At 47.6% G+C, this 141,569-nt stretch overlaps 3 protein-coding genes across 3 annotated transcripts; all 3 read right to left on the bottom strand.

Moving 5' to 3' along the window:
* Positions 1 to 12,439: 12,439 nt before the first annotated feature.
* Positions 12,440 to 77,557, bottom strand: LOC117054087 (collagen alpha-1(VII) chain-like). Its single transcript, XM_033162545.1, is given in 51 exon segments — positions 12,440 to 12,628; positions 15,147 to 15,395; positions 16,181 to 16,336; positions 16,991 to 17,131; positions 17,988 to 18,023; positions 20,150 to 20,188; positions 22,236 to 22,277; positions 23,327 to 23,362; positions 23,503 to 23,538; positions 26,092 to 26,163; positions 26,417 to 26,461; positions 27,956 to 28,036; positions 29,623 to 29,658; positions 31,753 to 31,812; positions 33,205 to 33,276; positions 34,020 to 34,052; positions 35,481 to 35,516; positions 36,747 to 36,782; positions 38,386 to 38,430; positions 39,170 to 39,205; positions 41,115 to 41,159; positions 42,065 to 42,100; positions 42,811 to 42,870; positions 44,123 to 44,194; positions 45,384 to 45,437; positions 45,932 to 45,958; positions 46,910 to 47,005; positions 47,891 to 47,959; positions 48,939 to 48,983; positions 51,247 to 51,273; positions 51,374 to 51,454; positions 51,865 to 51,939; positions 52,503 to 52,529; positions 54,538 to 54,555; positions 55,887 to 56,006; positions 58,754 to 58,944; positions 60,364 to 60,507; positions 61,449 to 61,572; positions 63,033 to 63,125; positions 63,127 to 63,173; positions 63,668 to 63,718; positions 63,721 to 63,813; positions 63,816 to 63,860; positions 65,351 to 65,500; positions 67,258 to 67,380; positions 69,004 to 69,068; positions 69,070 to 69,160; positions 71,776 to 71,895; positions 73,631 to 73,777; positions 76,339 to 76,455; positions 77,554 to 77,557. Coding segments are annotated over 51 exon segments (3,933 nt in total).
* Positions 77,558 to 77,838: 281 nt separating this feature from the next.
* LOC117054088 (collagen alpha-1(XIV) chain-like) lies at positions 77,839 to 96,121 on the bottom strand. The gene is made up of 9 exons (XM_033162546.1): positions 95,899 to 96,121; positions 92,408 to 92,588; positions 90,514 to 90,673; positions 86,827 to 86,920; positions 84,405 to 84,578; positions 82,840 to 83,000; positions 82,633 to 82,762; positions 80,827 to 80,940; positions 77,839 to 78,019 (listed from the first exon to the last, which is right to left on the bottom strand). The coding sequence occupies exons 1-9, from the start codon at positions 96,119 to 96,121 to the stop codon at positions 77,955 to 77,957; spliced, it is 1,302 nt and encodes a 433-aa protein (XP_033018437.1). The 3' UTR covers positions 77,839 to 77,954.
* A 22,584-nt stretch (positions 96,122 to 118,705) lies between these two features.
* Positions 118,706 to 136,030, bottom strand: LOC117054089. The gene is made up of 8 exons (XM_033162547.1): positions 135,873 to 136,030; positions 133,281 to 133,391; positions 131,277 to 131,418; positions 127,924 to 128,124; positions 124,907 to 125,184; positions 124,715 to 124,780; positions 123,224 to 123,389; positions 118,706 to 118,812 (listed from the first exon to the last, which is right to left on the bottom strand). Exons 1-8 carry the CDS (start codon positions 136,028 to 136,030, stop codon positions 118,750 to 118,752), a joined length of 1,185 nt encoding a protein of 394 aa, XP_033018438.1. The 3' UTR covers positions 118,706 to 118,749.
* Between the last annotated feature and the right edge of the window lie 5,539 nt (positions 136,031 to 141,569).

Here is a 141,569-nt window from a genome sequence, read left to right on the forward strand (position 1 = left end):
CAACTGTTTAAAAGGGGAATAGCATTGAGAAGCCTCCATAGAGCACTGCCAGTCCATGCCAAGCAGACTGACACTGCTTCAGGTGGAAGCTGGGATGCTCACAAATCAAGTCTGAAACGAGGCGGATGGACAACACAGAAAACATTCGCAGCCAATGATACAGCAATGACACTTAACAACATAAGAAGAGTCTGCTGGATCAGGCCAATGGCCCATCTAGTCCAGCACCCTGTTCTCACAGGGGCCAAAAAGATGTCCTAATGGGAAGCCCGCAAGTCGGACCCAATCACAAGAGCCCTTTCCCCTCCAGCAGTTTTCAGTAATTGGTATTTAGAAGAATTTCCTGCACTGTGCAGGATTATCGCCTGTGCAGTTGCTTTAGGAAGAGGAGGAGGAAGAGGAGTTTGGATTTGATATCCCGCTTTTCACTACCCGAAGGAGTCTCAAAGCAGCTAACATCCTCCTATCCCTTCCTCCTCCACAACAAACACTCTGTGAGGTGTGTGGGGCTGAGAGACTTCAGAGAAGTGTGACTAGCCCAAGGTCACCCAGCAGCTGCATGTGGAGGAGCGGGGACGCGAACCCGGTTCCCCAGATTATGAGTCTACCGCTCTTAACCACTACACCACACTAGCTCACTGGTTCCCAAACTTTTTCGACCCCCCAGCCACCTTGGTTCCATGAACCCCGTAGAAGGGATCGGCCGACCTATTTCCTCTCCCTTTTATTATTACAGACTCTACCAAAGTCCTCTCTAAACTGCTTTATAGCCCCCCCCCCCCCGTTGCAATTAAAACTGGCTGTTAATGAAAGCGTGCTACCTGGCCGTAATTCACCCACCTTAGCATTGCTCGCGAGTGGCTGTGGGGTTATTTAAACTCCTCCGGAATGGGAAGCAAGGGAAGAGGAGGAGGTGGAGGGGCCTTTGCAGACATCTGTTCAGATCAACTGCTCCCGCCTGAAGGCAATGGGAGTTTTTTAATAGCTGGCGGCAGGCAAGGGCACCCTTGGAAACAGAGATTGAATTGTGCTCTGGGCTTGCCAAGCGTTCTCAGTCAGAGCAAAACAGCACCTTGGCAAAGCTTTTTACAAAGGGAAAAGCTTTGCCAAAGGAGGGATTTGAAGGTTTGCTGTAGAAGGAGAACTTAGAGGCCAAATGCAGCTCTTCAAGATCCTTCAGCTGGCCCTCTGTATTCCTCCACGGCACACATCCCACAGATGCTGTTTTGCATCCTCCCCAAATGCTTTGCTGTTGCATTGTGGCGCTGTGGGTTAAACCACTGAGCCTCGGGCTTGTCGATCAGAAGGTCGGCGGTTCGAATCCCCGCGACGGGGTGAGCTCCCGTTGTTCGGTCCCAAACCAGCCTAGCAGTTTGAAAGCACGTCAAAGTGCAAGTAGATAAATAGGTACTGCTTCAGCAGGCAGGTAAACGGCGTTTCAGTGTGCTACTCTGGTTCGCCAGAAGCGGCTTAGTCATGCTGGCCACATGACCCGGAAGCTGTACGCCGGCTCCCTCGGCCAGTAAAGCGAGATGAGCGCCGCAACCCCAGAGTCGTCCGCGACTGGACCTAATGGTCAGGGGTCCCTTTACCTTTACCTTTACAAATGCTTTGTCTGGCAGGAATGATCCCTTCCTGTGGGGTCATGTAGCCAGGTCAGCTATGAAGCATGGTGCCAGTGTTGTATGCCGGTTAGAGCATCGACCCGGGACTTGGGAGGCCCGGGTTCAAATCCCCATTCAGCTACGAAGCCCTTGGGCCAGTCACTGTCTCTCCGCCTAACCTACCTCACAGGGTTGTTGTGAGGATCAAAGCGGAGAGGCAGACAAGTGTGGATGGGGTCTACTTTTACCGCTAAAGGGACGAGGGAATATGGGAGTGAAACCTGGCTCCAGCTTATCTCCCCGTGCGCTGCTATTTCAAATTTCTGCACTGAAATCAATGACCACGGCTAACTTAGTCCCACAGCCGCTGAGGGAATTCTGCAAATATAGAGCCCCCCTTTCAAAAAAGGAGAATCCAGCCAGTCTGAATTGTGTGGGCTGGCTGCCCTCTGCTGGCTGCTGCAGTCAGAGCCAAAGGAAGCAGAAAGAACTGCTTCTGTGGATTATTATTATTTCCATCAGATGTCAAGGAAATAAGCAGCTATCCTATTTTTACAAGACAGCTGAAGGCAGCCCTGTTTAAGGAAGTTTTTAATATTTAATGCTGTATTGTTTTAACATTCATTTGGGAGCTGCCCAGAGTGGCCGGGGAAACTCAGCCAGATGGGCGAGGTACAAATAATAAATTATTATTATTATTATTATTATTATTATTATTATTATTATTACTGAGGAATCCCTCCCAAGAGAGGCCAGACAGTCTCCGTCTTTGAACCTGGGACCTTCTGCATACAATGCAGAAGCTCTACTGCTGAGCTGTGTCCCTTCTCGTGCTTCAAAATAGGCTCTCATCTACACAGAGGCCAACCCAGAGCATGCTTCTTGGTTACGCGATCCAAGGGTCAGTGGTAACATGTGCAGAAGCCGTTTGGCGCATCACCGCCGTCCCACAAGGGCAACCCAAGTAGACTCTCTTGGGTTTCTTCCCCTTAACTCACCAGAACGGTTTCTTTCTCCCTTTTTCGCTCCTTGGGTCTTTTCTTCAGAGGCCCCAGCAGTTCTGTGGATGCCGTGGGTGTTGCCGACACACGCTCTGCAGAATTCTGCTCTGTCTCCGGCTCAAGACCGGAAGGCACCTACAGAGACAAAATCAAAGATGTTTTATGCAAAAAGAAGCAGCCCTGAGGAGCTAAAAGCCGTTTCAGAAGATGCAGATTGCCCCACTGGGGCAGAACGGAGGACTGTGCTAACGCAGCCTCAGGCATTTTTGATTCATGCTGGATCAGGCCAGTGGCCCACCTAGTAGAGCATCCTGTTCTCACAGTGGCCAACCAGATGCCCATTGGAAGTCTGCAAGCAGGATTCGAGCCCAAGAGCCCTTTCCCCCTCCTGCCGTTTCCAGAAACTGGTATTCAGAAGAATTGCTGCCTCCGAGGTCGGAGGCTGAGAAGAAACATCATGGCTGGTTCGAGCTGAAGTGGCAAGTCTCTGAATTTCTTAGCAGAAAGAGAATACAGCAAGTGTCAATAAGTACACAGCAGCAAGCTACCCCTTTGAAATACTCCAGTAATATCCATGAGCCAGTGTGAGGAAACTGACTTGGAAAAGAGATAGGGTGCTCGTGTGTTTGTTTAGTCATTTAGTCGTGCCCGACTGTTTGTGACCCCATGGACCAGAGCACGCCAGCACTCCTCCCGCAGTTTGGTCAGACTCATGTTGGTAGCTTTGAGAACACTGTCCAACCATCTCATCCTCTGTCGTCCCCTTCTCCTTGTGCCCTCCATCTTTCCCAACATCAGGGTCTTTTCCAGGGAGTCTTCTCTTCTCATGAGGTGGCCAAAGTACTGGAGCCTCAGCTTCAGGATCTGTCCTTCCAGTGAGCACTCAGGCCTGATTTCCTTCAGAATGGATAGGTTTGATCTTCTTGCAGTCCATGGTGCTCTCAAGGGTCTTCTCCAGCACCAGAATTCAAAAGCATCCATTCTTCGGCGACCAGCCTTCTTTATGGTCCAGCTCTCACTTCCGTACATCACTACTGGGAAAACCATAGCTTTAACTATACGGACCTTTGTCGGCAAGGTGATGTCTCTGCTTTTTAAGATGCTGTCTAGGTTTGTCATCACTTTTCTCCCAAGAAGCAGGCAGGCATCTTTTAATTTCGTGACTGCTATCACCATCTGCAGTGAACATGGAGCCCAAGAAAGTAAAATCTCTCACTGCCTCCATTTCTTCCCCTTCTATTTGTTTGGTTCGATGTGATTACCTGGCAAGGTTAAGGACCAAGGTGTGTTTCTGTTGATGCCGAACAGGTGTTGATGAACTGGAACATTTCTTTAGAGGCACAAAGGACAGGACTGGAGTGGAGTGATTTAGGCCATCAGAGCTTTAAGGTGGCCTGTAAGTGGGTTGGGGGGGGGACGCGGGTGGCGCTGTGGGTAAAAGCACAGAACCTAGGGCTTGCTGATCAGAATGTCAGCGGTTCAAATCCCTGTGACGGGGTGAGCTCCCGTTGTTTGGTCCCTGCTCCTGCCCACCTAGCAGTTCGAAAGCACATCAAAGTACAAGTAGATAAATAGGTACCGCTCTGGCGGGAAGGTAAACGCCATTTCCATGCGCTGCTCTGGTTCGCCAGAAGCGGCTTAGTCATGCTGGCCACATGACCCAGAAGCTGTACGCCGGCTCCCTCGGCCAGTAACACGAGATGAGTGCCACAACCCCAGAGTTGTGCATGACTGGACCTAATGGTCAGGGGTACCCTTTACCTTTACTTTTAAGTGGGTTGAGAGAGACATGGTTCTGGACTCCTATAAATCACAGTCCCGTCTAACCTAGCATCCTGTTCTCACAGTGACCAAACAGATGCCCCAATGGGAACCTGACAAACAGGAACCTAAGTCCTGTCCAGGCTGGTGCCAAAACCAGTCTCCATGCCTGAAAACAGCATGTCAGGACATGGGCAGAAATAGCAGAGTAGCGTGAAGTCTCGTGCAGAGTTCCAGTGTGAGAAAACACACACACACACAGGCAGCAAAAGTTGCTCAGTTATGTTTTCTACTGAGGTTCTTAGAGCATGAAATGCTTACAAAGTCGAAGATTCTTGCTGGATCCCTCAGGCAAGGCGCAAAACTTAGCTCAAAATAGCGCATCCAGTTACAGAGGCAAAAAAACGCAGACAGACTGTGCAGAAGAAAGAGAAATAATAGAAGGAATACAGGAATTCTCAGTGGCAGGATATTTAACTCCTAACTCAGAGCATTTTATCCTCGAGTCTCACATGACTCTGATAAACATAGCCTAGCTGCAGAGAAGCTTTGAGAAAAGTTCAGGAACATAAACGTTTACCCATAAAACTCCACAATCCCCAACAAGTCCAACTGTGAATTTGCCTAATTTTTTTGAAGCCGTCCACCACGACATCTTGCGAATGGGTGGGATGGCCTGATGGTTCAATGTGCTTTCTATGGCGCATCAGGCATGTATGGCCGGACCAATGCACCTGAGCATTCCCAGCCTCAGTGTGATGGCCTGGGAGTCAGACTCTGATGCTGAACCTGAGGGATCCCAGCCTGCACGGGATTCCCCGCCTCCAGAACCAGCTGAGCCGGGGCCAGGGCTTGAGCCTGAAGGATCCCCACCTGTGCTGGATCCCCAGGTGCAGGCATCAGCAGAGTCTGCTCTGGCTCCTGATGGGAGGGAGGACCCATTGCCTGCAGGTGCTCCACTCCCAGCCTCTTCAGAGGAAGCTGAGGCATCCCCTGGGTCCAGTAACCCACCATCCTCTCCTGAGCTACAGAGGCTCAGGGCAGAGAGGCGAAGGGAGTTAAGTGTCTGCAGGAGGAGTGCTCGCCTCCAGGCCCGGAGGAGAGGCGAGTCTCCGGAGGATCGGGACCGCCCTAAGCATAGGGCCAGATAAAAGCCAGCCAGACCCAGCCCAAGTTGCGTGAGCAACTTAGTTGCAAGCGTGTGCTCAACCTGCAACCTTGTGCCTGAACCTGCCTTGGACCTTGATCTGCTCCCTGCCTCGCTCCCTGCCGGATTGACCTCCTTTGGACCCCTAGACCCAGGACTGGATTTGGACCTCGCTTCATGGACAAACCCTTGGGGACAGCACAGTTTGCTCACGCCACACCCGCACTCCCCCTTCGCTGGGGTGCGTTCGGGAGGAACTAGTAGCCATGGCTGACCAGGCGGCTGCGCTGGTGGCATTGGCCCAGGAGAACCAGGCCTTGACCCACACCGTGCAGCAGCTAAGCAATGTGGTTACGGCGCTTCAGCAGCGTTTGGATGCCTTACTGGCTCCTGGGGCCGCCGCCCCAGCTCCTGGCAAGTACCCAGTGGCCCTGCCAGAGAAATTTGATGGGTCCCCAGCCAGCTTTCCCATGTTTCTCGCCCAGGCCAAGCTGTATATTCAGGGGCGAGCTCGGGATTTCCCTGACGATCGCACTAAGGTGCACTTCCTGATCAGCTTGCTGAAGGACCAGGCGGCCAAGTGGGCGTTGCCGCTGCTCCGGCAAGACTCCCCCTTGCTGACAGACTATACGGGGTTTTGCAATCATCTGGAAACCACGTTCGCCAACCCTCAGAAGGGGAGTCAAGCCAATCGGGCAATTCGGCGGTTGAAACAGGGCAAGTCCACAGTGGCCACCTATGCCACGGAATTTCGGCTGCTGGCGCAGGACTTGACCTGGAACGACTCTGCCCTGCGGGACCAGTATCTCGAGGGACTTTCAGACGAGATACTGGATCAGCTGGCCACGTTGGATCGCCCTGCCACACTGGATGCCCTCATCCAACGGAGTCTGCAGATAGACGATCGGTTGGAGGACCGTCGCCAGGCCCGGGGCCGCCGGCACTCCGGCCTCCCGGCGCCGGTGCTTCCCTGCAGTTCCGTGGCCAGAGCTGAGTCATTGGAGGAGCCGATGCAGCTCGGGGCAGCGCGGCCTCGCCTCTCCCCCTCAGAAAAGACTCGGCGTCGGGAGGGGAACCTGTGTCTCTACTGCGGTGGGAGTGGACACTACGCCCAAACCTGCCCTGAGAAACGCCAGCCGCAGGGAAAACGGCCAACCCCAGTAGCCGATGGCCCAGGCTACCTGGGGTCCCAAGCATCGCATGATGGGCCCTCACCAGTGGAATTGCAACACCTCATGATACCGGTGCGTCTATACCCCCCCGGTGGGCCCTGGATTCTCACCCACGCTCTGGTGGATTCGGGGGCAACCCGCTCCTATATGGACTCTGCCTTCGCCACTCAGCATCAGGTGCCGCTTCAGAACAAGCCGGAACCAGTACAGGTGGAGGCAATTGACGGACGGCTCCTACGCTCGGGCGCTGTTACTCGGGAGACCCAGCCCTTGGTCCTGTGCTACCAGCAGCACCGGGAGGTGCGAACCCTGGACATTGCCACCATGCCCCGGTTTCCCCTGGTGCTTGGGATGGACTGGCTGGAGTCGCACAATGTTCAGATCGACTGGGTCAATCGGACGGTACGCTTCCCAGACCCGGGTTCCCATGCTCAGTCCGAGTTAGTAGCAGCTGCCCCCATGGGTCAGGCTTTGTCAACGCTCCCTGCTGTGTACCAGGACTATTTAGACGTGTTCGAAGAACAGGGAGCAGACAAGCTGCCGCCTCATCGGTCCTTCGACTGCGGCATAGACCTACAGCCTGGGGCGCCCCTGCCTGTGAGCCGCTTATATTCTCTTTCGGAGCCAGAGCGTGAAGCCTTGCAGGACTTCCTTCGCAAGAACCTGGAACGCGGGTTCATTAGGCCCTCTACCTCACCCACTGCCGCTCCTGTACTCTTCGTTAAGAAGAAGTGTGGGGAGCTTCGCCTCTGCCATGACTACCGGGCCCTGAATAAGATCACCATCCCAGACCGGTACCCCTTGCCCCTTATTGCAGAATTGCTGGAGCGGGTGCAGGGGGCGCAGATGTTCACCAAACTGGACCTCCGAGGGGCCTACAACCTGATTCGGATCCGTGCCGGGGACGAGTGGAAGACTGCATTCGGGACCCGGTATGGGCAGTTTGAATACCTGGTTATGCCGTTCGGATTATGCAACGCGCCCGCCGTGTTTCAACGGTACATCAACCACGTGTTCCAGGACTTGCTAGACAAATACGTGGTGGTGTACCTAGATGATATTCTGGTTTATTCCCGTGACCCAGCCCGTCACGAGAGTCATGTTCGGTCCGTGTTGCAGCGCTTGCAGGAGCACCGACTGTACGCCAAGCTCAGCAAGTGCGAGTTCCACCAGCGGTCAGTAGACTTCCTTGGACACCGACTCTCCCCTGACGGGGTGCAGATGGACCCTGGGAAGGTGGCTGCGGTTCGAGAGTGGGCAGCGCCCCGGAACCGCAAGGACTTACAGCGGTTCCTAGGGTTCGCCAACTATTACCGGACCTTCATTGCAGATTATGCTCATCGCACCACCCCATTAACCCGACTGCTGCGCCCCAAGACGCCCTTCTCCTGGGATGAGGAGGCTGAAGTGGCATTTCAGGGGTTGAAAGCCTGTTTCCAGAGGGCGCCGATTTTACAGCATCCTGATCCCTCTCGTCCCTTCGTGGTGGAGACTGATGCCTCCAGTACGGCTCTCGGTGCCATCCTGTCTCAGCAACAAAGACCCGATGCGCCACTGTTACCCTGCGCTTATTACTCCCGGCAGCTCCTTCCGGCGGAGCGTAACTATACCGTGTGGGAGCGGGAACTACTGGCCATCAAGGTGGCCTTTGAGGTCTGGCGCCATCATCTTGAGGGGGCACGACACCCGGTGGAAGTGAGAACGGACCACCGGAATCTGGAGTACCTCCAGACCACCCGCAAGTTGAACCAAAGGCAGATCCGGTGGGCGCTGTTTTTCTCCCGGTTCCAGTTCCGGATCCGCTACATCCCTAGCTCCCAAAACCGGAAAGCGGATGCCCTGTCCCGGAAACCTGAGGACGTCGCAGACACTGTACAGCAGGCAGTACCGACGACTATCTTACCACCAGCCGCATTCCTGGCCACTCAGGAGGCCAAGCCGCTGCAGGCTCGGGTGCAAGAACAGCAACGGGTCGACGCTTGGGCACAGGAACGGCTCCGGGAACTGTCTGACGGGTCATGCCCTCGATATCCGGGGCTGGCCCTGCACCAGGGCCTACTGCTGCACCAGGGTCGTCTATACATCCCACCAGGACCATTGCGGGCTGAGGTTCTCCAGATGTCCCACGATGCCCCAGCAGCAGGGCACTTTGGGCGGTACCGGACCACCCATCTGGTAAGCCGGGAGTTCTGGTGGCCCCACCTGAAGGCTGATGTGGCACGCTATGTTGCTGGTTGCGATGTCTGCCGGAGGGCCAAGGGTCCTACCGGGCGACCCCCCGGTCTGCTCCAGCCATTACCAGTCCCACCGCGTCCCTGGCACACGGTCTCGCTGGACTTTGTGGTGGACTTGCCCCCATCTCGTCACTGTACCTGCCTCCTGGTTTTCACGGACCATTTCACTAAGATGGTGCACTGTGCCCCCTGCCCGTCCATACCCACAGCTAAGGAAACGGCTCAACTGTACTTGCAGCACATCTTCCGCCTGCATGGCCTGCCCGAGCGTGTGGTTTCTGACCGCGGCGTCCAGTTCACATCCCACTTCTGGCGAGCCCTGCACCAGACCCTTGGGACGGAGGTCTGTCTATCTTCGGCCCACCACCCGCAGACCGATGGCCAGACGGAACGGGCAAATGCGGTGCTGGAGCAGTACCTCCGGTGTTACTGCAGTTTCCAGCAGGATGACTGGGTCGATCACTTGCCATTGGCGGAGTTCGCCTACAACAATGCAGTGAACGCCTCCACCCAGCAGACCCCGTTCCAGGCCTCCTACGGCTACCATCCTCGTTTGTTCCCGGACGTGCTGCCAGCTTCCGCGGTCCCCGCAGTGACAGACTGGCTTCAGGAGCTTCAGTCCCAGCAACAATTATTGATGGAGCAACTGCGCCAGGCCAAGGACGCATACAAGGCCCAGGCTGACCGACATTGTCAGGAGGGGCCAGAACTCCATGTTGGCGATCGGGTGTGGCTCTCTACCCGTCACCTGCATCCTTCTCGGCCCTCACGAAAGCTGGATGCACGGTTTGCCGGCCCATTCACCATCACTGCGCAGGTGTCGCCGGTGGCGTTTCGCCTCCAGTTACCTCCATCGCTCAAGGTTCACCCAGTGTTCCACCGGTCCCTACTTAGTCCAGTCGCCCCGCCCGACGAGTTCCACCCAGACAATCCACGACCGCAGCCAGTTTTGGTTGAGGGGGAGCCTGAGTACGAGGTGGAGCGCATTCTCGACTCACGATACCGCAGGGGGAAGCTCCAATACCTCATCGACTGGAAGGGGTATGGGCCTGAGGATCGTTCATGGGAACCAGCGGAAAACGTCCACGCACCTGCCTGCCTCCGTGATTTCCATGCAGCTTACCCCAGCAAGCCTGGTCCGGCCCCTCGGTTGAGGGGGGGGCCTGGGAGGGGGGATGGTGTGATGGCCTGGGAGTCAGACTCTGATGCTGAACCTGAGGGATCCCAGCCTGCACGGGATTCCCCGCCTCCAGAACCAGCTGAGCCGGGGCCAGGGCTTGAGCCTGAAGGATCCCCACCTGTGCTGGATCCCCAGGTGCAGGCATCAGCAGAGTCTGCTCTGGCTCCTGATGGGAGGGAGGACCCATTGCCTGCAGGTGCTCCACTCCCAGCCTCTTCAGAGGAAGCTGAGGCATCCCCTGGGTCCAGTAACCCACCAGCCTCTCCTGAGCTACAGAGGCTCAGGGCAGAGAGGCGAAGGGAGTTAAGTGTCTGCAGGAGGAGTGCTCGCCTCCAGGCCCGGAGGAGAGGCGAGTCTCCGGAGGATCGGGACCGCCCTAAGCATAGGGCCAGATAAAAGCCAGCCAGACCCAGCCCAAGTTGCGTGAGCAACTTAGTTGCAAGCGTGTGCTCAACCTGCAACCTTGTGCCTGAACCTGCCTTGGACCTTGATCTGCTCCCTGCCTCGCTCCCTGCCGGATTGACCTCCTTTGGACCCCTAGACCCAGGACTGGATTTGGACCTCGCTTCATGGACAAACCCTTGGGGCCAGCACACTCAGTTGGCCCAAAGTGAAGTGTCTGAAACTGGAAGTACAGTTCAGATTTTGAGCTGCTGGGTTTCAATGGTGGGCAAGAGGCAAAGTTTCAGCAGGCTCTAGCGAGGGGAGAACATCCCCAGACTCATATGGGTTTGGCTTAGAATAAGTTCAACTATTTCCCCCCACGCTGAAGAGAAAGAAAACGGACAAATAAAGCAAAGACTCTGGGATATTGCACACGGTGATCTGCGGTGTCGCTCACACACAGTCTGTAGTCCGCTGGCAGTGGGAATGCAGTATGGGCATGCCTTTAGGTTGACAGCTTATATTCAAAATCTGACAGTCCCTAATTACTGAAGGCTATTTACAGGTGGGTAGCCGTGTTGGTCTGCCATAGTCGAAACAAAATAGAAAATTCTTTCCAGTAGCACTTTAGAGACCAACTGAGTTTGTTCTTGGTATGAGCTTTCGTGTGCATGCACACTTCTTCAGATACACTGAAACAGAAGTCACCAGATCCTTAAATATAGTGAGGGAGTGGGGAGGGGTATTACTCAGAAGAGTGGTGGGAATGGGTGATCAGCTGATAGGTGTGGAAAACCTGTTGATGACTCTTAACGGCTGCAATTAGTCTTGCAGGGAAAGGCAAGGGGTGAGATGGCTAAAGATAGCTATGTTATGTATAATGAGATAAGAATCCAATGTCTTTGTTCCGACCAGGTTTCTCCGTGGTTTTAAGTTTGGTGATTAGTTGCAATTCAGTCACTTCTCTTTCCAGTCTATTTCTGAAATTTCTTTGTATTAAGACAGCTACTTTGAGATCTTGTATAGAATGTCCTGGGAGATTGGTTTCTCTGTCTTGTGATTCCTGATATCAGATTTATGTCCATTTGTCCTTTGGCGTAGGGTATCCTTTGTCCTTTGGCGTAGGGTATCCGGATATTATGGTGCTGGAGGAGACTCTTGAGAGTCCCATGGACTGCAAGAAGATCAAACCTATCCATTCTCAAAGAAATCAGCCCTGAATGCTCACTAGAAGGACAGATCCTGAAGTTGAGGGCTCCAGTACTTTGGCCACCTCATGAGAAGAGAAGACTCCCTAGAAAAGACCCTGATGTTGGGAAAGATGGAGGGCACAAGGAGAAGGGGACGACAGAGGATGAGATGGTTGGACAGTGTTCTCGAAGCTACTAACATGAGTTTGGCCAAACTGCGAGAAGCAGTGAAGGATAGGCGTGCCTGGCGTGCTCTGGTCCATGGGGTCACGAAGAGTCGGACACGACTGAACGACTGAACAACAACAACAAATCCTTTGCCGAAGGCTATTTACAAAAGCCAGACTTAACGTCTTCCCTTCTGCAGTGTTGGATGGCAGATTGAGAGGAGTTCCTTACCAGGATAGACTGTGCTCGTGTGCCCAAGACATCGACTCTGTAAAGCATATTTTGCTGCACTGTGTGAAATTCGAGCAAGCCAGGGCTGAACTGATATTACCCCTGTTAAGACTTTTCCTGGGAAAATCAGATGCTTACTATGTCAGGTTCCTACTGGAAGACTGGACAAATGATAGAACATTAGCAGTGGCGAAGTTTCTATCGGTGGTGGCAAGAACCAATGATCTCTCTTCCTAAGTCTGTACATAATGCTTATATAACCTGAAGGCGGGCTGTCAAAACTGTGTACTGTTTTATAATGAATTGCTGGGTCTCTGGACCGTAATAAAGATTTAATAATAATAATAATAATAATATGCATCTTTCTTTATTGAGTTCTGGAGGAAGTGCTTACACTGAATAGGTCTCCATCTGTCTTCATCTTTTCTGAGGTCTCTGTTATCTGATGTGGTGCATTCTCTAGCGAGTGGAGATGAGACTCTGGATCAAGATGAAGGGAGCTCTGTTCTACCTGAAGAAACAGAATAATCTCTTTTTGGGTGTCATAGGGGATATTAAACAGAACGCGAGCCAATCACGTGCTACTGCGGCACATGCAGCCAATGTTGCTTTATTTATTTTTTATTAATGGAAATACCATTTCGAGGATCCAAAAATCAACAATAGTGCTTTACTCAGCACAGGTAAGACCACATTGGAAATCCTGTGCTTACTAATATAATGTTGGACGATTGGGAGAGGTTGTGGAGGGAAGGTATCAAGTTTACTGCATGTAATGTATTAAGAGAAAACATTATGAAAATGATATGCAGATGGTATTTAACACCAGTGAAATTGGCCAAGATGTATCATGGTATGAGTAATGAATGTTGGAAGTGCAAACAAGTAGAAGGTACCTTCTATCACATGTGGTGGACGTGCCCAAAGGTAAAGGACTTCTGGGAGAAAATTTATAATGAACTTAAGAAAGTGTTGAAAAACACATTTACTAAGAAACCAGAGGCCTTTCTGCTGGGCATGACCAATCATGAGATCCCCAACAAAGATAGAACATTTTTTATGTATGCCACAACAGCTGCTAGGATTTTAATTGCTAAAAACTGGAAAACTGAAGAACTACCAATAGTGGAAGACTGGCAGATGAAGTTGATTGAGTATATGGAACTCGCAGAACTGACCGCGAAACTCCGAGACCAGAGGGAGGAGAAGGTGCAAGAAGACTGGAAGAAATTTAAAGAATATTTGAAAAGACGTGAAAAGTTAGATATCTGAAATTGAAATCAGCGGATATTATAGGCGATGGCATTAAAATGTTAGTTTAAAATAGAATATAAGAAGTTAGAAATGTGATTTTTTAATTTTTTTTATTTCTGATAAGAATAAGGTGATAGATATAAGATGATAGATAAGGATTAAGATTAGTTGTAAAAGAAGAGTTAAAGTGGTTACAAAGTTACTACAGTATATTTGAAATGAACGCAGAAGAGAGGGCATGAGGAAGTCCCATAAGTAAGTTTATAAACACGTTTTAAATAGTAAAATAGGTGTTTGAATGTAAGGTGTGTTTTTGGTTGTTTTAGTTGTCTTTTTATGTATTGTATTAGTTTTTTGTTTTGTATTTTGTAGCTTGTATTTGGTATGTATTTTCTCTTTGTATTTTGTTTAAATACCAATAAATTCTTATAAAAAGAAGAAGAAGGAAATCCTGTGCTTACTTCTGGGTGTGTAGCTAAGAAGGCTGCTGGAAAAAAAAGACTGATAATGTGAGAGTTTGAAAGAGGATCAGGATCTGGAGGATAAATATTGAGAAAAGGTCAGGATGTCCTGAAATGTAATCGTAGCAGTGGCATCGGGGTTATCACGTTTGTTGAGGTCTATAATTTTTGCTTAAGGATCGAGCTCAGAGTATACACAGCTGATAGGCTGGCTTTCCAGGCCAAGTTACTCTTAGTACATAAAGTCCTCAACAGCTTGAGACCAAAACAAAATAAAAAATAAAAAATTCCTTCCAGTAGCACCTTAAAGACCAACTAAGTTTGTTCTTGGTATAAGCTTTCGTGTGCATGCACACTTCTTCAGGTATCCGAAGAAGTGTGCATGCACACGAAAGCTCATACCAAGAACAAACTTAGTTGGTCTCGAAGGTGCTACTGGAAGGAATTTTTTTATTTTTTATTTTGTTTTGACTATGTAACTTAATTTGTATGAGTATTTGGAATTAGCAAGAATGACAGGGGCAATTGGGAACCAGCCAAACCAAAAACTCAAAAAGGAGTGGGAATGTGTTAAAGATTATCTGGGAAAACATTGTTCTCAGATAAAACCCTTAATACGTTTCGACTAAATTTTGCAAAGTAGAGATCAGATAGTTAAGATATATTATGTATTAGAAAGGCAAAAAGGAAAAACAACATAGTTGAAAAGAGAAATGAGACAGAAGAAGCCGCACTGAGGTGGTGGGAAGTCACTTGTGTAGAAATATTGTTATTGTTTGGTTTTTATACGTGTACAATATATGTTAAAGAGTGAATGGAATATGTATATGAATAACCAGTTTAAAACTCAATAAAAAGCAATTTAAAAAGAAGCAAAGGGAAAACACTCCTGTGAAAGTGAACTATTACGTTTTCATGCACCCAGAAGGAAGGAAAAGAATTTATTTTAGAAACAATAATGACCGATTTATTGGGAATTGATAATTTGTTGAGTCGCCTCACTTGTAGATATTGGAAATGTTAAAATACTGTATGTGCAGGAACTAGCAGGGGGATAGCTGGTGGTTAAGGATGATAACTTTACAACAGCAACAAAATTATTGTAGCTTAATTGCAAGGAATGGAATTAGAAATAACTGGGTAAATAATGGAACAACAGGAGGAAACTATGGGCACATCAATGATGGCATGTGGGGAACCCATTTTGGGGGAAATTGTATTACATTTGCTTTAATTTGTGGCTGATTAGGTAAAATTTGGGAAATCAATAAAAATGATTTGGCAAGAAAAGAGGAAAACATCCTCTGTTCCTGGTTTACAATACCAATGCTTTACCTCTCCCTCTGTCTCTGTCCTTACAGATGTCTCTTCCAGAGACCAAACTCCATCCTGGGTCACCAAGGTGGAAGCCTCAGTAGCTCCTGCCTGCTCCAAAGAGTCCTCTTCCATCGTCCTTTGAGGCAGAGTTGTGCTCTGTCTGTCCGGATTGTCCTTGGCTTTCTCAGCATCCAGCTCCCACAGGCCTGTGTGGTTGGCTGTCACTTCTGACACCACGTTGTCACCAGGATTGTGGCTAGCAGTTGTCACAATCTTCAGATCTGCAACGGTCTGATGAAATAAAGAAAATGCAGCTTGTGAGGCACCAGGGAACAAAACTTCTGGGAGCTGAGCCAGCCACTTTATCTTAGAAGGGAGTTGAGGAGAAGCCTTGAGAAACGAAAACCTGCCGGAGAACGACCTGAAAATGATTTACAGGTTGTATCTAACTCCAAGTAGATTTGCTAAGGTGTATAAGACTGAATCAGATAAGTGCTGGAGATGCAATGAGACTAAGGGTGCGCTCTATCATATGTAAAGGTAAAGGGACCCCTGACCATTAGGTCCAGTCGCGGACGACTCTGGGGTTGCGGCGCTCATCTCGCTTTATTGGCCAAAGGAGCCGGTGTACAGCTTCCGGGTCATGTGGCCAGCATGACTAAGCCACTTCTGGTGAACCAGAGCAGCGCATGGAAACACCATTTCCCTTCCTGCCAGAGCGGTACGCATTTATCTACTTGTACTTTGACGTGCTTTTGAACTGCTAGGTGGGCAGGAGCAGGGACCGAGCAACGGGAGCTCACCCCGTCACAGGGATTCAAACTGCCGACCTTTTAATCCCTTTACCTTTACATTTACGTTATATATGGGTGGAAATGACGCACAAAAATGCTGGACTCAGCAAGGAGAATTGGTTGGCTCTGCCTGTCATTGGCTCTGGCGCCACCTAGTGTTGGTCTCCCAGGCTCATGCCCTGCCAGTTCCAACCAGGACCAGCAACCCAGCAAAAGATGATTCCTCCCCTCCACAATACGAACCTTCCCCGTTTTGGGTTTAGTTCTAATCTGAGCAATTACCTGAGCAAGAGTGGCAGGCAGGGAAGTGGGGGGAGGCAAGAGATATTCCTCAGCTTCTGTGACTGGGGATTCCAAATCGATGCTCAGCTCTTCTCGGGACACTTCGGTGGTGCTAGCTAGATGCTCGCTGGGAACATCAGAGTTCCGTGGGCTCTGCTAAAAGTATGCACACATATGTGTTATAGGAATTCTAAGGTCACACACACACACACACACACACACACACATATATATGTGTGTGTGTGTATATATATATATATATATATATATATATGAGAAAAAACAATAATTTAAAAACCACTTTATACACACACATGCTCCATTAAAATCATACAGATAATTACAATAAGAACAACATGGCACCAGCCCTATCATTAAAAGCGGCCAGTTTCCAAAAGCCTGCCAGGAAACCGAAGAAGCAATCTTTCCGCCACTGGCTAAAAGCGTTCCTGTTCACCCAAACCTTCCCAGCCACTAAGATAGTTCAGGTCATTCTAATCTGTTTTAGTAGCCTAACGTTTGTATGTTTTAAGTAGGGTTGTGAAATAAGTAAAATAATAATAATAATAATAATAATAATAATAATAATAATAATAATAATAATTTCATTTTTATAAATATCATATTTATAAATATCATAAATATAACAAACAGTCTTTACCTGCCAGCAGAAGGACAACAAGGAAGGAAGGAGCTAGCTGAGTTTCCCCAGGCAGGGAGTTCCAAAATCTGGGAGCAGCCACCAAGAAGGCCCTCTCCTGTGTCCCCTTGTCAGGGTGGCACAAAGTGTTGTCCTTCTGCGATACTCACCACATCACCCGTGGTCTGCTTAGAGCCTTGCTTCTTCTTGGCTGACTTCCCCTTCCCCTTCCTAGAGCCGGCCACTTGCTGGCTCACCAGCTCAACCCCGTCCCGTAGAAGCAGGTCAGACAGCTCCTTCAACAGCGCCAGCTGCAAGTTAAAACAAAGAGGCGCAGCAGGCTAGATCTCATGAAGCAACCAAGAGGAGATTGGTGTGGGCATCCTGCCGAGACAATATGGTCCAAATACTGGATCTCCTGTCTGTCTTTCCTTTTCCCCTTGCGCTAGGTAAAGGTAAAGGGACCCCTGACCATTAGGCCAGCATGACTAAGCCGCTTCTGGCAAACCAGGACAGTGCACAGAAATGGCATTTACCTGGTAAAGGGTCCCCTGACCATTAGGTCCAGTCGTGTCCGACTCTGGGGTTGCGGCACTCATCTCGCGTTACTGGCCGAGGGAGCGGCCTACAGCTTCTGGGTCATGTGGCCAGCATGACTAAGCCACTTCTGGCGAACCAGAGCAGCGCACGGAAATGGCGTTTACCTTCCCGCCAGAGCAGTACCTATTTATCTACTTGTACTTTGACGTGCTTTCGAACTGCTAGGTGGGCAGGAGCAGGGACCGAGAAATGGGCGCTCACCCCGTGGCAGGGATTTGAACTGCTGGCCTTCTGATCGGCAAGCCCTAGGCTCTGTGGTTTAGCCCACAGCGCCACCCGCGTCCCTGGCAGGCTATTAAAAAGACACAGTAGGCCCTCAACTTCTGTGGGGGGTTACATTCCTAAAGCCTAAATTGCAAATGCCACCTTTACAGTTCCATGACGGAAGGAAGGTAAGAGATAAATGTAAGAAAATGTCGTGAGGAGTTTATTAGATTTGCTTAGCTATTTTGAAAATTAGTTATACAGTACAGTGGTACCTCGGTTGTCAAACGCTTCGGAAGCTGAACGTTTCTGTTTTCGAATGTTTTTTGTCTCTGTAGGTCATTTAGTAGGTTTGCAACCTACCTTGATTCCATAAGCTTCAAAGACCATTTCCAAATCCTGCACCCGGAACAAATGGCAGCAGTAGTCATAAACAGGATTGTTCATCATGTGCAATGCAAAGGCGAGAGATAGAAAAAAATAGTTTTCAGTTGCAAAGCAGTCTCCTATCCATATGCACTGTATATGCATTATAACTCCATGACACTAGGTGCCGCTGTGGAGTTCCGTTTTTGCCAACCCGATTTCTCATGCAAAGCGTACAACGCATTTAACTGAAACATTTCTCTGATGTGTCTAGATCCAGACAGAGACTCTTAAGTGGAATTAAGAAAAATATCTTTATTCAAGTAACGGGACAGGCTTGGCAGCAGATGCAGAGTTTTAAGAGTTCAGAATCTGGGAGGATATTAGAACAGGATAGAAGGAAATTAAAATGTAGTGCCTGCTTCCTTTATAAAGTTCCTGCTTTCTACACTTATATTCCAGCAACTGAGCTCCTTTGATTCCCCTCGGAGCTATCCATTTAGATGCATATGGGTTTGAGATCTGACTGCGCATAACCAATATACATTTTCCCATTCAGAACAGATGGGTATACAGTCAGAGCATAAACCAGGCATCCCCAAACTTCGGCCCTCCAGATGTTTTGGACTACAATTACCATCATCCCTGACCACTGGTCCTGTTAGCTAGGGATCATGGGAGTTGCTTTGAAACTGCTAGAGGAGGACAAAAATCAGTGAAAACTGAGAAAGTTTGAGGATATAGGACATCATCTCACAGAATGGTTACAATACCACCAACTGAACGACATCTTTAAGGTAGATTTAAAAAAAATAGTTTTGCGATGGAAATATTGGAATTAGAGAAAGGTCTGTGAAAAATAATGACAAATTATTTTCCGAAACGTACAGGCTATCGTTAGACTTGGAAGTAAAAGAAGAAGTAAAATCGGTTACGGTGCAGTGGGCGACGGACTTTGGATATAACATACAGGTGGCGGAATGGGAAAATGTATGGAGAAGGGAACTGAAATTTACAGCTTGTTTTACTATAAAAGAAAACTTTATGAACAGATGGTACATCACCCCCAGCAAATCGGCCAAAATGTATAAAACCAACTCAAATTTATGCTGGAGGTGTAGAGAGCTAAAGGGAACAATGTACCACATGTGGTGGGGTTGTAAAAAAATAAATAAAGAGCTTTTGGGAACTTATATATAATGAATTTTAAAAACTGTTTAAAGCAATGTTTATCAAAAAACCTGAAGCCTTCCTCTTAGGTATTATGGCATCATACACCCAGAGAGAGAAAAGCAGGATTTTTTTTTGTACGCAACAACAGCAGCAGCGAGGGTGCTGGTTGCCACGGTGTGGAAAGGAGATAAAATCCCATCAAAAGAGGGGATTGAATACATGGAACTAGCGAATATGACGGAAAAGATGAGGGATAGACCGACCCAAAAGTTTTTTTTTTTAATTATAGGCAATATTTAAAAGAACATTGTCCCCATATTAAAACTTTAGAATGCTTTGAATAACTTTCAGAATTGCATAAGGTATAAAGAACACAAATAAGATATACAGTGGACACTCGGGTTGCGAACGTGATCCGTGCGGGAGGCACTTTCGCAACCCGCAGCGTTCGCCACCCACAGCACCGCGTCTGCGCATGTGCGGCTCACGATTCGCCGCTTCTGTGCATGCGCAAAGCGCAGATTAGCTTTTGTGCGCATGTGCGAGCACCGAAACCCGGAAGAAACCCGTTCCGGTACTTCCGGGTTGGGCGCGTTCGTAACCCATGCCGAACGCAACCCGCAGCTATCGTAGCCCGAGGTATGACTGTAGAGGCAAGTAACAAGGAAGCGAAGAACCCACACCAAGGAGGCTGGAAGTCAACGGCAGAAATGTTTTTGTGGTTTTGTGTCGTACTGTTTTCTTTCCTTTCTTTCCCCCCTTTTTATGAGTTATGTGCTTTTTTGTTTTGTTTTTGTTTTCACTGTGTGTCTGTGTTGATTATAAACCAATAAAGATTGAAAAGGAAGGAAGGAAGGAAGGAAGGAAGGAAGGAAGGAAGGAAGGAAGGAATTTGCTTCCAGCTGCCACTGAGAAGTTTCATTTTATGCCCACCCTATTGGAGGACTGATCAATGTCTCTCATCACCAACATTTGTCTGGATTTACCTTGAAGTCTGTTCCTTTACCAGGTGGCCCAGGGTCTCCCTTTGAAGAGAAGCAAAACTGGTGAGTAAATGAATCTGTCAGTTCAAGCACAGACCCTGAAATGGAACATTCATGCAGGCAGCTGATCCTTTGTGACCCCAAGATCATCTGTCAGAGAAGGGCCACAGAAACGATCAAGGGGACACAGAAACTCCCCAGGGAGGGAAGCTTATACCATGCAGAATTTGGTAGTTTAGATATGAGGCAAGGGTAAAGATGTATACAATAATGCACTGTGTGAAGAAAGGGAAGGTTTTTCTCTCTGTCTCATAATACGAGAACCCAATCCTGCTGGGGCAGAGCGGAAGGTTGGATGATTCAGGACAAAGAAAAATAAAGGATTTCTTTATTGCTGAATTCAACAGTGTAAATAAATTTTGATGGATGCCAACAATAATGGAATACTGAATGGTTTGGGTTTTTTGTAAAATACGCAGGGTTTTATGATCTGCACAATGAACCATGGAAAGAGAAGAAGGGAAGTCATTCATATTTCAAAGATGTTTCAATTAGTATTTTAAATGGTAAAACAGAAAATTATATATAAATATAGAATTGCCAAAAAAGAAAATAAAGGATTTCTTCGCACAGCACAGAGCTATACTGTGGAATTTGCTTCTGCAAGATACAAGAACGACAACCAACCAACCAACTTGGAAGAAAGTGGGTTGCACAAATTCACGATACAGCCTTTGTGCTTGTTAATTTTTTAAAAATATGCATTTATTGTATTTTAAATATTATTGTTTTTATCACCTAGGTGTTTGCCAACCCGGGCTCCTTTGGGAAGAAGGGCGGGATACAAACTTAACCAATAATTACAGGAAAGTAAGAAGAACATAATAATGACTAATAATAAAAAATCAAAGAGGCCTGCTGAATCAGGCCAAGGATCCATCTTTCTTGTCCAACAAATCACAAGAAAGGAGATTCCAACTCAACGTCAGGAAAAACAAGAATGAACTTAGTTGGTCTCTAAGGTGCTACTGGAAGGAATTTTTATTTTGTTTTGTTTTGTTAAAATAGTGTTTATGGAAGACAATCTTACTCGGCTATGAGTGATCGCCAAGTGAAGAAAGAAGAAGCAGCAGCTACGCCCAGCATCTGTGAGAAACATCAGGAAGGTCTGTGGCAATCAGATCTTCCTTGCGGGCTTAATCATAGAATCCTAGAGTTGGAAGAGACCACAAGGGCCATCCAGTCCACCCCCCTGCCAAGCAGGAAACACCATCAAAGCATTCCGCTTAAAGACCTCCAAAGAAGGAGACTCCATCACACTCCTTGGCAGCAAATTCCACTGCTCTTACTGTCAGGCTTCCCAAGGTACATCTGGTTGGACCTCTGCTCTGCCCTAGCAAGCCTTTTCTCACATCCATATGTAAAGCAAACGGGCAGAACCCCTAGCACCACGCCACAGCAGGTTCCAGAGCCCTTGGTGTGGGTTGTCTCCTGACATCAGAGCTTTCTCGAAATTATTTTCTGTAAATAGGTCACCGTCGTGCCTACATGTGAAGTGGTGTGCCGGTGAACCTGGACTTCATGTGTGGCAGGGTGCTCCTTGATAAGATTTGGACCAGGTTGCTCTTCCACACCCCAACTAGCACCATCACCAGGAACATCTGGGTCCTCCGCTTCAACGTCTTCTTCCAGTTCTGCGGTGACCGCAACACAGTCGACTGAGGATGCTGTGAAGTCTTCTCTTGATGGGCTCTCAAGTGAGAAGGGCGAAGAAGGATCCCATGCTCGATGGACTTCATTTCACAGAAATCTGGTATCTGCCTCTACAGATTCCGGTGGAATGAAGGGCATCCAAGCCACGGACTGGCATTCTCTGTGGCAGGTCGTTGCGTCCATGAAGCACTGCGGTCAGCTGGAGATACATCTTTGGCCCGGGCCCTGAGGTTCCCCATTCTAGGTGGAGAACGGCAGCTAAGACCATACCCCCATGAGATGCACAAAGGGTTTCGACACGAGCCAATGAACTCGTCCAAGTCATGCAAGACATTCAGTCATATCACTAATATTTCAGTAGGGGAAGAAGTGGTACCTTCTCTCCTTTGACGGCAATGTTGCTTTCCAGAGGAAGAACCTACAATTGTCAGAGGAACATTGATAAGAACGTGGGAAGGGGGGAAAGTCCCTTTCAGAGATGAGAAGCACCTCTTGTAGTTGCTTGGCCATGTTCTCCAAGCACTTCCTTTTTTATTTTAAGGGGGGGGTGTGATGTAGATGACTTTCATTCTTTTTTCTAAAGGTTTTCATAATACAATAAGATACAGAAAACTAATGTAAAATTTTTTTTTCAAAAACAAAAGCAGCTACAAAAAGTACAAATAGGTAGAACACAGAGTTCTTAAAAGTAGTTCTTAGCCCTTAGCACCCGCAGAAGGTAGTAAATAATAATAATAATAATAATAATAATAATAATAATAATAATAATAATAATAATAATTTATTACTTATAACCTGCCCATCTGGCCGGGCCTCCCCAGCCACTCTGGGCGGCTTCCAACAGAGACTGAAAATACATTAAAACATCAGTCATAAAAAATTTCCCTAAACAGGGCTGCCTTCAAATGTCTTCTAAATGTCAGATAGTTGTTTATCTCTTTGGCGTCTGATGGGAGGGCATTCCACAGGGAGGGCGCCACCACCGAGAAGGCCTTCTGCCTGGTTCCCTGTAGCTTTGCTTCTCGCAGTGAGGGAACTGCCAGAAGGCCCTCGGAGCTGGACCTCAGTGTCGGGGCTGAGCGATGGGGGTGGAGACGCTCCTTCAGGTATACTGGGCCGAGGCCATTTAGGGCTTCCAAGGTCAGCACCAACACTTTGAATTGTGCTTGGAAACGTACTGGGAGCCGATGTAGGTCTCAGCTGTCACCTGGGATTGTTCCTTTATCCTCCTAGTCTCTCACCCCGGAAGACCAACATTTCCCAGCCTCCTGCCCAGGGTCCTGCATCCACTATCTACCACCCCCATGAGTATACAATCCCTTGGCCTTAATTAAGCCCTCGACTGGAGCAAATCTCCCCAGTTAGCTTGGCTTTTGATCTGTGTGTGGCACATTTGCCAAGGAATGAGACACCATCTCTTTCTTCCCATCTTGCAATATTTCCCCAGGAGAACAAGCATTTACTCACGGTCTTTCCAGGAGTTCCAGGGGGGCCAGGCTGTCCCTGCAGAAACACAACACGTATATATGCTGACATGGAAACAACCACCACCACCCAAGATATGAATGCAGAAGGCTACCCCACTTGAAAGGTGCATTGGATGGCTCTCATGCAAGGCTAAGAAGGAGAATTTGCAAACCTACAGATTCACCCTTGTCTCCTTTCTCTCCGCCGGCTCCCTAGGAGGAGGAAGAGAAAAGCAGAATGAAAGAGGAGTCAGAGGAGCAAGCAGTGCTGTCAAGTATCCCGTTTTCCCCGGGATTCTCCCTTATTTCAAGCAGTTTCCCGCTGCTCTCCCTTATTTTTTATTTCCCTTAAATTTCCCTTTTTAATGGAAGCAGCTCCTCCCCTGCTGGCCAGGGACTGGGTGGGAAGACCTCACCTACTTGGAGAGAAAAGCCTCAGCCCTCAAAGCAAGTGGGAGCCATTTCCCATGCTTACAGGGGGGTGTATTCCTCCCCCTGCATCAGCCCCTATCCGTTGCCGCTGAGCCCCTCAGCTGGCCAATAGGGTTAGCTGGTGGGTGGAGCCTGGCTGCCTTTGAGAGCAGCTGCTGCTTCCTGTCCTGTTTTGATGGGATCAGACAAGAAGACGATGGGGCTGCCCTCCTCTTTGCTGGCTGCCCTCTTCTTTGCTCCACTCCGAGCCCAAGCCCACTTGGAGTTTACATTGCTGCTCCAGCCACTTTTGCTTCTGGCTCCGCCCACCACCGACATGTGACTGTCCCCGGGATAGGTGAGACTGCTGATCCCTTATTTTCAAATCCGAAACTTGACAGCTATGGGAGCAAGTGCTGAGCTGAGCGTACTTCACCACCTCCTTTAGAGTTGCATATGAATGCTCACAATCCCCCTTGGTGTGGCAGCAGGAGTCCACAAATCCACAAATCTGCTTGCAGGGGACGAGTGCCTCGGGTGGCTTGAAAAGAGGGTCAGGCAAATTTATGGAGAATTAGACTACTGGCAGCTACTTAGCCATAATGGCTATGCTTTGTCTCCACAGTCAAAGGTACCAGTTGAATACCAGTTTCTGAGAATCTCTGGTGGGTAGAGCGCTCTTGCAATCATGTTCTGCTTGCGAGCTTCTCACTGGCACCTTGGAACGGGATCTTGGACTAGATGGGCCACTGGCCTGATCCAGCAGAGCTCATCTTATATTTTTAATTATCAACATTTTATTTTGATTGCCAACAGATTCTCCATTCAATGTTCTCTGCTATTGGGGCAACGTAGTGCAATATATTCTGGACCCAAGTTTCAGCATTGCCACTTCGCAGAGCTACACCTTAATGCAAGCATGGGGTACTGTCATGGGCCTGGAGTCAGCTTCGCCTGCAGAACAGCAGCCTGAAGGGGGAGAAAGCGGAGTGACTCCACTTGCAGCTGATCAGCCTTCAAGGACACACAGGAGGAGGCAAGGATGGGAACCGGCTGGCCGCAACCTTCTGAAGCAGAGTTTCCAGCAGCAGTCAGACGCTGGAAACAATGCTTGTAATTCCTGGCCCTAGTTGTTGCTTCCTGCTCAACTTGGCCCTGTGATCATCAGATTTCCTGACCCCCTGGATGTTCTGACCCACATGGATTGCTTTTTGCCCAACCCTGGGACTGGACCTGACTTTGGATGCTGAGTTTGGCGCTGTGGGTTAAACCACAGAGCCTAGGGCTTGCTGATCAGAAGGTTGGCGGTTTGAATCCCCTTGACGGGGTGAGCTCCCGTTGCTCGGTCCCAGCTCCTGCCAACCTAGCAGTTCGAAATTACGTCAAAGTGCAAGTAGATACAGTGGAACCCCAGGTTACGCACATCCCAGGTTGTGGACGTTCGAGTTAAGAACGCCTGCAACCCGGAAGCGTTTCCGGAGCGCGCGCGACCCCCAGATGTGCAGAATGCTTCTGCGCACTTTGTGCGTGCGCAAGAAGCGCTCAAATCGCGCTACTTCCGGGTATTTTCTTTTGCGGGGGCGTTCGTGTTACACACGCCCATGTTACGTAGCACGATTCGGAACAGATCGCATGCATAACACGGGGTGCCACTGTAAATAGGTACCGCTGCGGCGGGAAGGTAAACGGTGTTTCTGTGTGCTGCTCTGGTTTCGCCAGAAGCGGCTTAGTCATGCTGGCTACATGACCCGGAAGCTGTACGCCAGCTCCCTCAGCCACTAAAGCGAGATGAGCGCCACAACCCCAGAGTCGTCCGCGACTAGACCTACCCCACTGAGCTCTGCACGCTGTTGCTCAGCAACAAGACTACGGCAATAAGCCTATTCAGCCCAAGTGTCACATGCCAGGGTGGGTGGGGCCAGAGGCAAAAGGGGGTGGAGCAAAGGATGCCACTCTTAGCTTTGCACAGAAAGCCATGACAGAGATTTCTACACACACACATACACACACACACACACACACACACACACACACTTCTCCCTCCTCCATACAGGAAAACAAGGGACACGACCCCAGTTTTAAGGACACATTCTAGGTGGGCAAAAGCACTTGAGGAAAGCGTGAGCACGTGCAGGGCCTTGGGGGAATCCCAAAAGCCAGATAGAAGGGGCTGGGGGGGGGCACATGTGCCCCCACAAGGCAGAGGTTCCCCACTCCTGCATTATGCGATTTGTAGATCTTTCTTATTCAAGGCAGGCTGCAGTGCTGAAAATATTAATATTTTGGCAGCCTGCTCACAAAAGTGCCAGAATTATTCCGACCCCCGCTGCACAATTCCCCTTGTATCCAACTTACATCCTTGCCCGTTTCTCCCGCCTCTCCTTTCATCCCTCGCTCTCCGGGACGTCCTGGCAGACCCAAAGGACCCTGCAGAAGAATCGAGGGAACATGAGCAACTTGGGCTCAATTCTCACCGAGTTTGCTCCGCCTTTGGGGTTGAGCTTTGGACAAGGGTCTGACTGACATGACTGAATGCTCCTGGGCAGACAACTCCCCACACATCAAAATACTCCCTGTAGGTAAATAAAAACCTAGTGTGTCAGGGAAAGAGGATTCGCTGGGTAGCTATGGAGGGTTTGAGGTCTCCATAGCATCACACAAATCCGGAGATATTCCTTACCCGAATTCCTCTCTCTCCAGTCTCACCAGGAGTGCCTGCTTCCCCCTGGAAGGACAGAAAAACCGATGCTCAATGCAATACCCTCTTAGGAGCTTCAGAGCTGTAGATGCACCCCTGTAATGCCAGGAAGCCCCAGTGCTATTTTTCTAGGAAAAGAGGTGCTGAAACTCACCATGAGCACCCGCTCTTACAATGGCAATGGTACACATCTGAGAGGTGCCACTGAGTTCTATCTGGGGGGGGGAGCTCTGGGAAGCCCTATTAAGACTTCTTACATGGACGGTATGACTGTGCATTACCATGTCCTGAAAAGCCCCAGAAAACTGAGCAAAAATGTTGATGCAACTACCTTGGTTCTCAAACGCCTTGGTACTCAAACAACATAGAATCCAAACACTGCAAGCCTGGAAGTAAGTGTTCCAGCTTGGGAGCTTTTTTCAAAAATCAACGTGCTCCGTTTTCAGTGTTATGCTTACAATTTGAGTGTTACACTGAGGTCTATCTGTTTTTGCTATTTATTTTGCGTTGGGGGGGGGGCGTGTGGAACCCAGTTCAGCTGCTGATTGATTGATTGATTGATTGATTGTGTGACTGATTGTTTATTGCTTTCATTTTATGGATCAATGGCCTCATTAGATAGTAAAATTCATGTTAAATTGCTGTTTTAGGGGTTGTTTTTAAAAGTCTGGAATGGATCAATCCGTTTTGCATTACTTTCTATGGGAAAGCACGCCTCGGTTTTGGAATGCTTTGGTTTTGGAACGGACTTCCGGAACAGATTAAATTTGAGAACCAAGGTACCACTGTAAATATGTTAGCTTGAGTACTCAGTGGGTTTGAAAACCCCATTTAAAAAGAAACCAGAAGCCTTTTTACTGGTCATCCTAGGCCAAGAAATTCCAAAATGTGATAGAACTTTATTTATGTATGCCACAACAGCAGCTAGAATTTTGTTAGCTAAAAACTGGAAGGCAGAAGAAATACCAATGATTGAAGAATAGCAGATGAAAATGATGGACTATATGGAGCTCACTGAGATGACCGGGAAACTTCGTGACCGGAGGGACGACGCGGTGGAAGAAGAGTGGAAGAAATTTAAATTATCCTTAAAAAACTATTGTATGATTGAAAATTAGATATAATTTGGAAGAAAAGCCAGACTGTAGATTTAGAGTTTGGTTATGATTGTAGGAACTGTGAAGGTATGAGTTAAGATATTAGATAGGATTAGTGATATTTTACAGTAAAGTAAGATATTTAATGATGGTAAGAAGTTACTAAAGATGATTGACAAGGAACACAAGAAGTGGAGATGAGAGGAAGTCAAGATACAATGTAAAGGACAGACGTTAGTGAAAATACTATGTTTTTCTTTTTCTTTGTTTTTAAATGTAGGTTTGTTTTTTTCTTTTACGGTTGTATTGTTTTGTGTTTGTTTGTTTCATTGTTGTTTTCTGCTGAAAAATTAATAAATATGTTTTTAAAAAAAGAAATTGCAAAATTCAGCTCCCCAGACTTGTACTTTTCGTTTCTACTTACATCTTTACCTCTTAGGCCGGGCACCCCAGGTCTTCCGGACGGTCCTTGCTCACCTTTCTCACCTTTTGGACCAGTTTCTCCCTGAAGTAAACAACAGCCAAGATGTCGGTCTATTAAGCTTAACTTTTTCCTCCCTCTTCATGGTCCTGAAAAAAACCCACCTCCTAAAAGCTTCCCTGAGCCCCAGAGGGGGGGAAAGCTCCCACTGGCACCAATGGGAGCTTTTTACAGGTATAATAATAATAATAATAATAATAATAATAATAATAATAATACATTTTTATTTATACCCCGCCCTTCCCGATTTAAAAACAACAAATATAAAACGTTGATTCAAAACTTTAAAAACAGCTTAAAAACAGCATAAAGTACAAGGTAAATGTAGCATCGCCAGGGCTAACTGGCCAAGTTGGTCCTGCTAGGGCCAGCAAGGAGACCAGGGAGGAATTTAAATGTGGGGTCCCAGAAGGGTATCTTCATAGAAAAGAGGAAGGGAAAAGGGAATGGAGGATCAGGCTAAATTGAAGGCCGGGCGGAATAGCTCTGTCTTACAGGCCCTGCGGAAGGAGTTCAAGTCCTGCAGGGCCTTAGTCTCTTGGACAGAGTGTTCCACCAGGTCGGAGCCATCACTGAAAAGGCCCTGGCCCTGGTGGAGGACAATCTGGCTTCTTTAGGGCCCGGGACCCTTAAGATATTATTATTCATGGACATTAGGGTCCTCTGTGGGACATACCAGGAGAGGCGGTCCAGTAAGTATGAGGGTCCTAGGTGGGTTTTTTCCTCCCCTGCCCATACATTGGGGTCTGGATGAAAACTAGGCTGTCTCACACCTCCTTACTAAAGGATGGGGAATAAACCCATCCAATTCAAATTTGAAAATGAACCATGCTTGCAATCCATTTAAACCACACACATTGCACTTAAAGGCACCTGCTACATAACTACCACTGAAGTCTGTAGCTTAGCCCATGTGCTATGAAGATTAAGAGAAATACCGTATTTTTCGCTCCATAGGGCACACCTCGTTTTTAGAGGAGGAAACAAGAAAAAAAATATTTTTTCTGGTTTTCCTCCTCTAAAAGCCCTGTTTTTTTGAGGATCAGCTAAAGGTTTTGCCACTTTTTTTGCAAAGGGGGAAAAGCAAAGAGGAAAAGCCCCGTTTTTATGGGGTTCAACTCACATTTCTGCAGCTTCTAAAGGAAAGGGAGTCTTTTCTACAGTTTCCAGACAGATAATCTAATCAGCCAGTCACATGTCGCTGGGGAAACAAACAACCTCCCTCTGCAGCACATTCAACAAAGGAGGGCGGGGCTGAAAGGGAGCCCGGGACTCTTATCTCTCTCCCGATCTCTTGCTGACCAGCTGCTGAGTGGGGTACTTTCAATACCCTCTTTTCTCTATGTAAAATAAAAAGTATGATCCTCTTTTGGCCCCTGGGCAATTCAGCTCCAGATACCGCCATTCTCTCCATAAGACGCACAGATATTTCCCCTTACTTTTCAGGAGGAAAAAAGTGCATCTTATGGAGCGAAAAATATGGTACATGCTTAGTTTCAGGCTTGTTGTCGGAGTCGGTGAAATACTGTATGTGAAATTCTCTGAATAATCTGGCTAAAAAGTATTGTTAAAAGTATTCTGCGCCTTGCGCTGGTCAGTTGCATCCTCACCTTTTGCCCTGGCTTCCCAGACAAGCCAACGTTTCCCTGTTAAATTTATTGAAAAGGTTAGTGAGGCATTCAGGAATATGCTACATGCACTGGCAAAACAGAATACAGGAAAAACACCAACAACCAAAATGAATGAATGCATGAAATGATCAAGATCAGGGGTAGGCAAACTAAGGCAGCAGCTCTCAGACATTTCGGACAGGGGTGTCTCTTAGCCCTACCTGGAAACCCTGGGTGTTGTCCCCGGAGCATTCTGTGTGCAAACTCTTAAACTGAGTCAGTCTGTGCGGACAGTGAGACCCAACCAGTTTGAAGAGGGAGTGTGTCCGAGCACAGAGATTTCCAAACTTCCTACCTTCAGGAAATCCTTTCCATGGTGGCTTCTGAAGAAACCCTGAACATTTGCCCTAGAGCAGGGGTCCCCAAACTAAGGCCCAGGGGCCAGGTGTGGCCCAATCGCCTTCTCAATCCGGCCCGCAGACGGTCCGGGAATCAGCTTGTTTTTACATGAGTAGAATGTGTCCTTTTATTTAAAATGCATCTCTGGGTTATTTGTGGGGTCTGCCTGGTGTTTTTACATGAGTAGAATGTGTCCTTTTATTTAAAATGCATCTCTGGGTTATTTGTGGGGCATAAGAATTCGTTCTCCCCCCCCCCCCCAAAAAAAATAGTCTGGCCCCTCACAAGGTCTAAGGGATGGTGGACCGCCCCCCTGCTGAAAAAGTTTGCTACCCCTGATCAAGATCCTAGTAGGGTTTGCCCATCCTGAAGGTCTGCCACTATGGCCATCCCTGATGCCCCTGGAGAAACAAGAAGTTTGCTGTGGCAGTTTTGGCAAGATCTTGCTAGAGCCCTTCAAAATCTCGTGAGATCTTGTGGAACTCTTGAGAGATCTCGCGCCAGAACGTGGAAGCCACCGCCACAGTAAGCGAGGCTTTGCCGAGGTTGGCACTGTCCTGTTTCCATCCCTGGGTGCCAGGGAATACGGCTAGAATGTTGTTCCTCTAAATATCTAGCCTGCCAAACTCCCAGGACTTGCAAAGGCCACAGTGAAGTCAGTACTGAGCTCCATGGGATATTGGTTTGACTCAGTTTAAGGTAGCCTCCTCTAACTTAAGGGCACAGCTGTATTTCAGTGGCAGACCATCTGATTTGCATGCATCTCCCTGTCTCGAACTCTACACAGCTGCTGCCTGTCAGAGCTGGACGAACCAACGTTCTGACTTTATATATAAGCCAGCTTCCTGTGCTGTTATTCAAATGCTGATTCGTTTCAAAGCATAGCAATCCAGAAAGTAACATTGTTTACATAAACATTGTCACATTAAAAATCCCTCATAAATCAAACTATCAGTTAAAATGGAAGGGGTTAATTATATATTTACCTGAATGTATTGTTAGTCTAGAAGTATAAAAGTATAAAAGTGCCTCTGTTAAGCTTTTCTGTATGAAACCGCTCTGTAAAGCTGTGAACTCTGATCTGCATTGCACTGGCAAATGATGACTAAGTGTCTGGAGATAACAGTACACAGAGAGTAACTGTCCTTGTACAGAGAGGAACTGTTGCCTAGGTCAGAGATAGGGTGGCCTTGCTAGAGTGCGCATGAACCAACTCAGGGCTAAATGTCCTTTTGCCTTATATGTCCTTTTGCCTTATATGTCCTTTTGCCTTATATGTACAACAGGAAATGTACAACAGGAAATGTTCCTTATATGGACAAGAGGAAGAGCCAGGGAACTGTCTATAAGAACTGTCTGAAAATTGACTAGTTTTGTACTTGCTTGGCTATCTAAACACCGAAGTACCTCTGCATGCAGGAAATAAATCTTTCTCTCTCTGAAGCCAGCAGCCTCAGGTGTCTTTCTGCTCCCATGTTTTCTCACCGGGCGCAACCATGGGAACCCGTAGGGGCAAATAAGGCTTCAAAAATATATATATGCACAAGGCAGTGTTGCTCTGTGTGCAAGCTAGCATAGGAAAACCCACAGACTTTGCTTTCAAATTATGTCTGGAAGGGCAGGGAGGAGAGGAAAACTCCAAAAAGCCAGATTCGCTTCATTCCAGTTCTGCCCCTGCTTTCCTGTCTCTCCTCTTTTGATGGACACTCACTGCCCCGTTTCCCAACTCACCCTTTCTCCTGGCTCGCCCTTCAGCCCCAGCTGTCCTGGAATGCCAAATCCCGGGCTTCCCTGCAGAGATCAAGGCAAAATTCAGCCCAAAATTTCGAACCTTTTTCACCGTTTCCTGAAATACTCTTGCAGAGTAGCAAGTCCAGAGCTGGCCTGGTTTCCTGGTTTCTAAAATGCAACGGGGGTAACCCGTTTGAAAGAAAAGGGAGCTCGGAGCATTATTTTGGGACCAAACCAGATGTGGCCAGGTGCAAAAGAGGACAGGGGTTCTGCAGCTTTAATTTCTGCATATGGACACCCGTGACGATGGTAGACCTTTGAGTCTCAAGGCGCTGGCATTGACTTTCAAAGCATTAAATGCCTTGGGACAGAGTGATTTGAAGGACAGCCTGCAATCATTTAAACCAGCCTAGGCTTTAAGATCGGCCTCTGAGGCCCTCCTCCCACACCCACCATCAAGTCCCACCATGCTGGTGGGCAATCAAAACAGGGCCTTTTTAGTGGTGGCTCCACATCTTTGAAATCACCGTGTTTTTCGCTCCATAAGACGCACTTTTTTCCTCCTAAAAAGTAAGGGGAAATGTCTGTGCGTCTTATGGTGAAATGGCTCCCTGTCAAGCCTGCTATTGCGAGTGGCAGGTAGCGGTGGCGAGGGGGGGAGGAACGAGCAGCATCTCCGCTGCCCGCCGCTCGCAAAAACAGGCTTTTGCGAGCGGGGGCGGCGGCGGGGAGAAGCGAGAAACATCTCCGCTGTAGCGGAGGGTATGCTGCTTGCTCCTCCACCACCACCCCGCCCACAAAAGCCTTCTTTTGCAAGCGAGGGCGGAGCGAGCAACATCCCCTCCACTATAGCGGAGATTTTTCTCGCTCCTCTCCGCCACCCCCGCTCACAACAGCCTTCTTTTGCGGGCGGGGGATGGTGGAGGAGCAAGCAGCAGCTCCTCTGCTACAGCGTCAAGGCGGCTCTCCCCCCACTTGCCTCAAAGCCAGCCAGGGATAAGTGGAGGACGCATATGCTATAAAAAAAATATTTTATTGTTTCCCCCCCTCAAAAAATAAGTGCGTTTTATGGTCCAGTGCGTCTTATGGTGCGAAAAATACAGTACTTCCTAAAAGGGAGCACATATAGCCCTTTGAAAAGCCAACTTCAGGACCATTTTGCTTTCGATTGGGCGTTTTGAGAAAAGAATTGGGAGTTGGGTTTTCAAACTGTTTCTAACATCTGTCCTTTCTTTTCTTTTAACTTTGCAATTGGGTTGCTTTTACTTGTATTTTTAAAGTTTGTTTTTGTTTTGGTTAATCTCTTTCGTAAGATGCCTTGAGAACGTTTTCCCCCTGAAAAGTGGTGCATCGGTACATAAAATCTCCTGGAGAACTCGCACTGTGAGACAAGTGACAATTGCAGAAAAAACCAAAAGGCTAGCACTTTAAATGAATAATAAATACACTGACCTTCTCCCCCTTTTCTCCTTGGTCCCCTGGGTCTCCTTTTGGACCTGGGGGGCCAACTGGCCCCAAATCCCCCTGTATAAAGTGACGAGAAAGAGAGAGAGAGGGAGGGAGAGAGAGGGAGGGAGGAAATTGCAGTGCTTTTTGAACTGTGTCCTAGGGAGTTCTAGAAAGTTTACTGGGCAGTGATGGTCGATGAGCTCTCCTAAAAGGCACCCATTTGGATGTGATTCTTCTCTCTGAACGGTACATTATCAGCCTTAGGTGTGAGGAGGACAGCCAAGAAGATCTGATCCGGAAAAGCTCTTTTAATGGCACAGAAGGCAAACACCCACCAATGCTCTAAAATCCACAGCTTTCCTTCAAAACCTTGCTGGGGGGAAATGTAAATGGTAAAGGTAAAGGGACCCCTGACCATTAGGTCCAGTCGTGTCCGACTCTGGGAGTGTGGCGCTCATCTTGCTCTATAGGCCGAGAGAGCCAACGTTTGTCCGCAGATAGCTTCCAGCATGACTAAGCCACTTCTGGCGAACCAGAGCAGCGCACACAAACGCCGTTTACCTTCCTGCCGGAGTGGTACCTATTTATCTACTTGCACTTTGACGTGCTTTCGAACTGCTAGGTTGGCAGGAGCACGGACTGAGCAACGGGAGCTCACCCTGTCGCAAGGATTCAAACCGCCGACCTTCTGATCAGCAAGCCCTAGGCTCTGTGGTTTAACCCACAGCGCCACCCGAGTCCCTTAGGGAAAAAATGTTCCCCCTCCCAAAAGATTGACAGCCGCCTCCACATACGCTGCCTGCTCCTGCCCTACTTACCCTGGTACCTTTCTTGCCTGAAGGTCCCACCACCTGTGGAGTAAGAGACCACAGGTAAGTCTCTCCACCCAATCCTAGCCTTGCTTGCCTGGGAGCAGCGACTTCTGTCACACGTTATTCTGTGTTCCAGGGACGGCTGCTCATCCAGGAAGAGGCCAGGAATATCATGATCTCCACCCCACCCCAATGGCAGGCATGGAAAATCTCACGCTCCTAATAGCATGTATGAAGAAGGGCCATGACTCAGTAGCAGAGAATCTGCTTTGCATGCAGAAGGGGCTGGGTTCAATTCCCGGCATTTCCAGGTTAGGGCTGGGAATAACTCCTGTCTAAAACCCCAGTGAGCCTCTGTCAGTCAGTCATCTTCTTCTCCTTGGCGATCCCTCATAGCCGAGTAAGATTGTCTTCCATGAACATGGTCTTAACAGTGAGTCTGTATTGTGGAGGGCAATTCTGGATCCACAAGTCCTTCCACAGTGGGGACATAGGTTTCTGGATAGGAATTGATCACAGTGAGGGCTTGTCAAGCATGCCTTCCTCTTAGGACGTTTCTCCCTTGTGTTCTGAGTTTGAGTGTCTTCAAAGTCCACGACACCTTTGGTAAAGGCTGTTCTCCAACTGGAGCGCTCGCAGGCCAGTGTTTCCCAGTTGTCGGTGTTTATACTATATTTCTTAAGATTTGCCTTGAGAGAGTCTTTAAACCTCTTTTGTTGACCACCAGCATTACGCTTTCCATTTTTAAGTTTGGAATAGAGTAGTTGCTTTGGAAGATGATAATCAGGCATCCGCACAACATGACCAGTCCAACGAAGTTGATGTTGAAGAATCATTGCTTCAACATGGGTAATCTTTGCTTCTTCCAGTACACTGGCATTAGTCCGCCTGTCTTCCCAAGTGATGTGTAAAACTTTTTGGAGACACCGTTGGTGGAATCTTTCAAGGAGTGGGAGATGGCATTTATAAGTGGTCCAGTCAGTGTAGACCAGGCATGTCCAATAGGTAGATCGTGATCTACTGGTAGATCACTGGACATCTGTGCTAGATCACTGGTAGATCAGTGGCTCCCCCCAAAGAAGCTAAAAAAACTTTGGCTCCCCTAAGACAACTCAACATCTTTGCCCTCCACCCCTAAAATGACCCAACCCACCAAAAGCAGGGCTTTCCTTCCTAACACAAGCTCAATGTCGCTTTCCTCCTCCCTAAAGAAGCTCAACAACTTTGGCCTGAACCCTCCAAAAGGGGGTAGATCACTGCCAGTTTTTAACTCTGTGAGTAGATCGCCATCTCTTGGAAGTTGGCCACCCCTGGTGTAGACAATATGGAGCTGGAGAGACCCAGGGTTTGACCTAATACGAGACAGCTTCTGATGATATTGTTGCATGCCGCTCCAACTGAACTATTATAATTTGGGCTGGAGAAACCTTCCTAATCACTGCAAAAAATAAAATAAAATACACTTACACCCATAGCTGGAGCACCAGGAAATCCTTGGATGCCCTGTTAAGGAAGGGGGAAAGTCAGGGTTAGCAGGAAAGGGTGTGTTAAGGGTGAAATTCCAGGCCACGTGTATTGGGGTGAAAGCCCAACTGAACTGAGAAGGGAGAACACTACCTTCTGCCATTTCAGGGTTGGGGCAAACTTTTGACTCCACAGGCCAGGATTGTTTTCATGGGCCAAATTTGACAGGTCCCACCTGCCAGTCACATGGCATCATTATGATGGCCCATGATTGACAGGGGGTTGTCCTACCCACTTTCTCAAGCTCTCTTGCACAGGGTTCCAAAGCAACTGAAAACCAGCTGGTGAGTGGGTGCTTGGGAACTATAGCGCAAGGGGTGCTGCCAGACCTGTGCTCAGTGCTGTAGCAAGCAAAGAGCTTCTTTGTCCCCACCTACTTAGCGTCGGGGAGGAGAAAGAAGCCTGCAAAACTGCAGGCTTCAGTTGGGCTGTGCATACCTGTTCCCGGCTAGGGACAGGTGTGTGCGACCGAACTGAGCAGAATGTAACCCCTGCTTGTCAGATGTCAAGCAGGGGTTAAGTCCTGCTGCAGCCAATGCAGAATTGAACCCCACCTTCCCACCCAGCTGAGATGGGGAAAATAGCTACATGGGCCAAATTGGCCCCCTTGGTAAGCCTGTCGGGTCGGCCGGGGGGCAAGGATGACCCCCAGGCATAATGCAAGAATGATTCCAGCCCGTCTCTCCCATCGGCGTCCAGTGTGCAGCTCTAGGGAGTTCCGACAGCCCTTTTCGACAATTTATAATGACTCATGTCTTGGAGACACTGAGCACATATTCATAGTCCAGCAGAGATAAAACGCAGACAGACTAAGGCTGAGGTTGTGTGCACTAAAACTACTTTGTTAAGCGTAAGGCAGAACAAAGGAAAACATGTCTCCTCTCGCTGAGAGAAGTCTGAAGAAAAAGGTAACAAACGGAAACAGTAAATTATCCGCTCCCGTGATTTCAACAATCAGTGCTGGAATGCATAACACAGACATGTGATCTGCACAGTGAGAGGAATAGAAAACCCAACAAAGCCATGATTGGCCTGCAGTCGAAAGGTTCCCCAACCCGTGTGCCCACAGCCTGAAATGGTATGGTCTATGTCCACAATGAGCACCCCAGGTGAGCATCAAACCTCAGTTCTGGCCGCCCAATGACTCCGCACCCCCCATTTGCTCTCGCCACTGTGATCCAATGGTCTCTCCATGCTGTTTTCACTTACTTGGTCTCCTTTGGGCCCAACAGGACCTGGAAGACCCTAAAAAAACAAACAAATAAGAGAAATTGAAAGTGTACGTGTTTTGATAGAATTGTTTTATTGTGTAATTTAAGTATGTGTGTCTGTATATTTTTTTCATTTGTAAACTTTGCTGTTGTTGGAGAAGAGGGTTGCCTCAGAGTGGGGTGGGCCAAAGAGTTAGGAGTCAGGATGAGACCAGGAGCAGAACCTGACAAGTAAAGCTAAGGTGGGACCTGGTGTTCCAGGGGTGGGGCCTGTGAAATCTCATCAGACTTGGGAGGAGCCTGGCAGGTCTGGGGGCGGAGTCTTTAACTGGAGTTGACTGCCCTTCCAGAGCCTGGAGCTGGATAGCTCAGTTGGTTAGAGCGTGGTGCTGATCATGCCAAGGTTGCAGGTTTGATCCCTGTATGGGACAATTGCATATTCCTGCATTGCAGGGGGTTGGATTAGATGATCCTCAGGGTCCCTTCCAGCTCTACGGTTTTATGATCTGGGTTTGTCTGTTAAGATATATACTGTTTATGTACTGTATATATCATTCCCGTTCTTAATCTATCTGCGGAAAATGCAAAGCATCAGGCAACAGAAAAGTAATTAAATGCATATTTAAAATGCAACCAGTCAAATCAAATGGTGGCAGATTATTATTATTGTTGTTGTTGTTGTTGTTGTTGTTGTTGTTGTTGTTGTTGTTATTATTATTATTTAAGCAGCCCATAATACTGTTGACAACAGATGGCATCCAAATGACTTGTCATGAGAGCCTCAATTGGTGCCTACAATTCAGTGAAGGTTGCAGCCGGACATCTCTGGGGAAGACATTTTTTAAATGCAGCATCACTACTGAAAGGGTCCTGTTGCTGTTCCAGCACCCATCTCTTCTCTGAAGATGGACATGCCTCTGATGAAAATCTGACAGCCTGGACATAACTGTCTGATTACCTACAACCAGGGCCAGCGCATCCATTTAGGTGAACTAGGCAGTTGCCTAGGACGCCAAAATGGAGGGGGCGCTGGCCAGCCTGCCCCCCGCCGCTGCCCGGTGCCGTTCTGCCAGCGGCAGAGTGTCGGGGAGGGGGGAGCAGCCCGAAATTGGGCTTCTCCGCAGAGCTGGTGCTAGGGATTGGCAGTGGGGGGCACCAGAAGGTGATCTCGCCTAGGGCGCAAAAAAAACCCTAGCACCAGCCCTGCCTACAACGATGTGGTTTCTCTGATCAGACTAGCAAAAATAATGAAGGGTGCATTGAATGTTCCGCTTGTATACTTTATGAGCTGATGGCTTGTCCTAGTCTTGAAAAAAGGATGGTTCTTAATTTAGATCATATTACCTGAACTTTCCTGAAAAAACATTCACAGAAAACTCAGAAATGGGTTGGGGAAGATTCAGGGCTGTCTTAAGGATATCCGGTGCCGTGGTTCAAAGATTCCACGGCAGATGGAGGCTCCGGGCACAGCATTGCTTTGGCGTGGTGGGTGAGGGCAGTGAGCTGATGCCGGGAGGCGCCACGTCCAGCCTCCGCCTCTCCCCAGGTGCCCCCCAGAACTTGGCGCAAACTTGGAGCCCTGGCGCCCCACGGCAAAATATCAGGCAATTGGCAGCTTCAAATCAAAAGAGGCTTACCGCAATTCCTTGAAGACCCTTCACCCCTGCCTCTCCACGCTCTCCCTGCAAAGGACAGACCGCAGATTCTCATTCTATGCTACAAAAACACATTAAGTGTCTAGCCCACAATGGATACTTGCACTCTACACTCATCTAACAGAGAGAGGGGGGATCTGGAGGCCTTCAGATGTTGCTGGACTCCAACTCCCATCATTCCTCATCATTGGCCATGCTAGCTTGCTGAGCCTGATGGGAGTCGGAGTCCAACAAGATGTGGAAGACCACAAGTTCTGCACCCTTGAGCTAAGAAGCCATCCTCTGCCTATGGTTGGCAGTGAGAAGCAGTCACAGGGTGCATTGGTGGTGGTAGGGGGGTGAGAGTGGCATTGCAAGGGTCACCCAAAGCACACACATCCCAACCCACTCAGCTAATTGCACACCTGCAGTGTGGGACAGTCTGATGTTGTTCAGTTGCCTGATTATCATCTTCCAAAGCAACTACTCTATTCCGAACTTAAAAATGGAAAGCGTAATGCTGGTGGTCAACAAAAGAGGTTTAAAGACTCTCTCAAGGCAAATCTTAAAAAATGCTTGGGGGCCCCCTCCACCTCTCACTCTCTGTTCTACCAAACAAAATAAAAAATAAAAAATTCCTTCCAGTAGCATGTTAGAGACCAACCAAGTTTGTTCTTGGTATGAGCTTTCGTGTGCATGCACACTTCTTCAGATACTCTGTTCTGCAGTACTGTTGTGGTTGTGCTACCCTAGAACCAGCTCCGGCTGAAAGCAATAGACACCTCACCTTTTCTCCTTTGATACCATCTTGGCCTTTTTTGCCCTAGATTGAGAAAGAAGATAGCTCAAAACACCATTGTCTATAGCAAAATCCATTGGCATAATGAGGTTCACTTGCAAGCATCTCACACTACACACTTTGCAGGAAAAGGGACTGTGAGTTTTTTTTTCCCTCCCCGAGAGGGCCAGGTGTGTGCCATGCACTCAGAACTCAGGTCTGAGCAACAGTCGGGACTCTCATTCTTGCACTGGACAAGAACTGTTATTTAGGCCTCGCCGTTCTTTAATATATAATTTGAAAAAACTGATGTGATGGCCATCTTCCAACATCTGAACAGCTGTCGCATGGAAGATGGGGCGATTCTAAAGGATTCAAATGACAGGAAAGTGGATTCCAACGAAGTTAATGGACCACGCTGAACTGGGCAAGATGACAGGAAGAATTTGAAACCGGTGGGACCAGAGATTCATGGAAGATTGGAAGCAATTTCGGAATTATTTGAAAAACAATTGTAAACAGCAAATGACGCTAGTAGGTCTACAGGAAGTTTTGTAAAGAGAACTATATGAAATATTACAGAAAATATTTAGGGTAGTGGTAATTGGTTATAGATTTTTAAAGGTAATAGTAAAATTATGAATTTACAAGATTAAGTTATGAAAATTGGAATTCTTTAGTTGCGGTTGATGGAAGTCCAAAAATATTGTAAAAGATGTGAAGTGATGTTTGTAAAATGTCAGGTGTGTCTTGGGTTGCTCACGAGTAAGCAGGCATGAGTCCGAACTGTCTTTTAACAGTTTTATTGCGCTAAGCTGTTTATAAAGCAGAGAGCTGAAAAACATGACTTTATCAGTTGCTAGCAGAATCTGGGAGTGCCGGTTTCTGGCTACGACCCCAACAAAGGAATTTCGGCATACCCAGGCACCTCCTTCCCTGTCTCCTTCTGACCTCCCTGCACTACTGGGGGGACGAAAGAGGCATGCTCCCCTCTGAGCAAATGTCACGGGATGTGCTGGGGCTCCCAGCAACATCCCCAAGCTGCTGCCTCTCCAGACTGCTTGTTCCCTGCCCCTCCCCGCCGCAGGAGTTGCTCTGCCCGCTTGGAGAGGTATTGCTGCTGAGGAGGTGTTGTTTTCTGCTGCTCCAGAGAAGCGGACACAGGGCAATGGATTCAAACTACAAGAAAGAAGATTCCACCTAAACATTAGGAAGAACTTCCTGACAGTGAGAGCTGTTCGGCAGTGGAATTTGCTACCAAGGAGTGTGGTGGAGTCTCCTTCTTTGGAGGTCTTTAAGCAGAGGCTTGACAGCCATCTGTCAGGAATGCTTTGATGGTGTTTCCTGCTTGGCAGGGGGTTGGACTGGATGGCCCTTGCGGTCTCTTCCAACTCTAGGATTCTATGATTCTATACATCAAAGAAACTTCCCGTGGGGCTGAGGGCAGTTCCCTGACAGAAAATATGTTAAAATTTAATCAAAAAATATATTATAAAGAAGAAAAGAAACTAGATTCCAACTAAACATTGGGGAGGAGGGAATTCTGATGGGAAGGGCCATTCGACAGTAGGACGGACTCCCTTGGAAGGTGGCCAACTCTCCTTCATTGGATGTTTTTAACCAGAGGTTAGATGGCCACTTGCTTGGAATTCTTTAGCTGTGATTCCTGTACTGCGAGGGGTTGGTCTAGATGACCCATGGGGTCCCTTCCATCTAAGTATTCTAGCCAAGCCTTATCCCTGATATACGAGTTTTGGGAGGGAGTTATTGTATGGAAGAGCAATCAGACACGGGGTCTACCACCACCAGTGGTGCAGCCCAGACACAACCCAGAATGTTGTAATCCAAAATATCTGGAACACACCAAGTTGGCAAAAGGCTGCCTTGCCGTCAGCCTTTGGTTCACTTTTTGCATTCCAAAACACCAGCCACATTGTTAGCCTGGCATTCCTACCCTCAAACCTGTTGGTCCTTCTGCGCCTGGCATGCCTTGTTCACCCTAAGGAGAGAAAAAGGAAGGTATTATCTCCAGCAAGTCATTTCTCATTGCAGAGGACTGAAGTTAATAGGGTAATATCAGGTGGATTCATCCTCCCCCCCCCAGCCAGTTATTTGGAATAAAATAAAAACATATTTGAAATTATTTCTTAAAGCATTCAGCCCTCCCCATATGCACCAGAGAAAGAAAGAAAGAAAGAGGATGAGAATTAACTGGGAATATACAATTACAGAAATGTACATAGTGTGGAGAAAGTTAATAGACTTCAAGTTAAATCAGATCAAGAGGAAATTCACAGAAAACCTGATTGCTGTTTGTTCCAATTCAGCACTAGAGATGGGGAAGGGGAAAGTGGGTGGTGGGTGGGAATGGAGCTGTGGATTAACCTTTAAATTGACTCATATAGTGTCCATACAACATAGTTCAAGAAAATAAAATATTAAAATCAACAACTGCAGACTAAAAGCTCTCTAGTCAGACAGAAAAATACCCTCTCCCCACCAAACACAAGACTCCTGCCTGGAACCCTGGATAGTTTCTGCCAGCCAGTGTAGTGTAATATTGAGTCGGATGGACCAGTGATCTGACTCATTCTAAAGCAGCATCCTATGCTCAGGGCAAATCCAGCATCTTGAATTGAGCCCAGAAATGAATCGGCGCCCAGGGCATAAATTTGACCACCTGGTCCCTGTTAGCAATCTGGCCACTGAATTCTGCCCCAGCTACAGTTTCTGAACTATCGTCAAGGGCAGCACAATGCATAGGATATTGCAGCAATCTAACTCAGAGACCAGATTATAAGTGCAATTAACCAAGAGGCCCCCCTTACAAAAAATGAAGTTGCTACCACTTCCTGATCTTAGCCACATTCGGTCAGATTTGACAAATCATCATTCAAAACCCACCTTCTGTCCTTGGGATCCAGGAAGGCCTGTTGCCCCCTGAAAAAGAAACGGAGAGAGGAGTGTGGGAGAATTAGCAGCCAAATCCAACAATGCATATTCTTGCTACTTAGTAAGTTTAGGGTTGTAAAACCATAGAGCTGTATTGCTGATAGGCAGAGACTCAGACCATAGAAATGTGATTGGTAGAGAGGGCTCTGTGTGATGTCATTTCCCCTCCTCTTTTGATCAGGAAGAATCAATAAGTATTTCCTGTTCCTTCTCTCTCCCTCTCTCTTCCATTGACCAGCGATGGGGAAAGACATGCCCTTTACTTGCTCCAGCTCAGACAAATGCCTGAGACTGTTTCTACTGTAAATATAAGCATTTTGCCTGCATAGCTTTTACTGCTACTGTAGCTGAGAACCAATGCAAGACTATGAGTAAGTAAATCATATTTTAAACTTACTTTAAAGTCTGTTGTCTGATTCTTTGTTAAGTGGGGTAAGAAAAGGGGGAGCCAGATTCCTTCATAGTTGGACTTTACAGCCTAATTTGATGCTTCAATTTGCTGCTAAGGAGGGGGATTTAAACTCTGTTCAACTCACAAACGTGGGCCCCTGGGAGGGATAATTTTCAATTCATATATCCTCTCCTACCTATTAAAACCCATCACACAAAGAGTTCAGCCTAGGTATTGCAAAACAGACACCCTTCAGCATTCCATGAGCTGCCCTGAATGATAAATTTGTTCCAGAGATGAAACCCACCTTGTCTCCTTCTGCTCCCTTTAAACCAGGGGTCCCTGGAAGGCCAAGTCCTACCTCACCCTGAAAAAAAGAAGCAGGGAAGCACATTCAGCGCATTGGAAGTGTGTGGCAGTTGACTTGGTTTGCACTGAGATCTACCTAATTTGCACTTCCTAAAACAATATGTGATAATTCTGCAAAGCTTGGGCTTCCTCAAGCCTGCTGATCCATCCTTCTTAGGCTTGGGTGCTACTGTTTTGGCTGCATAAACAAGAGCACTCACTGCATGAGCTGTTAAGTATAATTGTTTAATTGACGCTGAAATGGAGAATGCCTGCATGTGTATTGCCAATATTGGGGATTTTCCATGGCACCATACTAAGAGCTTCCTGAGGTCTAATTGAGTTAATGGTTAACTGGGAATATTCTCTTCTCTAACAAGTGAGTGTTTAACCTTAGATCACATGATTAAGGTATTCAATTACAAATCACCACCTTGAAGGGAGTTTTGTCCTGTTTTGAAGAAAGTTCCGCAGGTAAGGTTTTTAACAACGCCTATGGGTCTGGACAGTGTTTTATTCAGTAAGGAGTCAGTTTTTATGCATCCAGTTGCTTCAAGCTATGCAATATTAACATCTGCAATAAGAACATCAGAAACAGAGGAGGAATAGGATACATCCTTCATAAAGCAGTAAATCTTTGGGGAAGGATCGTAGCTCAGTTGCAGAGCATCTGCTGTGCAGGCAGAAGGCCCAAGCTTCAATCCTCAGCATTGCCAGGTAGGGATGGGAGAGAGACCCCAGTCTAAAACCCTGGACAGCTGCTGCCAGTCAGTGTAGGCAGCATTGAGCTGGATGGACCAATGGCCTGGCAACTTGCTATTCTCATAAGAACACAGGAATAGCCTGCTGGATCAGTCTGATGACCCATCTAGTCCCGCATCCTGTTCTCACAGTAGCCAAACAGACGCCTGTGGAAAACCAGCAAGCTGGATTCGAACACAAGAGCCCTCTCCCCTCCTGTGGTATTCAGAAGCAGAGCATAGCCATCATGGCTCATAGCCATCAACAGGTCTCTGCATGAACTTGTCAAATATGAAACCATCCTTGCCTATTGGGCGATTGAGTTCCATAGTTTGCACTGTGTGAAGAAAGACTCTTTCATCTGTTCTAAATCTCCCAACATCCAGCTCCATTGGATGTTTCTGCAAATTCTAGTGTTACGACAGAGGGAGAAAAAGTGTTCCTATCAGTGTCCAACACAGGTAGACGGATCCCAGCAGAACTTCCCAGGAAGGTCATTCCACAGCTTTTCACGCTAATGAAAGCAATACCTTTTCACCTTTTGGTCCAGTAGCTCCAGGAGTACCATCCAGCCCTATTGGGCCAGGTAAGCCAGATTTCCCCTGTAAATTAAAGAAACAAAAACAAAATAGATTAGGAAAGACGGAAAGGTTTCCACACCTGTTGTACCTGTGCACCAGGCCAAACTCAGAAGCAAACGATTGTCTCTTCCCATCTTGCCAGTATTGGTGGGAGTTGCAGTCCAACCATCTCAGGGGGGCACAGGCTCCCCACCTGTGTCTTGGAGCCAGGTGAGCAAGAAAAAGGTGCTGGGTGGTTTGCTATGGATTGGTAACCGCTCTAACAGCAGCAGAAACAACAAATCCTGCCTTTGGGTTAGGTTGCTAGAATGCCTGATCTAGTTCAGCATCACATTTGGAACCACAGAATTGGAGAGCTGGAAGGGAGACTAGGGGTCATCTAGGGTCAAGTCCCTGCAAAGCAGGAATCGGGACCAGAGCTTTCACACAACACAAAAGCCTCATCTGGGAAGCTAACAATAAGGTAAAGGGACCCCTGACCATTAGGTCCAGTCTTGTCCGACTCTGGGGTTGTGGCGCTCATCTCGCGTTACTGGCCGAGGGAGCCGGCGTACAGCATCCGGGTCATGTGGCCAGCATGACAAAGTCGCTTCTGGCGAACCAGAGCAGCGCATGGAAATGCCGTTTACCTTCCTGCCAGAGCAGTACCTATTTATCTACTTGCACTTTTGACGTGCTTTCGAACTGCTAGGTTGGCAGGAGCTGGGACCGAGCAACGGGAGCTCACCCCGTCGCGGGGATTCGAACCGCCGACCTTCTGATCAGCAAGCCCTAGGCTCTGTGGTTTAACCCACAGCGCCACCTGCGTCCCAGCTAACAACACAGCACGTTTGATGCTTGTTTCCATGTTGTTAGAATCTGGTGGTAGGGTGTTTGCAGCCCCCTTGACTTGGAATATTGCAAGTGATGAAATTCGGGGCATGCGGTTCTTTCTTGCTGTTTTCGGGTGGCGAGGAAGAAGCAAATATGTATGGAAAGAGTGAGGAAGGAGCGGCGTTGTTGTCTGTGCCACACCAGGACCACTGGTGCGAATGAAATTTAGCACAACCTGCCGGTATAGCGGTAAAAAAAAAACTGTGGTTCCAACACACGACAGGTACTGCAATGTGAAAAGAACATCGGAAAACAGGGCAGAAGACCTAAGATTACCATCCAGAGAACAATCGCAAAATTCCTATCGTCTGGACGCACCCTGAAAGGTCACACTCACCAACTCTCCGGCTTCTCCTTTCTCTCCCTTGACGCCGCTCTTCCCTCGAGGTCCCTGTGGGGAACAAAGAACCATTTTGTTGCCTCATTTGCACGGCGCGTCTCTCGCAGGATCTGAGCTGAGGATCGCTCGAGGGTACCATAGCGCTGATTTTTTAGAATCATGACTTAAGAAGGAAAGAAGGTGCCAGGTTGGACCAAGGGAGGCCCATCTGTTCCAGCATCCTGTTCTCAAAGGGGGCCAACCAAATGCCCCAGTGGGACAATACAAGTGGGGAGAACAGGATGCTGGACCTCCGAGTGGCGCAGCAATAAAACAGCTGGCACATTTGCAAAGCTAAGCAGAGTCAGGTATGGTTTCAAATTGGATGGGCGACCGTGTGCTGAGATTCTTGCACTGCAAGGGGCTTAGACTCGATGGCCCTCAGAGTCCCTTTGTGATTATATTATTATTTGATACGTCCCTTTGGATTGCTCCACCAACCAGGCTCTCCTGATGTTCTCAACACAGGATAGCTTGAACAGGTGGTAAAACAACCTGGCACTTACCCTGACCCCAGGGTCTCCTGGCTCACCCTGGAACAGAGAGAAAGGAGGTGGTTATATTTATTATTATTAATTAATTTATAATTAATTAATTGAATTTATATACCACCCTATATACCAGGGGTCTCAGGGCGGTTTACAGAATAAAATCAAGATATAAAACCAGAAAATACCTAATAAAATAAAATAAAAACAATAACCCAATAGCCCTACCACCACCACCACCACAAAAAAAAACTTTTTAAAAGGGCATAGGATGTAAATCGGATCAGCCAAAGGCCTGCTTAAAAAGGAACCTTTTGCCTGGCGTCTAAAGGTGTATAATGAAGGTGCCAGGCAAACTTCCCTGGGGAGAGCATTCCACAGACGGGGAGCCACTGCAGAGAAGGCCCCATTCTTGTGTTGCCACCCTCCGGACCTCTTGAGGAGGAGGTATACAAAGGAAGGCCTCAGAAGATGATCTCAGGGTCCGGGTAGGTTCATATGGGAAGACAAGGTCCTTGAGGTATTGCGGTCCTGATCCGTTTATATAATGCTAAAGGCGTTCTTTAAATCATTCTGGCCCCTTAATGCTTCTTCCACCCTCATAAGACTTTCAAGTTTTCTGCTCTTCATAGCTTCCAGGAACATACTTGTGCCCCAATGCTAAGCCAGATGAGACCTCCTGAAAGGAGGAGGACCCCATTCCTGGCTCCATTTTTACTACACATAGAAGAACCCTCCTTGTACCTTATCTGGAGTTGTTTTTTTGACTGTAACCATCAGCCCTTAGGTTCCGCCTTAAATGGTTCTTTACTTTGAGGTCAGGTCACACTCCTGAGTACATAACTCAGGCCTCACTGATAATCAGTTTAACAGAAATTCAGTGACAATTGCCACCGAGCTATGGTTTTCCCACAACCCACTGAATTCTACTGTTTGCAAATATAGACAGCATCGGAGGCTAGTATTCCCCTTGCCTGCTTGCAAGCCCATACACACCTTGACTGACAATCCAGGTGGTCCCTGCGGCCCGGGGAGTCCGGGCAAACCCGGTGGTCCTGGCACTCCGGGAACTCCTGGCTGCCCCTTGTAACCCTGAAATGTTTTAACCCAAACATCTGAACAACTGTCATGGATGCAGAGGAGTGGGGGGGGTAGCAGCTGGGGAACCCCCAAGGGAAGAAGGCTCAGAACCAGGGAATTGTTGGGACAACAATGGGTGGTCAGAGGGAGAAGGGGGAGCAGACTGGGAGGAGGAGGTGTTGGAAACTGAAGAGGCAACAGGGTTTAGGGTGCGGGCAGAGTCTGTGGCAGAGAGCAGTTCAGACTCCAAGGCAGAACTGGAGGGGGGTGCCAAGAGACAGAGTGGAGGCAGCCTTCTGAAAAAGCCAGGGAGGTCTCCCCCTCCTGCTGCGACCGGTTCCCTTCCTCCTTGGTCTCCCAGGGTCAGAAGAGGTATGAAGAGGGCAAGGCGGAGACAGACAAGGCGGCGAAGTCTCAGATTGCTTGGGAAGGACCCAGGAGAGGAGAAGACTTAGGCAACTGTGGGAAGGCCTCACTGGGGCAAGATCTATTGGGAAGAATTGCTGTGCTCACTGGGCGCCTGGCCTCCCGAGCAGTTTGTTCCTTTGACTAAAGAGCTCACGGATGCCGCGTGAGTTATTACTGACCTGCTCGTGGCAACCACCCCTGACAGCAACACAGCCTCCGTTGCACTATGAGGCTCCCCATCACCACACACCCATGCTGCTCGCTGCAGCTTCTCCTCATCCCATGCAGGAGGCATCTGACCCACCAGCAAGGGAAGGAAGCAATAAACTCCTCTGGGACTCAGAGTGAAAGGGAGGAGTTCAGTAAACTGTGTTGAATTCAGAGTCTGGGCAAAGCCATGTCCAACCTCTAGAGGAAACAGGATGTATTGGGGAGAAGGGTCAAATCATAGAAATATTAAGGAGGACAAAATATTTTGCTCCTACTTACAGGCGGTCCGGGTAATCCGTTTTGCCCTGGAATGACCTCCATACCCCCTAGCACATAGCCCGATTCTCCCTGCAGAAGAGGAGATGCTGTATTTACATGCTGCTAATCAGGCAGATCGCAGGTCTATTCCCATGGGATATAGAAACGCCAAAGAAACCCAAGATGACAAAAAAGGAGAAGGGAAGAAATTTGAACCAATTCACATTTTAAGGCGAACCTACCTGTGACTCAGCTAAATAGCTGCAAATGTAACGTTTTAGGTGCATTATACAAATGCGACACGAGAGGGTGATGGTTTGCTTATGGGAAATTCAAAATATATTTTGAAAATTTTCGTTGTTGTTTAGTCGTTCAGTTGTGTCCGACTCTTCGTGACCCCATGGACCAGAGCACGCCAGGCTCTCCTGTCTTCTTTTAACACACACACACACACACATATATTTCACAGTGTTTTGTATACAGTGCTACCTCGACTTACGAATTTAATCCGTTCCAAATGCACATTCGTAGGTCGAAAAAAGCGATTTCCCCATAGGAATGCATTGGAAACGAAAAATTCGGAAAAATTTGTAAGTCGAGTAAACCGCATCTAAAACCGCCAACGGGTGTCCTTCGGATGTCGAAAAATTCATAGGCGTGCGGGCACTTTTTTCGTTCGTAAGTAAAAAAATTCGTATGTCGAGTAATTCGTAAGTTGAGGTTCCACTGTATATGCCTAGATTCAGCCCTGATCTGCATTTTCTGAAATGATACAAGAACTTATGCCTTAGGGAAGTAACCTTGGATGCTGCTAACGCAGCAGTTTGGCTTCACCCCTGGAGGCATGCCCCATTGTCTCTCGAGACAGTCGGATATCAACTACTACTACTACTGCTACAGAAAGGGCTGTTCCCCACCCTTTGGTCCCACACTTGGAGATGGCGCATGGAGAAGGGCCTGAGATGTTGATCTTGGGGTCCAGGCAGGTTCATGCGAAGAAAGATGGTTCACACAGTCACACGCGCATCAATGGTGTAATCAGGATTTAAACAGCATACAGGAAACTTACTCTATCTCCTTTTGGCCCCGGAGGTCCTGGATATCCTGGAGGCCCCTAGAACGCCAAGCAAAGGATGGAGGTTTAGGTTCCTGCAAAAACAGAGAACCTGAAGGCACCAAGAGATCTCATGCACCGCCTGATGGGGCCCTTACTCCATTCCATGCTGACTGGATGGCATATGAATCTTACTTCAAGATGGCTTCTCCAACAGAAGTGGACAGCCAAAGGGCTCTGAAAGACCACCATCTGCCTCAGGTGGTCACCTCACTCTGCTTAACAATAAGGCCAGCCCTAGTTTCTTTCCCCATAACTTCCCTACATCCTGGGACCTCTACTCAGTCTTCAGCCTGTCTTCCACATACAGTGGTACCTCAGTTTACGAACTTAATCCGTTCCAGAAGTCCGTTCTTAAACCGAAACCGTTCTTAAACCGAGGCGCGCTTTCCCTAATGAGGCCTCCCACCGCCGGTGCCCTTCCACCCTTTGGCTTCCATTCGTAGACCGAGGTAAAATTCGGAAACCAGAACACTACTTCCAGTTTTGGGGACTTCGTAAACCGAATCGTTTGTCAACAGGACTGTTCTTAAACCGAGGTACCACTGTTATCTCCTTTTGGTTCCAACAGCAAACAAAACCAGACAACGTTTCCTTCCCTCATAGAAACCAGACTGCAAGCATCCTGTATCGACGCTTCCCAAGCATTCCAGTCTGGCCAAGCATTGCCAGTGGTTCCACCGTAAGCAAGCATAAAACGACACGGCTTCACTGAGTTTAACTCAGTCAATCAGAGGTGCTCAACTGTCACATGCAAAAAGACCATGCAAATTTGCAGGAAACCTGTAAATGCCCACCCAAAGGCAGGGCCGGTGCTAGGGCTTCTTGCGACCTATGCGAGACCACCTTCTGGTGCCCCCCCCGCCAAAGGCTGCTTTAGCGGGAGGTGGGGGTGGTGGAGAGGCAAGCAGCAGTTTGTGAGGGATCCTATTTCCCCCTCCCTCAATACTTCCTCAACAGAGACACTCCTTAGGTTTCACTGACAACGAGGATGATTCCTTCACTGTTCATACGGGAGTTGTCTCTGGGGTACCTCAGGGATCTACGTTTGAAAACCTCTTGCCACCTATGGGATCTCCCTACCAGGGTTCCCAACTATTGCAGTTTGCCTTCACTTTAGGCAACTACGTGGCACACTTGGCTTCACTGTCCAGCCCTCTGTATGACAGGAGAATAAGCAAACAGTTTCCTCTTCCACAGGAAAGCTTTGTTCTCTCCTCTTAGTCACACCTCTTAAGGTACTGATACACTGCCAGAGTCAACAAACGTTTAAGCACATTTAACTTTATTAGGTAACTTGAAAACATGGATGTCTCGGGTTATTACTGGTACAATTCTTCTTCTCGTGTAATTCAGCTTTGTTATGATATTTCCTGCATCCCTTTAGCAATGGTAATGACCTTTCCTCGCATTCCCCAAAGCCTAACCTCTCATTTTCTGCTCGCCCATCCCACCCCCCGCCAAACCCTGCTTTAACAGGAGCCGGGGGGTGGTGGTGTAGGGGGCAAGCAGCACCTCTCCGCTACAGTGGAGAAGCTGCTGCTAGCCCGTCCCGCCCAAGCCTGGCCAGTGCCCCCTCCATTTTGGCGCCCTAGGCAATTGCCTAGTTCGCCTAAATGGACGCCCAGGCCCTGGTTGCAGGACTTAGTGAGCTGGGAGAGTCTGTGGCAGAGAGCAGTTCAGACTCAGAGGTAGAAGCAGATGGGGGTCAAGAGGCAGCGATGAGGCAGGCTGGTAAAGAAGCCAGGGTGTTTCTCTCTCCTGCTGCGACAAGAACCAGAAGAGGCATGAAACGGGAGGAGCACGCAGGCGCAGTCTCCGATTGCTTGGGAAAAGTCCTGGGGAGGAGGATACTTTAGCAGCTGTGGGAAGGAGGGGACCTTCAGTCTCAGCAACTGATTTCATGCAGGAAGACCCACCGGGAATGAGCTGCCGTGTTCATTAGGACCGACGCTCAGCCAAGTATGTGACCATCATGTTTTTGCCACTCAAGAGTTAATGCCAACTTTGACGGCATGATTTACAGCCAGCTCACTCTCTGGCAGAAGGGCTGTAGCTCAGTGGTAGGGCAGCTGCTTGGCATGCAGAAGGTCCCAGGCTTCATCCCCAATGGCATCTCTAGGGGATACTCCTGCCTGAACCCTGGAGGGCCACTGCCAGTCCGTGTAGACAATACTGAGCTGGATGGACCAATGGTATGACTCAGCCCAAAGGACTAACAGCAGGAAACTGGTTGGGAAAAGGAGTCATATGACCTACTTACATGATCACCTTGAATGCCAGGGAGACCCTGCCGATGGACAGAGAGAAAGAAAAGTGGGTGTTACAAAGACTGGACACAATAAGGCAAACCTTTCGAAGGTGCTTTCAGTTCAGACCCAAATAGCTACCATGAGTCCAGGGGAACCAGGGGGACCAGTTCGTCCAGGCCTGCCAGGCAATCCGGGAATCCCATCCTTCCCAGGAAGTCCCTAAATATCAGGGGGGGAAACAGCAGAGTTGAAATGGAAGGGAGTCTCTTGGGGAAAACGTGTGCTGCTGCTGCTGGAAGCATTTTGAAGGACGCCAACAGTTACATTTACAGTTCAATGGCGAAACATCTCAGGGCGCTTCGCAGAATAAAATGCAAGATAAAACACAGCAAATCATTAAATCGAAACAAGACAACGAAACCCGTATCCCGCAGATCTATTTAAAAGGCTATAGGATATTAATCAGCCCAAAGGCCTGGTTGGAATGTTTTAAATATATATAATGAAGGCGCCGGGTGAACCTCACTGGGGAGAGGGAAGAGTTCCACAAACAGGGAGCCACTACAGAGAAGGCCCGACATTCGTGTGTCCAACTGTTGACGCAAAACCCAGCCTGTTCCCTCACTTACCCGCTCTCCTTTTTCCCCCTTGGTGGTGAAACTAAACGGGTCGTAGCCCCCTCCTGCGTGAAGACCCGTGAAGCTCTGGAAAGGAAAGTCAGAAGAGGAGTGTCATTCAAGATGCTGCCCTCCAGCCAGTGTGGTGTAGTGGTTAAGAGTGGTAGACTTGTAATCTGGTGAACCGGGTTCGCTTCCCCGCTCCTCCACATGCAGCTGCTGGGTGACCTTGGGCTAGTCACACTTCTTTGAAGTCTCTCAGCCCCACTCACCTCACAGAGTGTTTGTTGTGGGGGAGGAAGGGAAAGGGGAATGTTAGCTGCTTTGAGACTCCTTCGGGTAGTGATAAAGCGGGATATCAAATCCAAACTCTCCTCTTCCTCCTCCCCCTCCTCTTCCTCCTTCCCACTCCCCAAGGTCAAGCCACCTGCTTTTTAGAAGTTCAGCACCATCTGGAGACCCTCAGCTTCTCCATCCCTGTGACAGAAGTCCTAGGTTCTTCTGGAGCTCCGTTCTAGAGAGGAACCTCAACCCATCCTCAGCAGGCCCAAGCATGGTGCTAGCAGACAGCGCATTGTGCCTGTGAGGTCTCTTTCGTGGGCCTTAAAAAAACAAAAACTCCTTCCCCACCCTGCTGGATCATCACTTACCACATCTCCAGGTGGGCCTTGGTCTCCCTGGGCAAGGAGGAAAGATGAGAAAAGACATAGATTCATGGAAATGTTGGTATTATAAGCATAGATATACCGAAGGAATTGAGAACGTCATTTATGTACGCAACCATGGCTGTGAGAACATTACGAGCCCAATATTGGAAAGGAGATAAGATACTATCTAAAATAGATTGGCAGGCACAATTATTCGAATATGCTGAAATGGCAAGATTAACAGGAAAAATTAGAAACCACGACAACCAGAAATTTTATACAGAGTGGGACAAATATAGACAATATTTAAATGATCATTGCACACATTTGAAATCTCTGGCTGGCTTCAAATGTCTCCTGCGAAGTGACATAAATTATGGATATATTGGAGAAACACAATCTAGATACTACTTAATATGCAGTAAATAAAGAACTATTAAGGAACCACGTTCGGGTGGAGGGAAGTCTTAGTAATTTACTTTTTTATATAAATTTACATTATTTCCAACATTCAAGTATTTATTGATCTATGTATATTTTGGATGGAAATTTTATTTGTTTATTTATTTATTCATTCATTCATTCATTCCCCAGCCACTCTGGGTAGCTTCCAACAGAAGGTTAAAAATACATTAAAACACCAGTAATTTAAAACTTCCCTAAACAGGGATGCATACCCCAATTTTTTTAAAAAAAAAAAACCACAAAGTTTATATGCAATCAATCAATTCATAGAAATGTAGAACTGTAGAGTTGGAAGGGACCCCAAGGGTCATCTAGTCCAACCCCCTGCAATGCAGGAATCTCAGCTAAAGCATCCATGACAGAGGGCCATCCAACCTCTGCTTAAAAACCTCCAAGGAAGGAGAGTCCACAACCTCCCGAGGGAGACCGTTGCGCTGCAGAACAGCTCCTACTATCAGAGAGTACTTCCTGATGTTTAGTCATAGGAATGGAGGGCATTTTTATGGGAGGAATTAGTTCTGCGCCATCAGCCTTTCAGAGCAGGTGGCCTGGGGGCAATTCAGTTGAAAGCACAGGCGGTCAGACCAGGAACAGCTCAATCTAAGTAAGAAGTGCTAGGAAATTCCATTCCACCTTAAGTTGCAGACATGGAACAGATTGCTGGGAACTTCCGTTGTGTATAGCTTTTGCTTTTGCTTTTGAGACTCTCTCTGAGGAGATGGAGAGACATGTTTTCTTTGTCCTGATTTATGCTCAATAAATCTGCTTGTAAATATGCTTTCACAAGCCTCAACACGCCACTTCTGTTGTGCAGTGCGCTCTGCTAATATAGTGTGCCCAGGCTTTTGAAGTCTGGGTCGCTGATTTATGTCACACCAGAGATCTGGGATCATCCAGCAGGTCGGCTGGAACGGCATGATCCAGCTGGGGGCTAGCCAGCTGGCCTCCTGACTCCCTCTGGAAGCCGACAGAAGGAGGCGCGAGATCTGTCTCATCAGCTTTAAAGGAGCCCATGGGATCCTGTCCCCTGACAGCAGCAATACCACCCTTTGCCTAAATGCTTCTCACAATGGAACCTGATTCTTCCCTCCAGCTGGTTCCAGTCACCATCCTCTTAACTGTCTGGGGTTTCCATTGCAGCCTCCTGCACTGCTGAAGAGGCAAGCCACATTTCCGTTTGAGCAGTACGTAATTTATTGTGCGGAAAAGCTGCTTGCCTCTTCGGCGCACAGTGCAGGCTCTGGCTCATTTGAAGTTGTTGTTGTTGTTGTTGTTGTTGTTGTTGTTGTTGTTGTTGTTAGTGTTAGTGTTAGTATTAGTATTATTATGGCTTCAGCGAGTGCCTGGAAATGTGTTTAGGAGCACTCGTTTCCCCAGATCAGTTTAAGAACAACTGCATGATCTCATGACTAAAGTTACAGTTATCCTAAATGTTTCTAGTCCAGAGGCTTAATTCATAATCTGCATTCTGTAAACAGGTTATCTGTTTAGCCTCTGGTGCTTCCAAACCTTGTGAACCCAGAACAAAAACAAGCAAACAAACAAAAAATCCTGATCAAGTTATAATACTTGCCTTCTCCCCTTTCTGTGCCTGCAAACAGAGAAAAGGCAATTATTATTGTTGCTGTTATTATTAGACATTTATTTTATTCCACCCTTCAAGTAAAAAGAAAGGCTCCCAGAGTGGCTTTCAAGTAATAATGAGAAGACAGACCCTGACTTCAGGCTTGCGGTATAAGAGACGCAACACAAAAGGAAAGGGAACTAGGAGGGAAGAGGAGGAAATGAAACTCAGGAACTAATTCTTAGTTACAGAGATCTGGGATGGAAATATTTGAAGGGAAGCATTAGACCCCAGGCCCAAGTTTCTCCATCCCCTACATTTACGTTACAGCGATTATTCCACTGGCATAGCAATGATGTATCTTTCCCCCTCTGTATAATTAGGATTGCTCTGCCTATCACTCATTTTTTTTTGTGTCTCATGCATTTTAATCCATAGCTGCCTATATCTCCACTTTATCTCCATTTCCCAACTTGCTTCATGCAACTGCATATTCTTCTTTCCAATTTCCCTGAAATTACATCTCGGACAAGCCTCCCTCTCTCCATCCCATTTCTTAGAATATGCCCTATCATCTCCCGAGACAGACGGATGCCAACAACTGAATTGCCTCTTCATCATAATTGGTATCAGTCTTTGTCCTTCTCCCAGACCGTCCAATTTCCCTTTCTATTCATCTCCTTTCACCTATTCTTTTTTTCGCCACCAGTTTTGCAAATGCCTCTGCTGCTCGCGCAGCCTTCCTTTCTGCCCATGCGGCACTTAATAAGTGTGTCTTCCTCGTTCCCTTTTTTCAGGGGTCATCTTATTCCCAACAGCGGGAAACGGCAGGTATAAATAAATATATAATGGTAATTTTCCTTCCCGTCCCATTTCTCATCTCATAGAAACACCACTTTCACTGTAGACAACCTGCTTTTAATTTCTGCTCTAGGTGGGTTGATGTCGCTTTGTAGATATTTCAATTCTGGCACATGCAAACCATGCGTGCTCGCATGCACTTTAGGGGAAATGATTTATTTATTTTTGGTACATTTGACACAAAGGACGACCTCTCCCCACCCCACCATCCCACTGGGGTCTAGAGCATCACTCAGGTAGTCCGCGGCCAGGGCTGTCTTAAGCATATGCGGCGCAAGGGTCCAAAGATCTGCCCGGCGCCCCCCTCCCCAGGTTGCCCAGTCCCAGGTGCGCAGGAGGGCGGAGCCGGCCAGCTGCCTCAGCATCTCGCTGGCTCGGTTGCCCCCGAACTCACAGCGCAGAGCTGCCTGCAGCAAAAGAAGAAGAGGAGGAGGAGGAGGAGTGGGGTGGGGTGGAGTTAGGGATACTCTGCCATATTGAATCGCTGGCTGGCTTACTTTTGAGCACCTTGGGTCACATGGTCCTTGCGGGGTCTGAACCATCAGGGGAACTGAAGAGGAACTGGAGACGGGTGCTGCCCTCTTTGCATCCAGCAGAACTTCCACCTTATTCAACTCCTTGCTGGCAATCTGAGCACAAAGGACGTTGAGTTAGGCTGGCCAAAGGCAGAAGAAGAAGAAGAAGAAGAGGAGGAGGAGGAGGAGGAGAAGTTTGGATGTGATACCCCGCTTTATCACTACCCGAAGGAGTCTCAAAGCGGCTCACATTCTCCTTTCCCTTCCTCCCCACAACAAACACTCTGTGAGGTGAGTGGGGCTGAGAGACTTCAGAGAAGTGTGACTAGCCCAAGGTCACTCAGCAGCTGCATGTGGAAGAGAGGAGACACGAACCCGGTTCCCCAGATTACGGGTCTACCGCTCTTAACCACTACACCACCCTGGCTCCAGTTGAAGTATAACCTCTTCCATTGGCTACAAGGAAATGCTTCTTTCAAAACTAATTCCAGCGGGAGGAGAGGACCCTGTCGGTGCCAATGAAGGCCTCTGTGGACACCTGCACTCTGCTAATCCGTGCTTCACAGAGTCTTTTATTCACCCTCCTTTTCTGACAGCAGGATGACGACTGACTGCATCTCAGAACTCCCAGTTCCTGGCTCCCAGCTCACTCCTCTAGGGACATATTGAGGAAACAGCCCTAATCCACACACTGATTCTGCGCCGCCGCCCCTCACCCCCTGCCAAAAGACCCCAATCCCTCAAGTGCAGACATAAGAAGTGCCTGCTGGATCAGGCCAATGGAGGCCCATCTAGTCCAGCGTCCTGTTCTCACAGTGGCCCGCCAGATGCCTGTGGGAAACCCGAAAGCAGGATTCGAACACAAGAGCAACTCTCCCCTCCTTGGGTTTCCAGCGAGACTGGTGTTCAGAAACGTTGCTGACCCCAAATGTGGCACCAGAGTCAAGTCAATGTGGCTAGTAGCCATTGATAGCCCTCTCCCTCCATGAATTTGTCTAGTTTTCCTGGGAAGCCATCTAGCTTGGTGACCATTGCTGCCCCCCACCCTCCGGCCCTTGGAGTCCTCATAAGGGAGCTGGTCCTGGAGGAAGAACTGTGAGGGGAGAGACTCCATCAGGAAAGGCCTCTTCCAGGGCCGTCTCGTCATAGGGGCTGGGTGGCGCGGTGCACCAGGGCGCCAGGCCCCCCAGTGGTGCCCCACGAGCCCGCCGGCATACCAGGCGCCCCCTCCCCAACCCGCGCCCGCCCCCATGGGCGGGTGGGCGGGCAGGCGCTCGCACACCGGCAGGTGAGCTGCAAGCCGGCTGCCCTCCGGAGCTGGAGCGCTGGGAAGGGCGCACAAAGCCCCGCGCCGCTCCAGTGCCACGCCCCTCATCCCCCGCTCGCCCACCTCCCTCCCGCGCTGGCCACCCCTCGGGGGATGAGGGGCGTGGCGCTGGAGCGGCGCAGGGCTTTGCGCGCCCCTTATCTCCCACTCACCCCCCCTCCCAAAGGGCGGCCAGCGCGGGAGGGAGGTGGGCGGAGAGGCGGCCCACCGGGGGCGCCGAGGGATCGTCGCGCCAGGGCGGCTGATCCCTTTAAGACGGCCCTGGCCTCTTCCCACCTGCCTTGCCCCACACTCTAGTCTCTGCTTCTCAATTTGTATTGTATTCTATGTACTGTGGCTTGCCGTTGTTTTATTGATTACAGTTTAGAAATTATTTGTTGTAACTGTTGAGTGGATTTCTGTTGAACTTTTATATGTTATTATTATTTAATACTATTCTAAGGATTGTTGAATGTTACTTTTAAATGTGGGTTGCCTATTTTAAAGTTATGTTTTATTATCACATTTTTGTATTTCATTAGATTGTTATAAGATGTAAAAAAAAATTGTTTCTTCAGCTTGTAAACCGCCTTGAGTATCGTAAGATAGAAAGACAGTATACAAATTAAAAATGATGAAGATGATGAGGGAGTTCCATAGTTTAACTCTGCACCGTGTGAAGAAGGACTTTCACTAATCTGTCCTGATTTTTCCAAAATCAATGCATGTCCACGAGTTCTAAGGTAAAGGACCCCCTGGACAGTTAAGTCCAGTTAAAGGTGACTATGGAGTTGCAGCACTCATTTCACTTTCAGGCCAAGGGAGCCGGCGTTTGTCCACAGACAGCTTTCCAGGTCATGTGGCCAGCAGGACTAAACCGCTTCTGGTGCAATGGAACACTGTGATGGAAATCGGAGCGCACGGAAATGCTGGTCACCTTCCCGCCACAGTGGTACCTATTTATCTACTTGCACTGGTATGCTTTCAAACTGCTAGGGAGCTCACCCCGTCACAGGGATTCGAACCGCCGACCTTCTGATCGGCAAGCCCAGGAGGCTCAGTGGTTTAGACCACAGCGCCACCCGAGTCCTTGAGTTCTAGTGTTATTTATTAGAGGAATTGAAACGGGAAGAGAGATTGTGTATTCATAGTAAAAACAAAATAAAATAAAAAATTCCTTCCAGTAGCACTTTAGAGACCAACTAAGTTTGTTCTTGGTGTGAGCTTTTGTGTGCATGCACACTTCTTCAGATACACTGAAACAGAAGTCACCAGACCCTTAAATATAGTGAGGGAGTGGGGAGGGGTATTACTCAGAAGGGTGGTGGGAATGGGTGATCAGCTGATAGGCGTGGAAAATAGTTAGAGAGTTGTTCTCATTCCTGAAGAAGAAACCACATTTGCCAAATTCCCCCCTTCTGCACAAACAGAAGGTACGTGTTCTCCATCTCCTTTTCGGATCTGGTCAACCTACCCTTCAAAAGACCCCCAGAGGAAATGCAAGGCGAAGAACTAGGTGCCAATCAAGGAAAAAGACCCTCACCCCGCTTTCCTGTGGCGTGGCAACCACTTGCTGGGACCCAGAGCAAATGGTTTCTATGAGCTCCCTGAGGATCAGCGGGAGATCGTCAAAAGTGCTGGCGTAGAACAGGTTGTTCAAGTTCCGATGCAACAAGGCTCTTTTCAGTTCTTCCGGATCGGCCCCTGAAATGCCCACAGCGATTATGCGGATCCCTGGAGTGGGAGGAAATATTATGGTGAGTCGCAGGCGGTAGCTTGAGCCCCGCTTGTCATTCCTGGATCCAGCCCGGATTCAATTGCTGGGATAGCCAGGCCAGACTGGTAATGGCCCACTAAGTGTGGGTCATTCAGAGAACAAGGGGAGTGGGGCTCTTTGCAAGCAGGCAAGAGTGAGCTAGAAGCTGGAAGAAGCAAGCAGGCAGAGCCATGCCTGATTTCTACTGGAATCCAAGGCTGTTGCTATAGGAGAAGCAGAATGTTATTGAGGTGTTAATGCTGCGGACGGCTCCATCATAGGCTCAGGTGGTATACATGCGTAAATAAACCTTATATCACAGAGACACCACGGTCTTTGCTATGCCTCATTCTGAAGGAAACACGGTCCCTGGGTAAGCACCCCTGGAATGTCGCACTGCTTGCAGATTGGGGTGGCGTGTGACAATACTTTTTGAATTGTAGCTAAGGAATTTGTCCACCTTAAATGTACACATTATGAAACCTCCCTGAAGCACCCATGGACAAGGTATAAAGGTAAAGGGGCCCGTGACCATTAGGTCCAGTCGCGGATGACTCTGGGGTTGCGGCGCTCATCTCACTTTGTAGGCCGAGGGAGCCAGCGTTTGTCCGCAGACAGCTTTCAGGTCATGTGGCCGCTTCAGGCAAAACCAGAGCAGCACACGGAAACACCATTCACCTTCCCACCAGAGTGGTACCTGCAGGAGCAGAGACCGAGCAACAGGAGCTCACCCTGTCGCGGGGAATCGAACCACCGACCTTCTGATTGACAAGCCCTAGGCTCTGTGGTTTAACCCACAGCGCTACCCATGTCCCTATGGTATAGGGAACTGTTATTGACAGTGGAATCACCAGAGACAGTAGCTCAGTAGCAGAGCAACCATTTTGCATGCTAAAAGTTCTAGATTCAACCCTGTGGTATCTCCGGGCCAAGCTTGTAATAGTTTCAAAGTTTGTTTAAAAACACCAAGCTTTCAAAATATATATTTTTTAATTGTAGGTTTTATTTTTCTTGACTTTTTTTTTTAATTGTTGATCAGTCTATACCAGGGCTTCCCAAACTTGGATCTCCAGCTATTTTTGGACTACAACTCCCATCATCCCTAGCTAGAAAGCTCAGTGGTTGGGGATGATGGGAATTGTAGTCCCCAAACAGCTGGATACACATGTTTGGGAAACCCTGGTCTACACTGACTGGCAATGGCTCTCCAGGGTTTCAGGCACGGGACATTCCCAGCCTTACCTGAAGATGATGGGGATCAAATTTAGGACCTTCTGCATGCCAAGCAGATGCTCAAGAGCTCCATGCACTGAGATAAGGTGCTTCATCTTCCAGCTGGGGAAGACTCCACTTATGGGAAGCCCAGAGTCCAGATACTCTCAGATCCACAGCTTTACCTATAAGGTGGGCCACTTTGGCTGGGGGCACAACATCGTCCTGAGATGGTCCATCCGTCAGCAGCACCAGGGTGCGGGACACAGAGGGTCTCATCCCCTTGAAGGCTTGGAATATCTCTTTCAAGACGTAGCCGATGGCCCTACCTGTGAGAAAGCATAGAAACGGGGCGGAGAGTGTTACAGTGACATGGCATCAAGGGGAAGCAAGCAATATCCCTGTCTGTGGGGACTTGAGAGGGTGCAAGAACGGGTGCAGAGTCCCTGAAGCCCTGTTTAATTCTCTAAGAGACCTGTTCTTTCTTTGGAAATGTGCTAAATCCCCATTTCTTTTCCTGTTTGGAAACAAGAAGCCGTAGCCTCCCAGGGTTTGTTGTTAAAATGAAATACAAAGTCTAAACTTCGTATGGCATTTTGAAATATGCTTTGCAGGCCCCAACAACCAGCTGATTGACAGTGCCTGCAAAGCCCCTTTTGGCTGAGCCACAATTTTACCTGCCCCACATCAGATATGAGGGCAGTTATAGGGCAGGTGGGTGTGGCCAAAATGGCCTGGGGGGTCCCCTGTTGGTGATGTAACGCTCAGGAGCAGAAGAGCAGGAAGAAAGAGCTACTTAACCCTTTCCCTTTTTCCTGCTCAAAACTGACTTTCCCAAAGGGGGAAGATACCAGCTCACTAAATATGTTCCCCTTCAAGGAGAAAAAAAAAAACAGTTGGTAGGAGAAGGGGTCAAGCAACCTCTCCAATCAATTTTTGTTTTTCCTCTAGACCAGGGTTAGAGATTAGAGGTTGCCTGGAGTAGTGATCTCATGCCCTTGGAGTGAAAGTTCCTTTGGCCCTTTGTGGGTGGGAGTATTTTAATTAACCTGTGTTTTTGCTTTCATCGTAACTCATTTGAACTTTCAGGAGGGGTGGTGGTCATCAACTCAACCAGGTAACAATAATAATAATAATAATAATAATAATAATAATAATAATAATAATAATTTGCATGCCACCCTTCATTCACAGATCTCAGGGCGGTTTACAACATAAATGTACAAAATAATTTTTTAACAAAGAAAACACTGAACGATGCAATACTCGCCGGTTTTTGTGTTTCCGCCAGCATAGCGGAGTCTCTTGAGAGCTTTCAAAACTCCATTCCTGTCCCTGTAACGGTTAAAGTGGAATTCCGTCCTGGGCTCCTCGCTGTACTGAGCTACAGCAATCTAGCATGAGAAGGCGAAAGAGGCATCCAAGTTTAGCCAGAAAAGGAGCAGAAGGAAAACCATTCTGATTGCAAGCATTCCCATTTCGCCAGCAGAGCCAGCCAAGGTTAACTAAGCAGCCGTTCCTAAAATTGCCCGTACAATTGCTCATCCCAGCAACTAACAGAGCAACTGACCACCCTCCCCCCAAAAAAACCCAAGCAGACAGTGGCAGGGCAGGAGGGCAGGGCAGGATCCACATGGCTCATGCCAACTGGAGTGGAAGGTAAGGTAAAGGGACCCCTGACCATTAGGGTCCAGTCGTGTCCGACTCTGGGGTTGCGGCGCTCATCTCGCGTTACTGGCCAAGGGAGCTGGCGTGCAGCTTCCAGGTCATGTGGCCAGCATGACTAAGCCGCTTCTGGCAAACCAGAGCAGCGCATGGAAACACCGTTTACCTTCCTGCCGGAGAGGTACCTATTTATCTACTTGCACTTGACGTGCTTTCGAACTGCTAGGCTGGCAGGAGCTGGGACTGAGCAACGGGAGCTCACCCCGTCATGGGGATTCGAACCGCCGACCTTCTGATCAGCAAGCCCTAGGCTCTGTGGTTTAACCACCGCTGCAAAAGCCTGCTCGGGTCTATGGTAGCCTGCAGCTGGTGGAGCTACTGAGCCCAGGTGAAGGGGGCTAAATCAAGCCATCTCCTGCTTCCACCCAGAACACCCACCTTCCAGAGCTTTGCATGAGCTGCCACTACCAGGAAGCCCACTTATAGTCCTTCTGCACCCTGTATTTTTGGCGGGACCTCCGTGCGGGACAGAGTGATGCACAGAGGTGGAGGCCAGTGGAGATCTCTTGGGCTCAACGGAGGGAGGTGTCAGCCCCTTCCAACCCAACCAACCTGTAGAACCTACAGATCCTTCCATCCCTAGTCTCAGAAAAAGGAGACATGGCAGGGGCGTTCCAAGGGGTGGGGGGTGGGGCGGCTCACTCCGGGTGCCATTCCAAAGGGGGCATGACAAAAATGCCGACCCCCGATCGGCGGCACCCACCAGGGCGTGCGCCGCTCGCAGCACACACCCCGGAACGTGTGCCACGCCCCCACAGGTGGCATGTCACGCCCCCGGGATGTGCGCCACGCCCCCAGGTTGGGTGGCACACCCCCCTATGACCCCATGGGACGCAGGCCATGCCCCCTTGGACATGGGCCGCTCCGGGTACCGGAACAGGTTGCTTGGCCTCTGATGATGGGGAGCCCCCGCTGTGTAAATGGCCAGAGGCATTATGTCTCTGGATATCATATAATCTGAACTTCAGGAGGGCAGAGTGCTGCTGTGCTCATGCTGAGATTGCAGTTTTCCACACGGGCATCTGGTTGGCCACAGGATGGTGGATTGATGGGCCACTGGCCTGATCCAGCCGGCTTGTTGTATGTTCTTAGTGACCTGTGCAAACATCTGCATCACAGAATCTTTTACCTGTGTACCTTCAGGCCCAATTCTGGGGAAATAAGAGACGATGCGGAAGAGGAAGTCCTTTATTTTGGCAAAGTTACTTTGGCCGATGCTCGAACGATTCATCCACCAGAAAGGCAATGTCTGCTTTGGATTTGCTGCAGACTGGAGTGAGAAAGGAAGGCAGTGGCCTCCATCAGTCACAGACCATGTCCATATGCCTCCCCCCTCCCTGCCCCATTTTTTAAAATGTAGTAACCATGCTCTGGAGACGATTGGGGAAGTGGGTTAGTAACCTCATGGTTCCTAGCCAATCTGAGCTATGCACGTAAGTTTCTGCTGTGAACAGAAACAATTAGTTTTCTCAGTGGCCAGAGCTTATACACCTGATCAAAGCATGGCCAGGCCCCTTTCACATTGGGATCACTATGGATGACTGGACACACGCTTTAGGAAAATAGCAGGACATTTTTTGTGGTGGCCCCATCATTATTAATGGCCTTCCTGGAGCTCAAATCCACAATCCTTCGCTACTATGAGTTTTGACCGATTCTCAAGTTTGTTTATGATCTCCATAAGCCTCCTGGGGTGGACTTGAAGATGAGCCGTTCATTCATTATTAACATAAATTACGAAGCAGTTCAGAGTCTCTAGCTCACCTGGGCCAGGTGTGGTAGCTGGCGGTGCTGTTTGCCTTAGGGATCTTTGCTGTGTGGTGCGGAGGTGATTCTTGGCTTGAGAGAGGTGGCTGCTGGAGGAGTGGATTGTCTTGAACTCAATGGCAGGAATCTTGTTGTAATAGGTTTGCAGATGGAACCACTGGAAGGGGAACAGAGAGGTTCCCACGAGATCCTGCTGCAAACAAACAACGCAGAAAGGAAATGTAAGCAGTAGCATTCTGGAATGAACCACTTCTGGGTGCAAGGAAAGGATCATATTTTGGAATGCTCCACTGAGTAAAAAGTGAGAGGGGGCTCTTTCTGCTTGCTTTCTCCTCTGGTCCTGATCACATGAAGAGGAACTGAAACTCCACAAGTCCCAGAGAGATGGGTGCTCCACTGCCTTGAGGTTCAGAGAATGATATCCTTGGAAAGAAGCTGTCAAACATACAAACGAGCCTCCCTTCATGCCATCTTCAAATATCTCAAAGGAAACAAGTTTGTTTTTCTCCTGCTCTGGAGGGTAGGACTCGAACCAGTGGCTTCAAGTTTTACAAGAAAGGACATTCCGACTAGAAGTACGGAAAAACATTTACCGACAGCAAGAGCTGTTCAAACGGTGGAACGGTCTCCTTCTGGAGGTTGTGGGCTCTCCTTCCTTGGAGGTTTTAAGCAGAGGTTGGGTGGCCATCTGCCAGGGATGTTTTAGCTGATTTTCCTGCATTGCAGGGGGTGGACTAGATGACCTTGGGGTCCCTTCCAACTCTACAATTTCTATGATTCTATGCCCTTTAGTTTAGGTCCACCCATAGCTCAGTCGTGGGGCACCTGCTTTGCAACCAGAAAGCCCCACGTTCAGTTCTTGCTTGTGGGTTTTCCACTGGCATCTGTTTGGCCACTGTGAGAACAGGATGCTGCACTAGATGGGCCATTGGCCTCATCCAGCAGGCCTTTTCATATGCTTTTATGTTGAGTCTCTGTCATCTCCAGCCGAAGGGTTGAAAGGCGGGGGGACAGTGACTTGTCCATCATCCCTAGCTAGCAGGACCAGTGGTCAGGGATGATGGGAATTGTAGTCCAATAATAATAATAATTTATTTGTACCCCACCCATCTGGCTGGGTTTCCCCAGCCACTCTGGGCAGCTTCCAACAAAGATTAAAAATACATGAAAACGTCACACATTAAAAACTTCCCTGAACAGCCCTGAACATACTTCAGATGTCTTCTAAATGTCAGGTAGTTATTTATCTCTTTGACATCTGACGGGAGGGCGTTCCACAGGGCGGGCACCACCACCGAGAAGGCCCTCTGCCTGGTTCCCTGTAGCTTTGCTTCTCGCAGTGAGGGAACCGCCAGAAGGCCCTCGGCACTGGACCTCAGTGTCCGGGCAGAACGATGGGGATGGAGACGCTCCTTCAGGTATACTTGGCCGAAGCCATTTAGGGCTTTAAAGGTCAACACCAACACTTTGAATTGTGCAGCTAGAGACGCATGTTTGGGAAACCCTGCTATAGAGAGACACAAGGCGATTTATAGTAAGCTCGGCTCTTGCACAATCTGCTGTGTGGCAGCTATCCAAGAATGCAAGACTAGCCATGACTTAATGTTTACTACCTTAGCCACGGCAAAATAATTCGCTGCCACAGCTCAGCAATGTTTCCCTTTCGAACCCTGCAGTTACCTGTGCCTTGAGTAAGGGTGACTAATCTTCCATCGGAAGCTCCAAACACAGCACAAATCCCAATGGTGTACTGGGTATCAGGCAGCAAGTTTTCCAGGCGGTAAGCAAGCACTCCGCTGTCTAGGAGACGGCTCTGAGCAGCGCCTTTCTCTGAAACAGAAATACCAATGCCAGGTTTGCTTTCCTCCTTGCAAGAGAGCCGGTTGCTGCTGTTGTCATTCGTCAGTATCCACGGCCCTTTCCCAGAGCTTACAATCTGAGGCTGTAACTACATGTGATTCTGAATTCTGTGATTGGGTTGCGGCGGGTTTTTTTAAATCCCTAAAAAGCCCTGGCAAACTGTGAATCACAGTAGAGGAAAAGCGCATGGGGAGATTTTCCTTAACCTTTCCGTCTCCAGCCTCTTCTCAGCTTAAAATCATCTCCCCTTAAGCTTAACAGGTGAAAGATGCCAATGTTTTATGGTGTGCCAATTGCCATAAAACACGACAAACTGATTGATCAGGCCGGGCACACTTCCGATTAGGAAAGATGTGGGGGTCTCTGAAGCTTCTCCTGTGTGTCCCACCATGGTGATTAAGCAGATTGGGGAGGGCACATATGAGCTGGAAAATGACATAACAAATTATTTCGCTCAAGATGTGGCCTGTTTAGGAATGCGTGGGGTTTTGAAAACAAACAGCATGCAGTTTGGGCTTCAGCTCGTGTGGAAAGTGTGATTTTATTATTATTAAAATAATTTCATTAGTAGAAAATAAAGTGAGGAAGGGAGAAGAAAAGTGCAACAAATAAAATAAGAAAGATATAATATGATATAGTTACTATTATCTGTTACATTTCCATACATAGGAATAATAATATTGTCCTAATGCATATATGATTATTCATAACAACAGATCTTCTGTAGAAACTAATTCCAAAAGCCAGTATATTTTATCCAAACGAAGTCTATGTCTAGAAGTTCATACGTTGTGAGGGTTAACATGTCATCAATCAATTGATTAAAGGGGATCATATCTTTCTACTTCCAATTCATCAATACAGTCGTACCTCGGAAGTCGAATGGAATCCGTTCCGGAAGTCTGTTCGACTTCCAAAACGTTCGGAAACCAAGGCATGGCTTCTGATTGGAGGCAGGAAGCTCCCGCAGCCAATCGGAAGCCGCGTCAGACATTTGGGTTCCAAAGAATGTTTGCAAACCGGAACACTCACTTCTGGGTTTGCGGTGGTTTGGGAGCCAAAACGTTTGACTCGCAAGGCGTTTGGGATCCCAGGTACAATTGTATTAGTCTTTGGGAATGTTTGCTTAAACTCTGATAACATCTCTTGCTTGTCTGCGTGGAGGACCTAGAGGGGTGGGTGGGGAGCGCAGAAACTAGCCTACTGAACAAAGATAAATTTTACATTCGCTGCCCCTCACACTTTAGCCTTTGGCCCCCACCCCCGGCTGTCATGTGGCCCCTGGAAGTTCACCCAGAAAGGAATGTGGCCCTCAGACTGAAAAAGGTTTCCCGCTCCTGAACTAAGTTATTCCATATGGTCATACTTCACACGAACACCATTAAGCTTTTTGTTAAAGGTAAAGGTAAAGGGACCCCAGACCGTTAGGTCCAGTCGTGGACGACTCTGGGGTTGTGGCGCTCATCTCGCTTTACTGGCCAAGGGAGCTGGTGTACAGCTTCCGGGTCATGTGGCCATCATGACTGAGCCACTTCTGGCGAACCCGAGCAGCGCACGGAAACGCCGTTTACCTTTCCACTGGAGTGGTACCTATTTATCTACTTGCACTTTGATGTGCTTTCGAACTGCTAGGTTGGCAGGAGCAGGGACTGAGCAACGGAAGCTCACCCTGTTGCGGGGATTTGAACCGCCGACCTTCTGTTTGGCAAGCCCTCAACATACCTAGCTCGTTCCAGATGGTTTCCAGACAATCTTATATTGGTTGGCTGCAGGGACAGCACTCCAGGACAGAGAGATGGAGGTGCTCGTGGAAGAGGTTGCCTTGAAATGAGTCACGTAGCCCAGAGGAGCTGCCAAGAAAAGGAGTATGTTAACAGGGTCTGTCATTTCAGGGGGTGAAACTCTAATTTTGCAAACTTCTTCAGCAAGCAGTCTTAAAAACATGCTTTGGGGTGTGAGGAATTGAAATCTGCTATTATTTTGTGACTGGACAATGTTTGTTGTTGTTTAGGTCGATTAGTTGTGTCCGACTCTTCATGACCCCATGGACCAGAGCACTCCAGGACAACGTTTACCTTCTGAAAATGTCAGGCATTGCTTAACAACAACAACAACAACAACAACAACAACAACAACAACAACAACAACAACAACGATGATGATAATATAACTGCAAATATCTGGCAATCATTTTAAATGATTGTAATTTTACACACATTTTATATTCCAAGCAAAACTAAATTATATTAATTGAACCAAAATATCTTTGGAATTCCCAAGCCATGTTACAATTTTTTTTAGATATATATCTTTATTGTTTGGAAAAAAAACATAACATAACAAAACGAAATATCATCCAACAATATCAAACATAATTACATACATACATCGCATATATACTTTTAAACATATTACATACACTCTCTTATTCACACATACCTTATCGATCTTCTTACATCACATTAAAATCATTCATTCTCTAAACTTCCAATTATCCTCCTTGTATTACTTGTTCTATCATCATTAACATAACGTACAGTTATAATTCTCATTTATTACTCATATTTTCTTCTCATAATCTCATTCATGTTACAATTTTTAGCATCCCACATTTTTGGGAATTTGAAAGATGCAAAACGCAACACTCCCTTGTGTATTAAACATTGGCCAGTGGATGACGGTTCTTAAGAGGAACACACGACCTGAATGGAAGTGTGTTGGGGGAAGGGCAAGGGCTCAAGCTCTCAAGAAGTCGGTTTGGAACGATATTGCACGCATGGTGGTGGGGAGGTCCAGTTCTTCTTTTTGTCTGCCATGCAAATGTACTTGGTGGAACGCTCTGTCACAAGAAACCAGGGCCCTGCGGGATTTTGATATCTTTCTCCAGGGCCTTCAAGACGGAGCTGTTCTGCCTGGCCTTCGGCTTAGACTCAGTCTGACCTTTACGTTTCCCTCCCCTTATGGTTTTGATTGCTGTGGTTAATCCACAGAGCCTAGGGCTTGCTGATCAGAAGGTCGGCGGTTCGAATCCCCGCGACAGGGGTGAGCTCCCGTTGCTCGGTCCCTGCTCTGCCAACCTAGCAGTTTCAAAGCATGTCAAAAGTGCAAGTAGATAAATAGGTACGGCTCCGGCAGGAAGGTAAACGTCGTTTCAGTGCGCTGCTCTGATTCGCCAGAAGCGGCTTAGTCATGCTGGCCACATGATCCAGAAGCTGTACACCGGCTCCCTCGGCCAATAAAGCGAGATGAGCGCCGCAACCCAGAGTCGGACATGACTGGACCTAATGGTCAGGGGTCCCTTTACCTATTAAAATGAGGCTGTTTTTAAATTAACTGTTTTTTCTTCTTTACGTTTATTGTAATTTTATTGGTCTTAGCCGCCCTGAGCCCGTTCGTGCCGGGAGGGCGGGGTATAAATAAATTATTATTATTATTATTATTATTATTATTATTATTATATATTATTATACTTCAGGTCCTCGCAGTAATGGTGATCCCCGGACCCTCTACCGAACCAAAAAGGACATACACCGAAATCATATTCCGTGTTATGAGCCAAATTTTGCAGCGGCTAATCTGTACTGGAGCTGTTCAGAGCAAGCTGCTGGGGCCGGTCTCTTCCGAAGAACTCTGGGGACGCACAGAATAGGTAAAGACGGAGCGCGAAATCCTCAGTGTGTGTGTGTGGTTTACGTGGTTTTTATTATTTTAAAAGTTATTTCCAGGCCACGAGCCCTCAGGGCGATGTGCAGCGTTGAAACGTGAAACACCATTAAAAAAAATTAAAAATACAGATAATCATGTAGGTGGCTGACTCATAAAAAATGGAAATTAAAACAGCTGCATAGACTTGTCAGCATTTTTAAAAGTCGTCACGAGACGCCTGCAAGTCAAAAGCGAGGGTGCCACAGCATGGGAAGGATTAAACCAGGGGTCAGCAAACTTTTTCAGCAGGGGTATAGTCCACTGTCCCTCAGAACTTGTGGGGGCCAGACTATATTTTTTGGGGGGGGGATGAACAAATTCCTATGCCCCCCCAAATAACCCAGAGATGCATTTTAAATAAAAGGACACATACTACTCATGTAAAAACACGCTGATTCCCAGACCATTCATGGGCCTGATTGAGAAGGCGAATGGGCCGGATCCGGCCCACGGGCCTTATGTTGCCTACCCATGGATTGAACTAAATGATTTTAGTTCAGGCCAGTCATAATAGCTGAATAGCTCAGCCGGTACAGTTTGAGGCTCTTAATCTCACGGCTGTGGGTTTGAGCTCCACGTTGGGCAAAAGATTCCTTCATTTCAGGGGGTTGGACTAGATGACCCTTGGGGTCCCTTCCAACTCTACAGTTCTGTCATTCTACGAAATAGCAGTCCTCTTCCAGATGATATCAGTGATCAGGCTGGGATATAACGGCATAGCTGTCAACTTTTCCCTTTACTTGCGAGGAATCCTATTTGGAATAAGGGAATTTCCCTTTAAAAAGGGGGGGGGGAAATGACAGCTATGTATAACGGCTGAGGAGGTATTTAAGCTATCCTGGACTTAAATACAGGGCAGGGCTTCCTATGTCAAAACAAGAGCCTTCAGCATGTCCCCTGCCAATGTTTTAGCAGAGGAGCCACATGGTGCCAGCTATTGGCCCCTATCAGCAGCCTAACCAGGGCCGGATTTACGTATAAGCTAAACAAGCTATATCTTAGGGCCCCACTCTCTTGGCCCCCCCAAAAAAAAATAGAGGGGGGGGAAGCTGGATGTACATTTCCAAAATATAAGATTAAAAACCAATAAAGCAAAACCTACATACAGCAACAGTGTTTTGTGTTTTGTAGGCTCCTATGATGTCAGTCATGGGCCCCGCCTGCTAGCCTGCTCCCTCAAATATCACTGCTTTGCTCCTTTCTATATATAGGGTGCCTACATTCTGCTGTTTATAGTTATTACTGGTAATAGTTTGCATCATATATTTACACCTATTATTGTTTCATGTTATAGCAACTTTCTAGAGACTAGATTATGAGTCTTTGTAAATTGCGTTTCTGAAGGAACTGTTGTTAATGCCAAATGCCAATGTGTTTGCATTATTAAGTTCGTTATGAATAAAAAACCATTTTAAGTTAGAGCTTAATAATTATTTCACTATTAATATACTTCTTATTTTGTATTTCAGTTCAACAATTATTTTTATAAAATATGTCTGGGCAAAAGGAGCATGTACAGTGGTACCTCGGGTGTTAAGTCGTGGGTGGACACAGCAGACGACACAGTGATTTCCAAGCAGCTCTTGTTTATTCTCAGGCTGGAACAGAAGTGAGCTGAAGGGCTCAGCAACCTGCTTATATAGAACTCAGCTACCAAGCAACAGTAACAACTTTCTGTAGTTACCCAATCCCTGAACGTCACTTTTCAATCCTTCATTTGCATATGCGGACCTGAGTGAAAACTGCAGCAGCATGAACTATATACACACCCCTAGTGGCCTAGGGTGAGAACTTCAATACATAACATCGGGTTAAGTACTTAATTCGTTCCAGAGGTCCGTTCTTAACCTGAAACTGTTCTTAACCTGAAGCACGACTTTAGCTAATGGGACCTCCTGCTGTCAATGCGCCGCCAGAGCATGATTTCTGTTCTTATCCTGAAGCAAAGTTCTTAACCTGAAGCGTTATTTCTGGGTTAGCGGAGTATGTAACCTGAAGCACCACTGTATTATGTTATGTGCTAATGGCTTTAGATACCTGTTGGGTCCATAAATTACCATATAGCATATATTCCACACACAAAAACAGCGGCAGTTTGTTGTTGACAAAGGACAGCTAGACATATAAAGGGCCCAATTACCTTCAGAAGCTTAGGGCCTCATCAAACCTAAGTCCGGCCCTGAGCCTACTCAGTGGTAGGCAAACTAAGGCCCGGGGGCTGGATGCGGCCCAATCGCCTTCTCAATCCGGCCTGCGGACGGTCCGGGAATCATCGTGTTTTTACATGAGTAAAATGTGTCCTTTTATTTAAAATGCATCTCTGGGTTATTTGTGGGGCATAGGAATTCGTTCATTTCCCCCCAAAAAATATAGTCCGGCCTACCACATGGCCTGAGGGATGGTCCCACGGCTGAAAAAGGTTTGCTGACCCCTGGAACCGCTGCATTCTGCACCAGCCGTATCCTCCAGACCAGGTCCAAGGGCAGCCCCACATACAGTGACCCACAGATCAGGACGCTTTGCTGTGATGGTTCTCTTACCTGGAGTTGGGCCCCATGTCACCCGGTACCCAGTCGCCCCGGGCACTGAGTTCCAGGAAACCAGCACAGAACTGATGGTGACCTCGGTTGCTTTCAAAATCTGCATGGTGCTGGACGACACTGCGATGAACATTGAACAGGCAAGAGAAAGTGGAAATGTCAGGATGCAGTTCCAACATGTTGAGGAGATGCCTATCCTGGGGTACAGATGCAGGAACATCCCGCTGCTCCTCCCAAAGTGGGTCTATTATTTGGCAAATGAATGCTCACAAAGGAATGTGGGCACTAGGAAAGCACCCAGCTGGGCCACCTCCTTCTCCTCTCCCCTAGTAACAGCCAAAGCAACCAGCCTCATTTTTTCTTGCAGGCATTGCTTGCAAGAGAGGCTTATCCCTCATGCAGGCAATGCTTGCATAATGCAGGCTTCTCCCTCCTCTCTCCATCAGTTGTTGGGGAGGAAGTGCCAAGCTTAGGGCACCAGTTGTTGGCAAGCGCCAAGCATAGGCCTGGCAGTGGCCCCTGAACTTGGTTCCCAGTGCCGAACAACCTGGCGGCTGTCAGGCACCTGTAAATTGTATGGAAGGGATTCTTACAGCTGGGCAGAACAAGCCACCTTTCACTCATGTGCTGTCGAAATGACGTCATTTTTGTCGGCGGCACATTGCCGGAACAACTCTTGGGTTGGGGCAACTTGCTGAAACGTTTTAAAATCATAGAATCATAGAGTTAGAAGAGACCACAAGGGCCATCCAGTCCAACCCCTGCCAAGCAGGAAACACCATCAAAGCATTCCTGACAGATGGCTGTCAAGCCTCCGCTTTAAAGACCTCCAAAGAAGGAGACTCCACACCACTCCTTGGCAGCAAATTCCACTGTCCAACAGCTGTTACTGTCAGGAAGTTCTTCCTAATGTTTAGGTGGAATCTTCTTTCTTGTAGTTTGAATCCATTGCCCTGTGTCCGCTTCTCTGGAGCAGCAGAAAACAACCTTTCATCCTCCTCTGTATGACATCCTTTGATATATTTGAACATGGCTATCATATCACCCCTTAACCTTCTCTTCTCCAGGCTAAACATACCCAGCTCCCTAAGCCGTTCCTCATAAGGCATCGTTTCCAGGCCTTTGACCATTTTGGTTGCCCTCTTCTGGACACGTTCCAGCTTGTCAGTATCCTTCTTGAAACTGTGGTGCCCAGAACTGGACCAGTATTCCAGGTGAGGTCTGACCAGAGCAGAATACAGTGGTACTATTACTTCCCTTGATCTAGACGCTATACTCCTATTGATGCAGCCCAGAATTGCATTGGCTTTTTAGCTGCTGCATCACACTGTTGACTCATGTTTTAAACAGTTCTAATTTTGGTTCCTCTGCTTTGTTTTTGTGGGGTTGATTTGTTGGATAAATGTTTAGTTGGGGTTGGCAGTTGTTTTAATTTGGGTATAACTGCAAATTGTTTATTATTGTTATTATTATTATTGGTTTCTGTTTTGTTGTTTTTTAATGTTTGATGCTTTGTTGTGTGTTTGCGTATGTTGTAAGCCACCCAGAGTGGCTGGGGGAACAGAGCAAGATGGGAGGGTTATAAATTAAATTACCGGCATTATTATTATTAGTGAGTTGTCCCACCCACCCACCCACCAAAGTTGGCATGCGGGGTGAGACCCAGAGTCAAAGGAGTTCCTGGCTGCTCCCATCAGCAACTATGCTGCAGCATTCTGCACTAAGTGCAGCTCAAGGGAAGCCCCCATTGAGTGCATTGCAGTAATCTGATCTCGAAGTTGCTAGTGCCATTGCTATGGCGGCCAGCATTTCTTGCAGGATTACATTAATTCCCCTCCACGGCTGTGAGACTTACAGGTTGTTGCCTTCGCAGTGACTATCGGTCCCTCAATGGCGCCAAAGACCGGATTGACCGTGACGACGTACTCGTTGCCTGGCTGGAGCCCCTGGATCCTGTAGTAGCTGTAAGTGCCACCCAAGTTCACGTTCTGAATGCTGCCTTCTGCAAATATGTGAGAAATAGCATTGTGGGTGGGGAATAAAGATTCAGTGTTTCCCTTTGCAAGGCACCAGAGAGATTGGGCTGTGCAACATTGTGGGATGTAATCCACTGGGAGCAGTCAAATACAACATTCCTTGTTTTCCTAGAGTGGACATGCAAGGGGATGTTGGTCCAGCCAGTCGAAACTTCCTGTTCCTCCTGTGCTGGAGCATCCTTCCTTGCATGTGAGTAGAGATGGACGTGACCTTACCTGTCCAGGTAACAAAAGGACAGTCACGCAGCACACCTCTCTCTTTTTCACTTCCTTCTCTCGTTTGACCAGCTTTTAGCTAGGACTGCTCTGCTAGCTCTCAGCTAGCGGAAGCACTGGAATTGTTCCCCCATATGGGGTAGATCAACATGTACATATTTGCAACTAAGTCTGCCTTCAGGAATCCAACTGTGAACTGATGTGAGTAAACTTCGTTTATTGACTTTAAATAAGATTGCCATGTCTTTATTCTTTTAAGAGGGATTAAAGGGAACTTACCAGGAACGTACAGTTCAATCTGAGAGAGACTGAATTGTATAATAGTGAGAGGCTCACACGAGCCTGCAACCAGCTATCTGCTGTGCATGTAAGAAGGGAAATGTAACTCTGCTACATAAAGAAACTTGCTAGTGCAAGTTAGGAAGGATATTAATAAACAATATATCCTCCCTCTCCTGCCACCCTGAACATTCCTGCCAACCTCAAGAAAAGAAAAGAAAAGAAATGTTGTAGGACTATAAACTGTATCAGGAGGTTTTAATGTTTGATGCAGAGCTTTCCGAGCTTTTTCATGTTGGTGACGCACTTTTTAGGCATGCATCATTTCAGGACACAGTTTTACTTAATTTAATTTAATTTAATTTAATTTAATTTAATTAATTTAATTTAATTTAATTTAATTTAATTCAGTTTTACTTAATTGTTACAAACCACATAAAAGAAAATATACAGGAGGACTATAATCATTCAAAATACGATAAAAGGTTAAGAAATGGGTCCTCAATGCATGTCTGGGTTAGAAGTGGGTCTTGAGTCTGAAAAGGTTGAAAATCACTGATATAAAACAAATAAAATACGCAAGGGGATGATTGATTTCCCCCTCCATGTGGCTTCTAATTAATTTCTTTTAAAAGATAAGTGATCAAGAACACGGATCACTCACCATGTCTAGTCCATAGCTGTCAACTTTTCCCTTTTCTTGCGAGGAATCCTATTCAGAATAAGGGAATTTCCCTTAAAAGGGGGGGGGGAGTTGACAGCTATGGTCTAGTCTGCTAATATAGCAGGAATACAGTACATCACTCTCTGTACAGTACTTTGTTTTCCGCCATGAAATAACAAAGTTGGCCGCATTTTGTTCCAGCACTAGGTGGCAACATTTACTCATTTTACTGGTCCGAGCAAATGAGCTCTTTCTTCGCTTTTCCTTCCTGTTCAGAAGCTTTCTTTATTTCTTTCCCTTTTCCTTTTCAATCCTCACCTCCTAGCCTGTTTCTTTCTTTCTTTTTTAATCTCTTTTCCACTGAGAAACTTCTTGTTCTAACCAGAATACACCTGGCGTCTCTGGGGGGCGTGGAGGTTAAACAAATCGCGCGCATGAATTGGAAGATAGCTGCCCTATTGCTCCAATTGACAATGACCCAAGCTTGCTCATTCGTACGTTTCCGAATCTCCATAGTAACAAGCCTTGTTGAGAGCTATCTGTGCATTCAGAGGGAAAAAAGGGAGAAAGCAGGTTTATGCAGTTCTCCGGAGGCCGAGCCACTTGAGACTCCAGGTGCTCTCACATATAACAAACTCAATGCCTCCGGAAAACAAATTTATTATGTCCCAGGCTTTCACAGGCTGCAGGCTGCTGCATCAGATGCACGGAGTGTTAGATTCTGATTTGCAGGTACATACAGGGATGCGGGTGGCGCTGTGGGTTAAACCACAGAGCCTAGGGCTTGCTGATCAGAAGGTCAGTGGTTCGAATCCCTGAAACGGGGTGAGCTTCTGTTGCTTGGTCCCTGCTCCTGCCAACCTAGCAATTTGAAAGCACGTCAAGTGCAAGTAGATAAATAGGTACTCTCCGGCAGGAAGGTAAACATCGTTTCAGTGCGCTGCTCTGGTTTCGCCAGAAGCGGCTTAGTCATGCTGGCCACATGACCCAGAAGCTGTACACCAGCTCCCTCGGCCAATAAAGCAAGATGAGCACCGCAACCCCAGAGTCATCCGCGACTGGACCTAAAGGTCAGGGGTCACTTTTTCCTTTTCCTTTACCTACACAAGGTTTGGGGGCTGGGCATGCGTGGAATTTTAAACCGGGGGATCAGGTGGGAATGAAATTCAAAATATTGCAGACAGCGATAAGTAGCTAAATGACCCTGGTGATTCACAAAACAGTTGTCGAGGACACAGCATTCAGGTTCCGAGTTGTTTGGGAACTAAGCTGTTCGAATACCGAGGTCCCACTGTATTGAAAAGTCACGTTCTTCAGTGAGTGCTTGGTCACTCCCCTGCAAAGAACTAAAGTAAGGATGCTCTCTACCTGAAGACTCCCACGTCAGCCGGTATCCGGAGGCACCTCTGACTTGCATCCATCTGGCCTGGATAGTATTGGTTGTTGCATTCTGGAGCACGAAGTTTCCCACGGGCAGCAGCTTTACTGAGGGAGACAAACATTCACAGTACGTTTCCGAGCACAGTTCAAAGTGTTGGTGCTCACCTTGAAAGCTCTAAACGGCCTTGGCCCAGTGTACCTGAAAGAGCATCTCCAACCCATCATTCTGCCCGGACACTGAGGTCCAGCTCCTTCTGGTGGTTCCCTCCCTGCGAGAAATGAGGTTGCAGGGAACCAGGCAGAGGGCCTTCTCGGTAGTGGCGCCTGCCTATGGAACGCCCTCCCATCAGATGTCAAGGAAGTAAACAACTACAGTGGTACCTCGGGTTACAGACACTTCAGGTTATAGACGCTTCAGGTTACAGACTCTGCTAACCTAGAAATAGTACCTCGGGTTAAGAACTTTGCTTCAGGATGAGACAGAAATCGTGGGGCAGCGGCAGTGGGAGGCCCCATTAGCTAAAGTGGTACCTCAGGTTAAGAACAGTTTCAGGTTAAGAAAGGACCTCCAGAATGAATTAAGTTCTTAACCCGAGGTACCACTGTATCTGACTTTTAGAAGACATCTGAAGGCAACCCTGTTTAGGGAGTTTTTTAATGTTTGATGTTTTATTGTGTTTTTAAATTCTGTTGGGAGCTGCCCAGAGTGGCTGGGGAAACCCAGCCAGATGGGTGGGGTATAAATAGTAAAATAATAATAATAATAATAATAATAATAATAATAATAATATATAATAATTTAAGAACTGAATGCCAAAGCCTTAGTACACCATCCTCTAATGTCATCTGTTGCAGAAACAGATGTGGCAGAGCGGAGCCGCTTTTTAACTTTCCGCAAAACCCTCAGCCTGGAACGTTACAGGGAATATCAATGCCACGAAGCTCCCAGAGACCCAGCGTGGTGTAGTGATCAGAGGGCCAGACTAGGGCCTGGGAAAGACCAGGGTTCAAATCCCCACTTGGCCATGAAGCTCACTGGGTGGCCTGGGAAAAAATCTCAACCTAACCTACTCACAGGGTTGTTGTTGTCAATTAAAGGAGGAAGAGGGAATCATGTACTCACCTTAAGATCCTTGGAGGAAAAGTGGGATATAAATGAAACATATGGATAAAATCCGCCCTCTGCAGGAAGCTGCCTTATACCCATCGGGGGCCCCAGCACATCTAGTGGTATGTCTGCACTGACTGGCAGCAACGACTCAGGATTTCAGGCAGGGGTTTCCTCTACCTCTACTGGAAATGTCGGGACTTGAACCTGGCACCTTCTGCATGCAAAACCGATGCTCTACCTGCTGAGCTAAGGATGCCAGGCCCCTGGCAAGTGCCTAAGGATGTTGCCAAGGATGCCAATTCTGGGCAAACGGACCTAGAAATTGCTAGCCCCCTACATGGGGGGTCCCTGTTCCCGAAACGGATCTGAAAAACAACAAAGAAACATTTGGAAGGACTTACAAGTTCTACCAGTCGTTGACACCGCCTGGCTCGACCCTTCTGGGTAGACGGCAGAAATGCTGACCGTATAGTTTGTGTCCTCCTGCAAGTTATCAAGGACATGAGAGGAGGCCATCCCTGGCTAGAATCTTTTCCGAGGTCGACCCAGGCCTGTTTGCTGCGCAGGAGGTAGAAAACAAAGCAAATCGAGTCAATTTCACTCAGGAGCTGGAACGAAATTTTGGGGGAGAACGCAGCAAAAAGGAAAGGAACGGCTCTGCTTATTGTTTGGGAATCCGGAAGGAGCTAAGGGACCCAGGCATCTGAAAATCCGGGAAGCGGAGGCTTAAGGGGAATGAGGTATTTTAAGGTTTAGGAATGAAACAAAAGGGAAATGTCCCAACGAGTTTGCTTCAACTCCTTGGTCATTTGGGGCATCCTTCCTCAATCTTTTCCAGCTTGGCATCATCCTTCCTGTCTCAAATGTGTCCCACACAACTGCAACAGGTAAATACTCTGTACATGCTCAGGGGCACCCTTTTTTACTTCCTGGTACTGTTAATGAAAGGGATGTGGGTGGCACTGTGGGTTAACCATAGAGCCTAGGGCTTGCCGATCAGAAGGTCAGCGGTTCGAATCCCCGCGATGGGTGAGCTCCAATTGCTCGGTCCCTGCTCCTGCCAACCTAGAAGTTTGAAGCACGTCAAAGTGCAAGTAGATAAATAGGTACCACTCTGGCGGGAAGGTAAACGGCGTTTCCGTGCGCTGCTCTGGTTCACCAGAAGTGGCTTATGTCATGCTGGCCACATGACCCGGAAGCTGTATGCCGGCTCCCTCGGCTAGTAAAGCGAGATGCAGCGCCGCAACCCCAGAATCGTCCGCGATTGGACCTAATGGTCAAGGGTGCCTTTACCTTTTTACTGTTAGTGAATTAACTAGACACAGAACATGAAACAACACTTTACATGGGAAAATCTAATATTATGAAATGGGAAACAATAGATTTAATTATAATTAAGAGTGTTATCCCACCTTTTATCTCAACAGATACCAGGCTGGAGGACAAATACACATGAAAATATTGTCTTCACTGCATGCTAGGGTTGGGAAAAAGGAAGCCAGGACAGAGCTGACGGAAGGCTCTCCATGCCACTGAGGCCCCCAAGCTGTGTAACAGCTCCTTCAGAGGAGACAAGCTCCCATCAATGCACCACTTTGGTGAAGCTAAGCAGGAATATTAGGTCTAGCCACTTTCTGGAGGGGGTGCCCTAACTGGTCCCTAGGTAAAGGTAAATGGACCCCTGACCATTAGGTCCAGTAGCGGACCGACTCTGGGGTTTCGGCGCTCATCTCGCTTTATTGGCCGAGGGAGCCGGTGTATAGATTCCGGGTCATGTGGCCAGCATGACTAAGCCACTTCTGGCGAACCAGTGCAGCGAACGGAAACACTGTTTTACCTTCCCGCCGGAGCAGTACCTATTTATCTACTTGCACTTTGTGCTTTTGAACCGCTAGGTTGGCAGGAGCAGGGACCAAGCAACGGGAGCTCACCCCATCACGGGGATTTGAACCGCCAACCTTCTGATCGGCAAGTCCTAGGCTCTGCGGTTTAACCCACAGCGCCACCTACAACCCCTCTTCACGCTGCGTTTGAGTTTTATTCTGGAAATAGGCAAGATAAATAAAGGATGATTTTTATCTATCGCATTCACTGCTGCAGCTGTAAATCCTACCACCCATCCCCCCAACATCGCTGCACATTTTTATACGAAATCCAAAGGTTAATTTGCAAAGGTTTTGAGCAGACTATTAACAAGCCTCCCCTGACTTTTCAAAGGTTGCCAATACCAGAAGAATTACCAACAGCGGACTCAGTGGATCTCACAGGAACATCCACATCTCCTATTTGAAGAGTTTTTAGGTCTTGATTTTGAGAATATATTCCACTGCATTTCTCAGTGAACCTTTGCTGTGTTGGTGGAAGGGGTGTTGGCCTGCTTTTTTCTGCCTGCATTTTATCTGTTTTTTGGGGTTGTGGGCAGGAGTTTTGCACATGTTTGGCGAGGGGCGTTCTGAGCACTGCCAATTTTTCTTCGGTGGGATGGGCGCTTTGCAGGGCTGAGCATCCAGTCTAGACAAATCTTGGATCCAAGCTGAATTGGGCAGATCAGAGCCAATGCAGGATTTGTCCAGAGTGAGTTGAGGTGACCACCCTCTCCCAGAAAAAGCAAAAAAACAAAACAAAACACCCAACACCAAACCCGAATAAGAAGATGAAGAAGAAGAAGAAAGAAGAAGAAGAGAAGAAGAAAGAAAGAAAAGAAGAAGAAGAAGAAGAAGAAGAAGAAGAAGAAGAGAAGAAGAAGAAGAAGAAGCAGAAGAAGAATATTGGCTAGGGCAAAGAGCCTTGGTGAGCAGTGTGCTGCCCCTGGGCACCACGTTGGGGACCCTAAGCACCATGCTATAGACCCAGTGTTTTTCAACCACTGTTCCGCGGCCACACTAGTGTGCCGCGAGATGTTGCCTGGTGTGCCGTGGGAAAATTGAAAATTACTTATATATAGCAATATAGGCACAGAGTTAATTTTTTTTAACATTTTCTAATGGTGGTGGTGCCTCGTGATATTTTTCATGAAACAAGTGTGCCTTTGCCCAAAAAAGGTTGAAAAACACTGCTATAGACCATGAGCTTACAGTGGTACCTTGGTTTTTGGAGGTCTCTGTTGTTGAACATTTCAGTTTTTGAACAGGCCTTGGAAGTTGAAACGGCCATCTGCTGCGGTGTACCTGGTGTTTTTCACAATTTTCTCTATTGAATTGGCAGATCACCCTTTGTGCCTCGGTTTTTGAATGTTTCGGATGTTGGACGGTCTTCCGGAACGGAATGCATTCGAAAAACCGATGCCGGTACCACTGTATTGCTTTCCCTGAATGCATTTTCTCGCAGACAAGCACACAAATCTAGCAGGGGCTCCATTGACTTACTTGGCAGGTAGACCTTGTAGCCTTCCAGTTTTCCCAAAGGAGGAGTCCAAGCCACTTTCAGGCTGAACAGTCCTTCTTCTACGACCCGGAAATGGGTCACTGTAGGTATGGATGCTTCAAAACAAAAGGACATGGGCCGAAGAATGAATCCACAGTGCAACAAACGGATCTCCTGAGCAGCAATATATATGCCTTAAAGGTAAAGGGATCCCTGACCATTAGGTCCAGTCACGGACGACTCAGGGGTTGTGGCCACTCATCTTGCTTTCTGGCCAAGGGAGCCGGGCGTACAGCTTCCGGGTCATGTGGCCAGCATGACTAAGCGCTTCTGGCGAACCAGACCAGCGCACGGGCAGTCGTGTACCTTCCCGCCGGAGTGGTACCTATTATCTACTTGCACTTGACGTGCTTTTGAACTGCTAGGTGGGCAGGAGCAGGAACCGAGCAATGGGAGCTCACCCAGTCGCGGGGATTCAAACCGCCGACCTTCTGATTAGCAAGCCCTAGGACCTGTGGTTTAACCCACAGCGCCACCCGCGTCCCCTTGCATTTATGCTTTGCAGGTATACAAATTATACAACACATATAAAGGGGGATTATGGGTTTGTTTTGTTTTTGTTTCTATTACACATTTTGTATCTTTCTTTTTTTGTATTTTTATGATGTGAACTGCCCTGAGATCTTCGGAGGAAGGGCAGTATACAAATTTAATAAATCAACCAACGAAAACAAACAAGTCCTTATTCACAAAGATCAGTCCAGAGGGCAGAGATCAGGTCAGTTCCCATCAGAATTTTCAAAGGTGGTTTTCCTCAGTCATGCCTCTTTCTGATTAAGCACACCCAGCTAAGTCTCTATGGCACTCTCTCTCAACCCAGCCTGGTTTGGAGTACAACTTCAATTCCCTACCCCTAACAACAACAACAACAACAACAACAACAACAACAACAACAACAACAATATATTAATTATACCCGGCCCTTCTTGCTGGGTTTCCCCAGACACTCTGGGCAGCTCTCAACAGAAGAAGAAGAAGAAGAAGAAGAAGAAGAAGAAGAGAAGAAGAAGAAGAAGAAGAAGAGAAAGCGATAAAACATCAACATTAAAAACTTCCCTAAACAGGGCTGCCTTCAGATGTCTTCCAAAAGTCATGTAGTTGTTTATTTCCTTGACATCTGATGGGAGGGCGTTCACAGGACAGGCGCCACTACCGAGAAGGCCCTCTGGCCTGCTTCCCTGTAACTTGGCTTCTCGCAGTGAGGGAACCACCAGAAGGCCCTCAGAGCTGGACCTCAGTGTCTGGGCTGAACGCTGGGGGTGGAGATGCTCCTTCAGGTAATTGGGCCAAGGCGGTTTAGGGCTTTCAAGATCAGCACCAACACATTGAATTGTGGTCGGAAACGTACTAGGAGCCAATGCAGATCTCTCAGGACCGGTGTTATATGGTCTTGGCGGCCATTCCCAGTCACCAGTCTAGCTGCCGCATTCTGGATTAAGTGTATTTTCCGGGTCACCTTCAAAGGTAGCCCATGTAGAGTGTGGGGCAAATGGGAGCTGTAGTCCCAAGCACACCAGATTGGTGAGGTCTGATTAAAGTTCTCATGGTTGGCAACTCTTATTCTATCACAGTTTTACTGGCCTGTCCACCCTATTAGCATTTGCAAACATGGCACCCCGTGCATGTGTGGAAACAAGACCAACGCTTTCAGAACACAATTCTGTTTTCAAGCTGTCTTCCTCGCCTGCCTTGTCAACACAAGAGAGTGGGAAGAACCCTGTTGTTGTGCTCCCAAAATACAAACTCACTTGTTCTCCCTTTGATTGTCGCTGGCTCCCCCAGAACGTCAGAGTAGACAGCCATGACCGTGAAGAAATATTTGGTGTTTGGTTTCAGATCCGTCACCAGCGCTGAGCTCTTGTTGGCATCCAAAACAACCTGTCGTAGACAAGACCCAAATAAATGAGAGGAAGCATGGAAGAGCATATATATCTCCTGTGGTTCTATGATTCTACCTGCCGCTGATCCTCTGCAGAGACCTGTCCGGCAGCCGAGAGTGAATCCAGGAGGATGCGATAGCTGGTCACTTTCCCGGTTGCGGGCGTCCAACTAAGTCTCAGAGAGCTGTAGCTCTGCTCGCTGATGGTGAGGTCCCGCGGCCCAACAATCTTCTCAACTGCAAGCAGAAGGAAATGGGAGGCCAGTCAGAGCTTCAAGGAACATGGTTGGCAGGTAGGGAATTGGAGGAAGCAAGGATGAGGCACTCTGGCTGTGCTGAAATTGGGGCTGACCCTCAGGATGTCAGGAGCCAGGCTGGAACTGGGAACGTTCAGCTTCTGTGCAGTTTCCTCAGAGCTGCAGCTGTGCACCTTCCCTACTGTGAAACATTCTCAGGTAGCAGACCGGCCACTGGGCCTTCCTGGAACTCAGAAAGTTCAAAACTTCATTGTCAGACTGACCAAGCGAGAGCTTGGAACATTCTGAAGTAGACAGTTGTTTTTGGCACCCGTCTGTCTCAAGAGACAATGGAGTGTGTGCCTCCGGGGGGTGAAGTCAAACCAAGTGAGGTTAGCAGCACCGAAGAGACCACCACCCCAGGGTGCAAGCTTGGGCAATGTGTCTAGAGGTCCAGATGATCAGCCCCACTGATGTTGTCCAAAGGAAAGCACATCAACACGTTTAGCTACAGGAGTTGCCAGAAGGGGGCATACAAGGCACAATCCAACCATCGTAAGGACTCCACTCCGGATTTGTGTAGCATTTGCTCCTGAGCCTTTTCTGTTCCCAAAGATGTGCCACAAGGCGACAGAGGTTTCCTTCTCCTAGACATAGCTGTCAAGTTCTCCCTTTTTAAAAGAGAAATTCCCTTATTCCGAATAGGATTCCTCGTGAGAAAAGGGAAAACTTGACAGCTATGCTCCTAGATAGGCTACCTTCCCAGGTTGATGAGCCCCATCTGCCCCACACGTCCCTCTTGAGAGCCAGTGTGGTGTAGTGGTTAAGAGCGGTAGACTCGTAATCTGGGGAACCGGGTTCGCGTCTCCACTCCTCCACATGCAGCTGCTGGGTGACCTTGGGCTAGTCACACTTCTCTGAAGTCTCTCAGCCCCACTCACCTCACAGAGTGTTTGTTGTGGGGGAGGAAGGGAAAGGAGAATGTTAGCCGCTTTGAGACTCCTTGGGGTAGTGAAAAGCGGGATATCAAATCCAAACTCTTCTTCTTCTTCTTCTTCTTCTTCTTCTTCTTCTTCTTCTTCTTCTTCTTCTCTCTAGCACGTGCAGAAACCGCCTTCTTGTCTGTTGGACCGACTATTGGCCTCCTCCACTCAATCCACCAGAGTCTTTCTTTGCATGCAGGAGAAGTCCCTCAACCGAGGGGACCAGAGGTGAACAAACTCCCCCAGAAGGAGCATGACGTGTCCCCCACCAGAGGTACTACCCCTCCCTTAACACCCCATACACCCCCATGACCTTCCAAGTCCTCCTCATGCCCAATTCCATCTTGCTTGCTTTCCACTGCGTTGGACTCTTCAGTGCTGGGCCGGTTTCAATAAAGGAAAAGGGGGGGTCTTGGACTCACCATTGGCCATTTGCTTGGCAGGTTGTGGGGGCTCCGAGGCCGTGAAGCAAAGCCTCCTGGACACCTTTCGCGAGAGGATGCCGAGTTGGCCAAAGTCTTTGGCGTAGAGCATGTGCTCCTCGATGGGATCGGATGCTATTTTCCTCAGCTCGTTCCTATCTGCGTTTCTAATTCCTAACCAGAGGGAAGAGGGAGGAAGAAAGCAATGCAGGAGGGTAAAGAACTTCTGCAAACACTGTGCATCCTTCAACTCGCTCGAACAGGAGGCAAGTGATGGCGACCAACTTGGAGGACTTTACAAGAGGTTTGGGGAAATTCAGGGAGCATGAAACTATCAGGAGCTAACTAAAACAAAATAAAAAAATAAAAATAAATTTCTTCCAGTAGCACCTTAGAGACCAACTAAGTTTGTTCTTGGTATGAGCTTTCGTGTGGATGCACACTTCTTCAGATACACGGAAATAGAAGTCACCAGACCCTTATAGCTAACTCGTCGCGGTGGCTATGGTATGTTCTGCCTCTGCAGCTGGAGATTATAATGCTGGGAACTACAGGGTGGGGAGAAGACTCAGATCCTGCTCGCTGGCTTCCCAAAAGCATCTGGTTGGCTCCTGTGAGAACAGGATGCTGGACCAGATGGGCCTGATCCAGTTGGCTCGTCTTAAGGTCTCAATGGCTCCCACAATGTTCCAAGGGATAAACAGAACAGGGCATGTGTGGCCCTCTGAATGTTCTTGGGCAACAAGTCCCATCACACCCAACCAATACGGCTAAAGCTCAGGGGTGATGGGAGCAACATCTCAAGAGGCCCATCTGTCCCATTGCTGGGATAAAATAAATGAGCTGGGTCACATCTGCCCGTGACAGCGGACTCTGGGCTATCATAAGATGGGAAGAAGGTTCAGCTTCTGCCCAGGGATGTCCTCAAATGAAACCCATCTCTTATGGCTCCCCTCCCAGCCTTCAGTAAGATGTAGTAGTTACAGTGGTAGGCTAGGATCTGGGAGACCAGGGTTCAAATCCCCACTCAGCCATGAAGCTGGCTGGGTGACCTTGGGCCAGTCCCGCCGCCTCTCAGCTGAACCTGCCTCACAGGGTTGTTGTGAGGATAAATTGGGGAGGGGGAGAAAACCATTTACGCCACCTTGAAACCTTGTAGGAAAAGGTGGATAGAAATGAAATAATAAACTATAAAGAAAAATAATAATAAAGATGGCCCGGCCCCATTGCCAAAAGCAGGCATAGGCAAACTCGGCCCTCCAGATGTTTTGAGACTACAACTCCCATCGTCCCTAGCTAACAGGACCAGAGGTCAGGCATGATGGGAGTTGTAGTCTCAAAACAACTAGAGGGCTGAGTTTGCCCATGCCTGCCCAAAAGTTAACAACAACAATTTATAACCCACATTTCAACCCAAATGTTATGCTGCTGCAGTTTTCTTGTTTGTTTTTAAGTAAGTTAGTAGTTGTTATAAATCTATTTTAGTAGGTGGCAGCGACTATTTGTTTGTTTGTTTATTGCACTGACATCCCACCTTCTTTTCCCTCCCAGGAGCTCAAAGCGGCCCCTTCCCACATCGTTCTTTCCCCTCCCACAATGAGCGTTCCCCACATCAAGCGGGGTGCGCATGTTGCGAGTTTGCGAGGAGGTCCGTTGAATCACGGTGGCAGCTCCTGGCAGTTGGTCTGGCTTCACCTTCCTAGGTTGGGATACCTGTGGACTCCACCTACACTAGCAGCCGCCCAATCCTGGCTGGGGAGGTGTTGCCAGGGGGATTGGCCAGGTAGAGGGAGGGATTATGCAGTACACACAATAGAACTTGAGTCATACCTGGGAAGCAGCCGTTGGATTCAGAGCTTCCCCACCCTCCACTCCCTCAATTGATGCTTACTTTGCAGGTTTAACCACCCCTTTTTCCACAGCCACACAGCCACGCAGGCGCTGCTATGACAAGGTCGCTGTTGAAGGGCCGGAAAGGAATTTCCCTGCATTGGCAAATTTCGCCTTTCCCGTAGCAATTCGTTTGGCGGTTGCAGGCCTTGGGCGGAATCCTTTAGTCATTTACAGGATTGGGGGGGGGGCGTGGGGCGGTGACCCCTGCCCCCATTGCGGCAGCGATAACAGGGTTCCCATTAAAGGGGTCCCAGGGGGAGGCATTGACCAAAGCCCAGGGTCGTCACTGCCCTCCCCTTCCAGCGGCAGCGAACATAGGGGGGTGGGCTATCTGCTTGAACATATGTTCTCCAGACTAGCCCACTTCCCAATCATGCTGGATAACCCTGAAGGTACCCAGAACCCCGGCTGGGGGGCTGGGAAGGATAAACGCCCCATCCGAGGTCCAATGCTCTGACCATATACACCACGCCAGCTGCTGAGCACTGATGTGACGGACCCCATGTTTTTTATTTCCAGCCGTACATACCCACAGCAAACACGGTTACCCCCCTGTTCTTAAGGGTCTCTGCTGGCTCGTCGACAGGATCAGAAGATTTCCCGCCTGTGATTAAAACGACCACCTGCGATGACAAAAAAATAGAAATATATAGCAATAACGTGGAAAAGGGAAGGTGAACAGGTTTCTCCCTATGCTAGAGTCCCTGAGTATCAGCCCATTGAGCCGGTTCAGCCCTTATTGGGTTGTTTTTGAGCTCTTCTCCTTCCTTTTGGTTCTTAAAGAATGTCTGTTTACTTCTGTAAACTTTGGGGTCCTTGCAAACCTGCTCTTCCTTTCCTCTTGTGCGTAGGTGCTGCTGTTTCAGCTACGTGAAGGCTCACCCACAAGCCGATAATGGGTTTAATATCAGTAATATTGGTACATCTTCTTATCGTGAAAAGTTAAAGTGCGGCTTAAATTCGCGACCTCACCAAAAAATGGCTTTGCAGCAACGAAAACCATCCCAATGAAAAAGAAATGCAAGAAAGCAAAGTGGCTGACCAATGAGGCCTTACAAATAGCGGGGGAGAGAAGACAAGCAAAATGCGAAGGAGATCGTGAAAGATACAGGAAATTGAATGCAGATTTCCAAAGAATAGCAAGGAGAGACAAGAGGGCCTTTCTAAACGAGCAATGCAAAGAAATAGAAGAAAATAACAGAATGGGAAAAACCAGAGATTTATTCAAGAAAATTGGAGATATGAAAGGAACATTTCGTACAAAGATTACCACAATTAAGGACAAAAGTGGAAAGGACCTAACAGAAGCAGAAGACATCAAGAAGAGGTGGCAAGAATACACAGAGGAATTATACCAGAAAGATATGGAGGTCTCATACACCCCAGGTAGTGTGGTTGCTGACCTTGAGCCAGACATCCTGGAGAGTGAAGTCAAATGGGCCTTAGAAAGCCTTGCTAACAACAAGGCCAGTGGAAGTGATGATATTCCAGCTGAACTATTTAAAATTTTAAAAGAGGATGCTGTTAAGGTGCTGCACTCAATATGCCAGCAAGTTTGGAAAACTCAGTAGTGGCCAAAGGATTGGAGAAGATCAGTCTACACCCCAATCCCAAAGAAGGGCAGTGCCAAAGAATGCTCCAACTACCGCACAATTGCACTCATTTCACACGCTAGCAAGGTTATGCTTAAAATTCTACAAGGCAGGCTTAAGCAGTATGTGGACCGGGAACTCCTAGAAGTGCAAGCTGGATTTCGAAGGGGCAGAGGAACCAGAGACCAAATTGCAAACATGCGCTGGATTATGGAGAAAGCCAGAGAGTTCCAGAAAAACATCTACTTCTGCTTCATTGATTATGCAAAAGCATTTGACTGTGTCGACCACAGCAAACTATGGCAAGTTCTTAAAGAAATGGGAGTGCCGGATCACCTCATTTGCCTCCTGAGAAATCTCTATGTGGGACAAGAAGCTACAGTTAGAACTGGATATGGAACAACTGATTGGTTCAAAATTGGGAAAGGAGTACGACAAGGCTGTATATTGTCTCCCTGCTTATTTAACTTATATGCAGAATTCATCATGCGAAAGGCTGGACTGGATGAATCCCCAACCGGAATTAAGATTGCCGGAAAAAATATCAACAATCTCAGATATGCTGATGATACTACCTTGATGGCAGAAAGTGAGGAAGAATTAAAGAACCTTTTAATGAGGGTGAAAGAGGAGAGCGCAAAATATGGTCTGAAGCTCAACATCAAAAAAACTAAGATCATGGCCACTGGTCCCATCACCTCCTGGCAAATAGAAGGGGAAGAAATGGAGGCAGTGAGAGATTTTACTTTCTTGGGATCCATGATCACTGCAGATGGTGACAGCAGTCACGAAATTAGAAGACGCCTGCTTCTTGGGAGAAAAGCAATGACAAACCTAGACAGCATCTTAAAAAGCAAAGACATCACCTTGCCGACAAAGGTCCGTATAAGCTATGGTTTTCCCAGTAGTAATGTACGCAAGTGAGAGCTGGACCATAAAGAAGGCTGATCGCCGTAGAATTGATGCTTTTGAATTATGGTGCTGGAGGAGACTCTTGAGAGTCCCATGGACTGCAAGAAGATCAAACCTATCCATTCTCAAATAAATCAGCCCTGAGTACTCACTAGAAGGACAGATCCTGAAGTTGAGGCTCCAGTACTTTGGCCACCTCATGAGAAGAGAAGAATCCCTAGAAAAGACCCTGATGCTGGGAAAGATGGAGGGCACAAGGAGAAGGGGACGACAGAGGATGAGATGGTTGGACAGTGTTCTTGAAGCTACTAACATGAGTTTGGCCAAACTGCGAGAGGCAGTGAAGGATAGACGTGCCTGGCGTGCTCTGGTCCATGGGGTCACGAAGAGTCGGACACGACTGAACGACTGAACAACAACAACAACAACATGATATCGCTGCTGAAACAGAAATCACATACTACAAAAGAGGATTGGTTAATTAAATGAACAGAGTTTAGAGAATTGGCAAAAATTAACTGCGGTAATAAGATATCAAACACACCAGAAATTAAGGGCACAATGGTTATGGTTCGAAGAATATATGAACAAACACTGCTCTAAAGATAACATGCTGATATGTTTAGACTAAGCTTGTAAGGTGACTTGATGTTATACTATACAGTAATAGTGCTATAAAAGAAATCATTACAGTAATAAATGATATGCAATGTAAAGAACTTAAATGACTCAAAGATGATGAGTGCTGCTGGAGGCGAGTCAAATGGGTGTGCTACTTCATCCTTTTTTCTTTCTTACCTTTCCCTTTACTCTCTTTGGTTTTTGGGGTTAAGTGTGTGTACTTTACTGTTTGTTTGTTTGGGGGTTGCGTAACTCAACTCATCATACCCTCCAATATTTCTCGGATGAAAATAGGTACACCCTACCATACTGCCCAATATTTCTCGGATCAAAATAGGGACATCCTGGGGAAAAGCGGAATGTTGTGGGATCAAATAAAATATCCAGGACTGTCCCTGGAATATAGGAATACTTGGGCGGTCCAGAAGCTGCAGGATTGGAGAGCGAAGAACAGGTGCAAGAACAGAAGAGAGAGGTCAGGCCAGTGTAGAGTCAAAGGCTTCCACACCTCCTACTCCATGTCTCCCAGGACCAGAAGAGGGATGAAGAGGGAGGAGCAGAAGCAAATTACATAAAGGCATAGTCTTCACCTGCTTGCGTGCAGTTCAGGTGGGGAGTGGGGAAAGATACATAAGCTGAGGTCGGGTTCTGTTGTTGCAACTGTCTCACCTAGGGCTCACCTAGGAGTAGCTGAAGGACGCAGGACTGGCTGACATGCCTTTTCCAGGCTTGTAAGTGTACTTTTGACAATAAAGAGTTTATTCCCCACTCTGGACATGCCTTGCCTGGCAGTGCCGTAACATGACGGAATTCCAAAAGCACCTTGCCAAGGTGAGGAGTGGGGTTTGTGAGGGGCGTGGCCTAGTAGGGGGTGTGGCCCAAGGAGAGTCCAGAGAGCCACACTGCAAGGACTGGAGGGCCACCTATACCTGCCTCTGGTATATTAGGTAAGGATGAAAAATTGGCAGGCTTCGGGTTCATGGAAGATGTTGTTTCTTTAGCAGACAGCAAGTGGAGCAATTAGTCTGCATATTCTGGTTAGAGCAACCCATTTCAACACCTGCCAGGTAAGAGCCTGCAGCATCACTCACCTTTGCAGCATCTTCTCTCAGTGTCCCCGCACTGACCATTGTGTCCGCTAGGAAGGAGAGAGCATTCCCTGTCTTGGCATTGCCCCCTCTGTAGAGCAGGTCTCGGACAGCCACCAGCACCTCCTCAATGGTGATGTAGTCCGTCAGATCGATACTTACTCTGGCGGCAGGAAGGCAGTCCCCGGATAAAACAAAGGGAAACAGAGTTATTTACAGACAGAGAAATCAAATATTGGTTATTTCAATTGTGGCTTTTAAAATTAATTAACGGAGTCCTTTAACTCGTTGCCTGTAGCTAAACGGATGCGTTGTGAAACCTCAGCAATGGTGCCGTTTTGAGGAACCGCAAGAAAGGCAGTAGGTTTTGTTGCAAAAGGGCACTACCATTTAATTCATTGCCATTTGTTTGTTTGTTTAATATGTATTCCACCCCCACCCCCAAATCTGCAGATCTCAGGGCAGTTCACAACATAAAAATACAATATAAAAGCACATAATACATAATGAAAACAAGAACAAACAACAACCAATAACCCCCATCTCCCATAAGCACATTGAAAAGGGGTTTAAGGTGTTAATCAGCCCAAGGCCTGGTTGAAGAGGAATGCTTTTGCCTGGTGCCTAAAGGTGTATAATGAAGGCGCCAGACAAACCTCCCTGGGCAGAGCATTTCACAGACCGGGAGCCACTGCAGAGAAGGCCCCGTTCTCGTGTTGCCACCCTCCGGACCTCTCATGGAGGGGGCACACAAAGAAGGGCCTCAGAAGATGATCGCAGGGTCCGGGTAGGTTCATATGTGGAGGGGTGGTCCTTGAGGTATTGCGGTCCTGAGGTGTTTAAGGTTTTATGGATCAAAACCAGCACTTTGAATTGGGCCCAGCCAGTGAACTCAGCCCAGGATTGGTGTAATGTGCTCAAACCGTCTTGCCCCGGTGAGCAACCTGGTCACCAAAATCTGCTCCAACTGAAGTTTCCAATCCGTCTTCAGAGGCAGCCCTACATACAACACGTTGCTGTAATCTAACCTAGAGTTTAACAGAGCATGGACTACGGAAATTAGGCTATCCCTGTCCAGATAGGGGTGCAGCTGGCCCACCAGCCGAAACTGATGGAAGGCACTCTATGCCACCGAGGCCACTTGAGCCTCAAGACACAGCAAAGGACCCAGAAGTACCCCCAGACTGCATTCCATCTCCTGCCTACTTTATTGAGCCCCAAACATACTAAATCCCACATCGCCCTTGGGCTTGTGAATCATCGCTTTTTTGCTGAGAAGCTGGAATCTTTGTGAACATTCCGTAACACCCCAACCACTGAGCAAATAGTTAGAGGAGCCCCCTTTTTACATACTGAAGCGAGACCTCCTAAAATACGTGTAAGGTCCGTGTGGTGGTTGCTCACGAGTAACGAGGCAAGAGTCCAGCCTGTCTTTTAACAGGTTTATTGTGCATGCTATGTACAGTGCAGAGCTACGATTCCATGTCTGTATCAATCACTCGCAGAATCTGGGAGTGGCCCCTTCCGGTTGCGACCCCAACATAAGAATCTCGGCACCCCCAGTCTTCACCTCCCCTCTTTGCATTTCACCCCTCTGCATGGTTTGGGCGACAGAAATGGCGTGCCTCCCTCCTCGCCTGCTGGGCGAGGGGAGTGCAGGGTCTCTCCAGCGTCCCCAGAGCCCCTACATACTGGTTTCCTGCCCTTCCCCACTAGAGACATCTCTGTTTCCCCCGCTGGAGGAGGTGCTGTTCTTTCAAGTGGGGCCGGGGCTCCCTGTAGCCTCCCGAGAGCCCTTCCACCACTTTGTGCTGAACCGGGGACAGTTCCCTGACAAAACGGATAGAAAAAAAATCATAGGAGCAAGGGAGCCCAGAAGCGGGAAAGTGATGCACACCTTGGCTTGTCCCCATAGAGCACCACACTCAGACGGACACCTGCCTTTCCCACCACCACGTTTTCAAACGTCCGTATGATGGTGTAAACAAATTCTTTGATCAGCTGGAAGTTGCTTTCCCCGATGCTCCATGATTCGTCCACGAGGAACAAAATGTCCGCAGTCTCCGCTGTACTGCAGACTGCAGCGAGAGAAAGACAAAGCAGATGAGAGGTCATTGCTGCACAAAAGAACCTCTGGATATCCATTGTTTGGGGGTATATTTTTTAAATTTGATTTTAAACAGTATAAACATACAACAACAAAAAACAATTCAAGATCCAAATATTGAGATTACCCTGAATGTCTTGACTCCCCCAGCCCCAGCCCTTCCTAACGGTATTATTATTTACAACTGCATATCAATACTTATCCAATTTTTTTTATCCTTCTAAATTATCCACACTTTACAAGTGTGGTTAAAATCCTGCTAATGTTTAACCTGATTACAGTGGTCTCATAAATAAATTATTTAAAAAATCCTTATTAAAGTTCTTGTCTTCTTGATTTCCGAGCTCCCCTGTTAATTTTGCCATTTTGGCATAGTCCATCAACTTGGTTTGCCATTCTTCTCTGCTTGGGGCAGATTCTTCCTTCCATCTCTGGGCTAGCAGCATCAGTGCTGCTGTTGACGCATACATAAACAATCTTTTCTGTTCCTTTGGTATCTCAGTACCTATAATCCCTAGTAGAACCTCTGGATATCCTGGCCACACCAGGGGCGTCTTACCCATAGAGGCTAGTAGCGAGGGGCACCAGCGCACCACGTTCTAGAGGGCACCAAGGAAGAGGCGGAGGCTGGACACGGCACCTCCTGGCATCAGATTGCCGCCCTCACCTGCCTCCGCCATGCCACACCGAAGTAACGCACATCCGGAGCCTCCATCTGCCATGGGCACCGCAGCACGAAGTGGCCAGCTGAGCCGGGAGGCGCCGAGTCCAGCCTCCGCCTCTTCCCCACTGGAGGAGCTGACTTCCAGCCGCGCCGGCAGTGCCACCCTCCCTAAAAAACTCTGAGAAAGGGAGGGGGCGCCGGCCTGCCCTCCCTCCCTTCGAGCTCAAGAATCTAACCAATTTGAGTGATTGCTGCTACAGAACTGGTTACAATGTATTCAAAATTGACACAGGAGACTGGCAAACTTTTCTTTTGGGAAGTCAACTAGAGGAAAATATCTCCTTTTAAAGTTGCGGTATTTGCGCTCCAGTTCAGGAAAATGGCGATGAACAAAGAGGGGAGTAGTAATTTGACACCCGCTTCCTCCCCCTCTGCCAGTATGCTGGGCTTCGTCCTTGAACTGGCACTGAACTCTGGATTAACGGACGAACAGAGACTTACTGCCTTGAAGGTGGAACTGCTTTATAGAAAAGTCAAAGCCTTGTGTGGGGGTCTGAAATGGAACCAATTGCCCACAGAGGAGGCATACAAAACTTTTGACACTTTGGAAGAAAGCCTTGCCAAAGAGCTGAGAGGATGGATGCAAAGATGGAGTGAAATGAATGAGCTACTTCGGAGAAGAAATTCGCCTTTTGGGGGTGGCAGCCCCAAGGCGACGTTAAGATTTCGTATATCCAGTCCCCGAGGTGTGAGCTCGGGGGCCAGGGACAGAGAATTAAGGTATCTACAAGAAGAAAAGGAATGTTACAAAGAACCGAAGAAGCTGAGAGATGATGTGAGGAACACCTCTGAACTCGCGGCAAGGAGAGGTTTGGACTGTGCCTGGATCTGTGGACACTTGGAGAGGGAAGAGATATGGAAGTTCAGTGCTGATGCCATCAGGAGAAGAATAATGGACAGAGGGGGTGTGGGGTGAAGTATGAAGTAAAACTTTAAGCAGCCTGATATGGTAAATTGAAATCGGAGGGTGAATACTGTCAACAATACTTTGTTATATTTTTTATTTGAATATGAAAGGAGATATTTCAAGTTTTTACGTTACTAGCAGCAACCTTAAGGATAGAAGAGATAGATTAGATGCGAATGATTTACGAAGATCTATGAGGTGGAGTGTGAGCAAAGTGAATTTAAGTGGATTAAGTTCATGGATTTAGAAGATTAAATGGTGAGGTATTATTATGATGATGCATTTTTAGTAAATGTTTAAGATATAATTGAATGTAGTTATATAATTGAAGCTAAGGTTTTTTTTTTTTTTTTTTTTGTAGGAGAAATGGTTATAAAATAGATTAAGGATACAAACTCGAAGGTGAAAAGGCAGGGGAAGTCAAAAGTCAAGACATGGAACTAGAAATTTTTTTTTTTCTCTAGAAAGATGCAATAAGAAAGCTTGACATTGTTTGTATTTGTTTATTTGTTTTGCATTTGTTTAATTGTAGGTGTGGGTGTGGGTATATGTTTGTTATAGAAAAATGCCAATAAATTCTTATAAAAAAAAAAGAAAGGGAGGGGGCGCCGGAGGGAGCTTTGCACCACGGCGCCGGATATGCTTAAGCTTTGCACCACGGCGCCGGATATGCTTAAGTACAATACATTTAAAGCGCTTTTGTGCCATTTTTAACATCATGGCTTCCTTCCTCTAGGAATCCTGTGCACTGTAGTTTGTCAAGGGTGTTGAGAGTTTATAGGAGGGGTTGAAACCCATGACAAGTATACGAGTGCTTTGTCGTCGCAAAATAAGAATGGATAAACATGAAGAAATCTGGAATGAATATTTAAGTGATAAGTGGTGGGAGGTAGAGGGAGGCGAGAGAGGTGGGGAAACAGTGTTGTAAAAAAAAAAGGTGTAGTCATAGGTAGATCAGTGCATTTAAATTTGAATTGTCAAACTGTGTTATTATTGTTGTTATGGTTTTTATTGTTTGTGTTTTTTGTGGTTGGTGCTTATATCAAAAAAATGATTTAAAATGTATATATATATATATATATATATATATATATATATATATATATAAAAGAGTGCTTTGAATGTAGGCTGCAAGTGTGACCTCAGGTTGTGAGATAAGCAAATAAAGAAAATGTGAAAAGGAGGGAATGTGGACCTCCATCTGAAAAGGATCCCTCGCCCCTCAACTAAATGTGGGAGCCCATTAAAAAAAACTGGGTCAGTTTCCACAAGCCTTGACTCTTAAAAAAAACCAACCAGAGTGAGATTGGAAAGGAGCAAAATTACACACACACACACACACACACACACACACACATTCCCCAGTGGAGCTGATTTCACCTGGATTCTGTCCACGAAAGATCATTCATCCAGACAGTGAAATCCAATTAAAATAGATTAAGCGCTTTAAGAGCTGGAAAATGCTTTGTCATTGCTTTAAATGGCGTTTCCGTGATCTGTAGCTGCAGGGCAAATGTGGCTCTATTAAATGGCTGGGAGGCCTGGATACCTGCCTGCCCGGTTGCCTTGCCTAAGAGCAAAGCCAGAGACTGCTGCCACACCTTCCCCCTCTCCCGCCGCCCCTGGCCCATCCCGCTGCTGCCTTCTTACCTCGTCGCTGACTCCTCCGACCAGCCCGCAGCTCCACCAGCAGCCAAGCGCCTCCGGGACAGGCGCCAAGGAGGGAAACTGCTGCGGTCTGTTGCCGCACCTGCGCTGTGCGAGAGGCACGACCAGCACAGCAGCAGCACCTGCCTCGGCCTCCGGAAGGTGGGCCACTGGTCAGGTAAAGAGAAGTGGGCGGGCGCAGGCTGGCCAGCGGCGCCCCCTTCATTTTGGCGCCCTAGGCAGCTGCCTAGTTCGCCTAAATGGACGCGCCGGCCCTGGCCTTGGCAGCTGTCACCTGTCCCATACATGTTCTGCTCACGGTGACTGTTAGGCATGTGAGGGGCTGCCTTATACCAAGTCAGGAATTGGTCCATCTAACTCAGTGTTGTCGACACTGACCGGCAGTGGTTCTCCGGGGATTCAGGCAGAGGTCACCCCCAGCCCAACCTGGAGATGCCGGGAATTGAACCTGGGACCTTGTGCATGCAAAGCAGGTGCTGTGTCTCCTGAGCTACGGCCCCCTCTCCAAAGAGGAACATTAAAAAGTTGCCTTATACTGACTCAGGCCATTGATCCATCTCACGCATTGATCCATCTCACTGATTGACAGCGGCCCTCTGGGATTTCAGGCAGTTTTCGGGGGGGGAAACCCCCACCCTTAGCTCTACTTGAAGATCATAGAATCATAGAGCTGTAGAGTTGGAAGGGACCCCAAGGGTCATCTAGTCCAACCCCCTGCAATGCAGGGATCACAACTGCCTGAAAAAGGAACCCCACACTCATCCGTGTGGACCCCCAACCCATTCTCTATTTTGTTCCGCGCCACAAGGAATCGCATCATGTGTTTTAAAGCCCCTGTAGGCCAGCCCCCTCCTGCAACAAAAATGCCAACTCGAGACAGCTATATTAATCACGAGGGGGGAATATGATTTTATTTGAGAATTTCCTCACGCCTCTTAGATTACCCGGTTTCATAAATCAAAAGGTTGGCAGGGACACTCGCAGGCGCTGATTTATGGCGCCCTTCCCGGCTCTGAATTAAACAGCATTATAGTCAAGTATATTGGCTTAATTGACAGTTTGGAATTTACTATGTTTGAGTTCTGGAGTGGCCGCCAAAGCTTCCCTTTCACTCTTCTGACAGGCACCCCAAAATTCAAAGGCGTGCTCTGGAATAGGGGTGACTACCCTTTTTTAGGGGGGCTGAGGGTCATCCTGATGGGTGTCCAGCCTTCTGAATGTGTCAGGGCTCCAGTTGCTAAGATTAATAAGTGGGGAGTTGAGAAACGTGTCTCTGCCCACCCACCTAAAGCTCCGAAGGCCTAAATTACTCCAGTTCAGGGGCGGAGGGGTGCCCCATGCTTTTGCAAGAGGGGTAGGGACAGGTGCCGATCCTTTGGCACCACCACCGGAAACAGAACAGAATTAGAGGCGAGAGCCTGAGAGCCTCAGGTCATTTGGTCTTGGTGGGCCTGATCCAAGGCAGGTCACAAATGATTCCTGCCTTGGAAGGGATTTGACAAGTGTTGGTGCTGACCTTTAAAGCCCTAAATGGCCTCGGCCCAGGATACCTGAAGGAGCGTCTTCACCCCCCCATCGTCCAGCCCAGACACTGAGGTCCAGCTCCGAGAAGTGGAGGTTACAGGGAACCAGGCAGAGGGCCTTCTCGGTAGTGGCGCCTGACCTGTGGAACGCCCTTCTATCAGATGTCAAGGAAATAAACAACTGTCCAACTTTTAGAAGACATCTGAAGGCAGCCCTGTTTAGGGAAGCTTTTAATGTTTGATGTTTTATTCTGTTTTTAATCTGTTGGCCGCTGCCCAGAGTGGCTGGGGAAACCCAGCAGGATGGGCAGGGTACAAATAAATTATAATGGCGCCTGTCCTGTGGAACACCAACTATCTGACTTTTGGAAGACATCTGAAGGTAGCCCTGTTTAGGGAAGTTTTTAATGTTTGATGTTTTATCACATTATTATTATTATTATTATTATTATTATTATTATTATTATTATTCTGCTGGAGCCGCCCAGAGTGGCTGGGGAAACCCAGCCAGATGGGTGGGGTATAAATAATAATTTATTTATTTATTTATTTATTTATTTATTTATTTATTCATTTATGATGATATGATCCTTGAGTCCCTTCCAACTCCACAATTCTATGATTCTGTTATTCCTCCTTCCCATTCTAGACCACCTTCTCAGCAGGCGCCCAACACGGTTTACAATGAAACTGATTGCCACAGAACCATTGAAATAAATAAATCCAAACCACAGTAGTTCAGTCAACCCCTCGGTAAGGCTAATAAGACAATCCAATGCTGGACATACTCAAGAGTAGACCCCCTTAAATGAATGGGCACGACTGGCTTGGGTTCATGAGCTTCAATAGTTCTACTCTGTGTAGAACGTACTTGGATACAGCGCAATGTCCAGGGCAAAAGCTGGTCTCCATTATTTCCAAGCCTCGTGTTGCTCGGTCCACATTCCCCAGACTTTTCCATACAGCGAGATTGGGGTGGGGGGAACCAAGCAAGTCTCCCCGAGGAAGGAATCGCCATAGCAAATACGCCCCCCCCCCCGAGAACACACCAGCATCTCAGATAAGGATAGGCGATTCTGTCCGTTTCGCTTTGCCTGCCACACCTGAGGAGATCTGAGCATACCTTCTGGCAGAGTCGATGCTACGTACTGGGCCACAACAGCTGCTAGAAGGAGGAAGAACTTGACACACAATGCTTTCATCTTCCTATCGTAGAAACCCGTCTTGGGACAGAGGTATCATTGGAAAGACCGCAAAGTCAAGTTTCTGCAACAGAAAAAATGAGGGTTTGTTACAACAGCCCCTACTGGCTAGTGGTCTTTTTCCGGGCACAATTCAAAGTGCAGTGGTACCTCGGGTTAAGAACTTAATTCGTTCTGGAGGTCCGTTCTTAACCTGAAACTGTTCTTAACCTGAGGTACCACTTTAGCTAATGGGGCCTCCCGCTGCCACCGCGCCACCGCCGCGCGATTTCTGTTCTCATCCTGAAGCAAAGTTCTTAACCTGAGGTACTATTTCTGGGTTAGCAGAGTCTGTAACCTGAAGTGTCTGTAACCTGAGGTACCATTGTGCTTGTTTTGACCTATAAAGCCTTGAATGGCTGAGGACCCCTCAAGGATCACATCTTCCCATTGGAACCAACCTGGACCCTGCGCCCGCCATCTGGGTGGTGTAGTGGTTAAGAGCGGTGGACTCGTAATCTGGTGAACCAGGTTCGGGTCTCCGCTCCTCCACATGCAGCTGCTGGGTGACCTTGGGCTAGTCACACTTCTCGGAAGTCTCTCACCTCACAGAGTGTTTGTTGTGGGGGAGGAAGGGAAAGGAGAATGTGAGCCGCTTTGAGACTCCTTCAGGTAGTGATAAAGCGGGATATCAAATCCAGACTCCTCCCCTCCCCCTCCCCCTCCCCCTCTCCTCTCCTCCTCTTCTTCTTCTTCTTCTTCTTCTTCTTCTTCTTCTTCTTCTTCTTCTTCTGCCTCCTTCACAAGAGGTCCAGAGGGTGGAACAAGACTGGTGAGGGGGCATGTGTCAGGGAACGGCAGGACGCTGCTAAATGTGCACTGGGAGAAAGGCAGCTGGGGTTTAATTTGGGAGAGCGGGCTAGTGGTTTGTGGGGAACTGTGCCAGCCAGGAGGCAAGAGGCAGAGGGAGCTTCAGAGTTGGAGGGTGGAGAACAGTAGGGGTCAAGAGAAGAGGAAGAAGCAGGTCAAGGAAATGAAAGTCCAGGTGCTTCCCTGCTGTCCCCCAGAACCAGGGGTGGATGAAAAAGGGAGGAGTAGAGGACATTTCCCCGCAGGCGCAGTCTCTGGCTGCATGCAGGCAGACCATCAGGGGAAGGTACACAAAGTGGTGGAGGGGACAGGCCCCCTGTTGCTGCAACCACTCCATGCAGCGCAGACCTGGGAATAGCTGCCTAACCATGAGATTGGTGTGCCTAGATCTCGAGAGTTGTAGGTGCTACTGTGTTATCTCTGACAATAAAGAGCTGGCCATGTGCCATGGGCATTCCTTTGGTTGGGAAGTGCCCTTGGCAGCATGGCCCAGGCAAAGTCCCAACCGAGTGCCGGATAGAGAAGACTTGGAGGACCACATTTAGCTCCTGGTTCTCCACAGCAATTTGCAAGATGGACATTGCTGTGCCACTTAATCACCAGTAGAGGTCAGTGGTGCAATGCAGTGGACCTCACCTGACCTCCCAACAGGGGCATTGCTGTAGCTTACTGGGAAGGGGAGGGTCGATTGGTGGTGAGGTTGGTGCGGTGCAAACACACCGGTGGAGCCAACCTGCTTGCACCATGCGGACCTCAACCCCTCCTGGTAAGCTGCAGTGATGCTAAGTGCCACAGCATCACAAGCCTCTACTGGCGGGAACCGAATCATATCCATACTAATTGGAACTTCTTATGTCTCCTGCATTGCTTAGCCCTTTGAACTCATTTTATAAAACCAACAGTTTTTCTTCTTTCTGAACTCCTGATGCACACACATGCACACTCAGGTGACCACTTCATGCAAGGCAAACTCTGCCCCACAAAAGTTTATGCCGTAATAAATCTTTAAGGTGCCAAAGGACCCTTTATTTTTTCAGCTTCCATCGCGGCAAAAGGGAAGGGCATTTTAAGAGTTGCAAAAATAAAATAAAAATGAAAAGCAAAATCCATTGGGGAATGGGAACCATTTCAACAAACAGAAGGGCTTCAGATGGCATCTGAGCAATGCCCTTGATCTTTTATTGCTCCTTGCAAATGGTTATTGGGGGCAGCTTTCCCTCTGTTTTTATAGGGCTCTGTAAAAGTCACCCTGACACCCTATATAATGTTATGCTGGCTTGAGTACGATATGCTCCCAAGTGAAGTCAGCTGCGAGAGAACAGAACCAGATCTTTAGCATTTGAGAAACACTCGTTGAAAACACATTAAAAACATTTCTTTAAAAAACAAACGAACGCCAAATCTCTCTTTCAGCCAAACGGAGGATAGCAGCAATACGGCATTCATCCAGCGACGGTGCAAACATTCTCAGGTTCTGAGAAGAGTTTAGCTTGTTCATAGAATTGACTTGGTAGAGATGGTCAAATTTACCCATTGCAAGCTTAAGATTTTTTTTAATCCTCGTGAAAATTCATCTGCATCTTAGTGCAAACTTCTCTGAAAGTATTTTAATATTACCCATGAAGTACATACTTGCAAAGCAGTTTCCCCTGGTGCAATGGGCTGCATCCAGCTAAGCTGTTCCATTCGCTCAGCAACCTCTGCTTGCTCTGCAAAACCTCCTTTCCTTCTCTCCTATCCAAAAATAACTTCACTGGAGGGCTGGCGGAAACTCCAGGAGAAATTTGTTGGCATCCGTCTGCCTTGAGAGACAATGTAGTGTGCCTCTGGGGGCGAAGCCAAATTGCTGAAGAATCGCAGCGGCTGCTGTGGCTGCAGAGACCGGTCACTCGTAACTCCTGCTTCCCACATTATTTTTACTGCATTAGCAGCACCAAAGTGACCTCATCGGGGTGCAAGCCTGGGCGGTGTGTCTGGAGGTCCATGGCTGACCAGACGACAAAACCCCCATCTCGGACTGGCTGATGTGGCCCAAAGGAAATCAGAGCAAGAATTTTGGCACCAGCTTGGCTGCAGGAGTTGCTGGAAGGAGGCGTACAAGGCGCCATCCAACTGTCTTAGGGACTCCACTCCAGATTTGTGTAGGATTTACCCGTTAGCCTTTTCTTCTCCCGAATATATCCCACAAGGCAGCTACCGTATTTTTCACTCCATAAGACACACTTTTTTCCTCCTAAAAAGTAAGGGGAAATACCTGTGCGTCTTATGAAGCGAATGGTGGTCACTGGAGCTGAATTGCCCAGGGGTCAAAAGCAGATTGTGCTTTTTATTTTACAAAGAGAAAAGGGAGTGTTGAAAGGACCCCGCTCAGCAGCTGATCAGCAAGAGATCAGGAGAGAGATAAGAGTCCCTGGCTCCCTTTTGGCCCTGCCCCCTTGCCCAGGGCTCCTTTGTTGAATGTGCTACAGAGGGAGGTTGTTTGCTTCCCCGGGCCCAGGACATGTGACTGGCTGATTAGATTATCTGTCTGGAAACAGTAGAAAAGGCTCCCTTTCCTTAAGATTTTTCAGAAATGTGAGTTAAACCCCATAAAAATGGGGCTTTTCCTCTTTGCTTTTCCCCCTTTGCAAAAAAAGCTGCAAAACCTTTAGCTGATCCTCAAAACAAAAACAAAAAACCAGGGCTTTTCCCTTTGCAAAAAAGCTGCAAAACTTTTAGCTGATCCTAAAAAACAACAACAGGGGACCCAGGTGGCGCTGTGGGTTAAACCACAGAGCCTAGGGCTTGCTGATCAGAAGGTCGGCGGTTCAAATCCCTGCCACGGGGTGAGCTCCCGTTGTGCGGTCCCAGCTCCTGCCCACCTAGCAGTTCGAAAGCACGTCAAAGTGCAAGTAGATAAATAGGGACCGCTCCAGCGGGAAGGTAAACGGCGTTTCCGTGCGCTGCCCTGGTTCACCAGAAGCGGCTTAGTCATGCTGGCCACATGACCCGGAAGCTGTCTGCGGACAAACGCCGGCTCCCTTGGCCTATAGAGCGAGATGAGCGCCGCAACCCCAGAGTCGGACACGACTGGACCTGATGGTCAGGGGTCCCTTTACCTTTACCTAAAAAACAACAACAGGGCTTTTAGAGGAGGAAAACCAGAAAAATATTTTTTTTCTTGTTTCCTCTCCTAAAAATGAGGTGTGCCCTATGGTCCGGTGCGTCCTATGGAGCGAAAAATACGGTATGTCGTACCTTGCTGAATATCCAGATCTTGGACAGTTTTCTTACAGATAGCCCGTTGTAGTGTTAAGATTGTTTTCAAACATTTTGTGCCATGACTCTTAAAGAGCGGCGGAAGAAGGAACCAGAAGCCTACCCCTATCCTAAGGCTTAGTCCAAAAATGCTGAATTTGTCCTGCTAGATCAGGACAAAGACCCACCTAGTCTAACACTCGGTTCTCGGTGGCTACCCAGATATCCCAACAGGAATCCCAATAGCAGTTCCTGAAAGCAACAGCAGAAATCTCCCCATCTGAGATTCTCAACAACTGGCATTCGGAGACATGTTGTCTCTGATGGTGTCCGCAGTCACTCTGGCTAGGAGCCATTGATAGTCGGGTCCTCCTTACCAGCTGTGCTTAGAGCAGCTTTCACCAACCTGGTGCCTTCCAGATGTTTTGGACTACAACTGCCCTCAGCCGCAGCCAGCACAGGTAGGCGGAAGCTGGCGTCTGGAATCCAGAGACAAAAGGCTAGAGTTACGCACAGGCTGCGACAGGCTGCCATCTTGTTTGCAAACCAGGTGCACACTTTCGTCAGCGGGAGCACCTGTGGAGCATTTGCCTGGGGAGAAAATCGAAGGGGTGTGGCAGCCGAGAGATCTGCCAGAATATTCTCTCCTAGCTTTTGAGCAGGCCAAGCCTGAATCCCAGGCCCGGCAAATCCCACACAAGGTTTGCTTCTTCTTTTTTACACTGGAGAGCGAAAGCAAATAACTAAGTCGTATAGAATCGCTTGAATCGTGGCTCCGGGGTTGATTGTAAAAATGACATTTCCACTCACTCAAGCTGACAGCCGCATTTGCTGAGAGGATGTGATCATGCACAAATTTGCCCCGAGCTGGTTTCTGGGCTGACTGCTTGGATCCTGCGCTGGAATGAGCAGGAGGAGGAGGGGAACGAGAGTTCCAATAATACCCTGTGTTCGGGGAAGACCTCTCTCCCTGTTGTCCTAAAGGACATAAGATGGCAGTGTGGTGTAGTGGTTAGAGTGATGGACTAGGACCTGGGAGGACAGGGTTCAAAAACACACTCAGCCATGAAGCTCACTGGGTGACCTCAGTCCAGTCCCTGCCTCTCAGCCTAGCTGTCATGGACTGGTTGGAGGCAGAGGAATGGTGTGAGGAACCTGCTGGGGGGCCACCAAGGGAAGAAGGCTCGGAGCCTAAGCAGTGGTGGTGGGACGATGGTGAGTGGTTAGAGGGAGAAGACTGGGAAGAGGATGTGTCAGAGGCTGTAGGGGTAACAGGGCTTGGTGAGCTGGGAGAGTCTGTGGAAGAGAGAAGTCCAGAATCAAAGGCAGAAGCTGAAGCAGGAGACGAGGGAGACAAGAGGCAGAGATGAGTTTGGCCAGTGAAGAGTCATGGGTCTCTCCACCTTGTGCTGCGACAAGCTCCCCTCCCCGCTTGTCTCCCAGAACCAGAAGAGGCATGAAAAGGGTGGAAGAGAGGTTGGTTGCATGTAGGCACAGTCTCCGCTTGCTTGGAAAAAGCCCTGGAGGAGGCTGAGGACTCTAGAGGAGCTGGCCACTGATGCTGCGAAGCCCGGCCCCCTTCCAACAAATATGTAAAGGTAAAGGGACCCCTGACAATTAAGTCCAGTCATGAATGACTCTGGGGTTGCGGTGCTCATCTCGCTTTACTGGCCGAGGGAGCCAGTGTTTGTCTGCAGACAGTTTTTCCGGGTCATGTGGCCAGCATGACTAAGTTGCTTCTGGCGAGACCAGAGCAGCGCATGGAAATGCCGTTTACCTTCCTGCCGGAATGGTACCTATTTATCTACTTGCACTGGTGTGCTTTTGAACTGCTAGGTTGGCAGGAGCTGGGACCGAGCGACGGGAGCTCATCGGCAAGCCCTAGGCTCAGTGGTTTAGACCACAGTGCCACCCGCATCCCTCCAACAAATATACAAGGGACTAAAGATATCTCGGCCCTCTAGAGTTGGCACATCTGCCTCCGACTGTGGAGGTAGAGCATAGCCATCAGGACTAGTAGCCATTGATAGCTTTCTCCATGAATCTGTACTAACCTCTTTTAAAGCTATCTGAGTTAGTGGCCATCACTGCCTCCTGCAGTTCCACAGTTTAACTCTGCGCTGTGTGAAGAAGGACTTTCTTTGAAGAAGAAGAGTTTGGATTTGATATCTCACTTTATCACTACCCGAAGGAGTCTCAAAGCGGCTAACCTTTCCCTTCCTCCCCCACAACAAGCACTCTGTGAGGTGAGTGGGGCTGAGAGACTTCAGAGAAGTGTGACTAGCCCAAGGTCACCCAGCAGCTGCATGTGGAGGAGTGGGGATGCGAACCCGGTTCACCAGATTATGAGTCCACTGCTCTTAACCACTACACCACCCTGGCTCTCTTTGATGTGGGCTTGTGTTTTTATGCTCCTGGTTTTTCCTTCATGCCCCACTCATAAGCTTCTAAGTGGGGCATGGTTTGCTGGAAATGCAATGTAGGGTCAAGATGCATTCATCATGCTTCTTACATTTCCATGATATTTCCTACACTCTGTTTTGGGGATTGAGCACACACCCCTATAGGAAAGCTCTCCTGCGTTCAGGGAGCCAGTGCGGTGTAGTGGTTAAGAGCGGTGGACTTGTAATCTGGTGAACCGGGTTTGCGTCTCCCCTAACCGGGGGTCTTAGTAGACCACAATCTGAACATCAGTCCACAGTGCGATGCAGCAGCAAAAATAGCTAATGCTATTCTAGGCTGCATCAACATAACTGTAGTGTCCTAATTAAGGGAAGTGGTGGTATTCTTCCTTGGTAAGATCCCAACTGGAATACTGTGTCCAGTTCTGGGTGCCACAATTTAAGAAGCTTGTTGACAAGCTGGAATGTGTGCAGAGGAGGGCGACCAAGATGACGAAGGGTCTGGAAACTAAGCCTGAAGAGGAACAGTTGAAGGTGCTGGGTATGTTTAGCTTGGAAAAGAGAAGACTGAGAGCCATCTTATCATATCTCAAGGGTTGTCCAATGGAAGATGGAGCAAGCTTGTTTTCTGCTGCTCCAGATGGGACCAACCAAACCAATGGATTCAAATTACAAGAAAACAGATTCCGACAAAGAAGAAGCTAGTTTCAGACAGTTTGATAGTGGAACGGACTCCCATGGAAGGTGGTCCTTCATTGGAGGAATTTAAACAGAGGTTGGATGGCCATCTGTCAGGAATTATTTAATTGTAATTCCTGCACTGCAGGGGGTTGGACTAGATGACTCTTGGGGGTCCCTTCCAATTCCTTGTTGTTGTTGTTTAGTCTTTTAGTCGTGTCCGACTCTTCGTGACCCCATGGACCAGAGCACGCCAGGCACTCCTGTCTTCCACTGCCTCCCACAGTTTGGTCAGACTCATGTTGGTAGCTTCGAGAACACTGTCCAACCATCTCGTCCTCTGTCGTCCCCTTCTCCTTGTGCCCTCCATCTTTCCCAACATCAGGGTCTTTTCCAGGAAGTCTTCTCTTCTCATGAGGTGGCCAAAGTCTTGGAGCCTCAGCTTCAGGATCTGTCCTTCCAGTTAGCACTCAGGCCTGATTTCCTTCAGAATGGATAGGTTTGATCTTCTTGCAGTCCATGGGACTCTCAAGAGTCTCCTCCAGCACCACAATTCAAAAGTGTCAGTTCTTCGGCAATCAGCCTTCTTTATGGTCCAGCTCTCACTTCCATACATCACTACTGGGAAAACCATAGTTTTAACTATACGGACCTTTGTCGGCAAGGTGATGTCTCTGCTTTTTAAGAGACTTCCAATTCTACAATTTTATTATTCTGTGCCACAGCAGTGGGGTGTGTGTGTGTGTGTGTTTGATCTGCAGCCACTCACCAAGAGCACCAGCGTGAGAGCTTTCATTCCACTTTTTATTCACCTCCTGAAACCCCTTCCCCAGCTTAATGACTGCCTGATGAAGTGACAAGGGGGCATTTCTTCTCAGTCCTCGTCCCCACCCCCACCCCCACCCCACCTTTCACACCTGAAACTTGTATTAGCCAAAGCAGCATTCGGTTTTCTTTTCCTACCCATTTCTTTGCACACCCATGCAACGCTGCCAGCTGTGATCATAGCATTCCCCCCCTTCATTCATTTTCAAATTTGTTTCCAATCTAACAAATCCGGGGGGCCTCTATTCAATCAGCGACCCACTTCACACATTAGCAAACAGCTCTCAAGGATGCCATTTCCCAGATGTTTCCACTCAAGGCTTTCTCTCCCAGTGCCAGCCGTGTCGATACGGAGCAAAATATGGGGTTCTGCAGAAAGCTGCGCCGGCCATTCATAAATTTGTCCCCTTTTGCTGATTGCCAGGCACAGGATTAAGCCTGGGCTCTGTTGAATGTGCCTTGAATGAGAGTGTTTTCAGCTTTGGAAAGACCAATCTCACCTTTTCTTAATATGCCATTGAAGTGCACAAAGAGCCCTTTCTGCTGTTTTATCTGGAGAAGAATGACTTCTGGCACCCATCCAGGCTAAACAGCTGGAACAAGCCAGGGCAGAATCTTGGAAAGACATCTTTGGAAAGCGAGGCTGGAGGAAATTAGCAACACAGCTCTCAAACAGACAGGGCAAGAATCCAGATTTCGGGGATGGGGTGCCAACACCCACTTTCTCCCCCATCCTGGGAGATATGCCCCAGTTGGCACCACAGAACAGCTGAAGGAGAGCCAGTGTGGTGTAGTGGTTAAGAGCGGCAGACTCGTAATCTGGGGAACCGGGTTCGTGTCTGCACTCCTCCACATGCAGCTGCTGGGTGACCTTGGGCTAGTCACACTTCTCTGAAGTCTCTCAGCCCCACTCACCTCACAGAGTGTTTGTTGTGGGGGAGGAAGGGAAAGGAGATTGTTAGCCGCTTTGAGACTCCTTCGGGTAGTGAAAAGCGGGATATCAAATCCAAACTCTTCTTCTTCTTCTTTTAAAGAGGCCCTCTCCTTGGAACACTGTAAAATGCACTGCCTGACATTACTGGGGATGTTGGGTTGACTGTATGGATGCAAGAAAACATTTTCTGTTCTGCCCTGAACTCATTGCACAGTTTCCGTTTTGCTGCAGTTCGTCCTCCACCATAGATTCATAGAATTCTAGAGTCATCTGGTCCTACCCCATCAGTGCCGGATTTACGTATAAGCTAAACAAGCTATAGCTTATGGCCCCACTCTGTTGGGGGGCCCCCAAAAAATTTAAAGGAAAAAAAACTGGATGTAAATTTCCAAAATATAAGATGAAAAACAAATAAAATAAAACCTACATACAGCAACAGTGTTTTGTGTTGTGTAGGCTCCTATTTGTTATGGCTTGAGATACCTATTAGGTCCATAAATTACCATATAGCATATATTCAACACAAAAAAACAGCGGCAATTTGTTGTTGACAAAGGACAGCTGGACATACAATGGGCCCCGTTACCTTCAGTAGCTTAGGGCCTCATCAAACCTGAATCCAGCCCTGAATCCCCTGCAATGGAACATCTCCAAAACTACCTTGTCTGCTGCGGAGAAATGAGATTACTTATGTAATTATTGAATTCACATAATGAGTTACATAAAGGGGTGTGTGGGGTGTTAGGGGAGGGGTAGAAGGAAAACTCTGGTCCTAAATCTCCTCTGCCTTGTGGAATGTCTTTGGGAGAAGAAAAGAGTAAACCCTACACAAATTTGAAGTGGAGTCCCTAAAATGGTTGAATGTCACCTTGTACGCCTCCTTCCGGCAACTCCTGCAGCCAAGCTGGTGCCAAACATCTTGCTCTGCTTTCCCTTGGACCACATCAGAGAGGCCGAGAGGAGGGTCTTGTCGTCTGGGCGGCCCAGGATCTACAGACACACTGCCCAGGCTTGTGTACCCGGAGAGGTCACTTTGGTGCTGCTAATGCCCCGGAGGTGCTCTCCGTTGTGTCTTGAGACAGATGAAGAAGAGAAGAGTTTGGATTTGATATCCCGCGTGATACCAAGCGTGGTGTAGTGGTTAAGAGCGGTAGACTTGTAATCTGGTGAACTGGGTTCGCGTCTCCGCTCCTCCACATGCAGCTGCTGGGTGACCTTGGGCTAGTCACACTTTTTTGAAGTCTCTCAGCCCCACTCACCTCACAGAGTGTTTGTTGTGGGGGAGGAAGGGAAAGGAGAATGTTAGCCGCTTTGAGACCCCTTAGGGTAGTGATAAAGCGGGATATCAAATCCAAACTCTTCTTCTTCACTACCCGAAAGAGTCTCAAAGCAGCTAACATTCTCCTTTCCCTTCCTCCCCCACAACAAACACTCTGTGAGGTGAGTGGGGCTGAGAGACTTCAAAGAAGTGTCACTAGCCCAAGGTCACCCAGCAGCTGCATGTGGAGGAGAGGAGACGCGAACCCGGTTCACCAGATTACGAGTCTACCGCTCTTAACCACTACACCACACTGGCTTCCAACCATGGATGCCAACAAGTTATGTCAGTTACGTTGTCCTTATGTTATTCATGGTTATTTCAATGCAAAAGAAACACTATGAAAGGCAGGGCTATGCAATGGCATCAATTACCTATCTTGAAAGCAACTGGTCGTATTTATTGGATTAATTTCTGTTCCGGACACGAGACAAATAAGCAGAAAAAGCGATTTCCCCTCTTTTGTCTGTTTTCATTCTCCAACATCCCCTACTCACGAGAAAGCGCCCACTCTGCATTTCTTCTTTAGATCAAGAGAGAGAATCAAGCTCTACAGGCCTACCTTTGCCTACCTGAATGCCCTCCAGATGTTTCGGACTACAACTCCCATCAGCCTTTGCCAGCACCACTTGCTGGAGACCATGGAGTGAGGGGAAAGGGCTCTTGTGTTCGAATCCTGCTTGCGGGTTTCCCAATTGGCGCATCTCGTTGGCCACTGTGAGAACAGGATGCTGGACCAGCTGAGCCACTGGCCTCATCCAGCAGGCTCTCCTAATGTCCTTATGTCCCTTGATAGCCTTATCCTGCACGAATTTCCCTCATCCTCTTTTAAAGGCATCTAGGTTGGTGACCATCCCTGCCTCCTGTGGGATGGAGTTCCACAGTTTAACAAACTGCTGTGTGAAGTTGTACTTTCTTGTTATCTTCCCCAACATTCAGCTTTATGGGATTTCTGTGTGAGTTCCAGTGTTATGTGAGAGGCAATGAAATTTAGGCCCAGCAGCAGAACATTCCCGATTTGCAGCAGGTGGAATTGGGCGATACCCATACAAGGTGTGTGAGGCTTGGCAAGATGAGTCTACATTCTTGGCCCAACCCTGACTTTATCTGCATAATAATGACCCAGACACCTGCGAGCAGCAAAGCCATGGAAGTTTATCCAGAAGCCTCTTCCTCTCATCCCACCCAGATCTTGAATTGGGCAGATATCCAACATTCCTCTGTGCACAGGTGTGTGTGTTTGTGTGTGTGTGTGCAAGTTTCAGTAAAGCATTTTGATGTCCTGTGAAAATCTACCACTTTGGATTTTATTTTATTTTTTAAATTGTTTTTCAAATTACAGTTTTACAATCACCTATCCAAAACATACAACATAAATCCAAGGCTCCAAAGAATCTCCTGGAGTTCCCTCTTTGTGGGTTCTACTGTTAGCTATTTCCTCCTGCATCTTTCATAATAATCCAAATCTCTTACATCTCCATCGTATCCAAAATTCAACGTTAAACTACAAGTGTTATTCCAATCCTGCTAGCAATTTTAACTTGTCCTACAATGGTTTTAAAGGCAAATTATAAATTTCCCCCATTCTTTATTTTAAGATTTGGTCTTCCTGGTCTCTGGGATTCTCGAAACTGACTGAGGGCTGATGTGACACTTTCCAGATGTTTCGGCCGGCCACTCCCATCATTGCCAGCCCAGCGTGGTCAATGGTCTAGGATCATGGGATCTGTAGTTTGGAACATCTTGAAGGCACGCTTCATTGGCTGCCCCTGATTGGGTAGGAATGGGGGGGGGAATACCCCAGGCAGATAATCTAATTTGGGGACTCTTGATTCATCGTATCATAAAACTGTAGAGCTGGAAGGCTATCTAGCCAATCTCGTTGCAACGCAGGAATCACAGCCAAACACAGGATTGATAGATTCATAGAATATATTCATGCTCTACCGACTGAACTATCACAGATCTCAGATTTTAAACTATATACAGGAACAAAGGGGGGAAAAAACCATCCAGAATTCATTGCAAGGGAGGGAATGAATTTCAGCTTGTCATTCCCCCACCCCATCCTGTACTTGAGACTACTGTCTACGTGAGACTACCGGCCTTGGCCCAGTACACCTGAAGGAGCATCTTCACCCCCATCGTTCTACCTGGACACTGAGGTCCAGCACCGAGGGCCTTCTGGCGTTTCCCTCACTGCGAGAAGCCAAGCTACAGGGAACCAGGCAGAGGGCCTTCTCGGTAGTGGCACCCGCCCTGTGGAACGCCCTCCCATCAGATGTCAAAGAGAACAACAACTACCAGACTTTCAGAAGCCCTCTTTAGGAAAGCTTTTAATGTTTGATGGACTACTGTATTTTAATATTTTGTTGGAAGCTACCCAGAGTGGCTGGGGAAACCCAGCCAGATGGGCAGGGTATAAATAATAAATTATTATTATTATTATTATTATTATTATTATTATTATTATTGCCACCAACCGGCACCAATCAGGATAGCACAAACAGCCGACAACAAAATCCCACCAAAGTCATGCACTTTCAGAGCGAAACTCTGTAGGTAATGCTTAACAAGCGAGCAAACCCCTTTCAACAGAGTAGGACATACTTCTGGGGAGAGATGCAGAAGGTTGCAGAAGATAGCAAGTGACAAAAGTCCCATTGGTGGCAACGTGGACTTGTTTCCCCTGTGTAGAATTACAGTGTTAAAGCTGCACAGATTTCAACAGGAGATTTAACCCTGTGCGTAACTCCCTAGGGAAACAAATGGGGCTAAGAAGAACTTGCCTTTAGTCCTGGGATTGATGAATCTGTAGGTTTTTGTTCCTCTGAGTTTCTCATTTGTCCTATCAGCCCTCCACATTTCCACACCAGTTTGCATTTTTTTTAAAACCACAACAACACAACAACAACCAACAACCAACAACTCATCATGGAAACTCACCAGCGTTTTGCTGTGAATTTCTCCTAATATTCACATTTCTGTACACAGAATTTTGCGTAATATGCACATCTTTGCAAAGCGCTTTCCCCTAATAAGATGCATTTTCACGATCTCATTTTCACGATTATATGAATTTCTATGCATTCTGTACCCTGTTACGTGCATTTTTGTACACCTTACTTAGCTGGAGAGCTGCACTGCAAAATTTGGAGAAATGCGAATGTCAAAGCACGGGTGTGTTTCAGAAAGTGTGAATTAAGTACTGGTAGGCTTTCCTTTGAAAGCAAGCAGAACCAATTTTCTTACCCCCCCCCCCAATTCCCACTTCTAAAATGCGGCGATTTGCTTCGCTGGGAGTGACTGGAGAAAGAAACCACCCAACTTGAGCGCTGCTAAAGGCGACATTAGCACCACTTACCTGCTCTGTGCTTGCGAGTGCATCCTTGTAGCTATAAAAACACTATTAACAACAAAATCTTGTCCGGTGGCCTCGTCTGTCCCAGAGGCCAAGGGCTTGATCCTATCTCCAACTGGGTCTTTTTAAAAAAACAGCAATAAAACACCATCCAAGCTGCAGGCAGACCAGGCTGTTCCTGGAAGAATCGCCAAGCAGCTGTAGTTCCCCTTGTCAGCGAGAAGAGCAGTGTGCAGGTCGGAGGAAAAAAAGACCCCCAAACTCTGAGCAGAGAGTTGGGGGAAAGTTGTGAGGGAGGAGGAGGGGCTGCCATGGGGCTTATTCTTTGATTCCTGGGACGCAAGCTGTCAGGCAGGCTTTTTTTTTTTTTTTGCAGTGGTCCCATTTCTCCTTGTGATGCTTGCAATAAGGAATGCGAGAGGGAGGAGGGGAGGGGGGCAAGGCCCCCCCTATATACCTCATGGGCAAAACACATCCATAACAGTCTACGTTGTGGAATTCCTCAGCAGGAACAGCCCACCCCCCCCCCCTCAGCAGGAGCAGCCATCAAACACCTGAGGGACAGGGAGGGAGGGAGGGAGGGAGGATCACGGAGCTGGAAGGAACGCCAGGGGTCATCTAGTCCAACCCCCTGCAATGAATCCCCGACAGAAGGCCACCCAACCTCTGCTTTAAAACCTCCTGTGAAGGAGGGCCCTCCATTTTCCAAGGAAGCCCGTTCCACCGCCGAACAGCTCCTGCTGTCCGAAAATTCTTACTGACGTTTAGTCGGAATCTCCTTTCTTGGCACTTGAATCCATAGGTTTGGGCCTTAACCTTCTGGGGCAGCAGAAAACAAGCTTGCCCCACTTTCCAGCCCTTCAGATACTTGAAGGTGACTATCATATAATCTGTCTCCTCTTTTCCTGGCTAAACACACCCGGCTCCTTCAACCATTCCCCATAAGGCTTGTTCTTCCAGAACCTTGATACCCAGCTCCTTCAACCGTTCCCCGTAAGGCTTGGTTTCCAGACCCTTGATCATCTTGGCTGTCCTCCTCTGCACATCATAGACTCATAGAATTGTAGAGTTGGAAGGGACCCCCGTGGGTCATCTAGTCCAACCCCCTGCAATGCAGGAATCTCAGCGAAAGCATCCATGACAGATGGCCATCCAACCTCTGCTTAATAAAACCTCCAAGGAAGGAGAGTCCACAACCTCCTGAGGGAGACCGTTCCACATGTTCCAGCTTGTCAATATCCTTCTTAGATTGTGGTGCCCAGAACTGGACACAGAACTCCAGGTGTGGTCCAACTGAGGTGGAATAGAGCGGTACCATCTTGATCTGGATGTGGTGGATTCTCCTTCTTTGAAGGTCTTTAAGTAGAGGCTTGACAGCCATCTGCCAGGAATGCTTTGACGGTGTTTCCTGCTTGGCAGGGGGTTGGACTGGATGGCCCTTGTGGTCTCTTCCAACTCTAGGATTCTATACTTCTGTTGATGAGTGGCAATGGAAAGGGCAGAAGATTCCATCTGGGACTCACAAGTTTCCTGAGAGGAGACCTGGAAGCTCCTTGATACCAAATCAGACCACTTGGCCCATCTAGCTCAATATTGTCTACACTGACTGGCAGCGACTCTTCCAGATTTCAAACAGGGTTGTTTCCCTGCGCTACCAGAGACGCTGGGATTGAACCTGGGACCTTCCGCATGCAAAGCAGATGCTCTTCCACTGAGCTGCCGCCCTTCTGATACACAGCAAGCTGCCTTAAACAGAGCCTTTGGTCCATCCGGCTCCGTATCGCCATCACTGGCTGGCAGCAGCTCTCAAGGATTTCTGGCTTGGTGACATTCCCGGATCTACCCAGCGACTGGCATTGAGGTCTACTGCCTCCGACTGCGGAGGTAAAACAGAGCCATCATGCACAGCAGCCATTGAAGCGCCTTCATTGAGGTTTTGGCTGGAACTCGTAGAACTGCAAGGTTGGAAAGGACCTAAAGGGTCATCTAGTCCAACCCTCTGCAATGCAGGAATCACAACGCAAGAATCACAGCTCACTTGGTTCGAGCACAGCTCAGGCTCTGGCTTACAAAAGGAGCAGGACATTTTTTTAATAAAAGAAAAACAAGAAACCACCTTGGCCGCGTGCCAGTTATCCTCCCCTCCTGCCCAGAGCTCTCCCAACAAGGGAGAAGAAAAGCTGAGGCTTAAAGTTGTCAAAGGGGCTTGTCAAAGCGAAACGGAGAGTGCCGAGATGCGAAGATAAACGGGGCTGGAACATTTCTTGGTCCCTTTCCAAGGGAAGCATTTTTCAAGCATTCAAGCAATCAGCCATGTTTGAAAGCAATCAAGGGAAGTTTGGGGAGGGGGTGGCGACAGGCTGGATATGGGCCAGCAAACAAAGGCGCTGCCGGGAAATTATCGCCAAGAGCGAACGACTCTCCATCTCAACGAACTTGAGGTTTAGGAGAAAAAGGAGTATTGTTTGCCAGAAGGGCTAGATTCAAACATGCAGCAAAATAGGCGGGCATGAAGGAATTTGGAATTCAGTATTTCAGACAGTGGGGAGTATCCAACATTTTTCTTTTAAAATAATAGTCTATAATTTTGAAAGATGTTCTCAAGTAGAAATACAGCGTTTCAAGGAAGAGGTTCAGACTTAAATCTCTCTCCCTGGTGTGCTCGCTTTCTGCTTGCAGGGAGGCTTAGAAAAGAACAGGAGGGAGCATTTGAAAACCCCCCACGTTGCTGTGGTACACAGCCCACTCCATCACTGTAGGACTCCTTTATTCTTAACGCTGCGGTAGAAAGATTTCTAGAAACTGGAGGGCAAATCTCAGCACAGCACAAGTCCAAACATGGATCTCCCACTTTCTGGCCTGGTCCTCAGTTTCCATCTGTGTGTAAGAAAAACAAGGTCTCTGTGATAGCGGCCAAGCTCCTACAAGTCCTAGCCCACCAATATATAATTCCCATGGAAAATAAAAAAGTACTCGGGGTTTGTGTTGACAGGGGAACTCAGAAATATGCTGCAAAGGCTGTGGCAGTGACTCAGACGAGTAGCATCGCATGCACATCTGGCTTCCAGCTGCCCAGGCTGCTGGCAGCCCACCTGGCTTCTTTGCAGGGGGTGAAATGTGTTGCCACCCATCCCTTCTGCAAAAGACACTGTGCTCCAGCAGCTGTTACAACCCAGGTGCTGGGAGGCAAAAGGCAGGGGAGAATGTTTGCTGTGCACGTCCTTGTTTAGTTCCACAGGAGAAGAGCAGGCTGCTCATGTCCCCTTCCCCATGTTGGGATGGGTTTTATTTTCAGTTCGGATTTCCCACCCCTTGCTTTTATATGCTGAGCCCTGCTGGTAAAGGTAAAGGTAAAGGGACCCCTAACCATTAGGTCCAGTCGCGGACGACTCTGGGGTTGCAGCGCTCATCTCGCTTTATTGGCCGATGGAGCCGGCGTACAGCTTCTGGGTCATGTGGCCAGCCTGACTAAGCCGCTTCTGGCGAACCAGAGCAGCGCACGGAAATGCCGTTTACCTTCCCGCCGGAGCAGTACCTATTTATCTACTTGCACTTTGGCATGCTTTCGAACTGCTAGGCTGGCAGGAGCTGGGACCGAGCAACGGGAGCTCACCCCGTCGCAGGGATTCGAACCACCAACCTTCTGATCGGCAAGCCCTAGGCTCTGTGGTTTAACCCACAGCGCCACCCGCGTCCCTTAGCCCTGCTGGATCTCAATCCAAAGGTGGTCTGGTCCAGCATCCTGTTGTCGTGGTCTGGCTGGATGTAGAGGTGGGAACAGATGTTGAGGAACCTCCAGGGAAGGAGGCTCAGAGCCCGGGGAGTTGTGGTGGGACGATGATGAGTGGTCGGAGCAGGGCCGGATTTAGGTTTGATGAGGCCCTAAGCTACTGAAGGCAATGGGGCCCTTTATATGTCCAGCTGTCCTTTCTCAACAACAATACGCCGCTGGTTTTTTTTTTGTTGAATATATGCTATATGGTAATTTATGGACCTACATGTTGCCATCCAACCAGTCCATGCAGAATGTTAGGCACCCTATATATAGAAATGATCAAACCAGTGATAATTTAGGGAGCAGGCTAGCAGGCGGGACCCATTACTAACATCATAGGCGCCTACACAACACAAAACACTGTTGTTGTTGTTGTTGTTGTTTTCAAAAGTTTTTTATTTTCTGGTATAAGAACATAAAAAAAAATACAAAAACACACAAAACAACTAAACAAACAAACAAAAGAGAAAAACTAACAACATCAACATCAACATCAATACATCATAATGCACTGTTGTTGTTTTTAATTGAATTCTTTATTAAACATATTTCACGAAACTATACAGCAACATACCACATTACAATTCGCATCCCATCCCATACCGCAGAAAAATTAAAAATACAATTTTTTTAAAAAGACCTAAAATAGACTTCCGGTTGTTCTAAAAAAAACAAAACCCTAAATTACGCTTGTTATATTTTACGCAGTATCCTATTAATATATTATTTTCTTAAAACTTTTTGATAACGAAAAAAGAAAAAGGAAAATAAATAAATAAAAACATTAAATTTAAATATATGGTCTATACAATGCAAGACTCATTCAGGATCTGCCAGGAGGTTTTTGCTGTCACAGTAGCTTTTCAGGTACTCCTTGAATATAACCCATTCTTGGTTTACTTTTTGCGTCGAATACCCTCTTACCCTCCCCGTCATTGTTGCCATTTGTAGATATTCTAAGAGTTTAACTTGCCATTCTGATTCTGTAGGTGTAATTTCATTTTTTCCAATACGTTGCAATTAAAATTCTGGCTGCAGATGTCACATACATACAACACAAAACACTGTTGCTGTATGTAGGTTCTATTTTATTTTATTTTTTATCTTATATTTTGGAAATGTACACCCAGTGGTTTTTTTCCCCCTTTAATTTTTTTGGGGGGGCCCACAAGAGGGTGGAGCCCTAAGCTATAGGCTTGTTGAGCTTATAAGTAAATCTGGCATCGGGTCGGAGGGAGAAGAGGGAGCAGCCTGGGACAAGGAGGTGTCGGAAGCTGAGGAGGTTACAGGGCTTAGTGAGCTGGGAGAGTCTGTGGCAGAGAGCATTTCAGACTCAGGGGTTGAAGCGGAAGGGGGTCAAGAGGCAGGGATGAGTCAGGCTGCTGAAAGATCCAGGGAGTCTCCCCCTCCTGCTGCGACCAGCCCCCCTCCCCACTGGTCTCCCAGAATGCGCAGAGAAATGGAAAGAGCAGCGGAGAGATTGGTTGCGCTTCGGGGGGGGGGGCCTGGAAGAGTATGTGGAACCGGCAAGATTAACAATAAAGATTAGAGACCAAAATGATGAAAAATATCTTGAGGACTGGAGACCTTTTATTGAGTATTTATAGAACCACTATAAGTGAGATGAAATCGCAAATTCGTGAAGCGTTCCGTATTTTCAAATTGGCGGGACCAGAGGTTCTTAGAAGATTAGAAGAAATTTGAGAATTATTTGAAAAAAACAATTGTAAACAACAAATTACGCTAGTAGGTTTGCAGGAAGTATTTGTAAGGAGAACTATATGAAATATTACAGGGAAAATTTAGGATAATGATAATTGGTTATACATTATTAAAAGTAATAGTGAAATCGTGGAATTACAAGATTAAGTTATGAAGATTGGAAATCTTTAGACATGGTTGATGGAAGTCTAAAAATATTGTATAAGATGTGAAGCAATGTTAAAGGATGTTTGGAAAATATATGTAAAAATCATATATACATATATATATATGTATATATATCGCGAGCAGGACTTGAAACGTGACCAACAGCATTAATAATCAAGATAAATAGGTTAAAATGAATGTTCATTGAATAGTCTGTGTGAAAAATGCAGCATTCAAGGGTGAATATGGAAACCATGGAAGGGGAGAACAGGAAGGTGTTGGGTAAAGTAATTTACGGTCTATATTAAAAACTGGTAAGTTTTTTATTGTTTTCTTTTTAAAAAACCTGGAGAGGAGGAGCTTTAGAGAGTGGTGGGAAGGTCCTCGCAAGTGACTCTTGCTCCCGACTCCTGTTCTTACTTTGGCTAGACAAGATGCCCCAGTGGGAAGCAGGACCCGAGTTCAAAAGCAGAACACTCCCCACATTCCCAGCAAGTCATCTTCAGATGCTTCCTGCCTCCGTCCGAGGAGGGAGGACATAGCCGTCACAGCTAGCTGCCGCTGACAGCTTTGTCCTCCACGAATTTGGGCGCCTGGGTTCCAGGGCTGTCCTCTTTGCAACCCCTGCACTTGAGTCGCTCTTCAACTTGAATAGCAACGACACCTAAAATCGCCCCACAGCATCTATCCCAGCAAGGAGAAAGGAGAGCATCCAAACAATTATCCAAAGTGGGTTTTTTTGTGTGTGTGTCTGTTGACTAGGTCCTCTTGGAGAAAGGTTGTCAACGCAGCTGCACGCGCTACAGGATTCCAGAGCCAACAATTGATGGAACAAGGCAAGATCCCCAGAGGAAACGGGTTCAGAAGGTGGGGGAGACACAGCACGGCAGATTCGAGAGGAGATGAGCAGCGGCGTTCACCACCTGTGGTAGAGAAGAGATGAAATGGGCACATTGCAAACACCTCTGGGGATCCTGGGGCAAAAGGGACGGGCCGCTGTCTTGCTAACAAGGTGCGAAGAAGCACTTTCTCAAGGCAGATGAACGAAAGGACTGGTTCATGCACTGCTTGGTTAAACGGTGGAACTCCCTCCCACAGGAGGCAGTGATGGCCACCAACTTAGAAGAGGATTGGACAAGTTCATGGAGGAGGAGAGGGCTATATCCATGGCTACCAACCGTGATGGCTATGTTTCGCCTCCGCAGCTGGAGGCAGCAGCGCTTCTGAATACCAGTTGCAAGAAGCTACAGGAGGGTAGAGGGCCCTTGTGCTCGGGTCTTGCTCGACGGTGCTCCAAAGGCAAATCAAGGAAGATTAAACATCAGGAAGAACGTTCTGTGGGTAAGAGCTGTTTGACACTAGAACGGATTCCCCTGGATGGTGGTGGACCCTCATTCCTTGGAGGCTTCTAAGCAGAGCTTGGATGGCCATCTGTCAGGGATGTTTTAGTTGAGATCCCTGCACTGCTGGACCAGATGACCCTTGGGTAGGGTTACCAGACGCCCCCGGTTCCCGGGGACAGTCCCCGGATTTGCAAATCCGTCCCCGGACAAATTCCAAACCCCGGAATGTCCCCGGATTTGCAAATCTGTCCCCAGGAAACATGGCAGCGGCAGCCTCAGCAGCCTGGAGCCAGCCTGCTAGCGAAGTTGGCTCTGGCTGACTTCAGGAGAAGAAGAAGAAGAGTTTGGATTTGATATCCCGCTTTATCACCACCCGAAGGAGTCTCAAAGCGGCTCACATTCTCCTTTCCCTTCCTCCCCCACAACAAACACTCTGGGAGGTGAGTGGGGCTGAGAGACTTCAGAGAAGTGTGACTAGCCCAAGGTCACCCAGCAACTGCATGTGGAGGAGCGGGGAAGCGAACCCGGTTCACCAGATTACGAGTGCACCGCTCTTAACCACTACACCACACTGGCTCTTGGAGCTGCTTGCTGCTTTGGCGCCTGCCGTTTTTCCTCGCCGGAAGTCCCCATATGATGTGTTGCGCACAAGATACATCATATGAGGACTTCCGGAGAGGGAAAATGGTGGGCGCACGGCAGCAAGCAGCTCCTGAAGCCAGCCAGAGCCAACTGCGCTACCAGGCTGACTCCGGGCTGCTGCCACCACTGCCAAAGGGGAACCGGGGACGTCCGGCGGTACAGATCTCCTGCCCCCTTTGTTCTGACTGGTCGGGGGAGACTTGGGAGTCGCGGGCGGCTGGCCATTGCCCAGTTTTTAAAAACTCTGCGCATTTATGTTTCACAGAGTGCGAAAGAAGGGCTTTGCACCTTTATAGAATACGCACGTGTACTTGGGCCAAGGCTCTTTTGCCTCACCATCCCAACTACTGACTCGCTGTTGCTACTCAGCTTCAAAATAAAAAAAAAGTGTCCCCAGATTCATTGAAAAAAAAATCTGGTAACCATACTGGGGTTTCTCCCGGCTCTACAATCATTTGATTCTATGAAGGACATCTGGGTTTTAAGCCATCTAGGTTGGTGGCCGGGAAGTGGGTGGCGCTGTGGTCTAAACCACAGAGCCTAGGGCTTGCTGATCAGAAGGTCAGCGGTTCGAATCCCCACGGCGGGGTGAGCTCCCGTTGCTCAGTCCCTGCTCCTGCCCACCTAGCAGTTCGAAAGCACATAAAAAATGCAAGTAGATAAATAGGTACCACTCCGGCGGGAAGGTAAAGGGCGTTTCCGTGTGCTGCTCTGGTTTGCCAGAAGCGGCTTAGTCATGCTGGCCACACGACCCGGAAGCTGTATGCTGGCTCCCTCGGCCAATAAATAATAATAATAATAATAATAATAATCATTTGTACCCCGCCCATCTGGCTGGATCTCCCCAGCCACTCTGGGTGGCCTCCAACAGAAATCAAATACAAAAATATCACACATTAAAAACTTCCCTAAAAAGCGAGATGAGCGCTGCAACCTCAGAGTTGTCCGCTACTGGACCTCATGGACAGGGGTCCCTTTACCTTTAGGTTGGTGTCCATAGTAGATCCACACCAGCAGACCCATATCTATGATCTGCCCACCCATACAATGCTACACTAGGATTACAGAGCTTGTGGGGTCACTTATTAAGCAGTTCCAAGTTTTGGGATGGGATGCCATCATGCCCGATACCTCTTGAGTGAATGACGGCAAGTTCATGAGCTGAAGCCCTTTGACGACAATCCCACCCCAAGCATTGTTTGGAACCAATGGGCCAAATCCATCAGCTCGAGTCTTTGCCAACTAATAAATTAGCCAGAAGAGAGACGTTTACAGCAGCTCAACAGGGCAGGCGTTTTCTTCCCAACCAGCCTCATACCACAGGCTCAAGCTGTTCAAAGAAGCTGTCGCACGCAGTGCCAGGGACCGCTCAGAAAACAGCATATTTCACCTCCAGTTCAGCGGTCCCCTTTTGGATCACGGCGTCTCGTGAGCGAAAGGGGCCCATTCACATGTAGGATTCTCTGGCAGAAGACTTCTGATGGAGGAGTTCCGGCTCAGTTACCAAGAAGAAAGGTGACCAAATTAAAGTTTGGTCACCATTCTTCTTGGGAAGTGAACTGGAACTCCTCCATCAGACGTCCACTGGCAGAGAATCCTAGAGGCGCCTAAAGTGAGTGGACCCCTTTCGCTTACAAGAAGCCTTAACCCTGGTGTAGCTCCCTTTTATCGCATCTACAGCACAAGACAACGACCTATCCTTCCCCCCCCCCACTCCTAACAGTACAAAAAACAATACCACCAGGGCTTTTGTTTTTTAGCCAGAATTCACCAGAACACAAGCCTGAAGTGTGCATGCACACGAAAGCTCATACCAATAACAAACTTAGTTGGTCTCTAAGGTGCTACTGGAAGGAATTTTTTAAATTTTGTTTCGACCTCCCAAAAAGAAGAGTTTGGATTTGATATCCCGCTTTATCACTACCCGAAAGAGTCTCAAAGCGGCTAACATTCTCCTTTCCCTTCCTCCCCCACAACAAACACTCTGTGAGGTGAGTGGGGCTGAGAGACTTCAGAGAAGTGTGACTAGCCCAAGGTCACCCAGCAGCTGCATGTGGAGGAGCGGAGGCGCGAACCCGGTTCACCAGATTATGAGACTACCGCTCTTAACCACCACACCACACTGGGGTAGCGGTCCAGGATTGCAGGGGGTCAGAGACCCATTTATGCAGCAAGGTCCTTGCCTCCAGCACCCTAGAGCAACCCCCTCAGCATGAAAGGGGGCTTTAAGCGACTCTACGCTGCTGTGTTTTTAAGGTCAGGAAGGATGAGAGTTGGGCGTACCAGCAAGATCTTGGGGAATTTAAATTATATAAAATTTTGGGTTTTTTTGTTTTGTTTTGTTTGTTTGTAAGAATGAGAGTAATTAAATTATTAGTTAGAGTAATGAAATGAGTATTATACTAAGAAAACCGTTGTAGAAGCAATATGAAGTCATATTTTAAATTTCATGTATAATTTGAAAGAGACTATTGTAAATTTATGTCTGTTATTATTTGTGTGATGTAAGATTTAATGTTTTGTTTTGTTTTATGGTTGAAATCCTTTTTTTAAAAAAAACAACACAAATTTAATAAAGGCTTATTTTAAATTAAAAAAAAAAAGATCTTGAGGGCACCAGGTTGGGAAGGGCTGTTCTGGAAGTGGCAGGGGGATGCTAAAATCCCCCCCCCCCAAGCCTTTGCTTATGTATTATTATACATCTGCTACAAAGCAAAGCGAGGAATCACATAGCAGATTCCTAACATAGCTTTGTGGGCTCAACATGCCTTTCTGGGAGAGAACCTTGTCACCTTTTGCCTGGGCTGGTATTTCCATTCCACACACACACACACAAAAACACACCTGTGCACCTGGATGGTTGTTTCAAAGCAACTGTAAAAGGGGAAATGATTAATAGGCAAAATGTTATGTGTGGCAGAGATAAGAGCTAGAGAAATACATGGATGCCCAGAAGGCTGGACAGATCCTGGAGACGAGATGGGAGTCAAGTTCCACTCATGGGAATGAAAGAAAAGGGCACGTGCCTAAGAATGGATCCTGTGCCAAATGTTAAAGGCATTTTTGGTACAAAAGAAATGATTCTCGGGGTGCCAAAATAACTTTCGCAGCTGCATGTTGTCAATTTGCTGCCAAACAGGGAGATGTTTGGGTGCCTTTCAGAATTGGAAACCCAGAGCAGCTTCTTCTTCTTCTTTCCAGACATTTGAGGGGGCCCACAATGAACATGATGAAACTGTGACCAATTTGTCTACACGGTCATGTCATAAAGCCAGTTCAAAGTGAGGGCAATGCTTCCTGCCCTCGCTCTGAATGGGCGAGCATTATATATACATAAACCAAGCCTTACATCCTCTGGCTTGCTCAGCTCCTTGTAGGGTAGACAGGCAGGCTTCCTTCGACCCCTCTGCCACTTTTCCCAGAATTTGGTGAACAGGTACTTGTCCATGGCTTCGGCAATCTCCTGAGGATTGTCCAACTTTTGGAAATCCTCCGATGGAAGAGCTTGGATGAATCTGGAGACAACAGTTGACACTGTTAAGAACAATCTGTGTCCTGCTTCATCAGCTTGTCTTCCCTCCATCTAACACAGCCACGCTTTCAGGGAATTTTTTTGCTTACGTCACACTGGTGTTTTTTTAATATAAGAAATACATTGGAAAACAAAAAGAAAATAACTCCTAGCAGTACTTGATTTATAATGTAGTAGTAGTAGTAGTAGTAGTAATAATAATAATAATAATAATAATACATACCAGCCTATATCTCAGGGTGGTTCACAACTCAAAGTTATATCATATGAAGCAGAAAATACATAATCAAAATAATCAAAATATAATCCAGATAATCAAAACAATTAACAACACACTAATAATCAATACACTCCCCAACAAAAGCCCCTAAACAGTACTCCAGCCCACAAATACAAATTAAGATATATAACATTTAACAACAATTTAAAACAACCCCACCCTCCAAATATTACAACACCCATCCAGGTTAAAGCCCCATCCCAATTAAAATGATGATTTTAACGTAACGGGACTGGCCCACACCCTCATTCAACCCCCAAATTGCCACCACCAAAGGGACAACCCCCTTCGGTGTCTGCCCATCGGGGGTGGCCCTGCCCCCAGGGCAGGCAGGCTTGACACAGCCTATAAAGTAGAACGCGACTACTTTATAAAATGGCCATGGGACATCGAGAAAGTGTTAAGACAATGCTGGTACATAAGAACAAGAACCATCCTCAAAATATAAACGAGCCTGCCAATCCCTGACACTTGCCAGCTAATAATGATGATGATAATAATAATGATAATAATAATAATAATAATAATAATAATAATAATAATAATAATAAATAGATTTATACCCCGCCTATCTGGCTGGGCTTCCCCAGCCACTCCGGGCAGATTCCAACAAAATATTAAAATACAGTAAGCAATCAAACATTAAAGGTTTCCCTAAACAGGGCTGCGTTCAGATGTCTTCTAAAAGTCTGGTAGTAGTTGTTCTCTTTTGACATCTTGTGGGAGGGCGTTCCACAGGGCGGGTGCTACCACCGAGAAGGCCCTCTGCCTGGTTTCCTGTAACTTGGCTTCTCGCAGCGAGGGAACTGTCAGAAGGCCCTCGGCGCTGGACCTCAGTGTCTGAGTAGATTGATGGGGGTGGAGACGCTCCTTCAGATATATTGGACCAAGACCGTTTAGGGCTAAGACTCTTTAAAGTTGAAAGAATGCCAAGGATGGAGAGTGAGCCTTCTGTGTACAAACCATATGCTCTAGCAATGACCTATGGTCTATTGCCTCCACCCCAAACACACAGCAGCTTTCCTTACCTTTCGCACCCATCCAATTCCAGTCTGAGTCTTTCTTCATAGCCTGTCAACTCTTCCTGCAGTTCCCTAAAAGACATGAGAGAGGACCTGAGAGCCAGCCTGGCCAGTAGCCAATAAGCCTCTTTTAAAGGCATCTAAGTCGGCGGCCATCTCTGCCCTCCTGTGGCAGCGAGTTCCACAGTTTTAACTTACAATATCCTGGAATGAAAGTGATGCACAGCGCTGCCGACGTCGTCTCTCTTCCGCTGCAGCCTAGCGCCGAAGGCTCTCCTGGCCACATCCTTCAGGTCTGCTTTGGCTTGGGCTATGTTGGTTGAACTGGATGCCGGTTCCCGGAGGAGGGACCACATGTGCAGAGGGAGAGCAGAAAGACTTGGCGGGTCGTGGAGAAACATCCCGTCCAGTATCTCCACGGAGGTGGACTCCTTGATGGCAGTGGTGTAGCGGTTGTCTCGCGCCACTGGGTTGTCCTGGGAGGGAAGTTGGGCGGGCAGAATGCGGCAGCTAGACTGGTGACTGGGAGCGGCCACCGAGACCATATAACACTGGTCCTGAAAGACCTGCATTGGCTCCCAGTACGTTTCCGAGCACAATTCAAAGTGTTGGTGCTGACCTTGAAAGCCCTAAACGGCCTCGGCCCAGTGTACCTGAAGGAGCGTCTCCAGCCCAGACACTGAGATCCAATGCTGAGGGCCTTCTGGCGGTTCCCTCACTGCGAGAAGTGAGGTTACAGGGAACCAGACAGAGGGCCTTCTTGGTAGTGGCACCCACCCAGGGGCGTAGCAAGGGGAGGCGGGCCGCCCCGAGTTCCATAATGGAGGGGGAGACAAATTATCAAGGAACAATTTTTTTTGAAATTTTTTTTTGGAATTTTTTTGGATAATTTTTTTAAATATGCCTGGTCCGAAGATCTTATCTTACTATACTACGGATTATATAGCTATATATGAAATTTCATGCATATTGGTTAATATCTTGACCCTCCTCCACCAAAATAGCTGTTCACCTGGCTGTTTTCCTATGTCATGAAGGCTGAAATTTCAGTTCAGGGAGCACTTACAGTTCCCAACCCTAACCCTGTGGAATGCCATCTAATTAGACTTTAATTTGATTTTGAGATGTTTTTAGGAGGTCATAGAATCATAGAAATCATAGAGTTGGAAGAGACCACAAGGGCCATCCAGTCCAACCCCCTGCCAAGCAGAAAACACCATCAAAGCATTCCTGACAGATGGCTGTCAAGCCTCTGCTTAAAGACCTCCAAAGAAGGAGACTCCACCACACTCCTTGGCAGCAAATTCCACTGTCCAACAGCTCTTACTGTCAGGAAGTTCTTCCTAATGTTTAGGTGGAATCTTCTTTCCTGTAGTTTGAATCCATTGCCCCGTGTCCGCTTCTCTGGAGCAGCAGAAAACAACCTTTCTCCCTCCTCTATATGACATCCTTTTATATATTTGAACATGGCTATAGGTCATTTCATTATTGTTTGATTTTATACCAATGTTATGTATCTGATGTTAGCCACCCTGAGCCCGACTTCGGCCGGGGAGGGTGGGATATAAATAAAAGTTTTTAAATATTATTACTTGTTATTATTCCTTTGTAAGAAAATATGAAATAACATAAAACCATTTTTGCAGGGGGGGGGTCAATTGGGGGGGTTGACAAGAAATTTTCCGCACCAGGTACCACCTGACCTTCCCATGCCTGGGGGGGGGGGGTTGACAAAATTTTTTTTTGCCCCCAGTTACCAATTTACCTTGCTACGCCCCTGCACCCACCCTATGGAACGCCCTCCTACCAGATGTCAAAGAGATAAACAACTATCTGACATTTACAAGACATCCTAAGGCAGCCCTGTTTAGGGAAGTTTTTAACGACTGATGTTTTAATGTATTTTTAACCTTCTGATGGAAGCCACCCAGAGTGGCTGGGGAAACCCAGCCAAATGGGTGGGTTATAAATAATGAATTATTATTATTAAGATAAGCTGTGCAGGTTACGACACATCCTTAAGGTGCGTCGTGTGCACTTCTGATAACAAACCAGATGTGCCCCAGTGGAGGGAGGTTTGGAGAGACAGTGGGTGGGGTCCAAAATTCTCTGTCCCCTAGCGCAAGAGCCCTTGAGATACTGGATGGCAGAGTATGAAGGCCGCACAACAAAGAAATCCAGTGCACCAGCTGTGATAACAATGGAGCCGTAGAGTTGGAACGGGGCCCAGGGGTCATCTATAAAACCCCCTGCAATGCAGGAATTGTGCCACAGCTGATTTTTGTGCAAAAAAAGTGTGTTTTCTCTTGAGCGATGGCTGATTCTAGTTGTGCAATCTGTTGTGCAGTGATTTTATAGCAATGCGTTTCCTCTTTTTCCAGCTACCGCTAAGTGACTGAATGTCACAATGGATGCAACTCAATGGCATGTGGGAAGTGAAGTCCCCTCCCGTCTTCTCGAAATGGTCTCTTGGGAGCTCCCCCCTCCCTCTTTGTTCCGTGACTTGCTCCCCCATCTCTCGGTTCCCTCCCTCCAGCTAGCAAAAGAAATGATTTCCACGTGCAGCGCATGATCAACTTGTGGAACTCCCTGCCACAAGATGTGGCAATGGCTACTAGTTCACATAGCTTTGGGACTGCGTATCAGTGGCTAATAGATAAGATGGCTCGATGGATCCTCCTCGTTTCAGAGGCAGTTTACATATCACCAGCTCCGTTTACAGAAGGAAAACTGATGCCACATCTTGTGGTAGGGAGTTCCGGAAAGCCTTTGGTTCAACTCACTGGCTACTAGGGATGGGAGAACTTAAGTTCAGGTTGTATGTAAAGGCTAAACAACCTAATTTGAACTTCCTGGAACAATATATGGGCAGAAACACAGCCTCTGGTCAAAATTCACGCCCCTCTGAATTTTGCAATGCACTTCTCCAGTCAATGTATATGTACAAAATTGCATATACCGACAATGAAAAAATGCATTATATTGGGGGACGGGCGGGACAGAGCTTGCAAAAATGTCTACATCAAAGGAAATATGAAATTGGCACTAAAATGCTGATGAATTTTCACAAAGGCCTAAAAGTAAAACATAAACAGATGACGTGAAAATGTGGAGAATTGAATTTAAGGTGCAAAATCATCTGTTTGGGAAAGGCTGGTCTAAACTCTTCCATTCTCCCTTTCCAGACACTACCTGGCTATGGGCTTACACTTCACCTTGAGCGTGAGATGTTTCAGCCTGCGGAGGCCTCTGAGCACGTGCAGAGCCTCGGGCAGCCCGCCAATGTCATTGCCGGAGGCACAGAGGACGTTGAGAGACAGCGAAGAAGCCAGAGGCAGGAGGCTTGCAATGCGGTTCTTCTGCACGTGAAGCTCGCAGAGCCGGGGGAGGTTCTGCACCCCTTCCAGAGACTGCAACTTGAGTTGGGGAAGAAGAAAACATAAAACGCTGTGTGGTCAAGCACGGAGTCTTTAGCACAATGTCCATGTCCACCTTAAGAGGATAAGAATCATAGAATCCTATAGAATCCGAGACCAGAGGGAGGAGACGGTGTCGCAAGACTGGAAGAAATTTAAGGACTACTTACTTAAATGTGTAAAATTGAATGTTTGAGTATTTGAGCAGAACTAATTAGAAGAATTGGCTTTAGCAGGTTAATGTAAGATAAAATTGTTTAGAAGAAATTTAATGGTATAAGAAGGACTTAATGGTATAAGAATATTTCAAGATATGGAATATAAATTATGATCTATAATGGATTAAGTTAATTTAAAGATTATTAAGAGATTTGGTAAAGGTTAATGGAAAAAGAGACAAAGTTACCTAAAGAGTATATATGATTTTAAAGGCAGTGGAGGGAACAGGGGAAGTCCCCTGAAATTAAAAACAAGAGAAAAAACAGAGATAGGTGTTGATTAAGGTTTGTATGTGATTCCTCTTTGTTTGTTATCTTTATTTTGTTTGTGTATTGTTTATTATGTATTATGTTTTCTATTGTGTTTATGCTTGTGTAATGTCTTTTTACTTTGTTTTATTGAGAAAATAATAAAAAAACTTTAAAAAAAAAAGAATCATAGAATCCTAGAGTTGGAAGAGACCCCAAGGGCCATCCAGTCCAACCCCCTGCCAAGCAGGAAACACCATCAAAGCATTCCTGACAGATGGCTGTCAAGCCTCCGCTTAAAGACCTCCAAAGAAGGAGACTCCACCACACTCCTTGGCAGCAAATTCCACTGCCAAACAGCTCTCACTGTCAGGAAGTTCTTCCTAATGTTTAGGTGGAATCTTCTTCCTTGTAGTTTGAATCCATTGCCCCGTGTCCGCTTCTCTGGAGCAGCAGAAAACAACCTTTCACCCTCCTCTAGATGACATCCTTTGATATATTTGAACATGGCTATCATATCACCCCTTAACCTTCTCTTCTCCAGGCTAAACATACCCAGTGAAGTAAGAAGACAGTGCTAGATCAGGCTAATGGGCCAGCCAGCATCCCAGTCTCATAGCGGCCAACCAGATGCCATGGAGAAGCCTGGAAGCAGGGTCTTAGCACCCTCCCCACCTGTGATTCCCAGACAACTGGGATCCAGAGGCATACTGTCTCCGACAGTGTGGGGGATAACACAGCCATTGTGGCTTTTCCCGCACTCATACACGGGGTAGGAAGCCAAGCCAAGTTGAATTCAATTGTTTGGCATATAACACTGAATCTGCAGGAACTCTGGGCTAGCCTAGCTTAGATCAGGTTTACGGAATCTGGGCATCCCTCCCAACCACACCAAGTGATCCGCAACAAGAATGAAACCGTGATAACAATAAAAACTCTCTCTGCGGTATTTTTGCTGGTCTGTCATCTCGCAGGAGGAACAAGGGCAGAGACGGGGACTTGGATGCTGGTCCTTGCAGGATTCCACCCGAGTCCAAGTGGGTTACCTGGAGAGAGGGAGGTGTCACTATGACCTGCCTGGGAGAGATAAACTCTCCTCCCTCCTGCTCCCCCATTTTCTCTTTCTCCCTGGCACTGAGGAAGGCTTTTCCTCACAGATGTACAAGAGAGAGAAACCAGGGATGGGGAGGAGAGATATAGTGGTCATTTGTGGGGTGGGGGGAAGCTATTGGTGGGATAGAGATTTGATTGATTGATTGATTGATTGATTGTTGTTTTGATATATTGATTGAGGGCCACAAGGTGCTTTATTTCTGCTAGTTTCTTTTTCCCCCTTTTACTTCTACAGACTAACAGAGCTGCCCTTCCAGAATTTATCCAGAAAGGATCTAGACCCTGGCGGGACCCAACCGATCACAAGGGACAGCACATTTAAGAGAGACTTAAATAGATCTTGGTTGATCTATTAAGACAGCCAAGACCACATAACACCAGGCCTGAAAGACCTGCATTGGCTCCCAGTACATTTCCGAGCACAGTTCAAAGTGTTGGTGCTGACCTTTAAAGCCCCAAAAGGCCTCGGCCCAGAACACCTGAAGGAACATTTCCACCCTCATTGTTTAGGCACTGAAGTCCAGCTCCGAGGGCCTTCTGGTGGTTCCCTACCTGAGAGAAGTGAGGTTACAGGGAACCAGGCACAGGGCCTTCTCGGTGGTGGCGCCCGCCCTGTGGAAAGCCCTCCCAATCAGATGTCAAGGAAATAAACAACTACCTGACTTTTAGAAGACATCTGAAGTCAACCCTCTTTAGGGAATCTTTTAATGTTTGATGGACTACTGTATTTTAATATTTTGTTGGAAGCTACCCACAGTGGCTGGGGAAACCCAGCCAGATGGGTGGGGTATAAATATATTATTATTATTATTATTATTATTATTATTATTATTATTATTATTATTATTATTATAGGGTCTGGTGACTTCTGTTTCAGTGTATGTGAAGAAGTGTGCATGCACACGAAAGCTCATACCAAGAACAAACTTAGTTGGTCTCTAAGGTGCTACTGGAAGGAATTGTTTTTTATTTTTTTTGACTGTTCAGGGAAGGTTGTAATGTTTGATCTTTTATCATGTTTTTAATATTCTGTTGGGAGCTGCCCAGAATGCCTGGGGTATAAATAATAAACATTACTATTATTATCTCCAGAGCACCACAAAGCAACACCAAAGCTGCTGGAAACCGAACGGCTTTTGCAAAAGTGTGGTATCCATTTGGCACCCTTAGATTAACAGCAGAGCAGAGGTACGGAATTAATCGGTGCTTAAAGCTCGAGAAGGTCTGTTGTACATTATCCGTCAAGTGTCTTCTTCATTCCTAACGTGAATTCGGACTATCTGAGCCTGTTAGGAGACAGGTTTGATCCCTTCCTACTTCTTCTTTTTAGAAAGACACACTCTCCAAGCCGTGATACTGATGCTCTAAATCCAAGATGGGGAATCGGTAGCCCTGGGTGTGTTATTTGACCATAAGTCCCAGCACATTGGGCTATTGGCTATCCTGGCTGCAGCTAATGGAAGCTGGAGTCCATGAAAATATTGAGGGCAACAATCTCCCCCACCCCACGCTCTGCATCCAGCTCCTGGGAGTCACCCGCTTTCGAGATCCTGAGCACACACCCCAAAATACCTGATTCGAAGACAAATTTAGCTGCGTCAGGTTACTCAAGAGAGGGATCTCCGCGAGGCTTCTCAAGCGGTTGTGGGACACATGTAGGACGGACAGGCGGGGGCAGTTTTCCAGCTCCTTCACCTCTCCGATCGCGTTATAACTAAGGTTAAGGGCCACAAGGTTGGGTAGGGGCCCCATCCCTCTCGTGCTGCAACCCCAGATAAAAGCGAAAAAAGAAGGTATTTTAATTCACTGGTGTCTGTTTTTAAGGATATCGTGTTGTTTTTATGATGTTAGCCGCTCTGAGCCCGGCCTCGGCCGTGGAGGGCGGGTTCCAAAATAAATTGTTGTTATTATAATTTATTATTATTATTATTATTAAGGTTGCAAATGTGTCATTCAGGAGGTGTGTCACTGTTGAGACCTCAAAGACAGGAGAAGGCTCTGTCCCCCCCACTTGGGATGTAGATAAACCCCTATTCTGCTCACATCCATTTTGGTGGCAGCGGCTGTTTTTTAATTGATCCCAAATCCTTTTAAAGGATTAGGTATATCTGGGATGGAGAGCCTGTGAGGCCCTCTGGATGTTGCTGGATTTCAACTCCCATCAACCCCAGTGGTCAGGGATGATGGGAGTTGTGGTCCCGAAATAAATGGAGGATGGCAGGTTCCTAAGCTAGACCAGTATTGTCTACATCAGCCTTCCCGGACTTAGTGCTCTTCAGGTATTGCTGGACTACAACTCCCATCAGACCCAGACAGCATGGCCAATGTCTTGGAGCAGGGTGCCGGGCTCTCAGGGGTGCCAGGCCGATAGTCCGGGGCCCGAGAGTCTGGGGAAGAGCCCACCCGTCGGTCAGAACGCTGCAACAGGCTCTTCTTCTGCGCCGTGAGTTCGGGGGCGACCGAGCCAGCAAGATACTGAGAGGGCTGGCCGGCTCTGTCCTCCTGCGCCTGTGACTGGGCAACCTGGGGGGGCGGATCTTTGCACCCCGGTGCTGCATATGCTTAAAACAGCCTTGTCTAGGAGTGATGGGTTTTGTAGTCCAGCAACATCTAGTAGGCCACAGGTTTCCCATTCCTGACATATATAAAGTACAAAAGGAGAAATAAGCTGAATCTGAGTCGCCCAAGGCAATGGATTATCCACACTCAATTAATTTAACCTGATACATTATCTTCTGATTCTTCCATATCTTTACACAGTTACTATATTTTTTTCTAAAAACAAAAACAAACCCTTAATAATTTGGGTGTTATCAAGATCTTCCTTCGCTATACCCTGTGAAAATATATCAGCTTCAAATAGCATCAGGATTTACCTTCCCGCCGGAGCGGTACCTATTTATCTACTTGCACTTTGACGTGCTTTCGAACTGCTAAATTGGCAGGAGCTGGGACTGACCAAATGGGAGCTCACCCCGTCATGGGGATTCGAACCGCCGACCTTCTGATCGGCAAGCCCTAGGTTCTATGGTTTAACCCACAGCGCCATCCGCATCCCATAGAGGGCATGGTAGTACATCCCTAATTTAATCTGAGAAATGTTGGAGAGTATGAGCCCCTGATCTGGCTCCATATAAGGCAGGGGTCAGCGACCTTTTTCAGCGGGGGGCCGGTCCACTGTCCCTCAGACCTTATGGGGGGCCGGACTATATTTTGAAGGGGGGGGGGGAAATGAACGAATTCCTATGCCCCACAAATAACCCAGAGATGCATTTTAAATAAAAGGACACATTCTACTCATGTAAAAACACGCTGATTCTCAGACCATCTGTGGGCCGTATTGAGAAGGTGATTGGGCTGCATCCGGCTCCTGGGCCTTAGGTTGCCTACCCCTGATCTAAGGCAGCTTTGTAAGAGATACCTGCAAAGAGGATAAAACTACGCCCTTCTGAGAATTGCTCTTGCTCAAGGGCAAGGCCCCAGATTGCCTCTCTCTCTCTTCTGCACAGGCCTTAAATTTCTCCACACAAACACCCCACCACCACCAGAAAACTCCATCCATCAAGTCGCACTCACGTGCTTAAAGCATTAAGCGACACGTCCAGCTCGGCCAAATTCTCAAACGGGAAAAGAGCTTCGGGTGAAATCTCTTGCAGTTCATTTAAAGAGATGTCAAGCTTAACAATCCTGAGGAATGAAGCAGGGAGTGCGAAGTAGAGGGAGAGAGGGAGAGAGAAAGAAAGAAAAATCAAAACTATTTCAAAACTCTCCTTCCTCCTATCCCCCAAAGCAATTAACCATCAAATTCCTTTTTTTAAAAGCATCTAACTAATGATGTCCTTTTGTTGTATAACACACCCTCTTTGGCCTGTGGTTTTTTTTTTTTTTAAATATTGTATTAGTTTTCTTTTGGATTTATTTATTTAATAAAATAAAAGGCCCACCCTCCCCAGTTTTGGACAAGTAGGAAGACAAACTTGCAGCAATGTGGTTCCGGAAATGGCAAACAGGCATGTTGAGTGTGGCAATCCATCAAAAAGGCAGAATAAAAAACGGGGGGGGGGGGAGCTGAGAACAAAGGGACAAACTTGAATCTAGTTGAATTTAGGAATATTTGAGGCATTTGGTCTTTGCACTGGATTAATGTGTGTACGTAGCTCAGAAATCCACCTGGATTTTGCACTTCTCTGAAGGCTGCCGTGAAGTTCTTTTCTCAAAAAAAAAAGTAGTATCAAAATGTAATTAGGATTAACTAAGAATTAGTGAATGGGCTTGCTTTCCTTCTTCCTCCCTCCCAATCTCTTTTCCTTTTGTGCTGTGTGTCTCAGGCTGTGAGCCTGAAGGCAGGAACTGTCTTCTCACAGATATGTGGATTTCTGCAAGTTGCTTTGGGAGCTGTTTTTGGCTGAAGGGTGAGATAACTCACTGGATCCAGGGCTTATCCACATTTACCTTTTGCCCTGCTTTTTCTAGACTTTAGAGCTCTGTGCCCCCTTTTCTACGGCAAAAACCTGCTCTTTAGCGCTCAATCGGAGCAAACGTCAATCTGGGTTTTCTGAGGATTGACGTTTGCTCCGATTGAGCGCTAAAGAGCAGGTTTTGTGGGGAAAGCTCTGGAGCAAAAGCAAGGATGCTCAGACATGGAGCTTTAAAGTGTGGACCTGGAAATATCGGAGGAAAGGTACAGTAAGTGTCGACATGCCCTCTGAGAAAGCTGCCTTTGTGCCACAATTTTGAAAACTCCAAGGAGGCCTGTTGGGGTCGCTCCAGTATAAATTCTCAAAGTAAGCACTGGTGCAATGCTCAGGCAGATCGAGCAAAAAAAATCTAAGCATTATCTTGCATTTCTTACCTACCGTTCAGGAAATTCTGTCTTTGGAAATGATTGGCTGGAACAGAAAGAAAGAACAATAACTTTAAGCATCCATATGCTCCTTCGTCCAGAAGTGGGTGAGCAGACATTAAAAGGGAAAATGTGATTTCAGTGTCAACAAGTGTGTAGTGTTGCACCCTGGGACAAAACATCCTAACTTTAGGCAGCTGCAAAGATCAATGAAATTGTCAGCTCAGCGCGTGACAGCTCTGAAGAAAGGCAAAATCTCCATGCTAGGAATCATTAGGAAATGAAAATAAAACTACCGATATTATGAGCTGAATTTGGGAGACATGCTGCCTCTGAATGCTAACCTAAGATGATGGTGATGATAATATTAGTAATCATCATAGAATCACAGAGTTGGAAGAGACCCCAAGGGCCATCCAGTCCAACCCCCTACGAAGCAGGAAACACCATCAAAGCATTCCTGACAGATGGCTGTCAAGCCTCCGCTTAAAGACCTCCAAAGAAGGAGACTCCACCACACTCCTTGCCAGCAAATTCCACTGTCCAACAGCTCTTAATAATAATTTATTATTATTTTAATTTAATAATTTTATCATTTACAGGTGAAACTCAAAAAATTAGAATATCGTGGAAAGGTTCGTTTCTTTCGGTAATTCAACTTAAAAGGTGAAACTAATATATGCAATAGACTCATGACATGCAAAGCGAGATATGTCAAGCCTTTATTGGTTATAATTGTGATGATTATGGCATACAGCTGATGAGAACCCCAAATTAACAATTTCAACTTTGGGGGTTTTCATCAGCTGCACGCCATAATCATCACAATTATAACAAGCAAAGGCTTGACATATCTCGCTTTGCATGTCATGAGTCTATCTCATATATTAAACTCCAGTAGCTAATGAAAACAATTGCTTACATAAATGGACTTTTCCACGATATTCTAATTTTTCGAGTTTCAGCTGTAGATGCTACCAATCTGACTGGGTTGCCCAAGACACTCTGGGCAGCTTCCAACACAATATTAAGACACACACAATAAAAACCCTTCAAACATGAAAAACGTCCCAATACAGGCCTGCCTTCGGATGTCTTCTAAAAGTCAGACAGGTGTTCATTTCCTTGAGGGTAGGCAAATTGTGAACTGCCCTGAGTTCTTATGATGAAGTGTGGCATATAAATTTAAAAAATAAAATAAAAATAGATATTTCAAGCCTGCCCATAAAAACGTCATGTAAATGTGGCTAACAGGTGTTTGAAAATGTATTGCATATCTATGTTCCCCCCACCCACATCATGCAGCAAGGCCATGGGTCCTTTACCTGGGGTCTACAGATCCAAATTCAAAGTTGAACACTAACTGCTTAAGCCGCGACATCTTCAGACAAAGAGCATAATGAGGCCCAGGTGTTTCCACGTTCCAGGTGAAAGGAAGAAGGGCCACTTCTGCAATCCGGTCTTCAACATACTGACGGTTCATCTCTTGAGAAATACTGGAGCAAACTTCTTTAAGAAAGGAGGAACAAAGACATCTCTCTGTGTGTGTGTGTGTCTTCCAAAGCCTAGTAAGAATCATAGAATTGTAGAGTTGGAATGGTCCATGTGAGTCATCACTCTAGACCAACCCTTTGCAATGCAGGAATTTTTTTGCCCAATTGGGGCTCGAACCCATGACCCTGGGGACAGGGCTGTCTTTACCCAGGGGTGCCGAATTCTGGGTGGCGCCAAATGTTTACCTACTGTATACTGGTCCCTCTTGATCGGCAGCAATGAAAAGCAATGGAGCAAAAGTCCCCACCCCCTCCGTCATTCCGCATTTTTTTCTGCTGCGTCGCTGTTACAGGTGAGCGATTCCCCCCTCCAAAAAAGCTCAACAACCCTGAGTTCACCCACCCCAAAGGTGAACTTTGGCTTCCCCCCTCCCAAAAATATTGGGGGGGGTGCTGGGTGGATCTTTGAACCCTGGCGGCGCATATGCTAGACGGCCCTGCCTGGTGAGAGCATTCCACAGATGGGGAGCCACTGCGGAAAAGGCCCTGTTCTCTTGTTGCCACCCTCCCGGCCTCTCCAGGAGACACACGAAGAAGGGCCTCAGAAGGTGATCTCAGGGTCCAGGTAGGTTCATATGGAAAGAATATATGCATACCTTGAGGTATTGTGGTGCTGAGTCATTTTAAGGCTTTATAGGTCAAAACCAGCACTTTGAATTGGGGCCAGAAACTAACTGATAGCCAGTCGGACCAGGATCGGTGTAATATGCTGAAACCGTCTTGCTCCGGTGAGCAACCTGGCCGCCGAATTCTGCACTAACTGAAGTTTCCGAGCCGTCTTCAGAGACAGCCTCTAGCCATCGGAGAAGCAGGAGATAGATTGCAACTATCACGCTCAGCCCTGACCCGCAGCCAGATCCCAACTCCTTGCAGGACCTCCCATTGACCGAAGACTTGTGGGAACAGGCAGAGTCCCCCATCACCAGCCCTGGAGACCCTCAGCATCTGGGGGGTGCCCCCAGAGCTGACCTCTGGAGCAAATTCTTGATGGGCCTTTGGGGTGGGTCCCATTCTGAGTGGCAGCAGGTGAGCCCCTGGTGGACTCCATTGGAGCAGCTGAGCCCCTCTGATCTATTGAGAGTGTAGGATCAGGTCCAGGACACAGCTGCTTGACAAATGACATGCCTAAGAGCCCAAAGTCGCTGGGCATTTCAGGATTAAAAAGGGTGTTCCTTTAGATTAGTGGTTCTCAAAGGTTGTGGCGAAGCCCACACTGGACAGGAGAGGATGGAAGTGAGGCAGGAAGAGTAAAAGACAATCAAAAAAACATTTAAACATTTCAGTGTAGTATAGTATGTTGTTGTTGTTAGTCGCGTCTGACTCTTCGTGACCCCATGGACCAGAGGACACCGGGCACTCCTGTCTTCCACTGCCTCCCGCAGTTTGATCAGACTCATGTCAGTAGCCTCAAGAACACTGTCCAACCATCTCATCCTCTGTCGTCCCCTTCTCCTTGTGCCCTCCATCTTTCCCAGCACCAGGGTCTTTTCCAGGGAGTCTTCTCTTCTCATGAGGTGGCCAAAGTACTGGCGCCTCAGCTTCAGGATCTGTCCTTCCAGTGAGCACTCAGGGCTGATTTCCTTCAGAATGCATAGGTTTGATCTTCTTGCAGTCCATGGGACTCTCGAGAGTCTCCTCCAGCACCGTAATTCAAAAGCATGCATTCTTATGGTCCAGCTTTCACTTATGGTATAGTATCTATATACAGTGGTAACTCTGGTTGCAAACAGGATCCTTTCTGGAGGCCCGTTCACAACATGAAAAGCCCGCAACCTGAAGCGCCTTATCTGTGCTGGTGCGTGGCGTGATTTGGCACTTCCGCCCATGCGCAAAGCGCGATTTAGCGCTTGTGTGCATGCGGCGAAACCCGGAAGTAACCCTTTCCGGTACTTCTGGGTCGCCGCGGGACGCAACCTGAAAAAAAGTAACATGAAGCAAACGTAACATGAGGTATGTCTGTATCTGAAGCAATCAAACTCATTTGCAATTGAGCAGCAGTTTTATTACGAAAACAGGGGGCTTCCCATACATTACAAAACCTTCTGGTTAACTTCAAACTGCTTATCAGCTTCTACAGATAATAGTTTGGGATAAGAACACGTGTTTATCTGGTGGTTATTTTGCGTGCGTTGCCTAAGCGCCAGCTTCTGGGTTCGGGTGGGATATTTCGCCGTGCATCTGTATGACGTTGTTGGATGCTGAAATAATATATATATTTTTTTAAGAAAAAGAAAGCACTGATTCATGGGGGCGGGTGAGTTCTGTGTGTTTTGGGGACCCATCAGTGACACCCCGAAGACTGACAGGAAAACTTTGGCCTCAGGTTTCTCCCCGTTGGCACAGAAGAACCTCTAGGGTCTAAATTCTTCGCTGGGTTGAAAATTCCATGACTTTGTGCTCAAAACCCTGTAACGAAGCCCTGACTTGAAGCCAGGACGCACCTCTTGCCAATTACACCTTGGCGGGGGTCAGGAAGGCCGGAGTGGGGGGGGGAATCAGCCTGGATGCCACAGAAACTGCCCCGTTCTCAGGCCCAGCGAAGGGAAAGGATATTGAAACATGCAGTAGGTAATTGAACATGAATGCTCTGACGCCTGCCTAGCAAAAGTTCACCACCTCGCCTGTGATCTTTCACTTCAGACGTATTAGACCGAAATGCCTTCGGGGAGGTTTAAGTGCTGTACTATTAATGCTAAAACAAAGGAAATAACCGCCGTAGATTGCCGCAGCTATAGGGTTCCCCGAAGCGGGAAAGAAAAGAGGAACGGCCTTTAATCTCAAACATCCCACAAAGGCGTTACGTCGAGGGGGTTCAAGCAGTTGGCTGCCCGTGGACGCAGGGGGACCTAAGCCTCCAATTCAAAAACGAAGGGAACTTGATTGGTCCGTTGGCACGTAGAATCATAGAATCCTAGAGTTGGAAGAGACCCCAAGGGCCATCCAGTCCAACCCACTGCCAAGCAGGAAACACCATCAAAGCATTCCTGACAGATGGCTGTCAAGCCTCTGCTTAAAGACCTCCAAAGAAGGAGACTCCACCATACTCCTTGGCAGCAAATTCCACTGTCCAACAGCTCTTACTGTCAGGAAGTTCTTCCTAATGTTTAGGTGGAATCTTCTTTCTTGTAGTTTGAATCCATTGCTCCGTGTCCGCTTCTCTGGAGCAGCAGAAAACAACCTTTCTCCCTCCTCTATATGACATCCTTTGATATATTTGAACATGGCTATCATATCACCCCTTAACCTTCTCTTCTCCAGGCTAAACATACCCAGCTCCCTAAGCCGTTCCTCATAAGGCAACGTTTCCAGGCCTTTGACCATTTTGGTTGCCCTCCTCTGGACACGTTCCAGCTTGTCAGTATCCTTCTTGAACTGTGGTGCCCAGAACTGGACACAGTATTCCAGGTGAGGTCTGACCAGAGCGGAATACAGTGGTACTATTACTTCCCTTGATCCAGATGCTATACTCCTATTGATGCAGCCCAGAATTGCATTGGCTTTTTTAGCTGCTGCATCACACGTGAACCGTGCCAGGCGCTGTACAGAACAGCAAAATTATGAGAGGCCTGGCACCAGAGTGAAATGTGGGTCGGGACCGATGCGAGGATTCTTCCACAACTGAGCACTCGAGAGCCTTGAGGGGTTTGCAGTAGGGCAGGCTTGGTAGCACACTGTACCCTGCTGGCAACATGACAAGTTTGGCACAAGACTAAAGGGGACCCAGAAAGGCTGGCGCAAAGAAGCCGAATGTTGGAAGGCTCAGTGTGGACAGGAGAAAGAACTTCTTCTACTTCTTCACATAGTTAAGCGGCGGACCTAAGAAGAGGCTGCAGGATCATGCCCACGGCCCATTCTGTCCAGAATCCTCTTTCAGATGCCAGTTGTAGGAAACCAGCAAGCAGAACATGGTTTCCAGCAACTGGCATTCACAGTGGGGCAGGAGAGGTCAAGACAATGCCTATGTATTTTAGGGCTGACATACGTCCGGGTTTCCTGGCCATATTTGGGATTCGTCCACCAAAAATAGCATCCGGGTGGGATTTTCAGAATTCGGTTAAAATTTCCAGGAAAATATGGCAGCCCATACTGGAAGTGTGGAATTTTTTTTTTGGCGAATTTCCTAAAAAAAATAGCTCAAAAACTTTTTTTGGGGGGGGGGGGGAGATTTTACAAAAAATAGTTCTACAACTTTGCCCCCCCCCTAAAAAAACTCCAACAACCCTCAACAACTTTACCAAAGTGTTTAGGGAAGTTTTTAATGTCTGGTGGTTTATTGTGCTTTTAATTCTGTTGGGAGTCACCCAGAGTGGCTGGGGAAACCCAGCCAGATAGGTGGGGTGTAAATATTTATTATTATTATTATTATTATTACTACTACTACTACTACTACTATTATTACAAAATAAGCTCAACAACTTTTGTGTCCCGATTTTCATTTTTTGAAATATGGCAATCCTAATTCACACCTGGCAACCAATGCACCCCTTTGGTACATGGGTAGACGAGTCCGAAAAGCCCGGGAAACAATTTTTCACGGCCCCCTAGAGGCTATGCTGGCTCATTTACCGGAAGTTATGTATTCAGCATTAACTCTGGGAGTGTTTACTCGATTCTGAACAAACTAAGCCTCCTAGAGCGCAACATACAGGTGCGTTGATGCAATTTCGCAGACTGATTCGAAGCTCAGAATCCGAAGAGGGTTCAAGCAGCCGTGGAATATCCTACAGGCTGCAAGGTCCACCCGTCTGCCGGCTAACAGTGCCGCCGAAGCCAAACACGGACTGGAAGGGGCGACGTGGTGAAGAGACAAGTGGTATTGTGCCGTTTTCAAGCAACACCGGCATGTGCCAAGGCTTGCTAAAATGAAGGACCCCCTCTTGGCCTTTTTGGATTCTTGCTTCTAATACCACAGAGGGGCGAGGGATTCAAAAGCAGTTCAAAAGAAGCAATCAGCAGAGTGTGGCTCTCTGCCCGTGACTAGCCAAGGGGCAACCCATTTATTAAGAGAGGCACACCTTGACGTGAAGGTGGCGGGGGGGGGAAAGGAAAGCGAGACTGTGGAGGTTATTAATGTGAGGGAGAAGCCGAGAGATCAATCATTCTGACCTGGGAAATTGTCATTTAATAAGTCCTGGCCGCACCGGAACGTTCCAAAAGGGTAGCTTTGTTCTTTGTTCCTTGCCAATGGGCTGTGAGATGCTTTAATGTCGCAAGCGGGGAAATCGTCCAACCAGAACTGCCTTGTTCTCTGTTTGTGGGGGGAATGTGCCTGCAATATTGGCCAGACCAAGCCCCTTCAAAAGCAGAGTACCCACTTTGAGTACACAAGGCCCCAGGTTCAATTCCCGGCATCCTGGGAGAGAACCCTGCCTGAAATGCAGGAGAGCTGCTGCCAGCCAGAGCAAGCAATATGGAGGTGGGCGGGCCATTGGTCCTACTCCATATAAGGCGGCGGCTTCCTAATTGGGA

The sequence above is a fragment of the Lacerta agilis genome, chromosome 10, assembly GCF_009819535.1.
Source record: "Lacerta agilis isolate rLacAgi1 chromosome 10, rLacAgi1.pri, whole genome shotgun sequence".
NCBI lineage: Eukaryota > Metazoa > Chordata > Lepidosauria > Squamata > Lacertidae > Lacerta > Lacerta agilis.

Coding starts and splice junctions, on each gene's coding strand:
- LOC117054088 (XM_033162546.1), bottom strand. CDS start 96,121: ATGAAGGGGGCGCCGCTGGCCAGCCTGCGCCCGCCCACTTCTCTTTAC. Junction 92,589..95,898: donor TCGGAGGAGTCAGCGACGAG/GTAAGAAGGCAG, acceptor CTCTCGCTGCAG/TCTGCAGTACAGCGGAGACT. Junction 78,020..80,826: donor CTACAAGGTCTACCTGCCAA/GTAAGTCAATGG, acceptor CCTCCTGCGCAG/CAAACAGGCCTGGGTCGACC.
- LOC117054089 (XM_033162547.1), bottom strand. CDS start 136,030: ATGAACCGTCAGTATGTTGAAGACCGGATTGCAGAAGTGGCCCTTCTT. Junction 133,392..135,872: donor TTTGGATCTGTAGACCCCAG/GTAAAGGACCCA, acceptor TTCATTCCTCAG/GATTGTTAAGCTTGACATCT. Junction 128,125..131,276: donor TAAATTTGTCTTCGAATCAG/GTATTTTGGGGT, acceptor CCCCAACTCAAG/TTGCAGTCTCTGGAAGGGGT.